This window comes from Phalangium opilio, unplaced genomic scaffold (assembly GCF_054372755.1).
Source record: "Phalangium opilio isolate 3A_F unplaced genomic scaffold, DU_Popi_V2 ptg000009l_1, whole genome shotgun sequence".
Taxonomy (NCBI): Eukaryota; Metazoa; Arthropoda; class Arachnida; order Opiliones; family Phalangiidae; genus Phalangium; species Phalangium opilio.
Genome location: NW_028324146.1, coordinates 6255064 through 6399242, shown reverse-complemented (window position 1 = coordinate 6399242; position 144179 = coordinate 6255064). Strand labels below are relative to the sequence as shown.

Here is a 144179-nt window from a genome sequence, read left to right as displayed (position 1 = left end):
ACTTTAGTCCAAGAATAAATGTTTTCGCAAAGGCTTAGCACGCACCACACTGTTTTCCTGAGCAGAATCTATTTTATTCCCTCCTGTTTTACGGAAGCTAATGTTGCATTTTTCTACTACTTCTTTTCTGCCTTAAAGGGAGTAGAAACTGTAAAACTAGGCTTTCAGTTAAAATTTATGAAATGTGTTAGAAAAATATTTTTGCTTTATGGTGATTAACAACCATGATTTCGCAGTTCAAATCTAGACATTTTACTCGCGCAATTCAAACGCTAGTTTTTAACTAGTCACCTTCTCTATCTTGAAACTAGCACGAGTATACTTCTAAGAGATATATGTATAAAATACACTCCTGCTATAAGTGTACGATTCACGTACGCAAAGTTTGGACTAAAATAGAGTTATTCTTCTTGATAAAGCGTCTTGTAACTAAAAGTGGTCTTTATTTCTTTTTGGAGGTTGTGTTGACAGTGGCGGCGCATTTTGAAAGCAAATACAAGACGGAAAGCGTGAGGAAAGGGCAAAACGCTCGGCTCAAGTGCGAGTCGCTCGGAGATAAGCCCATCGACATTGCTTGGTTTAAAGATAAGCAGCAGTTCGACCCCGACACCGACCCGTGGTAAGATTTATGTTTATCCCCGAAAGCCCAACACGCACGCACTAGAGACCTTAAGAAACTAAACTACGTCAGCGTCTGCCTAGACCTCGAGCGCCTTAATCGTCCACCAAGAAAAAGTTGGTAGGTAATAGAAAATTAGTTTTTATTGCAATACACACTGAGAAACTAATGTCAAAGAAACAATAGTTTTCGCCATGTTTTTGATTGTTTAATGCTGTTATCCAGAAAAACCTCTAACAAGCCTTAATATATACAGGTAGTCGCTGTTTTTTGAAATTACATTACCTTATTTTTAAATATACAGCAAAACATTGTTCTTTTATGTTAACGACTGTGGAAAAACAGCTAGTTTTTATTTCTCAAACGGAAGTGCAAGATATGTTATTATTAATAGAATGTTGCTGTTTTCCGGGAAAAAAGTATTCTGCCGTGAAGAATACAGTAGTGTATAATTAAAAACACAGATAGTTACACTATTAAGTATAAATTTAACGTATATTTTACTGTATAATCCACCGTAAATTAAAGTTTTGCATACTATAATTTGAACATTAAGTACTTTACTTTAAACCTTGAAGCACTTTATTTTAAACCTAATCTTCCCTAACCATGCTCAGCTTTTTGGAAAAGGTCCGCGTTTATTATGAAAGGACCCATATGAAGATAAAAATATTTTGGAAAGTCAGTGAATTGCTAATTTTAAAACCAATTTTTTAACTTTGCAATTTCTCTTCTTCATTATAATTTCAACCTACTTATTTCTAAAATTGACCGAAAATGTACAAAACGTGTTAGCCCACATAACACACATTGTCTAGAAGATATCCATGAAGGGTCCAGATATCCCTAGTTCATCCAAACCTAAAATCGTATACCCAAGGATGTCTTATGGAGTAAGAAAACGGAAGAAACTTTTTTGCCAGTATTTGACGTCTGTATGATATCCCATGGTTTAAAAGAAAAGGCCGAAAAGTTGGTACTTTTCTGGATGTGATCTGGTTATCCCATGGTTTAGGCTGTTCTGGATATTAGCTAATTAAGAGCTAGTAATTAAGAAAACCTAGGAAAAGTAGTTTTTATAAGGGGAAATTTTATAATCTAGTGTTTTTATTCGATATTGAGCGGTGTAGAGAAAAATAACGTTCCACAAACTTTTGTCTCTTGTTTGATCTTATTTGGAACAAATATTGAATATACAAGTCGGATAGACCAATAGGTGCTACAAGGTACTTCCGGTTTTCCACTGACGTGTTACGGAATATTAAGCATAGTTTGATCTCGAATTTACACCTATAATATACAGGAAAATCTTTCATCATGGTGTATAGCAGTGTAATATATTTCAATTAGTTCAACGATAAATTAGGCCAAAAATATCAATGATGTTAAAATGTAAATTTCTAACTTTATATATCTCTTAATAAGTAAAGAAAAGTATCATAATGCTTGAATCTAAATAATATCTACTAGGTGTCACTGCTTTTGCAAAAACCGAAATTATAGTTTTCTTGAAAAATTTAAAGTGGTACAGTAAAAGACGTGGTATATTTTAATTAAAGTTAGTTCTGTCAGTATTTTCTGAAAACTCAAAATTATTACTTAGCAAAGTAAGTTTTAATTACAGTTTATTTTTAATTTACTCTTCATATTTAAAATGACAAATCAGATGGCGCTTGCCGCTTTGTAAAGCTAGGTTAACTTCAGGGGAGTTAAGTTAGGCACGATGAAACCTTGAACCCTCATACCTCTAACGTTGCCTCTGTACCCCCACCTACGGCACCGTAGTCCTCCCAGTATCCTTAGCGTTTAAGCAGGGTCGTACGGTACGAAATCGTAAAGGACGCCCTCTGTCTTAAAAATATAAGCTAGTTCTCATACAAATACAATGGCGCTGCGTGGCAGCACTTAACAATGGTGCGAGGTACCGTGGGAGATTTACAGTGTCACAGGTTGCTCGTCATCATTTCCAACACATCTTACTTTATTTTATCTTTTGATGAAATAGGCAAACGTAAGATCAAGGATGCCATATTGGGCAGGATAGCAACCAATTGGGCTCTAAAATGTTGGCTGGAAATAAAAGAGTTGGCTTAAAACTGAGCTTTTCGGCGGTTACATTTTTGCCCTTAATTGTTGGCTTGTTTTAGGTCTGGGTAGTCTAGATCTTATTCAGTTTTTGGGCTTTATTGCGAAATATCGATTGGCGGGTTTTTTCGGACTTCTTTCCAATTTTATTTTGGAGGGTTGAAGGTTTTAATCTGGCATATCTGCCTAAGATGTGCTTACTTAAGTAATTTCTGAAATTTTTTGTGAAACTATATCTCAATTTAAAATTTTTTTTATCATTTTTCTGCTACTAGAATAAATGTTTGCTAAATTTTGAAAAGAGTTGAAGCATTGAATTATATTCAACCAGTTTAGTCGATCATTAATTTACACCTTTTCTGAAATGCTCAATTAAGCAATGTTTAACAACAGATCTAGCTGAACTATGATTGAAGTTGTTTAACCACAGATTTAGCTGAAATATGATTGAAGTTGTTTAACCACAGATATAGCTGAACTATGATTGAAGTTATTAATATAATATACGCCCGATTTTCATGCTTCATACATTTAGGAGTGATCTTAATCGGAAATAATGCTCCCCTAAATCATATTATATGACTTATGAATAAATTGTTTTTGTAAACTAAACAGGTATTCAAAGTTTTCAGACTAGGAGGATTCATACCATTTACACAAGGAGGGCGGGCTATCGACTCCACCACGGAGTCTGCCCTCCTTGTGTAAATGGTATGAATCCTCCTAGTCTGAAAACTATGCATAACGAGTCGTCAAATATAACATCAAATTAACAGTATCCATTTAAATATAGCCACACAATCGATCACCATGATGAATTTTTGAATTGGGACATCCATAATATTTGAAAATTTTTCAAAAGTTTTATAAAAAAACTAGCAACCTTTAATTTTCGAATAAATTAAAACTTAAGGGTTTACAAATATTATGTAGGACAGCTGATTTTGAAAAGGTGGAAAAATTTACCCTCCTTTCCTCTCCTCTCCCCCCCCCACCAGAACTAACACATCTAAAAGCAGCTCAGGAGACTGGATTTCGCTTATTCTAGGAATCGTACAAAGGGCATCAAGGACATTGAGGAGAGAATTTTCGAGGGGGTTATTATGGGGAGGACTGTCCGATGTCCGATAACGATTTTAACCCCACCAAGCCCGTTTCTATAGAAAACTCAAAAGGCTCCCTTTTTCTGTAAAAACCGAGAGGCAATTTAGTCTCATCGATTCAGATTTCTCCAATGGAAGTTAGTAAGGCTGATTTTGAACTACAATTTAGAATGATGTGCCCCTCGTTTAGAACCTTGAAACTAGGCTTAGCAACCACCAACAACACTGAAAAATATTTTTAGGACTTAGTGGTATACTCTTTAAGTTATTTTCTTGATTTGCACTTAAAGTACTGGTGCATATGGTTCAAATTTCCGCGACCATCAAAATTAGTGATTTAAAAAGAGTCAATCCACAAAGTGGATCAATGTTGTAACGAGTCTTTACAGCTAATTAAAGAGCACTATTTTACCGAATATTATTTGCAATTGTTCCATAGTACTTGAAGAGCTGCAGTCTTAACCCACAAAAAACCAATAAATAAATAAAATAAAAATCAAAACACGTCAAATTAGTTTTCGTTGTATTCTACAATATACACTATTATTTGAATACGCCTTGTGTTTCAGACTCCTTAGCATCTTGGGAAGATGATATATCTTTAAATTTTGCAAAGCCTAGCTTTAGAAGCGGGGTTTGATGAGGTTTTTCCAAAATTTATTAAAGAGCTGGTGGATTCGGACAGTCCTAGCAATGCTCGTTTGTGATCGCCCCCTTACATGGCTCAATAGTTTGATTCCAAAGTCTTTCTAGAACCTAGTTCAATTTAACGGTCACAATTGTTGATTCAGGCACGCAAAAATATTTCTAACCATTTTTATAATAGTTTTCTAACAATTTTTATAATAGTTTTTTTAACATTTTTTATAAACGGTTTTCAAACAAAATTTATAAAAGTTTTTCAAACTAATTTTACAAAAGTTTTTCAAACAACATTTATAAGTTTTTCAAACTAATTTTATAAAAGATTTTCAAACAACATTCCCCAAACCCTTTTTGGAACCTAGGCCTATCGTACTTCATCTCCCTCCAGCTAAAAGGTACATTAAAGGACTAGTACCAAGAGATCATGTTCTGGCTTTACTTGGAAGCGTGCAAAAATATAGGTGAGTTGGCACGATCTAGAACCTTTTCAATGTCACTTGGCCTTTAAATCGTTACCTGTCAAATATTCTCCCGACACTGGAATATGTGTCGTTCTATCTCCTCCCTCCTGAAAATGGACCAAGCCTTATTTTTCGCTCTATTTAATGATGTGGTTCTTATTTGGAATGTGATGTACCAGATAAGTAGTAGTGGAGCCTCTAGGTGGGGTCGAAGTATTTTCAAAATTAATTTTCAACTTTCTGGGTGGTTGATTGATATAAGGGCCAAGCAGTGAGCTTATATATTAGCCGTTATCAAGTAAAGGAATATATAAAATCATTAGAAAATAACACCGGCAGCTGAGGGTAAAGTTCGGAAAAGAGTCGGAATTAATGAATCTTCCACCCGATATCTAAAATTTGTGTATATTTGAATATTTATAAACAAGGCTGAAGATATAATAGGAATGAATTAACACAAAACCCACGACAAAACCATCGTTCTTATATTCCATTTTGAGTAAAGATAAAATAACACGAAACACATAGATAATCTAGAGTTTTAATCTCTCACGCGGGCATTCAAAAAAGCGTAAGGGATTTCGTGATATTCCCTAAATTTTTCTCTTTCATTCGACTTCCGTTTAAATTTTGGACTCGGACCTCTCACCGGCCACTATCTTAATGTGTAGCGAGCTTGTGGCGACGTTATTATGGACTTGACAATCTAGTTTTCTTCAACGGAATAGGGAAAGTAGGGTTAAGGTTTTAAAATAATACAACAGGTTATTATTAATCTATAAATGCTATTGCAACGAAGTTTTAATAAGTATAACTTCTGTAGGACAAGGATTTTTCCGCGAGCAATCACTGACCGTTTATCAAAGTCAATTTCAAATGGAAGGCCACTGATTGGTTAGGGGAAAATCTCCTTAATCGAAAAATTGAACGCATCCAAAACCGTTTTGCGAAATGGTGTTAGGCTAAACGATTTAAAATCACAAATTTCAACAAAATTATAAATTGACAAGAAAGTTTTTGGCGAAATGCTATTGTTTGTAGCAGTTGAATGATATAAAATCCCGTTATAATATTTTTTTACCCTCCTTAACGGATTTCGGAAGTTCCTACAGAGTTAATAGAACGTTAGAGTCAAGAGTTTTAAAACTTATTCAAACTGAATTAAAATATGGTCTGAGAGCACTGCGCATAATTAAAAAATATACATATAATCACTAATAATTTAACAATCTCGGTTTGCTTGTTATTAGTAATCAAGATTGATTGTCAAGCGTATATTATATTTGTGCAGGATGAAACTGTTAACGCTTTTTTTAACTTTTCTTGTCAAATTCCGAGTTTTTTTTCTTTCGTTAGGTCAAGTTAATATGGGGTAAAACAAAGACATTCTCCCGGAGAGATATAATTTATGAATGCAAGATTTTGTAGAAATATAACACACTAAAAAATCAGAACCAACTGAAATGCTTAGCAAAACAATTTAAAATAAAAATATTCAGAGGTACACCTCACCAAATTATATTACATTTGTGGAATTTCACCAATCATACTATATTGATTTTTCCTTTAATATATTGTTTCATATTGGTCCTTTGAGTGCCATGTGTACTTTTTTAGTTGCTAAATTTTCTTGTTTCACAAGAAAGTATTTATGTTTAGTCATACTGAATGTGGTCGAATAGGGAGAGGGCAAACCCATTCTTGCCACGTCATAGGGTTATATCTCTTACCTCGATTCAATCCCCCTAACGGGGGAAATTCAGTATCGTGCCTACAAACGCTCCCCTAAGTAGAGGTATAAAATGACGTCGGATGTTCTTTCCCTCCCTGTCAAACGCCCTCTCCCTATTGGATTTTCGTGAAGTTTTACAGTTTCTCACTCTCTACAGTCTAGAACGATGAACAAGGTAGGGAACGTAACTTTAACCCTCCCCTCACTATACAAATACATCGGGGGAGAAGCTTTACAATCACAGTTCCACGAATGTCCCTTCTACATTGCTTATTGAATCCTACCGAAAAGAAACGGTCCCATATCTTTAGTGACGTCTTAGTATTTTGCGCGCCAAAACTTACACGGCGCGGTGGTAATCTGCGTTTCATAGGTCATAGCTATTCGCGAGGAACTCGGACGCGGCGGAAAATAGACAGACAGGCTGCTGGACTTCGTATTTCTGTGTTTGAATTTTTGGATTCAAGAGGTTAGGTCAGTTATTGCAAACTAGATCGTCACTAATAAGTTGCCTACAACCAGTGCCTTTTTCTTTGGATTTATTGTTGTTCATAACTGGAGACTACTCAAGGTAAGGTAATTTTTATATATAACTAAATAATTTATTGGTCAACCTTCATTATAAATTTAATTTAGCATATAATAATTAAAGAGAAAAAATAGTAATGGTAAAGGTGCTTGTCGCATAGAAAGGATCTGAAAATCTTGAACAATTGTATTTGTAATTCCACAACTAGATTGTAGAACATCCTTTCTCCACCCGCTTTACGTTTTGGTTAGAAACATTCAGAAAGTACAACTAATTATATTAAAAATTTACCAAAACATTTTTGTGTAGAATTGTAAAATATCAACCGTTCACGCTAATAATGCATGATTATTAATAATGCTTTTGAAGTGCAAATTAATGCGATTTTATCAAGGATAATATAGTTAATTGGAGAATGAAATGCACAGAGGTGTCGGTTCTATTTAGTTCCAAGTTTTAAACCCGTTTTCATAAAAACGTCTTCGATTTTATAATAAACCAAAATATTCCATTATGTTATATTAGTGATTTCGATGTTATTTTATCAGGGATAAGTGAGGTCAGATAGATTGGAAATGATGATGGCGCACCGCGGCACCGTAACTCTCCAGGTGCACCTCGCGCACGCCCCCACCGTAGGCGATTGTTAAGCGGCCCCGTAGCTCCATTGTATTTGCATGAGAACTAGCTTCTATTTTTAGAAAGAGAGAGCGTCCTTTACAAGTTCGTACTGAACGACTCTACCTAACCGTTGAGGATACTGGGAGAATTACCGTGCAGTAGGTGGGAGTACAGAGGCAACGTTGAGGTATGGGGGTTCCACTCCATTCCTCTCTCCTTGAAGATTTTATCAACGTGAATAAAAAAATGGTCTGACCATTTCATTCTCCCTTTAAGTAGTTTCAAGTTTTGAAAGGAGTACATAGTTTATGGCAGAAAACCGGCTTTTCATGGGAAGATGTACCTTTTCTAAGGCTGGATTCTATCGATAGTTCGATACTATATAGGGAGCTAACAGTTCTGACCCTGAAACGTCACACCCTTCTATCCCTTACTGGAGTTTCATCCCCCCTAACGGTTGGAAACAGTATTCTACGCGCAAAAATGCCAACCAGAGAGGGGCTGAGTGACGTCAGACTATCTCTTCCCCCTAGCCAGTTGTTAGCTCCCTATTCCCAAGAAACGGTTATGTCTGGGTTATATAAAGTACGCGAGGTCCTATTGTGAAACAACTAGTTTTACACAAAAACAATACTGCGTGTTGCATTTTTTTAGTAGAGGAAATGGAATTTTTTTGTCGGGAAGTTTCTCGGAGAAATGTTTGAGAATTGAAAATTCAATATTTTTATATTCTTTTAAAAAATGTTCAATAATTTTGCCCTGTTTCATTTCCAACTTCTGTTCACTTATACCTTACGTACATGGTTTCAGGTTTATGCAAAAAGGTGTTAAAAATGCCTAAACGTTCTTACAAAAGCTTATCTACAATATCATCGAGGCATAAATCCCGGTTGATCAAAAATGCTCTCAACTCCAATTCCTTTGCTGATTCGGTGCTCATGTATAATGATGATGTATTAGGAAGTTCTAAATCAAATGATATAGTTTTGGCGGATGAAACGCGGGAATTTCCTAGAACTGAACATTTTTCTCGAAATGAAAATTTCGAACCATATCCGCGTCAGCCTGTTCAGCCTGAAATAATAAATGGGTGTAAATTCAATTCTGATAATGATAGTGAATCGGATACCATTTCGGACTCTTCAGATAACGAAGAAATAAGGAACCTCCCTTATGAAGGCAATCTAGAAACCAGTGAAGTTCCAGAAAGCTTTAAATATGAGCTAGCATTGTGGGCCATCGAAAATAAAGTGGACAAAACTATCGTTAACAAGTTGCTTGCTGTTTTAAGAAAACATAATTGTCATACGAGCCTTCCATCTGATTCTAGAACGCTTCTCAAAACACCCAGATTTGCAGCAGTTAGAACTGTTGAACCTGGTGAATACTATCATTTTGGGTTAGGAAACGCTATTCGGTCAGAAATCGATAAATGGGCTCGATGTTTTGATATAGCGATTCCAAATAATTTGAAGTTACTATTCAATATAGACGGAATTCCATTGACAAAAAGTTCTAGCAATCAGTTCTGGCCTATATTAGGTTCTTTATCATATTCATTGAAAGAATCTAAGCCATTCATTATTGGAATATATTGTGGAGTTAAAAAACCAGCTTGCCCCAATGAGTTTTTGAAAGACTTTGTTGGAGAAGTTATGGAATTACTTCGTGATGGAATCAAAGTCAACAATGGTTTAAAAACGTTAGAAATTGTTGGATTTATTTGTGACGCTCCGGCTCGAGCGTACATAACACAGATAAAATATCACTCTGGTTATTATGGGTGCGGAAAATGTTCTTATAAAGGCGAGTATATAATGGGGCGAGTGGCGTATCCTGGAGGGTTTAATCGTCCTTTGAGGTCTGATGAAGATTTCACAAATAAACTTACACCCGAACATCACACAGGGACTTCTATATTGCAAAACATTCCAGGACTGAAAATGGTTACTCATTTCCCATTTGAATATATGCATTTAGTTATTTTAGGCGTGATGAAAAAAATTATGCAATCTTGGATTGGTTCAAAGAAAACTAGATCGAAATTCAGACTAAAAAAACGGGAAATAACAGAAATATCTAGGCAACTTGAGTCACATAAAGAGTACACTTGCTCGGAGTTTGCCCGAAAACCGAGGGGATTGGACGAACTTGATAGATGGAAGGCTACTGAATTCAGACAGTTCCTTCTCTATTCAGGTCCGTTAATCCTAAAAACGATTTTGCCAAAAAAGTATTTTCAACACTTTCTTAGCCTTCATGTGGCAATTAGAATTCTATCAGTGACAGACCAAAGAGAAGATCTTATTAACTTTGCTTCGGAGTTATTAGTTTTTTTTGTTAAAGAATTCAAGTCTTTATATGGATCACACCTAGTTAGTTATAACGTTCATGGTCTTTTACATTTATGTGGTGATGTGAATGAGTTTGGGGCTTTAAATAAGTTTAGCGCATTTCAATTTGAAAACCACCTCCAATTTTTGAAAAATTTACTGAAAAAAAACGACAAACCGTTAAAACAAATAATATATAGAATTTCCGAAAGAAATAATATTCCAGTAAATTTCTTAAAGGTTAAAAAATCTCACTCTTTGCATAATCCACATCAGAATGGTGCTTTACCGGAAGGTTTTTTCGGGGAGCAGTTCAAAAAAATTAAACTTGGTACAGAACAGTATTCTATATCCGATTCCAAAAATGACCACTGTTGCATATTAAATGATAATACGGTTGTTCAAGTTGAAAATGTAGTCCGAAGTGAATCATGCAATCTATATATTGTTGGCCGACAATTCACCAAAGTTGAAAATGTTTACCGAGAGCCGTGCGAGTCAGTTATAGTTGGTGAATATGTAGTTGAATTACTTGATCAGGAATTAAAGAAATGGCCAATAGAATTAATATCAAAAAAGGCTCAAAAATATCCAATTGTACAATCAAATGCATGGTATATAGTTGAACTTATTCATAAAGAGATTTGAAAAAAGATTGGAAAGACGCAAGCCTGCAAACCTATTATGATAATCACTATCCGGGTTTTAATTTTGGCACGTACAATGGCAGTCTTTCTCTTATCTTTTAAAACATAAACTGTTGAAATAAGATGGAAATTAGCTTTGAAGTTCTGTATTTTAAAGCTTGTACTTTTTCTCTGCAAATAGAATGTAATTTTCTCAATTTCATATAATTACAGGCTGTATTTCAGACCAAACCTACTTTAACAATAATGTTACAAAATCGTTTTGAAATAAATAGAACCTTTTAGCAGGATATTGTTTGCAATAGATCAAAAATGCAATTATATGAAAACAAGCTTCCATTAATACACAAGCATGCACTGATTAAATCGATTTGCATTAGGTCTTACGATATTTTATTTTTGTACACTATTCTACACAAAATAAACTTTTCGGAGGAATTTATTACTAGCCTTTATGAAGACAACTAATCGAAGATTGACCAAATTTTAAAAGAATTTTTTAATACTGTGATAACATCTAATTTATATTTCCAGAACTATGGATCGTGGATATTATGTTGTAGAATTTACAAAATCTAACAGTGGTGCTATAGTACCGAAGTCGTGGGTTGATTTACATGGACCCGAGAAAGAAGCCAGTTCGTGGCCAGATAAAAATGCCTCAAAACTTTCAAAGACAGGGGCTGATCCAGACGACAAGTGGCCAATTTATGAAATCAAATGCAAATATACATGTGGTAATTTTTTGTTTAATATATTAATTTTCATGGTAGTACACGTTACCATGAGTTAATCATATATTAGCTCACTAGGGACCTAATATGATTCACTCATATATTAAAGATGAGGAATATAATAAAAAGGTCCTCAACGAGTTCCAACATGGATAACTTTTATTCTAGGTTGTTTATTAGTATTTCAAGTTAATTTTTAAACCAGTATAAATATATAAAGGTGAAAGCGTACTCCAATGAAATTTTTCCAAAATATTTCTAACACTTTCATTTATCTTTGAGGGTTTGATATGTAGATGCGATTATGTTTTTGTGCTTATTGAAAAATTTCATCTTAGGTCTTCATTCCTTTGCCTTAACTGCTAACACAGAAAATGAAGAGGCGCTAATTTGTAAAATCTAATTTTTACCAATCTTTATATTCTTCCAGATACATATGAAATAGCGGATAAAAAATTGAACAGGTATTTGGAGGGAAAGGAGACAGCGAGTTCCAGCAATGAGGACATAAACAATAAAAATAGTAGGAAACCAACTAATAGTCCATTATCATCAGAGGACGAAGCGGATGAGCCTCCTTCAAAAATGCCTGTTTTCGACGCTACATTTCACAAGAACAAAAAAAATAATGGTATTGGAAGTATTTTGCATTGAAGCAAGGGGCCAGTCAGTCACGAACCATAATATATGTATCTGCTGTAATTTAGACTTCAGCAAAGAGAATAGGCGAAAGTACAAAAATGACTAAAATATCCCATAATTAATAAGCAAGGAATATGAAAATGATTAGCCCCTTTCTTTTAAGTGTATCAAATATTATCTAAACCTTTTTTAACCGCAGCTAAAATTATTAAGTCATTCTCAACTAATTCGTCAAAAAGTTCAAAAAAATCAAGTAAGAATATTTGTATTACATTGAAGATTAATTATCACAGTAGTCTAAAAAATTTTATTATGAGTCCCTTTGACTTTCGGGAACCTCTAGTATAGCATGTTAATAAAACGCTCCTATTGGCGTCGGAATAAATATGTGTGCTATCTTATATTAGATAACACAGGAGATTTTTTTTGCGATAATTAAATAATAAAAATCACAAATATAAAACATTTCATGAAATGGTTTTTAGACGTCTGTTTTATGCAAATTATTTGAAATGATTATATGAAATAAATTAAATCCTTGTTTTTTCCTATATTTTAGGTAAAAGTCCCAGAAAAACCTTGAAAAAAAGAAATTTATTTGGGTTAGAAAGATCAAAAGAATTAGTTGTAAATAATGGTATACAAATATGAATTTGTAAAATTATTGAAAGCTAACCATGTGGATTTTCTTTCAAAGACCCTTGTACTGAGTTGGAAGATTTCGATAGACCCACGTCATCATTTTTTCCAGAAGAGATTCTAGAGCCAGGCACAAGTGATGAAGGTAAGTTGTTTTATAACTTTAATTAAGTGTTCGTGGTGAATGGTATTTACTAGGAATTCAGTGAATATTTACAAAGGTTATTCTAACACGTTAAGATATATTTCTAACAAATAAACTGGTAAAATTAAAGTTTTTATATTTTCATTTAGAAATTGTAATTAAAAATAAAAATAAAATCGATGTGGGAGAAAATAACAAAACGGACGCAAATGAAGGTAAATAATCTTCGAGCTATTCTTTGAAAAACAATGCAAGGAAGAATTGGTATACTAGGCTTTGAATTCGATCCCACAAGCCAATATGGCTTTTAAAAGGAAGAGAGTTGGTTAATTTTACCGGTAAATTACCTATTTTCACATACCGTATTTTAAATTACCGCAGTAAATAGCCATAAATTACCACCGAACGGCGAAAGGAACTTAGTACCAAAAGTTTACTAATTTTCAAGTTTACTGAATAATTATTTACATTAGTGTAGCGTCTTCATAGTCACACATTGGTGGACCGTTTCATTTTATATCGAATTATGTTCAGTTACCGTTTGCCGTTATTTGAAAATTTATCCTGTAATTTACCCGCTTAATTACTTATTTTTAAGATACGGTATTTTTACATCCCTGGGCTTTTATTTCTTTGAATTTCTGATAACAATTTGGCAATTCATTGACCACCGTTAAAATCTGCTTTCCACTTGGTGAACTAGTGAACCAGATCTGTGCACACCCGTTTCATTTCTCAGTAAAAATTCCAAATAAACACCAAGTGGGATACTGCAGGCAAACCGACCTGTAACTTATAATAGCAACGAAAACTATTTAACCGTTATCGAAATTTTTAACCTAAACTGTAAATAATATTAAATAAGCGAAAATATTTGTTTTTTATAGATCCTAACTCGCTCAGTCGAGATAACGATATTTCTGCAGGTACTGTTTGTAAGCTTCTGGCGTTCTTAGTTTTATAGTATATTCTGCTTTTTACTAGGGATCATAGAAAAGTCTCCTTTTTGTACTCCTGTAAACACAAAACAAATTCGTCCTGTAACTCTAGGTGATCAAAAAGATAATTTTATTGTTTCTATAAATTCGTTAATAGAAGCAGAAACCATATTATTTTACAGATCGCTTATCTGCTGTCAGTGTTGATCGCGACAATTCCACAGGTAATGTTAAGAATTTGTAAATAACAAGAGCCAAAAATTTATATGCTGTTAGTTATTTCAGATTCAATTCAATGCAGAGATAAATTGGTCATGGTTCATAAAGGTAAATATTGGAATGAAACTAAACGTTGGCAATTTTCGTAGAGGATTAAATATGCAAAGGTTTCGAAGGGTTGAACATATAGTAAAATCTTATTAGATGGATAAGAACTTAGTTTTGAATATTTAAACAAAAAACTTTGAATGAAAATTTGAAACGATGACTCTAGCTCCATTTATTTCATATTTAAAGGGAGGGTGAAATGGAAAATTAAGTGATTTTTTATCGTTTCTTCTACTAATTGTTAGACCAATCACCATCGTGAAACATCCAAGAAATAACACCTAATGATCTTAAAACTTCAATTAATTGGAAATTTTATGGATAATTTCAAATAAGTACCTCCGACCAATCGCGTAACGCCCTGCCTTTTTATTAACCAAATTTCTGAGGCACGCTCCGTGTCTAATGAAATTTATCGGCAGATTTGAGAAAATTTGCGCACGATATGACAATCGTGGTGTGAGACATTTAGTTTGCCTTGAAAATTTTGTTAACAAAAAGGCAGGGAGTCACGCGATTCCTTGGGGGTACTTATTTAAAATTATATATAAAGTTTCAGACTAATTGTAATTTTAAAATCATTCGGTGCTAGTTGTTGGCTGTTTCAGTATGCAGATTGGTCGTATAATTAGTAGAATAATGTATAAAAAATTACTTGATTTTCCTTATCATCCTCCCTTTCATAGAGTTTATAGTTTAGCTTAAGGTCTATCTTCAGAGTTTCTTCAATATAGATCTATGGTGAAATTAAATATTCCTATTTTTCGCAAGTAAATTATGCATGAAAACGTCCTATTTGATTTTTTTAGCAACAATTAACCGGCTTGACAGAAATATGGAGTTACTAAAAATGGAAAATGCTCAAATTCTCCAAACACTTGGAACAATTTTAAGAAAATTGAATGCCAAAGATGCACCAGCAACTGAAATAAATGAACAATTTAATAATGAAACAAGGAAGAAGAGTTTTAAACTACCGTTAATCACGACAAGTGATCTTTCAGAATTAGAAGAAAAACTAACTTCAGAAAGTCACAGAGCCCAAATGGTGAGACCCATATTATTTATCTTATTTTATGATGGAGATATGAAATAAGTATTATCATGCTATAGCAATTTCCTTAAGGGATTTCTTGTGGTGTTAGATTTAAGTTGATTTAGAAAACTTCAGAGTGAAAATCCTAACTTTAATTTAGTGGTCGCAAGTGTAAATATTTAATTAAATTTAGCAGAGGCTAAGACTTATTATTCACGATCATTTGTTCAATTTGCTTGGAGGGCTTTATTATTATTTAGAAATTCTGATGAGAAAGACAAATAAAGTAGTTGCTGCATCAGAATTTCAATAAAATATATATAATTTTTTGCTTACAAATATATCAAATATATATGACAAGAGGTCATTGTCCGGGCCGTAAAATTAAAAAACAATTTAACTTATATTTTTGTTATAGGCAAATATTCTGAAACAAATTGGAGGAACTCATTTATCTGACTGCATTAAACGAATTCTTAGGATAACATTTAGTGATCGTTTGGCATCTCAGTTCTCTTGGGAAGGAAAGAAGGGAAAGAAACCACTGAAAGGGCTAAATTTAATTAATTTAATTATAGGTACATATTTTTAAAATAAGTAACATTTATTTCAGCATAATTATTTTTAATATTTTTTATTAGATGTTGCCTTAAACGATAAAACTCTGAAAGATGTTACTGAAAAAGCCATAGAACGCGAAGTTAAAGAATGGTTTAGACACGCGAAAGGTCGTGCCGACCAAAGGGATAAAAAAAACGCTGAAAAAAATAAAGAAATTGAAACATTGTAAAATTTTACTTTCAATGTGGAAATCAAAAATAATTAAAGAAAACCATTATATAATAATAGTTTTTATCATTTCATAATTTCCTATAAAAATCCTTACAGCGTCCTTGGTTAATCCATTGGATGTAAGCCTTAAATCCATGATACATCTGTATTAAATCCAACCATTATCTCGTTAAAGTGAATAGAAAGTAGATAATACGTCTATTGCTAGTTGTAAATAAGTACAAAACAAAGATTACTAAAATCCCAAGTTCATCCACGCTATATCCTAACAAACTCCAAAAATACCTCCCACGGATATAGTTTGGATGTTAGGTGGACGGACATATGGAGAGTCAGATGATGTCCAAAATACGTTTTTACCGAAAATCTGGATATCCGAGGGATATGACTTTAATCCATAACATATGTCTGTCGTACGTATTATGGACGTATTTGTGTTGGGTGGGAGGCGACATTTTTAAAAGCGTTATGCGACACTCTTGGAGTGGCGTCGCTAGGCCTTTTATAGCGCCCCCAAATTTCAAAGTTAGCCCCCTCAAAAAAATCCGTACACTAACTTCTAAATCGTCCACTTTAGTTACAGTTAGAGAAATTTCCGCTTCAAAAACGTCGTTAGTGTCAAACTGTTCCAAGTTCTCGCACTTCCATGGATTTTCTTTTTTTAAATATGGTAGAGTAGATTAGGTCAAACGCGTTTCTGGTGCTCGAAAAACTCTTCATGAAAAGAGATTATTAAATTTAACGAATACGTCTGTATCTACTGCTGGGATATTAGGGCCTCCAAAACCAATTTAATACCCGATGCATTTATACTAATTTATAAATTTCTGCCTTTTTCAGAAGTTATTAAGTCGGTGAAAATGACCAACTTACCATGCAAATTCAAGCTGGATTTTAAGTCGATCAAGTGGCCAACTTTTTATGTAGTTTCACATTAATGCGAGAACTACCCTTGCTTGTTAGAACTGTCCTCTTAAGTTCTCTCAAGGTTGAACCTTGTTTAGCAAATAGCGCTATTTGCTGATAAATCAACCACTCAGAGTGGTGTCATGCGACACTCAGAAAGCGTTATTTAAACTCGGAAAGGTGTTATGCTGCACCCTTTAAGGAATTGCACAACACTCATAAGGGAGTAAAAATTAACTTTTACTTCGATATAAGAGTTAAAAAGGTGTTAAACTGAACCTCTGTTGCACCATTTTATTCTTATCTTTGACACTAATTGCTCAACTAAATGTTATTAAACCCTTTCTGGGGTGTAAATGAACACCTGTAATGGTGTCAAATTTGGACCCATATAAACTACTTTTAAAGGTGTTAAAGCACACCGCATTTTCCTAGAGTGTATAACAACAACCAGTATAAATCTACCCTAATGGACAGTCTGTTAAAAACAGCTAGTCGTCTTATATAAATGACAAGTTGCATCTTAACCAACAGAGCTTAGTGTTTTTAATAAAGGTTTGAGTGCTTTTAGTTTAACAGCAAAGAGCGTCTTTATCAAAATAAGCTCCGGGATTTAAAACTGTTCTAAGAGCTGTTATTTTTACAGCAACCCCATTTTTTTAGTGTACTCTAAGCGGTTTGAAGCAGCGTGATGTGTTTTTATTTTTACAGCAAACCACGTTTTAATCCACAGTGAGTTTAAAACCACATATTTTGCTGTTAGTTTTATAGCAGAGGACATTTTATGTAACTGTTATTTATTGGTAGTAAAACAGCATATAGTGCTGGTTTTTTCATTGACCCCTACAATATAATCAACGGTTAAGACTGTCTTTGAAACAACCTCCGAAGCGGTTATTTTAAAAGCTACGAACGCCCCTGAATACACGAACAATTAATACTTAAAACTGTTAGTTCCACTGATTAGAAAAACAGCATTGTTGACGGTATTAAAAACAGGGAGGATGTACAATTAAATTAACATGATCTTGATGGCGTACGCTATTGCCATTACCATAGTGTTTATTTTACAGCATTTTTATTCTGTGTGTATTTCATATTGAAACATTGGATCTTATGCGGTAGGGTGTCAAGTCACATCTACAAGGGCCTACCTTCCCTGTAGATTTGATAAAAACTGCCTTTTGAAGAAAGACTTGAAAAAGAGAAAATAGATTGGCTAAAGTTCTGAAATCTGAATTTTTTTTTCAGACATTATAAAACATTTATTTCAAATTAATTACTTATTTTTAGAGGTATGCGGTTAACCGTTTCAATCGAATAATTCGATTCGGTATTCGATAAGAATATTTTCACTTTTCGATTCGAATATCGAATACCGAACTGACTATTCGGTTAAAGTTCGACTACCATAAATTTTGGTCCTTGGCACTAGAGAGACCCACCTTATTTAAAAAATATCATCCCAATTTTATTTGTCTCCCATCAAAAACTACCAGCAAGTGCATAGGAAAATTTTAAGAAATACTTGACCACCAATGAGGAGAGGTATTATGAAATTTAGGAGCTTCTAAATGTTCTTCTCCTTGCTTTGTAATTTTATTGGCGAATATTAGGGTTACTACACGATTAACCCCGAATACTTGGCCTAGTATTCACGAATATTAGGGTTAAATATTCGCGGTTACTAGGCTTAACTATTCGCGATTAATCGGGAAGGAAAAAATTACCAAGGCCCAACTATTCGGTGTTCGATTTGGAATAAACTATTCGATTCAGTATTTGATAAGGAAAATTTTTTGGTATTCGATAACCGGTTCGATACCCAAAAAGTGGTATTTGCACACCCCTACTTATTTTGGTTTTTTTACCAACTATATTCTATTTGGTGAAAATATTTGATCATGAAATTTGGCATTACTAATAAAAAAAATACCTCAAAGATGCTTGCATCTTTTGAAATGGCGCTTGAATTTTCCCTAGACACTCAATTTCTTAAACTCTCTAATATTATACTCCCCACTGAAATCCGAAATGGGTGGATTAGGCTGATACCCCCTAAACGTACAGGAAAGGTGATATTTCTTGCTTTCTTGGCGTTAAACGTCTGTTAGGGATGAAGATCAGATGCGTGGGCGGTTGCATGAGGAGGAAAGATTGCAAAATCAAGAACCTTCCCTCAAAAATATCAATCAATAATATCGATATTATATCATAAAATATTTATGATGCCGCACAAGGAAATTTAGTTTTCCTCTTTTTTTTCAACTCCCCAAATAACCAAAGCTACACGTACTAACTGAATACTGTACTATATTAGCGTCTGTAAAGTCCTTGTATATTACCTTGCTAAACACTAAAGTACCTGGAAAATATTAAGTCATCAGTGGCGAAGGTCTCAAAAATGTATCTTATTTTCATTCAGGAAGTTCGTGAAATTTGGAAAAGTACCCGCATCACTTGGTCTCTTAAAATTCGGTACCTGTAATTCTTTGGGGTTCAAAAAGGTAGAATATATCTTTATTTTATAGTTTCCATTTTGAAACGAAGGCAATATTCGTTGTTTGTTAGTTTGTTCGCTTTCCTCTTTGTAATGGAACTCGGCGATAAATAGAATCAAAACCCGCATTCTTCTAAAATTCGATTCAAAGGAATCAAGTTAATCAACCATCATAACTATGTACCTCTCATACGCTCACAATAAACATAGTTTCAAGAATTGCTATGGTTAAACTGTAATGCAGTCAATTTATCTGTCGTTTGGCTGCTCAAGGATCTCATACAATGCCATTAGTTTCTTGTAGAGAAAGGAACGCACGGGCAGGAGGTCGCTCTCTCTGGTTATTTCCCTGGCGCCAAGAGGCAACGCTAGAAGGAGCCCGAGTTCACCACACGCGAGAGGAGAGAGTAAGGGTAGCCGTATAAACCCAAAAATTTTACCCCCCTTCTTTCCCCCCTTTCAGGGGGGGGGGTAAAATTTTTGGGTTTATTAAGCCACCCACGTGGGTTGGGGGGAGAGATGGGGGGATTGATGACGTCACGTGATGGTGTTGGGGGAGGAGAGGGGGGAAACTGATGACGTCACGTGATGTGGTGTTGGCGGGAAATTTGAATTGTTGAGCCACCTAGTGGTGGTTTTCTTGATGACGTCACGGCTAATTTTTGATGAAGTAACGTGGCTGATACCTGTAGGGATAGGCTTATGCTATGGTAGATCCTGCAAGATAGGCTTATGCTATGGTAGATCCTGCAAGATAGGCTTATGCTAGGTTATTCTAGGCTTATTATTGTTACGAATCGAATTTTAGTCAAAAACTTTTAATTAGCGTGATAATAACATTAAGTTAAATTAAATTAATAATAAATTAGTTGAATATTTAAAAAAACGTCCTCCTTAAACTTGATTCAAGCCGTATCTGAAGATGTTTTTTTCTATACCGGACTAATAAAGCGCCGTTGGTAGGAAGTCGAACCCTGGAATGGAAACTCAAATGTTGTTGAAACAACACAGAGCTGGACGCATTACCACCAGGCAACCACACGGTTTGTTAATAAGCTCCTTTTACTCTTTTTTAGTCGCCGTATATGATTTTGAAATTGTTTAGCAATTTTCATATCGTTTATTTTTCGATTTTCGGTAAAAGCTTTTAGGAAAGCTTTCGTACTTTTCTTCTTACTTCTATGAATAAGATAGAGGGCGCTATACTGCCCACATACGCTACTTTCTAACCTCTGAAGTTGTCGCTTACCAAAAGTCCATTTTCTGCAGTTTAAAGATAAAAATCTTCTTATACTAGGCAGAAATGGTGGTAAACCGTAGCTAACGAAATAATACCCTACACGAGCTCCATCTATGAAGGCCGATACCCAGTGAGACCCCTTTTCATAGTGCTGATCTAAATTTATAATTAACGATGCGGGATATCTGGTAACCTTAGGTAACCTATTTGATGCGAAAACACCCAAAAAGTTGGGCGTATCTGATAAAGCGAGAATCAAGTCTACGGTGGTGGTTGCTGACATTTTAATAATCTACAATTACGTTTCTATTTTTATCGATTTGAATCATGCTTTGAAATTCGGCGTATACAATGCAGACTGCGGCTTCCGACAAAGGTTTAGCGAGTCCCATGTGCAATCTTAATTGTCCTTGCTTAACGGGGTTCCAGTGGTTTGTTTCGCTAGCAGATAGGTCCGGTGTCAGATCAAAAGCGTAGAGGGTTAACCCGTTGGCAAACTCGTTGGGAGTAATATCGTTACCGTCGCCTTTATAATGAATACCCGTGCCCGCGAACAATGTTTGATAAGCTTGTATATACAAGTTTTTACCGAAATCAGGAGTCAACGGTTTCGAAGGTATTTGTTCGTTATCGAGGTACAGAGACAAAAAATTTAAATCCCAAGTTTTAAAGTTAAAGGGATTCAAAGCGTAACTGCCCTTGAACGCCGCGTTGGAAACTATTCCAATAATGACGCGATTAGGCTGAGGGCCTAGATATATATTGTTAAAACTCTCGGTGCTACTTTCGGTAGAGATAGTTTTAGTTTTAAGTTCGGTGCGCGTAAAATTATATTTGGCAGTACCGTTATTAAGCGCTGCTTCATGCGCTAAGAATATTTTAGGACTGAGTTTAACTTTACGTACCGCGAGTGCAGCGTCTAATATCTTGAATTTACAGTTTTTGAGAGTGGCTGTTTCTTGGCACATTAAGGCAAACTCGTCCTTGTTGCGAGTAAACACGACTTTAAGGTCCACCCCGTTTAAGAGATATTCGGGAATATTAAACACGTCACTAAACACGGGTGTAAAAAATTCAATCACGGCCGATTTAGCAGTTTTAGCCATTCGGGCGACGAAACCTTTATTTGAAAAGTCGTCAAACTTTCCGGCTTTTCCCATCCGGCCATCATAAGGTGAGATATTTTGGCCGCGGGTCCGTAATTTGAGACAGTTTCGATAAAAGACGTGAAGGCGTAGTTTGAGCGGCTGAAGAAACTCGGGTATTGTTCAAGAAAACATCGCAAGTTCTCCACAATGCATGGCCAGCGTTGTTCACGAAAGCTACCACGGCGGCATCAGGAAGATCACTTCCATCTTCGTTGGTGATTTTGACTTTGTTGTAATGCATGGTGTGGGCTACATCGATGTAGCTATCTCCATTGCCCGAGATGAGGTATTCGAGGGTAGAACTATCACCAATGGCCGCCAAGGGTTTGGCCCATACACCTTGAGCATGTTCGACACTAGTTTGAATCGGCACAGGGGCAAAAATGTCCAATTCATTCTTAAGAGCTTGGAGAGAAAACATGATTTTTTCAGGAGCTAAATATATCGCGTGGCGTCTGCTTTGAATGACGGTGATAAACTGACAGGCGTTTAGCTTTGCGTCTCTTTATCTTTAATCCTGAACCTTGCTGAGCAGCAGTCATGTTCTCATAAGTTTCCTGCAATCTCTTTTTCGCGGCACTTTTCATATTTTGACCTTGCATTACGTCACTAAGAATCTTTTGTCCCGTACTAATGGCTCTAGGTGCCAGATACTTTGCACCTCTAATTAATAAGGGGCGTGACCATCTAAATAACCCTTTCAGGGCGCTCCCAACCCCGTGACCTTTTTGGTGGGGGGTCCCGACAAATACTTTTGACACCCCTCCACCCCCCTACCTGATCTAAATAATACCTCCTATACTCGCAACGAGACTCTAATGTTTGGGGTTTTGGCATGGTCTAAAGTGTAGTTTACAGGTCGACGTTCCAAACTCGAATGACGCGGCTTGGCCTAAACTATTCCTCATATCAATGTCTATAGTATCAAAGTAACGTTTAGCAACTTTAACGTAATGGGGAGAGTTAAATGATTTAGTTATAGTCGAACCGTGAGGTTTTTCGCTGTCTACGCCTACTATACGAAGTAGCGGGGCTACCGTATCGCCTATAAATTCATTAGCTACTATGTCGGAATAAATAAACAATTGGTCGGGAATATAATAATTTAAATTAGCGGGAATAGAGCTTCTATACGATTGGCTGGTTTTATCTGAAGGGCAAGAGAAAGACGTACTTTGGCCTTTTGGGGTTTTAAATCCTAATATCCTTTTCAAAGTGGGAGAAAGAGCCAAGATACCGTTAGGTTGAATAGTTAAAGAAATGTAATCAGAGAGGGGATCCGAATCAAATTTAAACTTTGAACCGTATTGAAAGCCGCTTAATCCGGAAGCTATTTGTTTAAGGAGGGCTTCTAATGATTTGTAATAACCCCCGGGAACTATAAAGGCCTCGGCTTTAACAATAGGCTGTGATTTTCCGTCCCGACCTTTTTTATTTTCATGCGAGACCACCTGCACATGACCTTCCTCACTGGGTATGTTAAAAAAGGACATTGGGTACAAAACTTCTACAAGAGCAACCTCCCAGTCATCCCCGTTCAGCTCTATAGCCTGGGGCAACTTGGTAGTGTAAGAGGAGGTCTTGTTGTTGTCATAAATTTTCATGCTAGCGTTGCTCGGTAGCGTTAGGTAAAAGGGAGACTGCATCTTTAGCCGGAATCCAAGAATTCATAGAAGGGGAATAGCCTAGCCACTTTACAAAGAGCTCCTTTTGTCCTTTACTAGTGCGCTTGCGAATTACTTTCTCGATCTTGTACGTCTCGGGTCTAACTACCGACTGAAGTTCCATCCCGTAAAACACCCCCTTTATTGGTTCCCCGTTTAAATCTTCTAGTTTGAATACCGGAGGGCGTCTGTCAATTTTCCCCACTATTTTAAAAACCTCTATTGTGTAAGTTCGCTCGTACCCTTTTTCAAAAATCATCTTATTCCTACTTACTCGGACGTATTCGCCCACCTTTAATTTTTTCCCGTAAACTTTCTTTTCGCTAAAGTACTTTCCGTAAACATTTTTAAAAACCTGAAGGACATTGGTGCCAGTAACTTCCAAAGGAGTCATTTTTATCGCGGAATGCACCGAGTTATTGTAAGCATTTACCAAGTCATCTAAAACATCTATATATCTATTGGTATTCTTTTCTGTAAAATACCTGTACATGCGTGACTTTAAAGTTTGATTTAATCTTTCTACCATACACGCTTTTATATCGTCATTCTCAGTTGTAAAAAATATAACCCCTTTCTCCTTCAAGTATCCTTGTAATTGGGAATTTCTAAATTCGGTACCTTTATCCGTCTGAAGCTTCCTAGGAACCCTTTCTCTAAAGACAGACTTAAAAGCCTCAACCGTTTCAACACCGCTTTTTGATTTTAAAGGTACGGCCCAAGCTCTTCTGCTAAAGCAATCTATTACGGTTAATATGTATTTGTACCCGTCGTTGTACTGACTCAAAGAACGCATGTCGTTCAAATCCGCCTGATATTGATCTCCTATGTTAGTTACAACCACCTTGTTTCTTTTAAACTTTCTAAAAACTCTCTTATGTAAAGTGTACGCGTCTTTTCCCTTTAACCAATCTAGCACTTGTTTCTTACTAATCCCCTTTAATTTTACTGCTAAATATAATTTTTCAGCACCCCCGAAACTGGCGGGGTGGAAAGGGTTAAAGTAGATACCTTCTAAAATTTTGGAGATTTTACGTACGCTGCCCATTTCGGAGACTCGGTTTTAAGTTTTTTAGCCGCTGACTTGACACTAACTTTAGGAGCTCTAGTTCTTTTGATTTTAATTTGTTGGGGTATTGTATACGAGGTTAGAGGGGAAAAACTAGAAAGTAGGTTTGTAAATGCGTAAAAACCTCTAGGTTTTGGGTCTTTGTTAGAGGAAGGCTTGACAAATTCTAAAGCTATATCTCTAATATTCGAGCCGGGTAGTATTGCATCATTAACTATAATTTCCCCACTATCTGTCCACCTAAGCTTTTCAGGGCTAGTGGACAACTGATCAACGATACTTTGTACATGCCCTATATATTTAAGGGGGATATCGTCTAACCACGCCAAGTTATAATAGTTGGATGTCGGTTGGGGGACCGTGGGTATAGGTTGCCTAGCGATAATATGTAAATTATTATATCTTTGTAGAGTCTGTTCGTATAAGCGCCATTTTGAAGCTTCGTCTAAATCTTTACGAGCTAAAATAACATTCATTTCATTGTCCAATTCCGAAACTACCTGTTGATGGGGGTGGGGAATGGGGTCGTTTTTAAAGGTCGAGCTAGGGACAAGGACCATTTTCTGAGCGTACTGCAATTTTTTTACTGACTACCTCCTGTTATGGCGCCGATAATAGAGGAAACGAGAGGGAAAAGGAAAGAAAAGAAACTACCCCCTACAAAAATCTTCTTAAGAACTTTTAAGAAAATTCCTTGGGAAATTTCTTTGGAAATCCTTAAGGCTTTCTTTAGGAAATTGGGGAATATTGGCCTCTTTTTCATTGGAAATTGCTTGGGAAATATCTTTGGAATTTTCTTGGGAAATATCTTTGGAATTTTCTTGGGAAATATCTTTGGAATTTTCTTGGGAAATATCTTTGGAATTTTCTTGGGAAATATCTTTGGAATTTTCTTGGGAAATATCTTTGGAATGTTCTTGGGAAATATCTTTGGAATGTTCTTGGGAAATATCTTTGGAATTCTCTTGGGAAATATCTTTGGAATTTTCTTGAGAAATGTCTTTGGAATTTTCTTGAGAAATGTCTTTGAAATTTACTTGGGAAATGTCTTTGGAAATTACTTGGGAAATGTCTTTGGAAATTACTTAGGAAATATCTTTGGAATTATCTTGAGAAGTGGGTAAACTAATTTAGCCACTTGAAACGAGGATAGTTCTTACACGCAGAACCATATCCCAATACAGGGAGTGTAGTGAACTACACCCCATATAGGCCTAGCGAAGGAAGTTCTCGCATGCAGTGTGAAATTGCTTATAAAGTCAGACATTTAATCGACTTAAAAACATCCGTAAACGGCAGAAAGTTTTAACCTTGTGCAATTGTATGGTGTGCTATGTGGGTTTTGGAGGCTTTAACGGCCAAGCAGTAGATACAGACGTTGTTGTTAAATTTAATAATGTATATTCACTGAGAGTTTCTCAAGTATCAGAAACACGTTTAACCTAATTTTCTCTACAATGTTTTCTAAAAAATATTTATTTTAGACTCTAATTACGCTCGAAAAAAAGATAAAACATGCCATAAGAGAATTAAGCAAAAATTCCGACTGACAGCGTAGATTCCCTGTAAATCTAAACATAACGATTTTAATTATATACTCTTATTTTACTTTTAAAGAATTAGTGCCAGCCGGGAGTGTGGCGCACTCCTGTAAGCCAAGCTTCTGGGCGGCAAAGTTTGAGGGAATAAGACACATGCCGGCGATCCTACCCTATAGGTGCCGACTGCCCCGTGTCCGCCGGAGGTAACTTGACCCCCACACCCCTTCCGTCACCTACCAAGTAAACCTCATTTCCTTCCCTGCTTAAACACATACTGAACCCTGACTAATCGCATCCTTGTCGCGGACGTATGTGCCCTACTTACATTGAAACATCCACAATAGAAAAAAAAGAGTTAGTGCCATAATTTTCGTCATCCACAAACTTAAAATGTGAAAAACTTTGGAAAATAAACCCTAAACCTTCTTTGGAAATTGATCTCAAGAATTCCTAAAGAATTTCGTTGGAAAATATTCCCTAGACGTTCTTTGGAAATTTATCTCTAGAAATCCTAAAGAATTTCTTTAGAAAATAACCTAAGAAATTCTTTGGAAATTTATCTCTAGAATTCCTAAAGAATTTTTCAGAAAATAATCCTAAGAAATTCTTTGGAAATTTATCTCTAGAATTCCTAAAGAATTTTTCAGAAAATAATCCCAAGAAATTCTTTGGAAATTTATCTCTAGAATTCCTAAAGAATTTCTTTAGAAAATAATCCCTAGACCTTCCATGGAAATTTATCTCTAGAATTCCTAAAGAATTTCTTTAGAAAATAATCCTAAGAAATTCTTTGGAAATTTATCTCTAGAATTCCTAAAGAATTTTTTCAGAAAATAATCCCAAGAAATTCTTTGGAAATTTATCTCTAGAATTCCTAAAGAATTTCTTTAGAAAATAATCCCTAGACCTTCTTTGGAAATTTATCTCTAGAATTCCTAAAGAATTTCTTTAGAAAATAATCCCAAGACATTCTTTGGAAATTTATCTCTAGAATTCCTAAAGAATTTCTTTAGAAAATAATCCAAAGACATTCTTTGGAAATTTGTCTCTAGAATTCCTAAAGAATTTCATTAGAAAATAATCCCAAGAAATTATTTGGAAATTTATCTCAAGAATTCTTTAGGAAATTCCAAGGAATTCTTCGGAAATTGTTTCTTTAGAAAATGATCCCAAGGGCTCCGTAGGGTTCCAAAGAAATTCCTTTAGAACTCTTAAGAAGTTTTTTGTAAGGGACCACCCTCCTGAACTAGTATATCACGTTTTGTTTTCCAAGATATTCTCTTATTAGCAATTTTTCTAAGTTTTGCTGAATGCCTAGCTAATCTAGCTTTTTGACTTTTATTTAATTTAACGTTACCGTGTAAAGTATTTTCTACACACTCTGAGATTGCGTCAATTAAGGGTTTCTTGGCGTTACGCAATATGATTCTGCGTTGATTCCGAGGGGATTTGGCAATAACGGAGAGCAAATTTCTTTGCGACCGAACGGCATAAGGCATAGTGACTAAATGAAGAGATGGCTAAACACTCGTCTATTATTATAATTATTTGGGAATGTAAACTTCGCAAGGGTTGTCGGGAAATATTCCAGTATTAAGTCTATGATTCTCGGGGCATCTTTGGTGTAGATCGAATAATAAATATCCGAAAGGTAAACTAGTAGCGTCACGGTAGGCGTCGACAGCGAAACGCCATTTATCGGCAAACATTTGTCTAGCTATTATTGAACTTTGCAATTTGTCTCTAGGAGATTTCATAAGAATAAGATAATGAGCGTTCAAAGAAACATCTCTAGAGTCTTTGGATCGATGGAATACGTTTTGGACGATATAAATTACGCTCAAGTTGCGATGATGCGTTCCCTTGGTAAAAAGAGACCCAACTTCTCCTTTGTTCTCGGTCATCAAGTCATCAATGATTAAAAGGCAAGGCTTACCGCCTGTATATTCTGATAAATCTGGCATACCTTGTTTGAAAACCACAAATTTTCTCAAACTTTCGAAAAAAGGTTGCCATTCACCGTAGAACCAATGTATTTCGCTTACGTTAGGGGAAAACATGGCTTCCCTGTTCTCTAATATTTTTAAAACTAATTGAGTTTTCCCGCTTTGAGACGGGCCTGCTATCACCATGTTAAAAGGATGGTAGAAAGGATACATGACCTTACCCTATGACTTTCAACGAACGAATGAGATAAAGATTGTAAAGTGTTTGTATATATATATATATAGATGAGATCGACACGTAAAATGAACAATTGCAATTTCGAAAATACATGGGGTATTTAAGGAAGCATTGACGAAAAAATTAGTTAATCACAGGACATTTCACCGAGACGAAAATGACTAATTGATAATATTGATCAAAAAAACAATATGACTAGACTTTATATAATGACTAAATACATGCTGACTAGATAAATAAATAAATAAATAAAAAAGAAGAGACCCCTCACAGAAATAGATACTGTCGAATGTGCTCAAACTCGGTAACCGTAAGGTAGCGTGCGGAAATCTTCAATTAACCTAACCTTATCCACCACAGTTCTATAAACCTTGGACTGGTCGACACTTATAACAGTGTGATCCGCCTTTCGGCGTATTTGCTTTGGGATTGGTACTTGGATGGGAATTTGCATAATCTTCGTTCCCGTCATTATCACTTGAGGTCGCCATGCTTTGATGGCTAACATGGCTTTGTACAGAAATTGTAAATCGTAGCCCTTCGCATTATGGGCTATAACCGTTATTTTCGGAGAATTGTGGAATTCTTGAAGATAATTTAAAAAATCCAGAACAGGATCATTCCCGAGAAACACCCGTTCTCGAGGGCCGCAGGTGGCGCAAGTAAATTGATCAGATTTCTCGAGAATGCATTGATCACAGATTTTTTGAGAAATACATAAGATAGGAGTGTGTAGGAAAGCATTAGGGTTTGAAGGGTCTGGGGTTCGAGATCATAAAAGATAGTAACCGAAGGATGGGTCTTAGCTTTTTTAGCCGCAGGGTGGGCTTTAGAGTCGGTAACCTGCATGAAACAATAGTGGGGGTGTGGGTTGAATTTATTACAGATGACGCAATAGACTTCCCCGCATTTGTGAGGTGACTTGCGTTTCCCCATATCTATTGTTTTTGCGCAACGGAGGCATTTAAAAACCCTTTGGCAGACGGATAAAGTTTTGCTTCCACTAGCCGTATGGGCGTCAAAGCATTCTTGCCCCCTAAAATCACGATGGCAGGTCCCGCATCTAATTTCTCCCCCCTCACATTCCTCGGCCCTTTGACAGGAGTAGCAATACTTGTTGCAAGCGTGGGTAAAGTCCAAATGATTATATCCCACAAGGCACCTCTCGCAGAAATACTCGAAATGGAAGAGAGGCTTGGGTTTGGTGATGACGTCAAAATGATTTTGATAGTTAAAAAGGTATAGCCGCGGCTTTGGATTACCATCGGCACCAGGTATGAAATCTGCCTCACCGAAAATGCGGTGGGGGGCGTTTGCTCTAACTGTAAAAACTATTATTTGGTATTCAACCATGTACGATTGAAATCTAGTTAGAGCACCTGCCCCCGCGCATTCGTCCAATGGTATTTCCGCCGCCAGGGCTAATTCCTCCGCCATCTTCCTAAGCCTCTCCCCTGCCTTTTTCCTAATATCAGGCCGGCATAGTGTTTTGAAATTCGCCTCGAGGCTTTTGTCAAGGGGATGCATTGTATGATCCCTGTGTAACCTACTTAAAATTAGAGCACGTGGGAGACATAGCTGATCGTTATTTTTAATTTGTATAATGCATTTCTTCTCCCTGGCAAAAGTCTCGAAACTACAAATTCCTAACCGTTTCGAACGGTAGGCGCCTTGGGGCAATCTCACACGCTGTATGGTTATTTCTATAGGACCGAGAAAAAACTTTGAACCCCCTTCGGAATTATAAGCCTTATCCGCGACTACTTCTAATATAAATCCAATATCTATTTGGTCTCTTCTTCTAAAACTAAAGTCCGCGGTTTGAATACCTGGATTACTAATGCTTGTCATTGAAATTGCAATCATGTCATCGGGCAAACAGTCGTCCGAAACGTATTCTAGGAAGTCGCTTACAGATTCGACGATGTTATTGTCAAATTGTACTTCCATTTCCCATCCATCAAGATTAAAATTGGGGAAGGACACTACCCCGCTAGAAAGTACGTTTACACCTGGTGGTGCAACTAGCGGAGATGGAGGTGGAGGAGTAAGAACCCCACCCCCTAACTGTTCTTCCCCCAAATCCATTGACTCATTCTGAGATGGAGCTATAGGAGGGGTAGTATAACCGTATAAGAAAGAAACATCGTCGTTTTGATAAAGGAGGAGAAGGGCTATTGTTTGCCATAGACTGCGGGGTAATGTTAAACATAGACGGGGGTGTAGAATAGTTTGCCATAAACGTGTCATCGGCATTTAAAAAGGCTATTTCTAACGAGTCTGGAAAGTCGACTAAAAAACTATCAACTTCAATAGGGAGTTCAATTTCTACATTAGAGTTGGCCATTGCGATAATTTAAAAATACAGATACCACAAAATACTAATAATAAATCTGAATAGGCCTAAATAATAATACTAAAACACAAAAATATACTAAAACAATAAAACAGTAATGTACTTATAAAAAACTAAAATGAAAGTACTTATAAAAATTGAAAGTACTTATAAAAATTTAAGTACTTGTAAAATACTAAGTTAAAAATACTAAAACACTTGTAAAAAAATTGAAAATACTTGTAAAACTAAATGAAAATACTTGTAAAACTAAATGAAAATACTTGTAAAACTAAATGAAAATACTTGTAAAACTAAATGAAAATACTAAAACACTTGTAAAAAATCTAAGTTAAATTGAAAACACTTGTAAAAACTAAGTTAAAATACTAAAACACTTGTAAAATACTTATAAAAAATTTAAAATACTAAAACACGTATAAAAACTAAGTTAAAAATACTAAAGCACTATGATATGGGCACGGAAAAACTCACAAGTTTTGTTTGGGAGCAGAAGATTTCTTGGCTTGCATCGACAGCGGTCAGAACTAAACTGATGAGTAGCCTAGAGTGATCCGCCCTTTTATACTTTCGTGATACAATAAGAAAAAAAATAGATCCCCCTTAATGTCATAAACATGTCTTAACACGTTTGGGCTAGTCATAAAACACTCTAAATATAAATTCCATTGATAACAATACAACTGGTTCGACCACGCCCCCTTTTAAGGTCCTAAATCACCTGGTGGGTGGTCCAATTAAAGAATTGACAAAATAAATTCTTTTGTTCAAGTTCAGCCCTCTTTTATGGCCATAGAAGTCTTGGAATGACCCAAAAAGACAAAGGGAATAGATACTTTTGTTCAAGTTCAGCCCCCCCCCTTTTCAAGGTCATAAACCAACCTGTGGGGTGGCCCAATTAAAGAAAAATAAATTCCAATGCATCTCAGGGACCCGAGGTCATTCACCCCTCCCTAAAGCTATAAATGATTTTGAGTAACTGTCAAAGACCAAATTGAAAATAGGAATGATTTTGATAAATTTAGTTAGAATTTATTTCAACGAGGTTTTATCAAGACTGTAGTAGGTATAATAGCATTACAAAGAACAAATTAAGGAAAAAAATTATATTTATTTCGAGTTACATTTCAAGTTTTTTGATTGGTTCTTTCATAATTTAAAAAACGTAATAAGGTATGGAATATATTACAACAATTGGATCTAACTTTCATGTCGCAAAAGTTCTTGAATAAACATTTCAATTATAGCTTTCTCGAGATTAACACGTTTAATTCTTAGTACAATATCGTCATTCGGAGTAAGTGTTGTTGGTATGGGTTGGGTTGGCGGAATGACTTTTTCTTTCTCCCACTCTTCTTGAGGGACATCTCTGTACTTTCTGTTTGGTGGTATGTCTTTAGTCAATGGGTTTTGGATGAATATAGGCATGTTATTTGTTGGTAATCCTTGAAGTAATGGACAGTCTGCCTTGAATTTCTGATGCTCTTCGAAAACATTATCGTTAGGTTCCCATCCACGTAGCGTTAAGTCACAAAAATGGCATTTAACAGCGTCGGTCCCAGAACTTAAATAGTAAAACCCATGACGGGCTAGTTCTGACGGTTTTACAAACGTACTCGTAAATGCACCAAACGTTTCTAGACGGGTAATTTCTCGATTCATTTTATCCTGGCGGTGTCTAACAATCTAATGAGGTCCGTACCAAATCAGACGCTATTTATACCCCAAATAAGGGGATGAAAGGTTAGATTAAAATGGACGCTGTTACTAAGCAGACGTTAATTCGCGAAGCTCTTTCAAAGCCAGGGAAAAAACTGGCAGTTACTTTCATCCTAGTAACTGTATTTCTAGTTGAATTTGCATTTTGGTATTTTAAAAATATTACTTTAATTTCGGGTAACGCAACAAAGACATAACATGTTTTGACTTGTCAGGATAATGCCTTCGGGGCAAACACCTGGAATCAATTAAATGTTTCGTGGTAGGAAGAGACACCAACTAACAAAGCAATAAATCCGAAAATAGATTCCATTCATAACAATACAACTGATTCGACCATACCCCTAAACCCATTAAAACACGTCTTTATAGTAAAAATAAAAACGGATGAGTATAAATTCTTTTGTTCAAGTTCTGTCCCTTTTTATGGCCATAGACCAGTCTGAACGATGTTACGTATAAATAAAAAGCCGATGGAATGTCTCAACACGTTGGTGTGAGTCATAAATCACTCAGATTCCATTGACAACAATACAAATGGTGAACCCTCGCCCCCCTTTTAAGGTCCTATTGGGTGGCCAATAAAGGGCAATAAAAAAAAAGCATCAGTCAATATACCCTAAGGCTAATTATGAACCCCGCACTCAAGAAAATCTCGCAATAAAGATCATTCAGTCCTCAGCTTTTAAACCGCAAAGACATCTCGTAAGAATGTCCACCAAAGTAGGAGCTTACCGCGTGAACGCCCGTGTTAGACTAAGTAATGAATGTTATGCCGTGTTCGGGGTCAATGGATTCGAGCCAAGCCTACTTTTGACAAAGAAGGACGGGACTATTCTCGCAATCTCGGAAGACGTTTTGACGGAATTTATGGAGGAGTGGACGGAGATATATTCAGCTATAGAAAGTGGCGACTGGGGTAATTATCGTTACTTGAACTTGAAAATAAAAATAACCGTTATGGAGGGGAATATAGTATTCGACGATGGTAGCGTATTCACTCTAACAAAGGCCGAGGCAGGGAAACTGAACGAGAAATTTAGTTTTATGAGATTTCACTTCAAGCTTTTAAACGATCAAGCCGAAGTTATTAAATGCATGTACGAAGCTATTGTAAAACGCATGAATGATATATATCAAAAATATTATGTAAGTCGCGGTACTATGTCTCACAGTGATTACGACCGTGTAAAAAATTTCCTAGCGGCGTGTATAGTTCCTTCGAGCATTTTCGAAGATTTTTGTAACTTGGTTCGTGACAAAAACTTGACGCGTAAACTACAATTATATAATTTATTCTACATTTGCTTAAATAACGACGCGTACATTCGCGAATTAATTGGAATTGATTGTGTTCATTAAACGTTTTTGACTAAAATTCTGATTCATCATTATAATAAGCCTAGAATAACCTAGCATAAGCCTATCTTTCAGGATCTACAATACCATAAGCCTAGCATAAGCCTATCCCTACAGGTATCATCCAAGTGACGTCATCAAAAATTAGACGTGACGTCATCAAGAAAACCACCACCAGGTGGCTCAACAATTCAAATTTCCCGCCAAAACCATCACGTGACGTCATCAATTTCCCCCCTCTCCTCCCCCAAAACCATCACGTGACGTCATCAATTCCCCCCATCTCCCCCCCCCCCCAACCCCGAGGGTGGCTTTATAAACCCAAAAATTTTACCCCCCCCCCTTGAAAGGGGGGAAAGAAGGGGGGTAAAATTTTTGGGTTTGTAAGGCTACCCTTACTCTCTGAGAGGATAAAATAAAAATCATCACATAGTAGAGAAATTGATAGTAGAGAAATCCTTCAAATTCTCTACTATGTGATGATTTTTATTTTTTATAAAAAAAACTATTATAGTTGGAGACTTTAAATTTTACAGGATAATATCAAACCTTTCAATACACGTCTCATTAAACATTCAAGAGATTTGAACCAGTAGATGCACTAATATTGTCAAAAACGTTAAAAAAACTGGTCCCCTCCCATAGACGCCCATGTTAAAACCAGACGGGTTTGAAAGTTTAGACCGAACCTATGTGAAGCGCCGTATTCGCGAATTAACATGTAAAAAAAATCGTTTGGACGGGCTTCTAGAGCGCGTGCAGCCAGCGTGCGTGATCAAGTGGGCTATGAAATTACTGACGATTAAAATAATTAATATCAGTTATATTTATTTAATTATTTAGGATAAACTTCTTTCTATGTTAAGTGAGAGTTTATATAGAACGAGTAATGAAGATTGCATCTGAATCGAAACACTACACCATAGAGATACATAGAGTCACTGTTGAATTCCCGCAATTGAGGCCGATTGTTGCTGACGTCACAGCATTTATGTATTTTACGTCATATGGGGAAAAAAAGGCCATGCGACACTCTGCGGCGGCGGCGGTAACTAAAATATATTTTTTTAATTTAATGCTGGAATATGATTGGTTAACTTATTTAGGTCATGCGCACCAGCGTCACGAACGAAAAATGCCGAGAGTGTAAAAATAATACAGTTTAATTATACGGTAGGGCATTATTATTTACTTTTTCAAGTAAATTAAATTATTAATGTTCAAGATAAAAGAAAATAAATGGTAAGCAACTTTAATAGTTTTTCTCCTTAAAGAGGGAGAGAAATATATAATTTATTATAAAGCAAAATCATCTCTTTTCGAGTTAGGGCTACTGCCCTTGTCAAAGGCTTAATACTTGGTAAATTGGTAAGGTAGGTTTTTCCTTAGTGTTTCTCTATTAATTTCGTTGTAAATGTTTTTAGTGGTTTTTGTGTTGACGAAAAGTAAAATAAATCGTATCAATTCGTTTTATCAAAGCTTTGAGATGATACTATCATGCTGGGAGCCTAGTAACATCATCAACACGATGGCAGCATCGATAAATCAGTATCAATGAGCTACTCCGATACACTGATACCCTCAGAATTCCCATTTCAATTAATATTAACAAAGGTGGTCTTTTTATATATATCTTAAAGGTATTTACTTCTTGGCAACAACAATTTCGTGGTTAAAGGAAGAAAATTATCTGGGATTTGTAAAGACGTTATTCGGAGATATTGGGTCATGATTGCAATTTAACGTGTCTCTGTGTTAAATTTTTAAACTCTTTATTCAATCGTTATGTACACTTTTCAACTGGATTCATTAAATCTTTTAATTAAAAAACAAAGTTATTGTGTCATCATTAACATCTTGCGTCAATCTCACTATCGTTAGCCTTGATAAAGTGGTCTTAATTTTCCAGATTGTGACGTTCTTCAAAGTTTGTTGTTTTTACTAGTAGTGTTGTGTTTTCTTATTGATTTGTTTACCGAATATCTACATTTTAATAAACCTATTATAGGAATGAGTTAAAGAGTATTTAGGCTTACCAAAGTTGTTTTAAGAGTATTAGTTGATTATTCACGATGAGCACTACTCTATCAGAATATTCTTTGTGATTAAATGACTGAGTCCATAGGTTCTTGTCCGAAGCAGCATGACAGCTAGTCATTTAACATATATTATCCGAGTATTTATCAAAATAAGTATTTTTATCTAGTATTTATACAACTAATTACTTGGTAATTGTCTGGATTGGTAAAAATTGTATATTGAGTATATTCGTATAGGTGATAAAGGTACTCAATATTTGTTTCTATCTAAACATTTGTGTCAAGTTTTATATTGTTTCTTTAACATTTGGCCAATGAAAATTCACCATTTAATTTATTTTATCATACTAATTTTACATACGTATGTAAGCTTTTGTGTGTGTTCGTTTTTATTGCAACCCGTTAACTTAACTCTCGTATTATTCACTTTTACTATTCGGTCTACACAAGTCTCAAGTAGACTTTCTGTGCCAATGCAAAACAAGTAAATAACCACAAACAGGCTTGCCTCTCTGGTTTATGGTAGGCCTCACATAGTTATTGTTCCAATTAAAAATTACACAAATCCAATATGAATACCACTTACCAGGTACTAAGTTCAACAGCTTTATGATACCGAGTCATTCACAGTATAGTCCTTTCTTTAAAAGTAGTAATAAGAGTAAAATATCGATACCTGGGATATGAAATTAGCCCTCAGGCTTCTAAGTACGAGTCGAAATAAATAAATTATATAATTATTTTATGTATATCACATAAATTAAGAAACCTCATGCTCGCAAAGTTTAATTATTTATGAATCTACTTCACCTGTCTGGTATATGCCAAATTCCGGCTTTTATTTAATTGAAATTTACATAAATAAATAGCAAATGCATTTATATCTTAATAAAACCTAACTTCCTTAATATAATTTGTCTATTTTTATGCCTTCTCTTTTAAAAATACAGAAAATGCAACATAAATAAATAGCAATTAAATGCTTTTTTATCTTAATAGAACCTAACTTTCTTAACATAATTTGTCTATTTTTATGCCATCTCTTTTAAAAATACAGAAAATGCAACATAAATTTACCGCCTTTTTGGAATTATTTTGATTTTTAGTTTCTCCGTCCGCCGCTATTGGCCGGTAGGTAAGTGCGCTAAAATCGAGACCCATTGCTAAGCCTAACAAATTTTAAAAAATTTAATTTTCATTGAAAAAATTGTTTGAAAAATCAGAAAAAAATTTGAGGCTTCATATTTAATTGAAACGAACCAGGAAAAAATAAAACATGGCACTAAGATTTTCAGCTGAGAGTCTCCCTTTAATATAAAGCGAGTAGGATGAAAATATCTCTTACAAAACAATAACATTTTCTTTTTGCAGAATATTAAATGGAAATATTTTTCGGCAATACGATTCTTTTAGCAGTTGTGTAGCTATAAAGCTCTGTTTCATCTTAATATTCCAAGAACATCTTTCGATATTAACATTTCAAATTTGGTGTTTACTCTTTAATTCAGCTTTACTACATTTATATATAGTGTAAACGCATTTTTTATATTCATTAGACAATATGGATGTTAATTCTTCAACTCTCCACAAGTGTTGAAACTATTGGGTCTGTGAAATAAGATACCCTAGATTTAAACTAGAATTGACCTTGTTTCGTGTCCTCTTATAGGAGGTGTTAACGGTTCAGAGTGAGCCGAAAGTTAAATACACACTTAAATGATAGATATTAGGTCTTTATTAGAATAACAAGAATGTGTTAAACGCTTATGCCTTTACAAAAGACCTTGGCAATATTTCGCCAATTTGAACTACGTATTTCCGGTTTTTCTCATTGGCTGGTGGACCTGTCTTTAGAAAGTAAATTCGTCTCGGCTAGGAGAGGTTTTTTTGGTTTCCCAACTTGTATAGAAGATACGAGCAATTAAGATTTGTCAATGAACACTACGCGAGAGGCTTTCCCGCGGAGAAGTCTAACTTGCAATTTCGGAATCTTAATTCGAAATTGCTAATTGAATTAATCTGCTATATCTATTAATATTGTTGATAGAAACATGGTTCTAATTGGTATAATTTTATACGCTCTTTCGATTGAAAAATAAATATTTTAGCCCAGTGTGTAACTTTAAGATACGAGATTCCGTAATGTTGTAAAAGATATTTATTTTTGAAGATTTTGTGATTTCTTAATAACATTTTGTCCTTGGGATCAAATATTTCAAATTTTCGATTTTAAAGTGTTAGTGACATAATTTTCGTCATCCTCAAACTTAATATGCGAAAAAAATCCTTGAAAAATCTAGTTTATTATGATATGTTTACTTTTTTATTTGGTTTCGTAGCAATTTATTAAATTGCAATCAAAGTTTTGTGTTTGGAAAAGGCCTAGTTGAGATTTTCTTTCGTTTGATGACGTAGTAAGGAGAAATTTTCACTCTAGATGTCGCTCACGTGACGCGCCTGTTAGTGTCGCCGCGCCGCGATAACCTAATTTATTCAGATTCGCGCGCGCGCCGCATTAGTAGACTCGGGAGTCTCGCGCTTGGCTTTTCCGCGAGATGCCGTGAGTGACGTATCAAGGAGAAAAACCCGCCAAAAATCATCTCCGCAAATTTGCCTTTGTCCCCCAAATTTCAAGTTTTCAAAGTGTTTTTTCTGTGTTTTCCCTCATAATTAAATATTATTCAAGCATATTTTTGGAATCAGAAGAGTTTAAACTCTCAAAAAAGTAAGGTTTTCTTTAGATTTGAGATCATTTTTAAATCACGTCGCTATTCCTTTAAGTAATTGACTTTTAAACATTTTCTATTGTTTATCATTCCCACCACAGAAAGACGAAGTCTTCGAAGCGTGCTTTTGTAGCAATATTTTATATTTTTTTGTGTTGCAGATACGAATCTAAGGAAACAGTGTTATCAAACGGCATCATATCCGAAGTCATAATTTTAAGAGCCGATCGACGGGTCTCGGCCCTTAACTCTTGTTCCTCAACCAACTCTTTCGGACAAGATGAAACTAACATTCAGCTAATTATTCAAGGTAATTAAACTTGTCGGTAATTCTACCTATTGGTGCCAACTACCCATATCTGCAGGTGGTGACTCACAGCAAATGGCACCATCCGTCACCACCTGATCAAACCTCATAAACTTCTCTAGTTTATGGCAGAACAAAACCTGATTCGCTTGCCAGGGACCCTTTGAAAATAGATAAATATAGATTTACCTATAACTTGGATTTCTTGCAATTTTATTTGAAATTAGGACAGAGATGTCCCATTTTAAGCCAAATTAGGACAGTATTCTAGCTTTTCAGACCGTCTTTTTCTGGAAACCTATAGGCCCAACCAACAAATAAACAAGTTGGCTTGGCCTCGTCTCCATCACGTAACTAACGAAATTGACTGTAGTACCATCTGTCGTTGAGCGACGAAAATAAATCGCTTATTTTTCGGATTGGATTAGAGTCTGACTCTTGGGGTAAAACAGGTTCTGCGCATGGCAAAATCAAGCCAATCGGGTTATCCCTTTCTCGCCTCAAAACCCGTGAACGAGATCTGAGCCGTTATAAAAGTTTAAAAGATTTGTTGGTTGGGTCTATTGGTCGAACTCGGAGAAGTGCAAAAATTGGTGCAATCTTTTCAAAATAGTTGAAACCACGTGTATTGGCTTTCCTGCTCATCACTTTATTAATTTATTTGACATTTTAATCTCCAATTTTCTAACAAGTGTTCCTGATCCTTAGTAAACTTTATTTGACGTTCTTAGTTTCAGAGGCACCGGACCCACCTCAGGATCTGAAAGTGAGCGAGTACGCCAGTAGAACTTTTCGCTTGCATTGGGTGCCTCGTGATTGGATGGTTCCGAACAGGGAACAAATATCGTCCACCTTCCTCAATACGTAAAACCATTAAGCGTGTTTTGCGCGGTCTACATAAAGTGAACCATAATTGTGCGCGATTTACAAACAATAGAGGTGCTCAGTAAACCAGCCTATAGGCACTTCGCCCTAGGATCGCTTACGTACTAGAAGTTTTGTTATATCCCGAGTGATTTTGTAAACTCTAATTTGTTAACTGATTAACGCAGCATGAATAAATGAATACAATTTTTAATGACAACATGTTTTATTCTCAATAGTATCCCGTACAAAAATTTAGGGCTGCAAATTAGTGATGTTCTGAGTAGTACAATTGCACTTTTTCGGTATATTTTGAAGTCTTCAGTACCAAAAGTACATTTAAATTTTTGAGAGTACATTTTAAAATTCTATTTTTTAACATTAGTGTCTATGGGACGAAAATTACACCGCTAGGTAGCGTCAAAAGCCTTTCATGGTGGGAAACGCAAATTTTCCTACCCCAAGAAGGGATAGTACGTTTTTAGCCACATCGTACTATACGATGAGGCTCTTAGTTTGACTTGCCCTGTTGTCATTCTCATAGTAGTAGTAGTAGTAGTAGTAGTAGTAGTAGTAGTAGTGCCATAGTCCTGCCTTTGGCAGTATCGTTCGTCATTTTTGAACGTCGAGAGAAAATATTTTTCATTTTAGTTAACGTTACAGTTCACAGGTGGAGTTTTAAACTTGATACAGGGAAGAAATTATACTTTGTAAATTTTCTTCCTCCACGGAGAATCGAACCGCGGACCTATAATTATAATGAATACATGGTATTCATTATAATTATTTTCCAGTATATAAAAATTTTGTTTTTCACGTTTAAAGCTAATAGTTGCATATTTTTTAAAGGGTTTCATTCATAACTTTATAAGGAAAATTATTTAGGACACCAGAAAGGCTTTTGAGAATAATTAGTGATAGCTTCCTAACTGGCAAAAAATAGACCTTAACAGGGAAAAGCTATGAATAACTATAATTAATTTTAACTGAATCTAAAATGTAAGTTTCACTATGAATGCATGAGATGGATTAAAAAATGTTCAAAGACAGTCATACGTGAAGGTTGGATTTAAAAAGTGTGAAAAGTTCAACATTAACGTTAGAGCACCAATAATCATTTTGTTAATCTCTCAAGTGAATAATTCAATGATGAAAAAATATTTATACACATTTAATTCTAGTACTGTAAAATTGAGAATATATAATAGCCAGAAAAATAGTAAACATGGGTTTTAATGTTAAATTATTTTAGGTATAAAAAAGGGAAGGGGGAGTTTGTTAAAATACTGCTAATATACTTAAAGATGCTTTTTAAAAAGGGTAGTGATTTGTTGGTGTAGAATCTGCAGTTTAGCTCAGGGAGTTAATGAAGCGCCTTGTATTTCGTTAGTGACATCTTCAATCCAGTTGATTTATTTTTTTTCTATATTTAATACTATTGAACTAAGATGGCGTTAGTGGTTAATGTCATTAATTGGTAGCTTTTTTTACTGGTTCCATCGCGCTTGGTTTTGTTTTATTGATGTAGAGTCTGCAGTTTAGTTCACAGTTAATGAGGAGCCTTGTGTTTCACTATTGAACTAAGATGGCGTTAGTGGTTAATGTCATTAATCGGTAGCTTTTTTACTAGCTCCACCGCGCGTGTTTTTGTTTTGTTAATGTAGAATCTGCAATTTAGTTCAGAGATTTAATGATGTGCCTTGTGTTTGGTAGCGACATCTTCAGTCCATTTTATTTTTTTTTTATATTTATTACTTTTGAACTCAGATAGCATTACTGCTTAACGTCATTAATTGACAGCTTTATTTTACTAATTCCACCGAACTTGTTTTGTTTGGCAAACGTCCGTAAAATAACGTTCATAATGATGGTATATTACCTTTAAGGCGTTTTGATGGAAATTGAAATTGAAGTCCAAGGTGATTATGCGGTTAATCACAGTTGGGTTTTTTATAGTTACGAGTGAAGTACTAGAGGTTTAATCGGGTGGTGAAGGAGGGGGGATTTGGGGTATTTCACCAGCCGCGGACACGGGGTAGTCAGTTCCTGTAGGGTAGGCATGCTGACAAGTCCCTTATTCCCTCAAAACTTTGTCGCCCAGAAGCTTGGCTTACAGGAGTGCGCCCAAACTCCCAACATAGTAAAGTACATAATTTTAGTAACAAACCATTGCTGTTCTAAATTTTAATAACGTCGAAGCAACTTTTGTTCAAAAAAGTTTTTTTAGTGAATTCATATCTGTTATGAACTTCTATTGTGTTGATGAACTTGAAGGCAAGGCTTGCCAAGCCGTTATATAATTATGCAGGGAAACCAAATAATTGACATGTATTGTTTGGCCTTGATACAGCTTGACGTTCTATAGACACTCGCTCAACCAATACGAAGGTTATTTCTTTGAATATCTTTGCTGTTTTTAATCCAAAGTCGCTCTCATTCTTTGAACACGCCAGTCTAAAGTGTCTGTTATTTCGGCATAGAAGTTGAATATTTATATTTCTTGATCTGTCTATCGAAGTCTTGTGGTGTTGTTTTTTATAATGATGATGATCATATTTTTTAGCTGTGTAGTTTTAACCTTTTATTATACTGGTAAAGGCTATGATGAATTATCTTCCTGTTGAAGCTTAGCAGCTGGCACGTGTTGATACAATACGCTTGTAGTTGTACGAAAATAGTCTTTAAATTGCATGTTTCAAAGTTGAAAATATGCATTGCTCGTAGCATTTATGTCGAAATAATTTTGTTCTTCGTTATATTAGTTATGTAAAGGGGCGGAGGGGGAGGAGGCGAAAGAAAACTTTACCATTTACTGGCTATTATATGTTCATTTAAATATGAGATTTTGAGGGTCAATTTTTTTAAATTTTATCAGGTAACTCTTAGCTTTAAGTTTGGAAACAGTGCTGCTAGAACATGACAATTATTGTTTTGCGCGGGGGTTACCAAATGAAAAGGTTATTAAATTTTGAAGAAAAAAAAGCTATTCCAGAAGGCTTTGCAAATTCTACCCCTGTTGGTTTTACTCAATGCCACCCGTCACTCAGATTACTCCAGCTGGTGAGAAACACAAAGAGAATATGCAAAACTTCCTGGAATATTAATTGTAAAAGAAATGTTTTAGTTATTTTATTTACAAGGGTAATGTAATATATATATATATATATATATATCATATATATATATATGAACAAATTAATAAGTTCATATGGCTATTAAATAGTTTAAAAATCAATTTTTGTAAGTGGTATTAGAATGGGTCATCATTAATAAGTTATGCAAAGAAAAGGTTATATTAATAAATAATATTTAAACACAAAATCTTCGCTACAGGGGGTTGAAATTAAAACAGTATAATATTAGATTAAATTAATTTAGTTCATAAAATCTCGTGAATTTTTTTGAACGATTTGAAATTGTTAATACAAAAAAATTTATAAGCGTCTTAATGTAAAAAAAAATATAACGCGCTTAAAAGAGAAAAAATGGTAGTTGCGAAACTGATATTTAGAGAACTCTTCGAATATATTAATTTTAATGAATATTTATTTAAAATTTTAATACGAGTGTCTTAATCTCAGGTTAAAAAATCTGTTCAATGTTAACTAATAGGATGCGTTTGTGTCAAGAGTTTCACCAGCTTATTAAAGATTTAATTTTAATCACATGGCATTACCAACAGGGGCTACGTTTTTAACTTGTTTTTACATGAAATACCATTGGGGCAAGAATAATACAGCATCAAAATTATTTCATTAGAAAATTCTAAAGTTAATGCAACAATCGTCATCCTTTTTCGTAACAATAACATGGCCCTACAATCCTCCCTACAGTTAATATAGTCTGGGCAACTTCAAAATTAATCTCGAACCATTGTAAACCTTTAACTTGCTCGAGGATTAACAATTTTACCCAATCATAAATTACTTTAAAGGGAATATGAAACTATTAGTATATCCTTGACAGATATGATGCTCCTTTCTGGTACTAATATTGAAATTTTACTCTTTACCCGGGGTAAATTTGATATGGATTCTTCAAGCACGTTAGATCCTTTAATGTGTCTGGACTCTTTCCAAGAGCAGAACAGTCACGTCAGTCAAGTTACTGACGAATCTCTCCCTTTTTCTGATCATTGCATCACTGACCTCGTACCAGCTGTTGTCTTTTCTCACAAAGTTCACATAATGTCCCTCGGCTAACGATTGACCTTTATGAATAATCACCCCTTTAGTTTTAAAAAGCATCTTGCTCAAAGTGACATTTTGATTTTCAAAACTTGATATTTTGGTGGAAATCTTAACTGGACGACCATCTTTGTAATCGCCACGGAGAAGACACAAAAATACGTACTTCCCGCTGGATATCAATACATCACGCTCTTGTATTTTTGGGTTGTTACAAAATACGCATGGCACCTCTGTTAATCCCATCCTTTTTTCTAGAGATTTCCAATCAATTTTATCTCGGTTTTCTAGTGGAAGATTGAAAATGTTGCTTTCAACAACATTCTCCGAATTTTGTTCAACTTGACATTTGGGGCATTTGGTAACGTTTCGCGACTTTGACCAAAAAAGATCTTTTAGAGCCTTAGAGTAATAGGCTTCCATTTCTTGGCTTAGTGTCGTCAAGAGCACCATCAAAAATTCACTGGCGTCTTGTTGATCGTTTTGCGTAAAATGATTTCTCAGTTCCAACCCTTTACGACTGAAACTTCCTTGAGAACTCTCGATGTCGTTTATCGTGTTATGAAGGCACCGTAAAACTGGTTTTTCAACGAACGATCCATTGTAAGACTTAACCAATTCTCTTAATTCCGGCACTAATAAAAGCAGTTGCAAAACGCTATTAGAATAGCACGTTACTTGATCATCGTTAGCTAAACCCTTCAAGGGAAAACTATCCAAACTCTGCTGGGCTTTCCTTTTCTTCTTCGGTGTTTCTTCACATCTCTCTTCCTCGCCTTCTAAAAGGCTTTTAGATAGTGTAGGCGCACTTCTTTTCCCACCGCGCCTTTCTTTCGACTCCGTTATTTCCAAAACAGGCAGTTCTGGCCTATATTTTTTGCGAAGCCTGTTATACTCCATTATGGCTCGTCCATCCGCCTTAATTTTAGTCGGATCGAACTGCACACTGAGAAATTAATGTCAAAGAAACAATAGTTTTCACCATGTTTTTGATTGTTTAATGCTGTTATCCAGAAAAACCTCTAACAAGCCTTAATATATACAGGTAGTCGCTGTTTTTTGAAATTACATTACCTTAATTTTAAATATACAGCAAAACATTGTTTTTTTACGTTAACGGCTGTGGAAAAAACAGCTAATTTTTATTTCTCAAACGGAAGTGCAAGATATGTTATTATTAATAGAACGTTGCTGTTTTCCGGGAAAAACGTATTCTGCCGTGAAGAATACAGTAGTGTATAATTAAAAACACAGATAGTTACACTATTAAGTATAAATTTAACGTATATTTTACTGTATAATCTAGCGTAAATTAAAGTTTTGCATACTATAATTTGAACATTAAGTACTTTGCTTCAAACCTTGGAGCACTTTATTTTAAACCTTGAAGCGCTTTAATTTAAACCTTGAAGCAATATAACCTAATCTTACCTAACCATGCTAAGCCTTTTGGAAAAGGTCCGCGTTTATTATGAAAGGACCGATATGAAAATAAAAATATTTTGGTAAGTCAGTGAATTGCTAATTTTAAAACCAATTTTTAACTTTGCAATTTCTCTTCTTCATTATAATTTCAACCTACTTATTTCTAAAATTGACAGAAAATGTACAAAACGTGTTAGGCGACATTCTTAAAAGCGTTAGGCGTAGTGTTCGTACGGGGTAAAAATTTATTCGGGGTCGGGGTCGGGGTCGGGTGAAGCTTATCCCCGAAAAAAACAAGTCGGGGTCGGGGTAACACATCGCATGCTGAAATATTTTGGAAAAATGATAAAAAAAAACGTTAAATTTCTGGGTGTTAGGAAAGAAGCTTTATTAATATACAAATTCGAACTCAGTCTCAGAGAGACTCATCACTCATATTATCAGTCTCCGGCTCTGTCGGGGTCGTTGGCAGTGGCAAAACCCATGGGGTATCAAGAACAATGGAATTGACTTTGGCATGTTCGTATTCCTTAACAACTGCTTCGATTTCATAATTCATAGCAATCTGATTCGCACTTAGCTAGTGACTTTTAGCTAGTAGGCAAGAAACTGTAAAAAAGCCCAATAAATTCCGACTTTCCGAGCTACGCAGCTACGATTCCCACGAAAGACCACTACCTTTACAAAAGACGGGGGAGGGCCGCCGATCCACGAGAGGGAGGATGGTGAACTTTGGAATTTTGGTGACTGTTTTTACTGTATTTTGCTTGTTGTTAGTTACCCCCTTGCCCTTTTTTTTCATAAAGGAGAAGCGGAGCACTTATTTGAGACGAATGAGATGATTGTTTTTGGCGCAGGACAAATAATAATTTGCTAAAAATAACCTAACCAAAATCTAACCCCGAAAAAAACCCCAACTACATTTTACATGTTAGGCACCGGGGTCGGGGTCGGGGGAAAAAGTCGGGGATCCCCGGTTTTCGGGGTCGGGGTCGGGGTCCCCGTACGAACACTAGTTAGGCGACATTCTTAAAAGCGTTATGCGACACTCTTGGAGTGGCGTCGCTAGGCCTTTTATGGGGCTATAGCGCCCCCAAATTTCAAAGTTAGCCCCTTCAAAAAAATCCATACACTAACTTCTAAATCGTCGACTTTAGTTACAGTTAGAGAAATTTCCGCTTCAAAAACCTCGTTAGTGTCAAACTGTTCCAAGTTCTCGCACTTCCATGGATTTTCTTTTTTTAAATATGGTAGAGTAGGTTAGGTCAAACGCGTTTCTGGTGCTCGAAAAACTCTTCGTGAAAAGAGATTATTAAATTTAACGAATACGTCTGTATCTACTGCCGGGATATTAGGGCATCCAAAACCAATTTAATACCCGATGCATTTATACTAATTTATAACTTTCTGCCTTTTTCAGAAGTTATTAAGTCGGTGAAAATGACCAACTTACCAAGCAGTTACAAGCTGAATTTTAAGTTGATCAAGTGGCCAACTTTTTGTGTAGTTTCACATTAATGCGAGAACTACCCTTGCTTGTTAGAACTGTTCTCTCAAGGTTGAACCTTGCTAAGCATATAGAGCCATTTGCTGACAAATCAACCACTCAGGAAGGTGTCATGCGACACTAAGAAAGCGTTATTTAAACTCGGAAAGGTGTTATGCTGCAGCTGCACCCTTTAAGGAATTGCACAACACTCATAAGGGAGTAAAAATTAACTTTTATTTCGATATAAGAGTTAAAAAGGTGTTAAACTGAACCTCTGTTGCACCATTTTATTCTTATCTTTGACACTAATTGCTCAAATAAGTGTTATTAAACCCTTTCTGGGGTGTAAATGAACACCTGTAATGGTGTCAAATTTGGACCCATATAAACTACTTTTAAAGGTGTTAAAGCACACCGCTTTTTCTAAGAGTGTATAACAGCAACCAGTATAAATCTGCCCTAATGGACAGTATGTTAAAAACAGCTAGTCGTCTTATATAAATGACAAGTTGCATCTTAACCAACAGAGCTTAATGTTTTTAATAAAGGTTTGAGTGCTTTTAGTTTAACAACAAAGAGCGTCTTTATCAAAATAAGCTCCGGGATTTAAAACTGTTCTAAGAGCTGTTATATTTACAGCAACCCTATATTTTTAGTGTACTATAAGCGGTTTGAAACAGCATGATGTGTTTTTATTTTCACAGCAAACCATCTTTTAATCCACAGTGCTTAGTGAGTTTAAAACCACATATTTTGCTGTTAGTTTTACAGCAGCAAACATTTTATGAAACTGTAATTTATTGGTAGTAAAACAGCATATAGTGCTTGTTTTTCATTGACCCCTACAATATAATCAACGGTTAAGACTGTCTTTAAAACAACCTCTGAAGCGGCTATTTTAAAAGCTAAGAACGACCCTGAATACACGAACAATTAATACTTAAAACTGTTAGTTCCACTGTTTAGAAAAACAGTATTGTTGACGGTATTAAAAACAGGGAGGATGTGCAATTAAATTAGCATCATCTTGATGGCATACGCCATTGCCATTACCATAGTGTTTATTTTACAGCATTTTTATTCTGTGTGTGTAATAGATGGAGTCCGGCTAAGGTCGTCACTCTCGACGTACGCCATACCCGTTCCAAATAAATTTGGACCCAAATCCACAATGGCGCATTTTAAACTCATTCCTTGGCTTTTGTGTATCGTAATAGCGTACGCCAGGATGACGGGAAACTGCGAGCGCTTAACGTAAATGTTTGCCATGAGCAAAAATTTGACGCAAATTTTCTCAACTAAAAAGTCAGTGTTAGCGTCGTCGTTATTCGGTTCGCGATCTACTCTGAGAAAAATACCAATAACGTTTCCTTGTTCGTCCTTCTTAAATCCAGTTATGAAACCCATCGTACCATTTACAACGCCTTCTTCAAAACTGATATTCCTTCTGACCATTATGTGGCAGCCAACGCACAGAAATAATTTGCTCTCCAAACCACCCGTTTTGGACGGTTCGTTTTCTAGCCTTTGCAGTCTCCTGAGAATGTTTTTATTCATTTTTTTGCCGTAGTCAGCGAGTCTATCCTGGCAAGGAATGACTTCAACTTTCTCGCCGTTTTTTCGCAGCATTTCACAGTTGAATTTTTCGCACATGGCTAATTTAGGCATCAAACAAATTGGGTGAAACCCTTCATTGGACAGCTTAATGAAAAGGTCCATAGCCACCTCGATGTGTTGTCCGTCAGCAACCAATCTACTTTTTAAGATTGCAACATCAGCTTCGGAAATATTTCCAATTCTAACTCTGCTTAAAATGTCGCTGTAACTTTGGTCGTTGGCTTGTCTAACATTTTGCGTTAGTTCATCGTATTTAAAAAACTTCCAAAGATCACTTCCTCCGATGCAATTGAATCTAAGTCTGGCTTCTTCGGAAGTGATTTTGATGAACGCGGGATTCCCTTGAACCAGAAGTAAATAGGGGGAAGTACGTTTCTCCAGCTTTAGCCAGTGTAAGGCGTCCCTTTATTGTAAAATCACGCTTTGCGGCCCAAAATTTGAATTCATCCAATCAGAGTGAGGCAACTTTTCCAGGGAAAATTTCTTTCATTCGCCACCACTCGGTCATATAGTTAACTAAAATCGTTCAACTGGAAATTAGCATAGGCCTACAAAATTTGAAATAGTTTTTCGAAATCGCCGTTTTCTTTAAGGTTCTGGAACATATTTTTCCTATTTCATATAATGAGACCGACTTGAATTCCTCTTTAGCCTTTTCTATAATTCAGGCTAGTTGTTAAGCTTAGGCAGAGGCTTAAGTTCATTTTAAAATTTTACGCATCTGATTCTAATCACAAATAAATTAATATAACCAGTAAATATTTAGCTTTATTGTTCTATTTTTTATATAGAAAACCTTCAGTTATTACTATTTTCTTCTGGTTATTATTAAAAACTTACGAGAACAGGATATCAGGCCGAATAAAATTATACGCTGTTACCAGGGCCAGGCAGGGCCCGGCGGCCAGCTACGGAATACGGAGCCGACCTGACTCTTGAGTTGAATATGCTAGAATGAACAGGAGCAGACGAAAAGAAAATAGTTTCGGGGAAGTGTATTCATCCGCGAGTTCCCGCCAAAAACGCGGTAGCGGAAAGGCGCGAAAAAACCATAACTCGACGCCTCTCGAAATCCCCTTTGATACGTACTTCCCCCTATTTACTTCTGCTTGAACTGGAGGCAATTGGAAAAAGTCTCCCAAAACAAGAATAAATACAACTCCACCAAATGGTTGGTTCATTTCCCAAAATTCGTTGAGCCTCAAGTGAACATGAGTCAGTAACACCGACGAGACCATGGAAATTTCATCAATAATTAACAGTTTTAAATTTCCCAAAGTTTCTTTCATAATGCTCATATTGTCAGAACTTAGGGAATGGTATTCGGCAATACGCCCATGATCTACCGGTAACATTAGTAATCTGTGTAATGTTACGCCATTAACATTCAACGCTGCCAAACCCGTTGGCGCGGCAATTGCCACGCTAGCAGGATTTTGAAAGCGTCGCCTTACGGCGTTGGCGAGAGTGTCGATAAGAAACGATTTGCCAGTGCCACCAGGTCCCGACACAAAAAGGCACTTGTTTCCAGATTTTTCCCCCTCTTGGGAGAAGTGATCCATGATGTGATCATATATTCGCCTTTGATCCGAGTTTAGTAACGCCACATTGTCAACATCAGTCTCGAAATTCATTTCCATGGCAGCTTCTACATCAGCCATCGCATTCTCAACTTCAATAACAATTTCCTTCCCTTGCAACGCATTTTCATCGTCGTCACTTTCTGCTTCCGAAATTACGGTTTCTGGCTCTTTCGCCTTTTTAGAAGCCTCGCGTTTCTTTTCAACTTCTTTGGAAACCGAGAGTTTCTCGTGATATTCTCTCATATCTTTTAACACCGAAAGCGAGTTTTCGAAAGCATCCGCGTAAGTTTCAAACTCGCCTAATAGTTCAGTTTCGTCACGCCACGGTTTGAAGAGGATCAGTAGAGCGTGACAATACTTTTCTTTCTCCTCTATCGGGTCGTGAATGTAGTGCTCCACTATGTAGGGCTTAATTCTCTTTCTCATGAAACCCAGATTGTTTTTCAACTCGATTACATTCGCATTTTTCTCGACACCTTCAGAGTGCTTCGCGTAATCGTAAAACTGACCAAATTCCCGCAAACTAAGATTTTCCAAGCTGTCGGGACGATTCGGATACTTGTCGTCGACGAACCCTTTTTGGCAGGTGTCCTTGCTTTCGGGGTCAGTTTCCCTCAAACGAGCGAGTTCCTTGTAACCTTTCAAAATTCTCGATCGGTTTTCTTTCAAGTTAGTGTTTATAAATTTAGTGCTGTCGGACTTGTTGTAAAGATCTTGGCCCAGCACCATATCAAGAGCTTCATAAATTCCTATTTGCTTGCACGTCAAAGATTTCAATCTATAGGCAAATAATTTTTTGGACAAACTTTCATTCCCTAACTCGGCAAAAGTTTGGTCCATGTCAGCTCGGTCTCCCTTTGTCACGTACGCAGTGACATAGTTTGCCACAATTTCCGATTTGTCAGCGACAAATTGCAAATCCATATTGGCTTTGGAAGCCAAAAGAAGCGTGGGATTATAATCATTTATTAACTCTTCGTGCTGTTTTCTCGGCAAGTCGTACAGTCGTTTCTGCACCTTTTTCATCTTACGATGACGAGTAACTGATCTGACGGAATTCATAGTGGCAACGTTTGTTACGTTTCGAGGAAAACCGTAACGACACACTTTTGATCCCTTTTTAGAATTTTTCACCTTCTTATAACAACTGGAGGTGCATTTGTGAGTTTGAAATTTTTTTACCAGCCGGTGCAGCTCCGGACTTACCGATGCGCTTGGCATCGAACACGTGACGTGTTTTTGCACGTAATCCAAAATAGTCTCGGCCGAAGAAGTTCCAATCTTTGGAGCGTCCTTGGCCCACAAAAGCATGTGGTAGTGAGGTAAACCTCGAGATTGGTATTCAACCCGCCAAAAATGATGTTCTATCATGTCAAGAACTGGATTTTGCTTACACAAGACAAAGTTGTTTAACAGCGACCGCACTTTGTTGTGAAAGTGCAAATTGACGCTAAGTGGATCGAAATTCAACAATTCACCCTTACAAAAATCTTCTTAAGAGTTCTAAAGGAATTTCTTTGGAACCCTACGGAGTCCTTGGGATCATTTTCTAAAGGAACTATTTCCAAAGACTTCCTTGGAATTTCCTAAAGAATTCTTGAGATAAATTTCCAAAGAATGTCTTGGGATTATTTTCTAAAGAAATTCTTTAGGTATTCTAGAGATAAATTTCCAAAGAATGTCTTGGGATTATTTTCTAAAGAAATTCTTTAGGTATTCTAGAGATAAATTTCCAAAGAATGTCTTGGGATTATTTTCTAAAGAAATTCTTTAGGTATTCTAGAGATAAATTTCCAAAGAATGTCTTGGGATTAATTTCTAAAGAAATTCTTTAGGAATTCTAGACATAAATTTCCAATGAATGTCTTGGGATCCTTTTATAAAGATATTCTTTAGGAATTCTAGAGATAAATTTCCAAAGAATGTCTTGGGATTATTTTCTAAAGAAATTCTTTAGAAATTCTAGAGATAAATTTCCTAAGAAGGTCTTGGGATTATTTTCGAAAGAAATTCTTTAGGAATTCTAAGGATAAATTTCCAAAGAAGGTCTAGGGAATATTTTCCAACGAAATTCTTTAGAATTCTTGAGATCAATTTCCAAAGAAGGTTTAAGGTTTATTTTCCAAAGTAAGGAATTCTTGAGATAAATTTCCAAAGAAAGTCCATGGTTTATTTCCAAAAGAAATTCGTTAGGAATTATTGAGATAAATGTCCAATGAAGCTCTTGGGTTGGTTTTCCAAAGAAGATCTAGGGTTTAACTTCCAACGAAATTCGTTTGGAATTCAAGAGATTAATTTCCAAAGAAGGTTTATTTTCCAACGAAATTAGTTAAGAATTTTAGAGATGAATTTCAAAGGGCCAGATATATTGCAATTATGCTTTACATATAATTATCTCAAAATATTTTTACCCAAATAGTTTTCCTAGATAGACATTAACTTGATGGTTAAAAAAATTAAAAACGTTTCACGAAGGCTTGTCCCGTAGCTAAGGCTAGGCAAGCGCTGAAATGGAATGTTATATTTACCTATTTTTTTATTATTTTTTTTTTGCCTTCAATAATCCGTGAGGTGTTTATGTAAAGGATAAAATAGGTTAAAAGTAAAATAAGAGTAATTAAAATAGTTATGTTTAGATATACAGGGAATCTAAGCTGTCAGTCGGAATTTTTGCTTAATTCTCTTATGGCATGTTTTATCTTTATTTCGAGCGTAATTAGAGTCCAAAATAAATATTTTTTTAAAAAAACATTGTAGATGAAATTAGGTTAAACGCGTTTCTGATACTCGAAAAACTCTCAGTGAATATACATTATTAAATTTAACAACGACGTCTGTATCTACTGCTTGGCCGTTAAAGCCTCCAAAACCCACTTAGTACCCCATACAATTGCACAAGGTTTAAAACTTTCTGCCGTTTACGGATGTTTTTAAGTCGTTTAAATGTCTGACTTTTAAAGCAATTTCACTCTGCATGCGAGGTATAGTTCAGCATATAAGAACTACACTTCCTGTATTGGGATATGGTTCTGCATGTAAGAACTATCCTCGTTTCAAGTGGCTAAATTAATTTACCCACTTATCTTTATATTTCCCACGAAAATTCCAAAGATATTTCCCAAGAAACTTCCGTAGACATTTCCCAAGAACATTCCAAAGATATTACCCAAGAAAATTCCAAAGATATTTCCCAAGAACATTATTCCAAAGATATTTCCCAAGAACATTATTCCAAAGATATTTCCCAAGAACATTATTCCAAAGATATTTCCCAAGAACATTATTCCAAAGATATTTTCCAAGAAAATTCCAAAGTTATTTCCCAAGAAAATTCCAAAGATATTTCCCAAGAAAATTCCAAAGATATTTCCCAAGAAAATTCCAAAGATATTTCCCAGGAAAATTCCAAAGATATTTCCAAAGTAATTTCCAAAGAAAAAGAGGCCAATATTCCCCAATTTCCTAAAGAACGCCTTAAGGATTTCCAAAGCAATTTCCCAAGGAATTTTCTTAAGAGTTCTTAAGAAGATTTTTGTAAGGGCAGCCACCGTCATCGACTCTACTCCTGGAACGTCTGAATTCACTTTTCTCAAGTGATCGTGCAGTTCCACGTCATCATATTCGGCCGGATTAAAAGTCAAGAGCCAGGTGGGAGGGCCAAATTCCCGAATCATCGCTAGAACGGATCTAAGGACTTTATACCAGTAGTCCTTAGTACCTCGAATATGGCCCAAGAAAGTAGCTAAATTACTCTCAAGTTCTTTATCGCCAGATTCAACCCGACTGAGCAAAGTTCCAACTCCAATTGGCATGGGTTTTTTAACACGAAGAACGTAGTTCAAACTGCGAGAAATCGCTTTCATTTCGCATTCTTGATAAGAATGAAACAAATAGGCGTAATCTCGTCTAAAAATTGGACTTTTGTTCAAAAGACGGGATAAACGATACTCGGTTTCCGTTATTTTTCCAAATGGTCTATCATCGTGCTTGCCAAAGCGACCCCGAGGGAACAAATGAACGAAGCTCATGTATTCCAGTTTTTTGTCCCAAGTGCTAACCGGCTCGGCTTCGACGCGCTTCATTTGGTAAGTACCCAATAAATCCTTCGGTGGTTGGACGATGAATAGAGTAGTGATCGTACAGATCATTGGCTTCGTATTCGGAAAGTTTTCGCAACAAAGCATCGGGCTGCGTTAAAATTGCGTAGGCGTCGTCTGCTGCAAGGTTCAAGTGATTTTCACCCTGCACGCCCATATTTGAAGCGTTTTGGCCAGCTTGCATGTCGTGACCGCTATTCACCGCTTCCATTGGAAGCGCAGCGGGAGCACGTGGCACCGCATCACAGCCATCGTTGATCAGCGCTAGTGGATCTGTAACGCTCAGTAATTCATCGGGAGTCAATGAATTTTCTCCGCCATCAACATTTTGCGTCCCACAAATATAATCCAGATTCATTGCCGAAATATCAATGTCTTTGTAAAAAGGATTAATTTTTTTTAGCACACTGAATGCTTTCAACACTTTTTCGAGGCAAACAACCTGCTGCCAAACTTTTTTGTCCGCAGTGGGAACGCCATTCACCAAGATATGCAGTTCGTGATTTGTGGGCAACGTCTTAGGAATCATCTTCAAATTTTTCTCCACGGGAATTGGAAGATAAATTACTCTTCCCTTTAAAGCTTTAACCGTACCAAACTGCATGTTGGAATTGGTTTTGGTGCCTAACCGCACCACAGTGTGGAACGGCTTCACAAGCTGAATTAAAACTTTCTCAAACATGTTTAAAGAGGTGACATCTGGCGGAGGATTGTCAACCGCCAAGTTGTTCAGAAAACATCTAATGGGAACTTTACCCTTTCCCAAATCCGTGGCGCAGTAACGACATAGAAGCATGTCTGCTTCTCTCGTGTCGGAATTATTCATTATCCAACCAGCTCTTAAAATCAAATAGGCCTCGTTATCAAAAACGGCACTGTTTACCAGTTTTTCTACCGCTCTTAAATCAGATTTTTTCAGTAATCTTAAACAGCAGTCGCAGGGTGTATCGTGAAATTCGTTGGTATGTAGCATTGCCCGAGCGAATTGATTCTCGTGAAGACTCAAGATTTCACTTTCATCGAGACTCGGCCGAGGAGCGTTAACGCTTCCTGTAGGAGCATCGTTTTGTTCCTTATTCAAATTTTTTCCACGTGTGACAAGGATTTTTCTCAATTCTGCCATGACTTTTGTCAGAGACTCGTAATCACCATGTTCAATTTCAGTTGAAATTTTAGTTAAAGCGTTGAGCAACGCTTTGACGCGATAAATATTATTCAGAATACTTCTAATTCCCGAATAATGAGGAGCGAGTTCAGCGAAAGAACGCAAATGACTTTGGCACTCTTCGGTATCAGCGCAGTAAGCAGTGTGTCCTAGAAACGGAACTATTTTCACGACTATTTCGTCCCCATCTGGTGGTATAGACACGTTTGATTTTGCGCAAAATTGTTTTCTTAATTCGCAAAGGTCCAAATCTGACTCAATAATTTTAGTCAAAGATTTTTCATTGGCAGTCGCAACTATGTTTACGAAAGCTAGTACTTTTGAAATGGCTTGATTTCTAACTTTGCAAATATGACTGCATTCCCAATAAACTGTTTTGGGTTGGGTTTCAATGAACCCATCTTCGTTGATCACTAAATTTGCTTTGGGGTTCTTCTCCTCATTCTCAACAACATTGAAAAGATTCGTAACAACCCCCGACTCATTAATTTGTAAGACTCGTTCAATGACATGAGTTTTGTCATTGTTTCTTATTTCAACGAAATTTCCCATTTCATCAACAAACAGTTCTTTAGTCGAATTGGAAGCACGGTCTCTCAGAACCTTTCGTACACTACCATCAGAATTCAATTGAAAAATTTTGGTATAGCGTGACTCTTCGTCATTTTTCAGTATTCTGCCATTATTCCCAATTGCATAATAGGTAATTTCATGAAAATAGGCTTCTTTTAGGCTACTGTGAAGCCTTTTCCCACCCACAACTTCCGTCAAATTGTCACAAGTGACTGACCCAATTTCTTTGATTTTTTTGACAAAATCCTTAAATTCGCTAACCATCCCTGATAGTTGGGCGTGGTATGCCGAATACATTTGCCTTTTCAAATGCAATATTTTACCAGCTAACAATTGGCATTTTAGCTTGTAAGAGACAAATTTGGTGCATCTTTTACTAGTCTCACCGTCAAAAGACTTCAATACTGCCAGCCTTTCAGTTAAACGTGTGACTAGAAACCGTTTGTAACTTTCGGCTATAAATTTCTTGTTTTTCGTCTTGAAAATCCCCGCATTAAGGAGTCTTTTCGCAAAGACAAATTTATCCCGTTTATTTGGTTTTCTATTTTTTGAGCGCAAATTAGCGTCTCCACCTGGCGGCATAGTTCTCTTAGGTTTTTTCCCTGTCTCAAGTAGAGATTTACGCTCCACATAGTTTCTCTTAAACAACGCCTTGTTTTTAAGATAGTACCGTTTACACTTAAGTTTGTTAGTTTTATCATCTTTCAATGATTTACTCTGAACTTGCGATTTTAACTTGGCTTTCGCTCTTCTTTTTTGCATTACTAAGCGCATATATATTTTCTTTTGTTGTTTTCGAGAAACCATTTCGAATATTCGTAAAGAAATATAACACAGTTCTGTATTTTTGAAACAGATCTTAATTCCACACAGCAATTTTCAACTTGTGTTTGCAAAGAACCCGAATTAGCTATTGCACAAAGAACACCTTTGATCCGGAAAGAAATCCAATATAGCGTTGCACAAAGAACGCTTTGGAACCACAAAGCTATCCAATAAAGCGTTGCACAAAGAACACTTTGGAACCACAAAGCTATCCAATAAAGCGTTGCACAAAGAACACTTTGGAACCACAAAGCTATCCAATAAAGCGTTGCACAAAGAACACTTTGGAACCACAAAGAAGTACAATTATATACACTCTTAAATAAAAACAACATACAGTGAAATGTAATAAAAAGTAATAGGCTTAACGTGAAGGGAAAAAAAGAGTAAAAATTAAACAAGGGAAAAAATGGAAATAATTTAATACAGACGTTGTAAAGTAATGGGACTAATAAAAGCAGCCATTAACCCTTAAAAGATTAATTAGAAATGAAATTCATTGTAAGTCTTAACATTTATAGGCTGGGCCGGAAATAAGCACAGGACACTGGACATTGTCCAATAAAATTTTAAAATGTCCCATAATAGTTTTAAAAACACAGGGCGGCTCCTTTATGGAGCTCAGCATTCACACAAATATTTAAATTTTTAATTATTATTATTATTCCTCTCTTTTATTTAACACTATCAGTGCTTAGCCCACTCGATCACGCGCTCCACGACGGTGGAGTGCGTGATCGAGTGGGCTATAGTCAGTGTCTCAACATTCAAATTTTAAGGAACGAAAGTGAGTTCTATGCCAAAATTTATTTAAGAATTATTTTGTTTTTAAGCTAAGTCATATATTTAACAACTTAAAAGTTTATTTATATGATCTAGTTTGAAAATTGATAGGGAGCACTTTTTGTTGTTAAATTGTGATTTTTTTAATTCCTTGTTAACCGGCCAAGGCTTAGAAAATGGACAACTGGAAGATAGGCGGTAACGTTTACGTAACAAACAATGGAATTCGAGGTGGTCGCGGCGGTCGAGGTGGTAATGGCGGTCGAGGAGGTCGTGGTGGTCGAGGAGGTGTTGAAAAACGTGGGGGGAGGCGTCCGCGAGTGTGTTACTCGTGTAAAAAACAAGGGCATTTTACAAGGGATTGCCCTGCTCTCAAAGGTACGGGATCCTTTTTTAGAAGCTGTTAGTGTGACCATGGATAAAGAATGCGCGTGAGGAAATTAGTTTTCACGCTATAGGATAGGCAACTCCCTATCTCGAACTCTGTTACAACATCGGTTGTCAGCAACCGCAAAGCTTGGTCTCTATGTAACGTAGCTTTGTACGTGCTTTCAAGAGACAAAAAACTTCAGCGGCCGTATTCTGCAGAAAAGTTAAGCTCCTCCTTCTGCCCTTGGCTCGCTGGTTGGACAATCAACCATTGCCCTTGGCCTTTTAATTGGCTACGTCTACCGATGACGTTCCATGCCTTGGCTCAGTGATTGGTGCAAATTCCGCGCAGACTCAGATGTAAACTATCAAATTTATACACCAAATTCAAAATGTTGTTTCATAAACCGACAAATGAGTTACCGGTTAAACACCGGTTTTAATGGTTGCTTCGGTAACGCTATGTGCTGAACGCACTTACAGCAGACGACATTTCAACACTTTTGATCAACCTCCCGACGTTGATCAACGTGTCGAGTAAAGTGGTGAGTGTAATTTATGAAGGATTAATTAATTTATGAAGTATTCAACTAAACTCTTTAATTTTCCCCCTTAAAAATCCGATTTAAATAAAAACACACCATTTAATTTATTTCTATTATGATTTATTTATTGTTCAGATTGTGTGGCAACTGTCGATCGCAGGAAAGAAGTCACTGCAGTAAAAAAAGTGAGAGGGCTGTTCGCCCGTGGTAAGTGAATGGTTAAAGCCTTATTTGAGCACTTGGCAAGAGCAACTCCATGATTCGTTCATGCTCTTGTGGCACTAACAATTTCGCACTTATCATATTCTCATGGAATGGTGTGTTGATGAGCGAGATACACCCATACCCTTTAATCAATATTTATCCTTTCCTCTCTCAGACGAGGTATATCTTCCAACTGCTGACGAACAAGCTTATCCAGACACTGAGTGTCAAGCCATTTGACAACTAACACTGGAAGTCGCGGATCATCCGCTTAGCGCTTTACAACTGCAAGTCGACATAACTTATAAAACATAACCAGTAACCATATTTACACCTTCCCAATGAACAGTTACTTGAAAAGTAAGCATTTCAGTATGCAGCAATTGGTATAATCACCCCTTTGTTGCTCTTAATATGAATATGGTAAATCTGAAATAGGTCTAATGAATGACAATAGAATAGAGAAAGACTAATTTTGCGAAGAAAAACTCATGGTAATGATTTAATACTTTATTAGAAGTAAAATTTTTCTAATAAATATAACAAGCGGAAAGCTTTCGACCCGAGGGTCTTCATCAGTCTAAGCCACTATTGGCTCTGACAATAGAATAGTTATATTTAAAATAGGTATGTGGTCATGAAGACTTCGGAGGATGTAAATTGCAATCATGCAACAGAAAAGAGCAATGAACTCTTGACAGTCAGAAATATGTAAAGTTTAATACACGTGGAAAATAAATTGCCAAATTTTTGGGTTTGAGAGCGTATCGGGACTGATTGGGTGCTGGCATGCTGGTTATAAATAATGTCATCTTGAGTAAAGGCTAGACATCATCAACATAATTCTAATGTGAACAGATTGAAAACATGCCATTAACGGTTTTAAAGCATTAAAGGCGGTAACAGACTTTGTCTTCTTTTTTAAACCCCTCCCCGGCTCCACTTAGCTCTATGAGGATGACAAGCACTATCCACACAGGCTCACAAACCCTTTTAATAACATAAACAGTCAATGATAACAAAAATCCAAATAATTTAAAAAATGTTATGAAGTCTATGCCTATCTAATAAATTACTCAATGCATGCATATAACCCATGCAATAAATTTAATTGGCTTATTAAATGAAGCGTCTACTAAATTACAATATAAGTTAACAGTAAACTAACACGTATGCGAGAAATAAATCATTAAATACAGGCAAATAAATTAAATGGATTAAACGCGAAAAATAACTATTTATAATGAGAGAATGAGAAAAAGTACGTGTCAAATTGGATATTAAAGAAACTTTGGTGAAAATTAATTAATAGAATATCAACAATGAGTACTATAAAATCACAAAGGAGAATACAATAATCAGAGAGAGTTCATGCCGTCATGAAGAAAGTGCATGCCAAATTGAGCATTGAAAATAATCGAAATACAGGGAGACGTTATTCAAACAACCTATCATGGCATTTAGAAAATTATCTACAGTAAAGTAGAACATGCTTCGCTTGAGCATGTCTTCAAAAATCAAAACTAGTCATTATTTTCAGGTTGCAATTTTTCACTTCGGTCATGATGTTGGCTTGAATACTCTCGGTTTCCAGTCTAAACCTTTAATTTTCAAACCTTAGCTTTTCGTATTCATTCCTAGACCTTTCATTTTCAGTCATTATTTGCCAAACAGACGGAAACATGAGAAGGCCATCCAAACATGCATTAGCAGAAGCTATGAGCGTTTCTTTGCTTTTCTTACTAGGCAGTGACTAAGCTTTAAAAACGTTTAGCCCATTTATAAATGAAACAATAAAGGAAGGCCATGCATGCTGAAACAATAGCAAGGAATGATGGAAAAAATAACAATGAAATGTTGAAGTGAAGAATAAAATTAAAAGGACACCGCAGTAACTCTTAATGGTTAACTGACTTTGCAGCAACCCTCTATCTCAAAAAAATGTCCAAATGAAATTTTCAGAAGGTGGACTATTATACCCTACATTGAATAGAAACCATTCTTATGACCATTTCTGTGTTCTTCAGTGGCAAGTGGATGAGCACCATGTTCATGGAAAGCTGAAGGCTCTTTGAGGAATCTTCAGCAAAAACTGGAGGAAGGCTATTCAAGAAGCTTGCACCCACTTGCAACAAAAAATAATGTTAATAACATGGTTAATACATTACGAGAACGTACCAAATTTGCAATACGCAGAGCTTCACGTTCTTCTATAACAAGTGGAATATTGTTGAGGAATGCCTTTCATTCTCACCTCGGGAAAGGGTTCTCTCTTGGCGCTGGACATCATTTACCTGCTTTGTGATATGTTATCACATCTTTGTCCTCTCTTGGGCGTGTCACTGATGACCAACAAGGGTACAACCTTCAACTCATAGAGGGAATGTGGCGCCTTTTTCAGTTTTTTAAACATGTTTCATTACTATGTATAATTCAATACAATAACTACAAATAAATCTTACCAATGTTAGAACATATAAATGTAATTACAACTTCAAAATTTGAAGATAAATTACACAGGAATGAAAAAATTACTGTTTCACCATTACCAATATAACTACTGACACAAAAATCTGTGTGCCCTTCACCTTATGCCTTCATTAGGCTTAGGTAGTTGTGGTTCGATGTTATCAAAGTAACAACATGGAAACAGGGAAAGATTTGACGTTTAATACTTAATTCAGCAATTACAATTGGTTTTTAATTTTTCATATGTAAATATGTCAAGCACATTATTTACGTGAAAATATATAACTTACTCAACATTTAACGATGTTACCTTAACAAGCGGCTGTCTCAAATACGTTGACGTCATTTAAAATTAAACAAGTTGGGAAAGCCAAAATATTACCTCTCCGAGTGGAGATGACTATCACTACCCCTTAAACAACCTAAATATATGCATCTATCGCTTTTTTTTAATTCTTTGCAAATGCAGGAATTCAATTTTAAAATAGTCAATTGTTCAAGCCTTTTCAATATCTCTCACTTGCTGTGGAAACTCTACTCTCTCGCTGTACCTCAACCGTATAGTATGATTTGTAACATTTGTCCATATCAAAGCTGAATCATACCTCGCCACACAAAAAGCAAATGTCCCCAAAACATGGAAGCCATAACCCAATCACACATAAGCTAGGCTCCTAAGGAAATTCTCTTCAAAAATGTAAAATCTTCTTCTGATCTTGGTTTTCTTATATTTCTTGTGAAGCTATGAGCATATCAAACCACATAATATACTATATTTCTTGTGAAACTATGAGCATATCAAACCACATAATATAGGGACGATGTCATATATTTTAACGTTCACTTTATTAACTTTTCATTTAATTCAAGACCATAACATTCTGAAAGTACATTAGGCTCAGAAGACAGTATTTTTAACACTTCAACAATACTTCAATATATACAAAGCAATAAATAACATAATACATTAAACTGTACAGTAAAAGTTAAATATAACCTAATTAAAACCATAAAACCCACAATACATATGGGAACAAAAGGTTCTTGAAAAACCATTAACAGAACAGTATTTATAATACTTCAACGTTTCTATTTATATACAACATTGAATAGTTATTTAACATTATATATTGGAACCTTCAGTATAATTTAACATTAAGCAAATTCGAACCATAAAAACCCACAGCGCATATGGGAAAAAAGGTTCTGGGAAAACCCATTTGGGAAAAAACCATAATCACAGTTGAATTATTAATATTAAAACACTTATTTTTAAATTGTTAGTTGATTTTTCACTCTGACGTCTGAGCTATCCACGAATAAATTTATTAATAGCATTAACAAACGATGCAATGGATGTCAAATATTCATGCCATAATACAAGCTAATTCGAGCCATAAAAACCCACAGCGCATGTGGGAAAAACGGCTCTGGGAAAACCCATTTGGGAAAAAACCATAATCACAGTTGAATTATTAATATTAAAACACTTATTTTTAAATTAATAGTTGATTTTTCAGTCGGACGTCTGAGCTATCCACGAATAAATTTATTAACAGCATTATCGAACGATGCAATGCATGTCAAATATTCATGTCATAATACAAGCTAATTCGAACCATAAAAACCCACAGCGCATGTGGGAAAAAGGTCTCTGGGAAAACCCATTTGGGAAAAAACCATAATCACAGTTGAATTATTAATATTAAAAACCTCTTCAGACTGTTTAAGGATGAATGTTTGGTGGATAGCGTCTTAAAGAAAGCAATAACCTAGTAGATGAGGCGTAGTTCATTAAGTTTCGTTTTTTCGAAACTATTACATAAGTGTATTGGCGCTGTACGTTTCAGATAACAAAGACCAAGACGACTCCAGTTCCACAAAATAGGAAAACTCTGCCTCTTGGCGTTAAGTTTTTCTCCTTTCTGTATTTCCACTGCTAGACCGCTATGCAGCCCGCCCTTGTATTGCTCTACTTGCCGCTCCCATAACATTGAAGGTGCTAGAACTATAGTTCTAGTCGATAAATTGCGGCGAAGTCCAACTTCCGCTTTGAGCGTTGGCCAACTTTTGAGGACGCTGCAGTGTTACCAACGGCAGATAACGCCGCCAGGAACATTTTCAAAATCACCTCGGCGGTGTTTTGCCGAAAAAAGGGGATTTTCGACTAGGACTATTGAATTGTCGCCGATTATTCAGCCATTTCCGCTTCGCCATACCTAAAACATTTTTAAAGTACGCTATACAAAATTGCTCCATTCTTCACCAAACCTATGAAACTTGATGCAACACTTACACTTTGTTCAGTGGTTCGCCTTTACATGAACCCACAGTTGCCGCTCCAGATCTCAGTTATCTGACGCAACCATTTTAACGTTTTCAGAGTTGTATTTCACCTTTATTAAGCCTAAGGATAAGCCTTGAGATATATTTGCCGACGTATTTTCTGAAAAACCACAATAAATCACCTCAACGATTCTCCCCATTAACTAATTATCACTATTACATACTTTGTTTACAATTTCGTTGACCTTGTCCTCCATGGTTACCCATGAACTAAACCAATGCTGTAGGGTTACTCATGAATCACTCCAATCCTCTAGGGTATTCATGAACTACGCATATCCTCTAGGGTATTCATGAACTACGCATAACCTCTAGGGTATTCATGAACTACGCATAACCTCTAGGGTATTCATTAACTACACAAATCCTCTAGGCTACTCATGAACTACGCCAATCCTCCAGGTTACTCATAAAATATACCATATTTTTAAAAGGATTAATACCAAACTTATATGACCGTCAATTCCAATAATGATACTTACCATTTTTTTTTTTCAAATCTTTAAGTCAGATGTGGGTTCTTTAGTCAAGGATCCCAAGCCTTAAGTGGGTCTCTTAGTACAGGATCCCAAGCCTTAAGTGTGTTTCTTTATCCTGGATCCCAAGCCAAATTTGGGTTTCTTTATCCTGGATCCCAAGCCAAATTTGGGTTTCTTATCCTGGATCCCAAGCCAAATTTGGGTTTCTTATCCTGGATCCCAAGCCAAATTTGGGTTTCTTATCCTGGATCCCAAGCCAAATTTGGGTTTCTTTATCTAGGATCCCAAGCCTAAGCTATAGATTTAAGCACATCAGTATAGTATCACCACCTTTTGCATAATGCTACTATCCACTTTTGCATATCAAACTATTCATTTTTTAAAAATACATATGCCCTTGTGGTAAGAATAGTAAGTCTCTCTATAACAAGCTTCGTATCGGTCTCGAAATAGTTTATTACCAAAAGCCAAATCTAATTGGCAATGATAGTCAGTCGAATACTTTTGTTCCAGACCAGGTAAAAGACTTATCCCAAATGAATCAAAAAACATGCTCAGTGCCGTTTTGCTTTTTAAGAAATTAATATTAAAATCTCCGACTACAACTGTTGGAATGGAAGAATCATATTTCATGTCAAACAAAGGGTTAAAGTCCTCAAACACAGTTCTCAAACTTGCTAAGGGAGATTTGTACAACAATACCACAGATATAAGTTCTCCTTCTATGTAAACATCTAACCAGCAACGTTCCACGTGAGAATTTCTAACAGGACTGTCGCTTCGTAAAACTCTAGTATCTATCTCTTTAACTTCGTTTTCAGGCGTCTTTCTTAAATATATGGACGAACCAAAAGCAACTCTGCGTGCCGTACTTGGCAAGTAAATACCACCTACTTCCTTAAAAGATGGAACTCTAAAATCGTCCGTCTCTTTTTTCCACGTTTCAACAAAACATAACATTTGACTTTTCATAATTACATTGTCTGCTAAAACATCTTCTAAATGAGCATTTAAAGACTGCACGTTATGTACATAAATGTAAAGGGGATCATGCAAGAAAGGTAGTTCGATGCTTTTTGTGTCTCGCAACCTCTTAAGTTCCAATTCTACTAGGTTGTTTTTGGGTGAATTAGGAACTTTAAATTTTCCATCAATATATAAACCGGAAGCGGTTTTCGCTCTACTACAAGCCACATATAAATGCGCTCTTTCAATTTTTTTTGTAGCCTTACAATGAACCACTACCGAGGAGTAAGTATCACCCTGACTTTTATGTATCGTAATGGCCTCAGAAACAACCAAAGGCAATTGTTTCCTAGAAACTGAGGCATTATTTTGTCTCCATTTTCTATTAAACGACTTGATGACCTTTTCAACAGGCGTCCACGAAGCGTTAATATCACTATTCAAATATAAACCATGACATTTTTGCCTCAACATTTTCCCAACTTTGGGATCGTCAAACTCCATCCATACCCTGAACGGGATTTTATCCCCGACCCTATTTGTGCCGTACTCTATCTTTCTTAACCAACCTGTCGCGCCATTAGTTAGTCCGTCAGAGGTGTCAACATTGTTGGTCATCATATATCTCGCGCCACACGCAAGAGTCAATTGTTTGGGCAGACCATACGTATCAGACGTTGCTAACTTTTCAACTTGGGAAAGTATGTTATTTTTAACTTCACTACTAAGATCACCATTGACAACATCTACTGAAACCGAAACAGCCTTTTCCGTATTCATGTTTAAAAGCTTATTTTGATTGAATTGGTTTACTTCCGCGTTAGTGGCGAAAAGATGTATCGCTTCTTTTGGGGGTACACGCTCAGGCGTTACCTCCAGACTACTAAAGAAATCAATATCATTTTGAGTCATACTTCCCACAGCCATTCTATTTAAAGCTTCAGCAAATATTTTATCATCCCTCTGTCTCATAATTTCCTCAAGTTCGGCAAATTCAAATTGCTCCCATATTGGGTTACCAATTAACGACGCGTAAGGATTATCTTTCTCACTTTGACCTTGAAATGCGAAATAATCGCAAACTGGTCTCAATTGGTTAAAGTCTCCAACTAGAACGACAGACACACCACCAAAATAATCAGGACAACCCATAATCTCTTGTAACCTAGCGTTTACCCGATTAAACACTTTCGCTCCAACCATTGAAATTTCGTCAATTATTACTAGTTTTACTTGACCATAGAGTAACCTGCATTTATGAAGTGTTTCACTTTCCAATCTCGATATATTTCCGCCAAATTGGCTAACGGGTAAACTAAAAGTACTGTGCAAAGTTGCCCCACCTATGTTAAAGGCAGCCTTGCCAGTAGGTGCGCAACGGATTACTTTCGCTTCCGATGGATTACTCCCAGGTTGTTTGTTGTAAAACCTTGACACCGATTCAAATATAGCACTAATCAAAAGACTTTTCCCCACACCAGCGCCCCCTGTAACAAAGAGGCGCAACGGAGTTTCTTTGCTTTTTACATGATACAAAACATGGTAATATATCTCTCTTTGTTTTGAATTCAATTTTCTAAGAAGGGCGTTGTACTCAGAGTCATTAATTAAGGTAATTGACGGAGCAACAGTATTTTCGGAATTGCCATCAATAATTTCTCTATTAATATTTCCTACAGGTTCTTGAACCGTATTAATTAAAAAATCGGAATCATCCATAGCTAAAGATCTATCAACTTCATTTCTATGTTCTAATTCAGGCTGGATATTAGTAACATCCACTTGAATTTCTCCATTTTCAAAATCTCCTACAGCCTGTTCCACGGCTGCTTCGTCAATTTCACTGTGAAATTCTTTCCTAACTTCATTAATAGTTTCGCGACAAAGCTCATATTCTGATTTCATATCCTTTGTCAAAATATCATTACTTTCATCGCGCCAAGGCTTAAATAACATTAATTGTTCACGATAAAAGTTATCGGGATCTTTTTCAAAATTGAATCTTCTGTACCTAATAATTTTAGCACGGCCACGTTTCCTAATAAACCCTGATTCATCTTTAAGTTTCAGCCATTTACCACAAGCTTCAACTTCATTGCTCTCTCCCTCATCAACATGATCGTGGGCGGCTTTAGTCACTCTACGGGCTTTGGAATATTCGTACCAGGCACCAAATTGAGCTAACGTTATTGCCTCTAGTTCCTCTGGCCTTTGAACATAATGTTCTAGCATCCCAGAGGCAAAAACGTCATTACTGTCTGCTGGTAGTTCTTCAAGTTCAGATTGACTCTTAAGAATGTGTACACGATTTTCAGGGGCATTGGTGTTTATAAAAACACAGGCGCGACTGCACCTGGACACAGGAATTTGTAAACCACAGTAAGCCGCTTCCTGAGCGCTTACCTCGTGGGCATTCAAGAACTGATTAGCAATTAGTTTCAACTTCTGTTTTACTGTACATTTATCATTTTTTGCCTGTTTAGAAGCTTCGCGCAGAAGCAAAGACATCCCTATTTGAGACTTTCCTATATATGATACAATATACATAACCAGTGCGTAAGCATCAAGAACGAATTGAATGTCCATATTCGCCTGCCAAAGACGCAAAGCGCACGGATTGTAAGGATTAACTCTAGTATCTTTGGGGTGTCTTTTCAACAAAACTGTTTTCCTTTTGAGGTCATAAGTAACGGCAGAAATATACTCGTCTTCAGTTATACGCAACTTAGCTAGCAACTCCTCAAAACTATCTACCCAAAACTCTTTTTCTTTCGATTGCAACATCTCATACAATTTCTTTGACCTTTCCTTACATCTGAGTTCTTCCTGTACGCTACCAGGCTCTCTTAAACCAGGGTCGTAAATTATGGTTCTGGGCATAGGTGGAAACGGGATTCCAAAACGACAAACGGAATTATTATCGACCTTCTTTCTACAAGTCGTTGTGTGTTTGTGAATTTGTAATCGTGTTAACAAATCTAAATGTTCGTCATTGTGCTCAGCAGCACAAGAAATAACATTATCAATAAATTCCTCTACTTCCTTAACATTTGAGAGATCATTTTTAAGTTTTGGAGCATCTTTTATCCAAATCAAACCATGTTGGTGGGGCGAACCTCTTTGCTGTATTTCAACTCTAAAATAATAGTCTTCTATAACGCCAAGAGGACCTAATTTCTGTAAAGCCTTAAGCAAAGCCCGAAAACGGTGGTCAAAATATCTAGCGCAAGTAACAGGATCATCCTGAATCAGTTTTGCCCTTTCAGAAAAACTTAAATTGCTAATATCATCGTTAGGTAAACTCTCCTGCCCAGAGGTTAGTCTCAAAATATTCAGTAGTTCAGGCCATTTACTTTCGGCAGCCGAAAACGTTATGAAAAAGGTAGCCGTACCAAGCTGTCTAATCATACCCATCAATTCCTTTTGTCTGTGTTGCCAATAAGAAGGCGAGCTCTGTAGTCTTTCTAAAACCCTAAAACCATCATCCTGCTTAATTAAAGCATCAAGAGAACCTGCAGAAGCTAAAAGTCCAGCAGTATAATTCGACCCATCTGTTCTTTTAGTTTTCCTCATGCAAACCTGTATAGATTGACTAACTTTCAAGGTTTCTAATTTGACAAAAGAGTAAAACAATTTCGAAGGATTTTTAGCACAGCGCCTATCAATATTACGAAGCTCCCATTTAAAAATATCACCAAAACTTCCCTTAACCCTAAGGTTCATTTTTTGACCTACGTAAATGCTCGGGAATGACAATTCTTCCGCATCCTCGTCAAAGAGTAAAGACATTGGGGTTTGACCTTCACCGGGAGCAAACTTAACATGCATGGTATTATTTGGCAAAAAATTACTTAAAGAAACTAATAATGTATCTTGATTCCCAACTGTTAACGAACTACTTTCGTTAGGTTCATTCCACATATCATCGCTATCATTCTCTGCGTTTATTGGCGCTACTGGATTATCTCCTGAAACATCAACTTGATTTACCTGACGGTCATTTTCGTCAACAATAAATTCAAGTTCTTCAGGAATGGGGTCTAATATGTCATTCTTAACGGTAATTCCATGTTTAACATACAAAGGCGTTTTTACCAGAACGTTAAGGGCCTCTAAAATGACTTTGGGTCTCACAGTTTCGTACAAATAGGGTGTGTTATACTGCATTCTTCTCATAAACTCAATTTGAATAGTATCCGTGTCTCGAGGTAACCTGGGTAAAACCGAGGCGGTGGACTCTACATTTATAGGGACGTTAACCACATTTCCTTTAATACCACGTTGTTGGTCACACCCTAACCTTCGTATTTGCATGAATGGTATTCGTGGTGATATCATTCTTTCTTCTAAATTACTTATGTTACTTAATTGCGCAGGTATTTCAGGAAACACAAATCCATTTTCCCTTGAAAATTTTGGAATTTGCTTTCTCTTAACGCTTTTATTACAAGTACTACACAAAAATATTTCATCATTCAACTCTCTTTGTTCAATACCAGGGACTGACAAAAAATCTATGGACTTTACAATGGTGCCAGATGACTTAAAAAAAAGATTTGAACATCCTTCACACGGCCACGTTGGGCCGTCTTTAATGCTATCAAAATAGGTCTGCTCTATAACCGAGGGGTTTGCTCGCCTATCTGCGGCTGAAGATCTATTTCTAGAACGTTCAGACGTTCTAAAACCTATATCTTCGCGCCTGGCAGCCTTAGCCGTCTGGTTTCTATCACGTTCAGTGTCTCTATACTCGGGATCTTGGCGTTTAGCCGCCTTAGCCATCTGGTTTCTATCACGTTCAGTGTCTCTATACTCGGGATCTTGGCGATTAGCCGCCTTAGCCGTCTGGTTTCTATCACGTTCAGTGTCTCTATACTCGGGATCTTGGCGTCTAGCCGCCATACCTGCTTGGTTTCTATCACGTTCAGTGTCTCTATACTCGGGATCTTGGCGTTTAGCCGCCTTAGCCGCCTGATTTCTATCACGTTCAGTGTCTCTATACTCGGGATCTTGGCGTCTAGCCGCCATACCTGCTTGGTTTCTATCACGTTCAGTGTCTCTATACTCGGGATCTTGGCGTCTAGCCGCCATACCTGCTTGGTTTCTATCACGTTCAGTGTCTCTATACTCGGGATCTTGGCGTCTAGCCGCCATACCTGCTTGGTTTCTATCACGTTCAGTGTCTCTATACTCGGGATCTTGGCGTCTAGCCGCCATACCTGCTTGGTTTCTATCACGTTCAGTGTCTCTATACTCGGGATCTTGGCGTTTAGCCGCCTTAGCCGCCTGATTTCTATCACGTTCAGTGTCTCTATACTCGGGATCTTGGCGTTTAGCCGCCTTAGCCGCTTGGTCTCTATCACGTTCTTTATCTCTAAATTCGGGATCTTGGCGTTTAGCCGCCTTAGCCGCTTGGTTTCTATCACGTTCACTTTCCCTATACTTTGGATCTTGGCGTTCTGTAGCCTTACTTAACTGATTTCTTACACGTTCGCTTGATCTATACCATTCATCAGCCCTTTTTACTTTCTTGGTAAATATTCCACCCTGATTTTCAATTTCACAATTTGACTCATTCTCTCGCTTTTTCCCCTTACCTAGCGACTCCCTCTTACTGCATTCTTCATTTTGTCTCAAAATTCTTAATCTTTCTAACGGATAGACATTACCATGGGACGTACAAGGTACTTGTTCATCGCTTTCGATGATTTCACTAATATTAGCATTAACATTTTGTACATTATTGGGTTCCTTATTAATAGATATGCCTACGCCTACAGTACTTTCAATAGAACATTTATTTAATGCATTATCTTTCGTACGATCATGGCCAACTGGCCTCGTGGTGGGACCAACATTTTGTGTGCTAGAACCTGCTCCCGAAAGAGACTTTTTTTCCGCGGCTAAAACTCTTCTCCTTTCATTTTCGCGTTTCCTAAATTCGGGATCTGACCTTTTTGCCCTCATTCTTTCCCTTGCCTTTCGTTTTCTGATTTCCTCTTTACTTAAATTATTATCTTCCTCCATTTACTTATTAATCAGTTAAATACTCACAAACGTTGGCAAAATCAATCTCCTTAAATACTCACACAGGTTGGCAAAATCAATCTCCTTCAGTAATACGTAAGGCTTAATTAAATTATTTGCCGAACAAAATTAATCGAGCAAATCTAACACTTAACTTCTGCCTTCGAAATTCTATCAAAGAATGAATCAACTGTTTAAAAAAAGGTTTTTTTCGCAAATAGGGCGCTATCATACCAACAGCAATTCCGTCATATTTAAAAAATATACATTGCCAACACTTTTTTCAAATAAAGAATGATAAAAGTGCGTAAAAAAGGTCTTTCACAAATAGGCCTAGGGGGCGTATAAACTAAACAGCAACAACGCTCTACAGCTACACTAATCTTACACAAACAAGGAGTACTATAAACCCACTACTAGAAGCGGTATTTTTATTCAAACGTAAAACAATTTCGCTTAAGCTTAACATCTCTAGACATCGGTAAAAATGTCTCTATCACTCCTAGGTAACTGTATGCACAGGATTTTACGACATTATAACTCAAATTCATCTGATTATGTTTTAACAAGGTTAAATCTAACTGGGAGTAAGATGAAAGGAGTAGAAGCTTATCTGTCTTAGGAAATATGAAATTTTATCTTAACAGTTCGTTAAATCATAAGTTTATAACGAAAAAACGCGGAAGGGGAAAACGAGCAGACAACAGCGATTTTTGAGGGTAGAAGGTTAAGAGCGCCATCTGTCGTCCGTGCCAAACTTGAACTTCCACTCGAAACGCAATGAGAAAGTGGATAAAATTAAGTGCGTAAAAAAGGTCTTTCACAAATCGAGGGCGTATAAACTAAACAGCATTTGTTTATATTTAAACAAGTTGGGAAAACCAAAATATTACCTCTCCGAGTCAAGAGGTCTACTACTACAAAGTTATTTACCTAGATATGGAATTATTTCTCTTTTTTGAAGTAAAAATTTTCGAAATATTGAAGCAGTATTCCAAGCATAGCGAATATACAGTAAAGCAGACGACATTTTACATCCAATAAGGATAAATCTTGGACCCATGGAAATCAGTTAATGGCAAAAAGAACAGGAAATGAAGTCTACGCTTCAGCTGTTTACCCTATATTCTGATAGCTACATTCACAACTGGTTAGCAGTGTAAACACTATCGTCTCGTCTCACCTCAACAATATTCTTAGTTTGCCAACATGAGTGTTAACGTTAAATAATTAACTTATGATAATACCAAAGCTAAATTGTAGCTAGACGCACTGATAGTCAATGCGCACCATAAAGAGAATAAAAACTCCCTACTAATCTAATTGCCAACATGATCTTTTCTTCTATTATAAAATCTTAACCTGATTATTTAAGAGTGTATTTAACTTTCGGCTCACTCTGAACCGTTCATGTCTCTTCATTTCAGACACGAAAATCAAAACCCAAAGTTTACATCACCTCAGGCCTCAATTATTTACTCTATATTTCACTAAGCTTATTGCTAGATATACCCGCCGGAGTCTAGTTCTTAGCTTTCTTCATAAAATTACTAAACCAAGGATTATTCTATATACAGATGTAGTATAGCTTTAGTAATTTATAAACAGCCATTTCAAATAATAATATTAGTAAAACTCTTTGGAATATTAAAATGAAACAGAGCTTTAAAGCTACAAAAGCACTAAATGCATCATAATTACGAAAAATATTTCATCATATTCACTTTATATTAAGGATAAAGGGAATATTATGGTTCTGTAGGATTTCTTTACACATCAAAACAAAACGAACTTCTAACGCAGCGCACTGCGGCACTAGTGTAATAACGGACGGACACACACAGACAATAACATAGACTGCTTTTTAACTCTTTCCGTATTAATTTTGAATTGAGAAACAAGATTATCTTAAATATTAAAATAAATATAATTAATATTTAATATTTTCTTCGTTAGTTATTCGCCTTATTGAACGTTACATCGTTTTAAAAAAGAACAATTAAACATTCTTGAGAGACCTGACTAATATTGGCGTTTGAAATGAAGCATACGCCCGTTGCGTCGCCTTACTCAAATAGGTAGTATATAAGGGTTTCGAATCGCAGCTATGGATAAGAACATCGCAATTGCGTGAACCTTGACGGAAGACCCCGTCAATGGAAGGCTAGACGTTTCTCGTAACCCTAGCCGATCGCCGCGTATGTCTTAACCTTAAGGATGATGGTGGTGTTAGAAGCCAGGTGTGCAGACTGGTGTCCATGTGGGATGGACAAAGAATAGAAGATGGTGGTGTTTAGAAGCCAGTAAGTACAGACTGGTGTCCATGTGGGATGGACAAAGAATAGAAGATGGTGGTGTTTAGAAGCCAGTAAGTACAGACTGGTGTCCATGTGGGATGGACAAAGAATAGAAGATGGTGGTGTTTAGAAGCCAGTAAGTACAGACTGGTGTCCATGTGGAATGGACAAAGACGAGAAGGTGGTGGTGTTTAGAAGCCAGTAAGTACAGACTGGTGTCCGTCCATGTGGAATGGGCGAAAAACTAGAAGATGGTGGTGTTTAGAAGCCAATAAGTTCAGACTAGTGTCCATGTGGGGTGGACAAATGAACAGAGTTGTTAAACAGGCAATGGAGTAATAGCCTGTAAGTCGAATACAATTTCCGGGACTGTAAATGCGGTCTGGAAATTGAATATACGTTTGCTCCGATTTGCAAACTGCGAACGCGGTCACGTGGGTGTAACAACGGACAGACAGACACACAGACACACAGACACACAGACACACAGACACGTCGAAATTAGAACCTCTCCGTGACATACGTCACTCGGAGAGGTAAAAAGAGCAGACGGCACGAAATTACTATTCAGTTCAAATGATAGGTGGCGTTAATAGCTTAAACGTTTCGGGTGAAAGGTTGCAGCACTGACCTTTGGCGACAAATTTACACTGTACACTGACCTTACACCGAAATTTGGTTCAACTTGAAACTCAAACTGAACTGAATTCAAAGGCTTATTTTTGCCAGTTGAACCTCCAATCACTGAGCCAAGGCATGGAACGTCATCGGTAGACGTAGCCAATTAAAAGGCCAAGGGCAATGGTTGATTGTCCAACCAGCGAGCCAAGGGCAGAAGGAGGAGCTTAACTTTTCTGCAGAATACGGCCGCTGGATCTTCAGAATTTAAAATATCCGCGAGTTTTTTAGCTCGAGTGCACGGGCCTCTAGGCCTTAGCCTCAAATACGTGTAAAATTGCCACAGCCTACTGCACGTATTTGAAACTAAGACCTAGAGGTCCGTGCACTCGAGCTAAAGATACTCGCGGATCCTGAAGATCCTGAAGGTTTTCGTCTCTTGACAGCACGTACAAAGCTACGTTACATAGAGACCAAGCTTTGCGGTTGCTGACAACCGATGTTGTAACAGAGTATATACAGAATAGGCTGTCGTCCGAGGCATGGAGTTAATTATTTGCCCTATATGTGTCGTTTAAATATTATAACAAGTTAGGGCCAACTAATCAATATGAACAATTCACTCTTGATACTTCCACGGAGATGTATTTTAAGAAATGATACAACTCCGTGGTTGCAAGACTGGCAGCATAACACTTTTTATCCCGTCCTCTACTCTCTCATGACTAGTTAATTCTAAACACCCGGCCTTTTTCTATCCAAAGTCTAGTCCCTAAACTATATTTAGTTTTCACAAATGGAGGATTCACACCATTTTCGCCAGGAGGCCTGGCTACTTGGAAGACAAAAACCCCTTTCGCTTTTTTCCTCCACATAGCTCTTTGCCTTCTGGTGTAATGGTATGAATCCTCCATGTGTGTAATAATTGTTAAACCAAATGAATGGCTTAACAAACAAGCAGATAGTCTAAATTCATTAAAGATAGTTAATAGCCTATTTATATTATTGGAAAAGAAAAAAGGGAGGAGAAAACGCCTGAGGGCATGGAGGTCGGTGAGGGGGCGCAACCAAAGCCCCCACAAGATGTCGTCATCGATATCGAAAACGATGACGATAAAAAGGATGCGCCAGTGACAGTTTAATTTTTATTTTGTAAGTAAGATAAATAATTAAAGTTATTACAAAAATGTGATGAATTATATTAAACCCGGGGCACAGGAAAAAATGTTAACAGTTTTAATGTGTTAGACATGAATACCATATAACATGGTAAAATTTGGGAACAAATATAATTAATGACGAAATATAGATAGTTTTCACACATGGAGAAATTCAAACCATTTACTACAGGAGGCCGGGCTACCTGGAGGACAAAAACCTGTCTGCTTTTGTCCTCCAGGTAGCCTGGCTTCCTGGTGTAAATGGTATGAATCCTCCATGTGTGAAAACTATCTATAGTTCCTTAAGCATAAGGAACTTACATTGGCGCCCTATAAATATGAGCAAAGTATACATAGTTTACACGCAAGGAGGATTCATACCATTTGCACAAGGAGACCACGCAACTTAGAGTGTAAAATAACAGACGATTTGACACTCTATGTGGCTTGGTCTCCCTGTGTTAATGGTAGGAAGCCTCCATGCTTGTAGTTTCCAAGTTAAATTGGTGGGTTATAGATTAGTAGCCTTATTATGTATTTGTTACTTGCTTTTCTGCCGGTATTGTATAGTTAAATTAATTTCCTGTGTTCCAATAACATTCTTATTAGAGTATAATTTTGTCATTTTGTTTCATATAGCATCATCACAATTATCTTTTCTCGTTTTTTTTTATGTAGATTTTTTCTCTTTTTTTATGTAACTAACATAAATAATTTTTTTGTAAAAATCATTATTTTCTTTTTTAAAAATCATAATTTCATTTTGAAAAAATCAATTATTTCATTCCCTAAAAATAATAAATAAAACATTTTGCGAAAATCATTAAAATCCATATATCACTTTTTGGTAAGGTCAGGTAACGTACATTTGCATCTTAAAAACATTTTTTCCCAATAATTTCAGAATAAATTAAAAAATTATTTATAAATTTGCGTTAACAATTTTGTCCACATAATTAATTTCCACACATATCAAAGCAAAATATCTGTTAGGGTTAATTTAACCCGACGGCACTAGATGGTCCTGTAATGGAGTAGTTTATTTCCCCGCTAACCTTGGCAAAATAAACAGTTTTTCTGGAAATCAATAATTTTACAACAGTAGGAACATTGGTTTTTTTAAAACTGAGTTATAAACAGTGACTGGACACGCAAACAATCTATATCTATATAAATCAAAGTCCTGACTGACTGACTGACTGACAGACTGACTGATAATCAACGCCCAGCCCAAACCGCTTGCCCTAGAAGGCTGAAAATTTGCAGGAACGTTACTCATAAGTAGTAGGCGCGTACTAAGAAAGATTTTTCCAATCCGCCGCCATCTTAAAAAATGGCGCCCAGAAATGTAAAAAATCTTCTCTATGCAATTAAGTACGCGCGTTTCAACCGATTTCACAAATATTTAGTACACTGGTTTGCTTTAACCTTAAGACGGGCTGAATGGTCTTTCGGGTTCGATTTTTCGCCATCTTTTAAAATGGCGCCCAGAAATGTAAGAAAATATTCTCTATGCAATAAAGTCCGCGCGTTTCAACCGATTTCACAAATATTTAGTACAATGGTTTCCTTTAACCTATAGACGGGCTGAATGGTATTTTGGGTTCGATTTGTTGCCATCTTTTTAAATGGCGGCCAAAAACTTAAAAACCCTTCTTTCTGGAATAATGTCCGCATGAAAAGTAATAAAAAATATCCCGACGGGCTGACGGACTGTGCCGAGTGCCTTCGCTCCTAGGGTGCTACAAAAATATTAGTCATCAGTAAAATCTACACATTCTTTACATCATTTTAGATGGAAGTTCTTATTACACGCGAGCGACGCCGCGGGTAACGGCTAGTTTAATTATAATTAAATTTTTACCTAATAACAAATGTTGGGCATTAAATACTGATTTCAACATCCCATTATTCGATGTTCAGAAAACTATGTTAAGGCTAAAGGTCAATTTTCTCCCCCAAACTGATGCAAGTATTTTATGTTGAAATAAAAGAAAAATACTTTTAGCATTCTAGGAAATTATTTACTTTAATTGATTTACTCACAATAGTCTATTTAGTTAGAAGCCATTGTTTGTTGGTTGGCTCACGTAAAGTGGCATCGTAACAAACTGAGCTTCATCCATCAAACGAACATTTATATTACCACAATTAATAAAACTTGTTAAAAGCGTGTCAATTATAGCACTTTGAGCTAAAATTATAATAAATGAGGACTATTAGCTAACAAAATAAGGTGTGCAGTCATTACTTATTTCATTGGAAAATCACCGTTAAAGGCAGTGCTATTTCTTGTGTTTAATAGTTTACAATGTAAACAAAGATGTTACGTTGGTTGTTCTGTAGTAAGCGTGGCCTTCCATAAAGTATTACCTAATTAAATATTTCAATTATTTGGGTAGAAATGCTATTTTTTAATTAATACAATGGAGATATGGAAATAGCGGTAACGGACTACATTGTTTTTTACCCTGATTTGAGCAAATTAGATAACGGTATCCAGAATTAACTAGCGCTACTGTTACCCATGTTAAAGAGATAAACAAAGCATAAAATCATAGCATAATTACGACTTCGAAGTTAAGAACAGAGGATTTGAGGAAACCTGGGTAATAATAAGCACCGTGCTTCACACAGAATAAAAATGCTGTAAAATAAACACTATGGTAATGGCAATGGCGTATGCCATCAAGATGATGCTAATTTAATTGCACATCCTCCCTGTTTTTAATACCGTCAACAATACTGTTTTTCTAAACAGTGGAACTAACAGTTTTAAGTATTAATTGTTCGTGTATTCAGGGTCGTTCGTAGCTTTTAAAATAACCGCTTCAGAGGTTGTTTCAAAGACAGTCTTAACCGTTGATTATATTGTAGGGGTCAATGAAAAACAAGCACTATATGCTGTTTTACTACCAATAAATTACAGTTTCATAAAATGTTTGCTGCTGTAAAACTAACAGCAAAATATGTGGTTTTAAACTCACTAAGCACTGTGGATTAAAAGATGGTTTGCTGTGAAAATAAAAACACATCATGCTGTTTCAAACCGCTTATAGTACACTAAAAATATAGGGTTGCTGTAAAAATAACAGCTCTTAGAACAGTTTTAAATCCCGGAGCTTATTTTGATAAAGACGCTCTTTGTTGTTAAACTAAAAGCACTCAAACCTTTATTAAAAACATTAAGCTCTGTTGGTTAAGATGCAACTTGTCATTTATATAAGACGACTAGCTGTTTTTAACATACTGTCCATTAGGGCAGATTTATACTGGTTGCTGTTATACACTCTTAGAAAAAGCGGTGTGCTTTAACACCTTTAAAAGTAGTTTATATGGGTCCAAATTTGACACCATTACAGGTGTTCATTTACACCCCAGAAAGGGTTTAATAACACTTATTTGAGCAATTAGTGTCAAAGATAAGAATAAAATGGTGCAACCGAGGTTCAGTTTAACACCTTTTTAACTCTTATATCGAAATAAAAGTTAATTTTTACTCCCTTATGAGTGTTGTGCAATTCCTTAAAGGGTGCAGCTGCAGCATAACACCTTTCCGAGTTTAAATAACGCTTTCTTAGTGTCGCATGACACCTTCCTGAGTGGTTGATTTGTCAGCAAATGGCTCTATATGCTTAGCAAGGTTCAACCTTGAGAGAACAGTTCTAACAAGCAAGGGTAGTTCTCGCATTAATGTGAAACTACACAAAAAGTTGGCCACTTGATCAACTTAAAATTCAGCTTGTAACTGCTTGGTAAGTTGGTCATTTTCACCGACTTAATAACTTCTGAAAAAGGCAGAAAGTTATAAATTAGTATAAATGCATCGGGTATTAAATTGGTTTTGGATGCCCTAATATCCCGGCAGTAGATACAGACGTATTCGTTAAATTTAATAATCTCTTTTCACGAAGAGTTTTTCGAGCACCAGAAACGCGTTTGACCTAACCTACTCTACCATATTTAAAAAAAGAAAATCCATGGAAGTGCGAGAACTTGGAACAGTTTGACACTAACGAGGTTTTTGAAGCGGAAATTTCTCTAACTGTAACTAAAGTCGACGATTTAGAAGTTAGTGTATGGATTTTTTTGAAGGGGCTAACTTTGAAATTTGGGGGCGCTATAGCCCCATAAAAGGCCTAGCGACGCCACTCCAAGAGTGTCGCATAACGCTTTTAAGAATGTCGCCTAACGCTTTTAAGAATGTCGCCTAACACGTTTTGTACATTTTCGGTCAATTTTAGAAATAAGTAGGTTGAAATTATAATGAAGAAGAGAAATTGCAAAGTTAAAAAATTGGTTTTAAAATTAGCAATTCACTGACTTACCAAAATATTTTTATTTTCATATCGGTCCTTTCATAATAAACGCGGACCTTTTCCAAAAGGCTTAGCATGGTTAGGTAAGATTAGGTTATATTGCTTCAAGGTTTAAATTAAAGCGCTTCAAGGTTTAAAATAAAGTGCTCCAAGGTTTGAAGCAAAGTACTTAATGTTCAAATTATAGTATGCAAAACTTTAATTTACGCTGGATTATACAGTAAAATATACGTTAAATTTATACTTAATAGTGTAACTATCTGTGTTTTTAATTATACACTACTGTATTCTTCACGGCAGAATACGTTTTTCCCGGAAAACAGCAAAGTTCTATTAATAATAACATATCTTGCACTTCCGTTTGAGAAATAAAAATTAGCTGTTTTTTCCACAGCCGTTAAAGTAAAAAAACAATGTTTTGCTGTATATTTAAAATTAAGGTAATGTAATTTCAAAAAACAGCGACTACCTGTATATATTAAGGCTTGTTAGAGGTTTTTCTGGATAACAGCATTAAACAATCAAAAACATGGTGAAAACTATTGTTTCTTTGACATTAATTTCTCAGTGTGTTGCTACTAACTGAAATTGTTTTGACCAAGGCTTAGTGAAATGAAATAGATTAATTTACAATAATTTTCAAATTTAATGATAATTCTTACCTTAAGCGTTTAATATTTAAATAATATTAAGTTTTAGCAACTAAAAATACTAAAATTAGACCAAATTACTTTCCAAAAGCTTCATAAAGTTCATAAACGCTATTTAAGGCGACGATTTAGACTCGAGTATTTGATGGCGTCGCCGACTATCGCCGTTTCAACGTCACGGGACTCACGGCGGCTGCGCGGAATTATTAAAGCCGTCTTATCGCGCTCTCTATAGGCCATTTCATCCATAAAGCATTATGAAGAAATTCTCAAATTATTATGAGGCAACTAAACGTTAAAATACGCCAATTTTGGTCGCGCTGATATTTTCTAGTAAATTAGTGTATCCATGATATAAAATCGCAAATCGAGTTATGTTCTAAATGTTATCAAAATTAATACTTAAACTTAATTATTTTCCATGAAAATCGCTTAGCGCCATGAGAAATGTTCTACCTTTCATTTAAGACCGTTCCCAAAACTAACAAACGTATAGTTTTTCTAACATCGAATTAACCGGACGGTTCTTTTCAAAAAATTTCCCATGTTATTTCTATGGGAAAAATTCCTGTTTTTCATAAAAAGGTGTGAAAAATTTTATGGAAATGAAAACCACCCTTAGCAACTTTATTCTTTATAAAAAAAACTAATGGATGGATCTTTTTTAAATTTTAACCACACATTAAGGGCCCAAATTGTAGTTCTGGGGTATATTTTCAAAACAGTAAACGTAATACAAAAAAAGTTACATCCAATCAAAAAACCACCCTTATCTAAGAGAGCTACCGCTCTCTCAGTACCGCTCTCTCAGAATTGACGCACAAGCTGTTTGGTGTTAAATTTCTTTAAAGGATAGAGGTATGATTTACAAGATAGGCTTGAATTTTATAAATTTGAAAAACTGTATTTAATAGAAATGAATGCGATTATTTTTTAGAAGAGTTTAAAGTTCGAGTGAAACGTTTTAATAAATCGAGTTTTTAATCTTTAACTTTTGTAAGTTACCTACGTGTTTGGATATTTATAGGCGTTTTAGTTCATATTTAATTTAAGCATTTTAATGTTTAATTTAAACGTCATTTTATTTAAAATCAGAAGTAATATAAGAAACCTCCCTACGGGAGGGAAGTATACAAGACGCCATAGGCATAACGTTAAAACACGCGATACATCCTCGTACCGCCAAATACCATATTCAGACACTATTGCTCATGGACAAGGTACGGTAGTCTTTCGATATGGTCGTTGGAAAAGGAAAGAGGAAAAAGCGCTTCAAACTAGTGTAGTCTGCTTAGCCGTCTGTCTTAAAGAAACAGGAGATTCCTGATTTTGTTAATAAATATTCACATACTTTTATTTCGAAACGAAAATCTAGTTTATTGTGAAGCCAAGAAGAAGATGAAAATTATGAATACAAGAATAAAATTTCGAGAAAGATAATAACACCATTTTGAAATCTATGTATAGTGTTAGTCATATACCTTGGCAAAGTAAGGGTTTATTTCAAATTTTACGCAAAGACCTATGAAAATCCTACAATCTAGTCACTGCCTGTCTATTAATGATTGATTATCATCAAAATCTAAAAATACTGCATGAATTATTTCATTGGAAAAGTTTAAAATTACAATGAGTTTGTGAAATTGACAAACTTAAGCAGCCGACGCAATCACTTAAGCAGCCGACGCAATCGCTTAAGCAGCCGACGCAATCGCTTAAGCTGCCGACGCAATCGCTTAAGCAGCCGACGCAATCGCTTAAGCAGCCGACGTAATCGCGAGATCAGAGAATGTATTCCTACGCTCTACGCGGCCCAGCCCTATTTTTTAAACTTTGTTTACGGCCGTATAAGTGCGCGGGGACATTGGCGGTACGAGGATGTATCGGGAAAAATTCGCCTTTGTACACTTTCCTCCCGTAGGGAGGTTTCTTATATTACTTTTGTTAAAATGTATTTCTAGTCTATTTTCTTCTAAGCCATTTAACCTGCTGATTTCTGAAGTTTAAACTTATTGCATCAGTTTTAAAAAATTATTTAGAACTTCAAAATAGCTTATTGGATATTGACCATGTAAACTCCCCTCTAATGTCTCGATTCATCTAAGTCATGATATATATCGTGGGCCATGAATGGAATAGAAAAATTTATAACACCAAATGTGCGTAAAACATTTTATTGCCGTTTAAAATAGAATTTTAAAAATGTTTTCCAAAACTATAAACCAAATACGCCTAATAAAAATGTAATATTTAACAATTATATTTGAAAACGATGAATTTAAATTAAAACCAATATATGTAACTATTGTTTTAAGCTCTTTTCCTTTGGAACTGGAAATACTTTAGGCCTTACACCACTGGAAGCGATGGTCGTGCCATTAAACAACACTTTCAAATCATCGTCTTCTTCAAGGGCCAACATGATGTGACGAGGAGTGATGCGGCCTTTCTTCTCCGCGCGAGCTTTTGCAGAGGATATCTCCATTAATTCAGACATCAGGTACTCCAGCGCCGCGGTCAAGGCCACAACCGCGTGTTTTCGGTAACTGAAGGCGTACCTGCCATCTTGTAGTCTTCGTTTCACGCGTGGAACTGGCAGGAGGAGATTGGCACGACTCGAAACGGTTTGTCGAGGGTGCCTACTTTTCTTCTCAATTGCTATAAATAAAATCATCACTTACATAATCATTTGTAGTTGATTAGCAAATTTTAGGCCTCTTCTTCATGCGCAGTCACTGTTCATTTCCGAGTAAACATTGCTCAAGGTAAAATGAGAAACGTGAGTTTTAACTTACTAAGAAATTCCTTAATAATACGCACCATTAAATTATCACACGTGCTATCTTTATTTTCAAACCACGATTAACCCGATAAAATCAAATGACACATAAAATTATCAAGAATTAAAGTATGTTCTATTCTTAGACGTGCTAGTCTGTTAGAACCTGGGTCTTAACAAGTACGCGAAAACTGTGCGCTTTGTGAATACAAATTGAGTGGCGTGCATGAGCAAAGGTTAACTAGGACTCTAGCGTATCAAGGTGAATAGACACTTCTAAGTGATCACTGTAAGGTGTACAATTGGAAGAACAACCACAAAGATCTGTATTTCAAATACATTTTTTCTATGGAAATACGACGGTAAGCCCACATTATTCTAGATATTTACCATGGTCCAGCGATCTTGGAACTTCCGGTTTATCGACTTTCCTCTTTCTTATTGTAACATTGCGCATATCCTTCGGTCCTGTTTTAGTGCGAGCCATTACTAAATATCACCACCGCAGACTATAGACAAGAGACTTGAAATCTGATTTGCATGTTTCGTTCGAAAATCTTTGCCTTTTATATCGTTCAACCAAGAGAGATTATATGGAACAAGTCAAGAATAACCTCGTTCACGTGATTCATAGCGGAAGATAATTATACCGTAAACGAATAAAAAATAATATAAAAAATCTGAAAATAAAAAACAATTTTTCATTTCAATAGTCATTGCAAAGCATATTACATTATTGTTATTGGAGTGAGAATCAAGCATTCCTTTAAATTGCACTACATTGCAGTTTGGTCTCCCTAAATATTACTCCATGGTGGAAGATTGCTCTTAGTTACTTATCATAATCTTTATAACTGGCACTGAATTTTTGGTGGAAAGCCAGTCAATTATCGTCAAAGGTCAGTGTAATAATTTTTAACCTATATGTTAAGGTACGCCATCTGTTTCGTGATCCTTCAAATACCAGACTATTTTTTCCTCATTTTTAATGTATATCGTTGTTACAGGCGTCAACTGTGGTCATCAAATTCCTCTGTTGTATCGAAGAAAGCGGTGGTGAGTAGCAGGTCTCGACCGTAGCCGCACCATGCATCTCTGCCTAAAGTATATTGTGCACAACAGTCTGGTTGGGCGTCGAGGAGCTTAACTGATTTCTACTTCAACTAAAGCTGGTCTTCATTTACAAAAAATATCAAGTTGAGTTTAATGGATATCAATTTTAATCGGAAATTAACATACATTAATTTCAAATGTTGGTTGCATTTCTTACTTATTGCTTCAACGCCACTTATGTCTATTCGTAAACGATTGGGGAATGGACAATTAGATTAAAGCGAGGAGAGTTGGCCTAATTTAGTTTTCCTTTATATTCAACGTAACAGAAATTATTAGCATCCGATAGGATTTTCTAAATTTCTAATTATTTTAGGCTTAACACTCGCGATATCTTGTTTCCTGTACAAATTTAAAATAGAAGAAATATTGCGATTTCCAAGTATTAATATCTTACGCGGAGAAAACAGACCAAGAGGTATAGAAAGCTGGCTTAATCAGATCGTAAAATGGCAACTTCCATTTTTCGAGAATTGTATCCGATTAGAGGACAAGTTTTCAGAATCCAATCTTTGCAAAACAATTATACGCTTTTCAACTGCAATTTTATTGATAGTTTTAAAATTTTAATTGAGACTATATGTTTGAATGTCCCTCAAGACTTGCTGATTTTAACTAAGTGAAATTTTATTAGTTAATAGATTCATGGTAAAAGCATGTGGCGCTGTCGGTTAGCTGTGGCAGACAGGGCTAGACCCCAAAACCCAAACCCCTTAAGGGAACAATTTGAAAACATAGCCGCTGGTTTACGGTGAATATTCCTTCAGAGATGAAGCTGATAGTATAGTTATTTTTCTTTCACTAATTCATGACGGAGGGTCAAGGGTCAGGGGAAAGTTTTTCATGAGATCCTCATGAGAAAATGCTATTGGTAACTCACTCCTGACATCTGAGCTGCATTTAAAATTTTCATCCATTTAAGTATACCTTTGCAAGAGCGGCTCGGTGCATCCATTATTATGCTGAAGATTTTTATATTTTTATAATATTTGATCGAAAAATGATCATAAGTTTTTGGAATCATTTTTTACTGGAAGGGAAGTCAAAGTAGTAGAATTTTCGTTGAAAAAGCGAGGGGTAAGGAATATATTATCTCTGTGCTTCGACCACGGTTCCCTGCCGTTTAATGCAAGCAGGAATGCCATTAAAATGCATTTCGTTCCCCTGTGCAACCCTCCTCAGCATCGACGTCTCAAGCCAGCTTTCAATCTCGCGCACCTACAGCTTCTATCATAGGGCTCAAGTGTATTTACTTTTCAGAAAACCATGACCAACCAACTAAGATTTCGACATCAAATGAACTAGAACTAAAAGAGCCAAGGGTTGCCCATCGGAACGATTTTCAGCCCGCCATTTTAAAAGATGGCGGGAAATTGGGCCCTACAATGGCCATAGTGAATTAGTAAACTAAATAAAGTGAAATCCATAAAGATGGTTTGTCATATTTCTGTTCGCCATTTTTAAAGATGGCGGAAAATTGAATAACAAAAGCCTCAAAACCCGTCTATGGGCTATAGGAACCAGTGTACTAAATATGAGCGAAATCGATTGAAAAGCATCGAGGTTATACCAAAAAGAATGTTTTTAATATTTCTGGCCGCCATATTTCAAGATGGCCGAAGATTGATAAAGCCTTTCTCAGTGCTTTCTTACTACTACACACCGAGGAAAATGTCAGCCTTCTGGGAAAAACGTTTGAACTGAGCATTGTTTACCAGTCAGGGTAGTGAGTCCGAAAAATCGATATCTCTATAAATCAAAGTCCTGACTGACTGATAATCAGCGTCCAGCCCAAACTGCTTGCCCTAGAAGGCTGAAAATTTCCAGGAAAGTTACTCCACTACCATCGAGATATACAAGGCCTATGCGGGCGCAAATTTTTTTATTTTTTTCCGGAGATTTTAAATTGCCACGATTCTCCGCTAGAGGCGCGTTTAAGTCTAAAAAAATACGTAAACCTCACGTGACCATCTGCCTGCTCTAAGTTTCGAACCTCGAGCGAAGGAGCGCGCGGCTGGATTTCATGTGAATTAAGCCTAAGTATTAAGTGTATAAAGGAGTCTAAGAAGCGCCATCTATCAACCACACAAGTCAATTATATATGGGTGAGGGACCCCCCCTCTAAGTGAGCGTGCATGGGCCTTGTATATCTCGTTGGTAGTGTATGTTCAATCAGATTCCTATTCAAATGCTTAGTAATTATATGATGGCTTCTTGTAAGTATGAAAACCAACCTTCCTTTGTATATTTCCAGTATGATTTGAACGTCGCACTCGAAATCTTATTTCCTCTCTAGTTTCTTCGTCGACCAATCAGAGATCAAGTTTATGAAGTTATATCACTTCGCTTCCGAGTTCCGCCAGTATCCTCGATAATACCCATCAGTATAATTTGTCTGGACACGAAAAAGGTGGATTTCTTAAAAAGACCAAAGATGAAAGAAAACCCAGAAAAACTTGGCAAAGACCTATAAAGATACAACTGGCAAGTCTTTCGAGCTAAATCGCTTCAAAACTAAAAGCCAGCATTCCTTATCATTAAAGTTTCAACTTTCAAGCGACTATTTGTCGAGGCTCTACACAGTGGTGACAGAAGTTACTGAATTTTATCCTTGAAAGTATAAGACTAAGAGTGTTTAGGAGTGATCTCCTTAACGGCAGTAGGGAACTAAGGAAGCTTTAAGGCGTGGTCTGTGAATTTAATTCTTGGACTAGAAACCATTCAAGAATAGCCTTTGAAGCAGAGTCTGACAGACATTCCGCTTTAAGAGGTGATGATAGGGATTGTAGAAGTACGAAACTACTACAGCCATTACTAGTCTGGGAGTCTTTTAATATTGTGAATACGTTTACTCCGATTTGCCAACTGCCAATGCGGTGACAGACACACACACAGACACGGCCAGTGTTATACCTCTTTGTGACGTCATCGTCACTCGGAGAGGTAAAAGTCCCTGCATTTTCCATGACCTTTTTGGCTTATTTTAAATTCCCCGACTAATTCTTCCTGAGAAATTTTTCCGAATTTTCAATTCCCTGTTTTTCAGGTTCTCTTGATTATTTCTGACTTGTGGCAATCCTGCCATAACCGAATCTACATTTCGTCCCAGTCGCTCCAATACTTGCCCGTACCCGTATTTCTATTCCCGTCCAGACGATGGAAGCGGGGAAGGTTGGGGGAGGGGGTTTGCGGAACACGGGAATATTTTATTTCCGGCACTCGCGGCATATTTCTCAAAATTATTCGGAAAGCAATTTCCGCGAAAAAATGGAGGAAGACCACGGTGGTTCCTCTCAATGTTTCTCGGCAGCACTACACAATGGAAGACGCAATGTTACAGAACCCTTCCATAGTAATCCTAAGTAACTATCGAAATCAGAACAATCATGCTTGCCGGCTGCTTATATTTCCCTAATATTATTGGCTTCTTTGTGATCATACAAAAATCTTAGTTTGATAAGTAAACGAATATTAATATACTTGAATTCGATAGAGTTGACCCATACTTTAGGGATGTCTTTATCGGTCTGACTGCTAGGTGCGTGTAGCCGTAGTGGACCTGAACACCCAACAACATCGACAGATATCGCGCCAGTAAACCATACCTTTCTCATCACCGCCTGCTCGAGGTTCCGTACAGGAGTTATTTATTACACTTTCTGCTCACACTAATGGAGGTCATTACACACATACGCAAATAACGATGTTAGTATTAGTTGTTAAAAGGCATTGATAACACTCTGTAAGAGAAGTAGCGCGGTGACTAACACGCGTACCTTGATGAATTGTTGGCATTGTTATCCCATACTGTGTTTTAAAGCTAATTTATACGAGGTACAAAAAGGGAGACGAGCTTTATAATACTCTATCGCACCTGACTGATAAGAATCTTCCCAAACTTAGGAGGATTCACGATCCCTTCTCCAGTTTCCTGCTCAAGACAAGGTTTCATAAGTGAAATGGTTGAGTATTTCCAAAAGTCTAGCCAATATTCAACCCAACTTAATTTAACCGAACCTAAACCCAACCTAAAGGAATAAACATTTCATCTCTTGTTAGCCATACCTATGATTGTAAAAACAAGTGCCTATACAACATTTTTAACCAGCTGTTCTAATATCAGGGGATAACTGGTTTAATTTCTCTTAAAATCTCGTTGCGTGGTCAGAGCCGCGTTTTGCCAACCCTAGTATTTGAAGCGACTTAACGCGTCATCGATTTTTAAGCTAAGCTCCAGAAGGGAAAGATCATTATCTCCCTCGGCCTTAGTCCTCTTGGATTTAGACCATCATATTAATCTTAGCCTATCACCGGAAGCAACTCATCTACGAGTATCAAGACACCGTCATGGAAATATATGCATAAGATCATCCTGCTCAGGGTTGCCACAAAAAGAATATATATATCAGAAACAAACTACTGGCCGGAATTTCCGGGTATTCTCTGTTTCTTTTGATATTTTTGGAAAAAAGCTAGTTGTCAATGTTAAGAGCGTATTTGTTATAATCAGATGAGCTCATCACTTTTCAATGTATTTATAGTAAACCCGCAACGCTTGAAAGTTCAATCTTTCAATTTCGTAAACCAGAGAAATTTTACCCTGATTAAAATTCTTAAATACATTAAACGAACTGTGACAATCGTGTGTACATTATTATTGTCTACCAAAAATTGAAAGCAAAATATTTCTCAGGCAAAAAGTTAGTTAAATCAGGGATAGATAGACTTTTTTTAGACGGAATGGGTAACAGGGTTATTCGGGTGCGCGTCCAAGTCCACGACCCCCTTACCCGTGACGGAGGGGTATGAAAGAAGAGGCGGGTCTTATTTTTGTTATGGCGTTGTATGTATATCCGGGTCAAATAAACGTCGTCTGCCCCTTCGTCTGCCAAGTTGGAATGGGCTCGGATTGTAATTTTTGAAATAACATTGTTTAAAAATGGAAGTTACACAAGACATAGGGCTTGCAACTGAAAAAAAACGGGGAAGACCCAAGAAAATTAAAAGTGAGTCTAGAAAAGTCTTCATAGATATTACAGCACGAACAGGTTTTAACCAAACACTAAGCTCACAAAACTCCTGACCATTCACTAAGCCTTGGTTAACTTCATCAAATTCGTTTACAAAATCATGAGGATAGTAGAAATGATTGGCTTAAGAAAGAATTAGCGAACACTTTTCACCCTTACAGATGTACTCCAAATCCAAAACACCGGCACCAAATTCACTAACTACCTTCTTAATTGCTATTAAAAACAATTCCCAATTAACCCAAAACCATTTCTCCCAATTCTCACTTAACCCAAAAATATTTTGGTTCCCATTTAAACCAAACGCGTTTCTCCCAATTCCCACTTAACCCAAAAACTTTCTAAATCTAGATTTTGTTAAGTATAAAATGGTTATATCTTTCTTTTTTAATTCTTAAGTGTAAAATCGTTGTACATTTGTAAATTTTTTAGATGGGCACAAAAAATTATTAGATTAATTAATTTTTTTAGTTTTCGTATATAATGGGGTTACAAATATGCGATTGTTGTATTGGTGTTTGATTTCGTCACTATCAAGATGGAGTGGGTTAAAACCTCGAAGGATCGACTTGTTCCGGTTATTGGTGGGCAAACGATGATGTTGAAGAACACCGCTAATGGTAGAAAATGGTGCTGAAAATCATCCTAATAACCCATTAACTCGTGGAGCTATCGAACTCGTCGGTCAGTGGACAAGGACTATATCTGAGCATAATTTTCTGTTATTCAACGAAGGCGACGAAGATAAGATACTCATTTTCGGAACTGATCGGATGGTTGGGAGAATCTGTTCTGCTCAACGCATATGCATGGATGGAACATTCAAAGCTTCACCAGCACTATTTTATCAACTCTTTACATTGCACTGTATCGTTGAAAAAAAAATATTACCTCAGCTATTTGTATTGCTACCAGATAAATCTCGCGAAACTTATGATCGTATGTTTCGCGCCATTCAAACAATCGCCGCAATCCGTGGTTTATCTTTCAGCCCTGCAGAATTCATGGTGGACTTTGAACAAGCTGTTGTAGCTTCCATTCAAGGTATATTTCCTGTTGCACGAATAAGGGGATGTTTTTTCCACTTTGCGCAAGCAATCTGGCGAAGAGTTCAAGTTCGTGGTTTCGTCGACATTTTCAACAGCAATTCCGAGTTCGAGATGTCTATTCGAAGGATGATAGGACTGGCTATGGCTCCGCTACAGCAAATAGATGATCTTTGGTTGTACATGGAGGGGAAAGCACCAGCAATTCCACAGTACAGAGTTATGGCCGATTATTTCGTTAATATATGGCTGGGAGAAAACACTTCTCGATATCAAAGATCAATGTGGTGCCATGGTGACAACGCGGATGCAAGAACGAACAATGATTGTGAAGGCACACATAACAAGTGGAACAAAGCATTGAAGGTCCCTCATCCCAACATCTATGAACTAATACAGTTTATGAAAAGAGAAGAGGTCCATCAAGAAATAGAAATAGACTCCATGAGCCGTCTTCACCCTGTTAGACCACCTCTAAAAAAGTACCGTGATCTTGAGAACAAACGGAATATTCTGAGAGAACAATTGGACACCGGCGCTAAAACACCCGAAGAGTTTTTGGAGGCAATAAAATTTGGTTTTAATTTAGAATAGTAAAATGTATAAGATACTTATTTTAATTTTGGGAGAAATAAATATTTGGGTTAAAAATCATTGGGAGAAATAATTTTGGGTAAACTGGGATTGGGATAAGTAGCGTTTGGGAGAACTATTTTGGGGGAAATGGGACTAAATCTTTGAAGCGACTTAACGCGTCATCGATTTTTAAGCTAAGCTCCAGAAGGGAAAGATCATTATCTCCCTCGGCCTTAGTCCTCTTGGATTTAGACCATCATATTAATCTTAGCCTATCACCGGAAGCAACTCATCTACGAGTATCAAGACACCGTCATGGAAATATATGCATAAGATCATCCTGCTCAGGGTTGCCACAAAAAGAATATATATATCAGAAACAAACTACTGGCCGGAATTTCCGGGTATTCTCTGTTTCTTTTGATATTTTTGGAAAAAAGCTAGTTGTCAATGTTAAGAGCGTATTTGTTATAATCAGATGAACTCATCACTTTTCAATGTATTTATAGTAAACCCGCAACGCTTGAAAGTTCAATCTTTCAATTTCGTAAACCAGAGAAATTTTACCCTGATTAAAATTCTTAAATACATTAAACGAACTGTGACAATCGTGTGTACATTATTATTGTCTACCAAAAATTGAAAGCAAAATATTTCTCAGGCAAAAAGTTAGTTAAATCAGGGATAGATAGACTTTTTTTAGACGGAATGGGTAACAGGGTTATTCGGGTGCGCGTCCAAGTCCACGACCCCCTTACCCGTGACGGAGGGGTATGAAAGAAGAGGCGGGTCTTATTTTTGTTATGGCGTTGTATGTATATCCGGGTCAAATAAACGTCGTCTGCCCCTTCGTCTGCCAAGTTGGAATGGGCTCGGATTGTAATTTTTGAAATAACATTGTTTAAAAATGGAAGTTACACAAGACATAGGGCTTGCAACTGAAAAAAAACGGGGAAGACCCAAGAAAATTAAAAGTGAGTCTAGAAAAGTCTTCATAGATATTACAGCACGAACAGGTTTTAACCAAACACTAAGCTCACAAAACTCCTGACCATTCACTAAGCCTTGGTTAACTTCATCAAATTCGTTTACAAAATCATGAGGATAGTAGAAATGATTGGCTTAAGAAAGAATTAGCGAACACTTTTCACCCTTACAGATGTACTCCAAATCCAAAACACCGGCACCAAATTCACTAACTACCTTCTTAATTGCTATTAAAAACAATTCCCGAATAATTACCGGACCCTCGCATTTAGACGGCTCCATTTTGAACCCCTGTGAAGACGCTTATCTGTACAACCATAGCCCACTCGATCCGCGCTCTATAGCTATAGCGCGAGCAGCTTGCGTCGTGACGCGCGTGATCGAGTGGGCTATGGTACAACGCAAGAGGGGTCGTAGTCATGGCGACAGAGGTAAACAGGAATTACGTATTTTTGGCCCTCCTTGTCAGCAACGTCACCAATACGTAGTTTTTGTGAGACAATAAGAAAATTTAATTTTTTGGTTACGTGTTGAAGGAAGGGACTATATACTCGTCTATGAGTCGGACTGAAGTAAAGGCCAAACATTGTTTATTCCGTCTTAAAAAAGTCTATCTATCCCTGGTTAAATACTTAAATTCCATTAGCAGCAAAGTAACCCTTTGTCAGTACAATTTTGAATACCATTGTAAATGATACAGAGAGCGTAATTAACCTTAAAGCCGGTGTATAGGATCTAAATATCATCCAGGATACTAAATATACAAGTGTAGAAATCAAAATAATACCTGTCCGAGTCGAGAGGAGGATTTTATAATTAGATGAGATCAGGATGAGTTAGACAGTTTATTATTGAAAAAATTCTTAAACTTCAAAAATTTATAAACCCTTTCTTATTATTTACTCTCTATGGAGAGCTTCGTTAGAACGTCATTTCGGTTACAAATATTATAACGCTCTGGATTTTCTTAAAATATTTAGGAGAGTTTGCTTCTCATCCTTTACAGTAGTTTTGGATATTTTAGGTTACTCATAAGTTTTTACAGATTTTTCTTCCTATGTATATTTTTCTAGCTAAAATTTCAGTATATCATAAATCAAGATTGAATATTTCAGTGACAATTTTATTTCAAAGGTATAATTCCAAAAGGATGTTAAACTACTATTCATGATGGTGTCAATAAAAGTAAGATTATAAAATTCATTACAAATTAAACATGAAAAAAATTAATAAATTCCTTATTGGAACTTTAGGAGTGCCAACAGAGGACTTTCTAAAAACATATTTACCTAATGATGAAATTATGTCTTATGATGTTATTAAGATTTAAATTTACAATTTGCAGTGGAGTTTGAACCTAATTATGGAACTTGTAGCACAGACTTAGTTGTCTTACCTGAATCAGAACTGGGTTTAGGCAAAAAGTACAGTTGTAGTTTACCGATTTAAACTTGAAAATTACTCTTTTAGAATTTGAAATTCGTGGAAACGATCGATTACCTATTCAAATACAAAATGATACTTGATTTAATTCCGAGATAATTCTCGAATTAATAATACACTTCATTTCACAATAGCAAAGTAAGTTAGGGATGTTGAGTTTTCTTTTAAAAGTTGAAAGGTTATATTGTACATTTGTTGATTGATTAGTTTGACCGTCGTCTTCGTGAACGCTTTGACTTTCACGGCAAAATACAAATAACCGGCTGTAACATAAAACTACGCAGATAGAATCGAAATTTATTACAAATGGTCAATAAAATTTGTTTTATTTTAATGTAAAATGTCATCTTGGATTTTAAAAACGAGTCATTTGACATTTCGAGCTAAATTTGAAGTTAAAAATAGACTTTAGTTTTACACGAGTCAAGTTAGTTTTGATTTCTGATATCGAATTTTCTTGCCAAAGTTCAAACGTTCTATTTTAAAGGAGGCTTGAAACCATTAAGTTAAAACCGAGCTCAATTGTTAATAAACTAACTCCATTAGGAGTATAATTAACTAACTTTGTTCAAAAATCATCCAACCGTAATATCATTAAATGACATGTAATATGAGCCTGCTTGAAATAGAATTCAGTCTTGAAAGGGTAAATATATCCGTACCTAACGGATTCTCTTCTATGTCCAACTCTAGCCAATCTCGATTCGATAAAACTTTTAGAACTATTAAACAGTTTTTCCGGGTCTAAGATGTCGTTTAATAACTTTAATAGTAATTAGTAAATTTCATTGTTGAGCCAAGCTTCCAGATTTCGCCTAATTTTTCCGCGATTCGTTTTGAACCCCAGCAACAGTTTAGTAAGTGCAAGTGAGTGGCATAATAACGCGTTATACCAAAACTCTCCTATGGTACAAGTCGAAAACTATTTGATGCCATAACTGTACTTATACATTCTCTGAGCTCTTTAAAATATTATCGATTCTAGGTTTGTTAATTTTGTCTTCACCTTACCCTTAAGTTTCTAGCAAATTTATGAACACTTGAGGCTCTTTCAGACGATCCAACTTTTTGACTCAGCTCGATGGGTCAAAAAGTTGTATTTCTTGAAGGGAAAAATGAAATAAATATTTCCAATTCACACGACTAAACTAAAAGCGCCACCTTCCTTGGCACTTACGAAATAACCCCCGAAAAAGGTTTTTTTTCTAATTCATTTGTCAAGTTGAGTCAGCAAAAATTGGATCACTGATCCATTTTTTCCTAGCCAACGTTTTTGGTGACTCAACTCATCCAGCGTCTTTTCACACGATCCAACTAGTTGATTCAACTCGAGTTGACCCATCAAGCCGAGTCAAAAAGTTGGATCGTATCAGAAAGAGCCTTAAGTTTGGCTCTTATCAAATTAAAAGCGTTGATTGACCTCGACAGTAGTATGCTGGACTAAAACCGCGCACTTAAAAGTTTAAGCGTAAGTTTAATCTAGAGGTTAACTTAAACCAGAAGAAGAATACGTTCTCATCCTATTTCTGCTAAAACCATCAATTATAGTCTCTTACCGTGAGTTCATAAGATATGTTCCATAAGCTTGTCACTGGTTACTGAGAGCTTGTCATGAAGCGACGTTGGAGAAACGTCATAAATTCTCGTAAAGCGACGCATGGTGCGGCGCTGTCAAAGAATAGGACAGACTAAATAAAAGATGGACTGCAACACAGAGTGTAGTCTGCAATTGTCGCTTTTCGTTGTCGAACTAGATCTCAGAAAGTCTCTAGAATTACGAAGTATTGGTACTGTCATACTTCTGGAACATATCTCATAAACTTATGCTGCTATTAAAAACAATCACTTTACAGGGTATAAGTTAATTATAAGTTAAAGCAAAAATAACATTTATTACATTTCTGTTTGAGTTTAGAGAGTCTAAGCTCCTCCAATTTATTTTACTACAATTAAACACTCTTTTCCCCTCTCTATGACAGCATAAACAATCGCAAATCAATCAGCAACTCTTTGCAGCGTTCTAAGGTTTCGCATTGCACACGCTTCTATTTAAGTGGAACCCAAAATGACCATGAATCCATTTAAATTTCTTGAATATAACCGATATTTTAAATACAAGTAATTCTTTGCCTATTAAAAATCGTACACTCTTAAAATCAAAGGTGTGATTTAGCACCTTTTGTCTTAATTTTGACGGGTCCAAAAACAGCACCATTAAAGTGGTTAAATAACGCCTCTGAAGGTTTTAAAATTTAAATGGCCCATTTTCAACACTTTGCGTCTTAAAAATATTTTCTCCCGACACATTTATTACACCTTATAAAGCTTTATCTTACACCTTTTAAAAACCATATTTTTAAAAGGTGTTCTCAAAGTGTCTGTATATTCTTCTAATATTCTTCAAAAGGCGTCAATTTTGGCTTGAAGTGTCAAATAGTGCAGAAAAGGAATATTACACTCTTAAAACAAAAGATGTGATTTAGCACCTTTCGTCTTAATTTAAAGATGTTAAACAACACCTCTGAAAGTGTCAAATAGACCATTTTTAACACTGCATCTTAAAAAATATTTCCCACTGACATATTTATTACACCTCATTGAGCTATTTATTACATCTCATTGAGCTATTTCTTACACCATTTTTAAAACAATATTTTTAAAAGGTGTTCTTTAAGTGTTTGTATGTTCTTCCAATATTCTTCAAATGGCGTGAATTTGAACTATTGAAGTGGGAAATACTGCAGAAAATGCGTGAAATATTGTAGGAAGGCTGATTTCAATACAGTCTGCCACCTTTACTACATCGTGCTACACTCAACAAAGGTGCCATATATACTTTTCACCGTATACTCAAAACAAATTAGTGTGTTATAACACCTTTTAAAGTAGTTTTTATGGGTCCACATTTCACACAGACCGAAACCATAATTTGGAGGTCACATTTGACCAAACTCCCGAAATTTAGGCGGTTTTCGAACAGTGGTATATACCCTCAAATGACTATACTTAAGTGTACATTGCTAAAATTTCTCTGATAATAACAGAGTAGCAAGGTGATACATTGTCTAACGATTTCAAGGCTTATCTAAATATAAGGGAAAGGTGAAATAAGCCATAATCCATAACATATCCCTTGTTATTATTGTAACATGATGCTTAAAAAGATAAATTGATATTTAAATTATGGTAAATAAACATGTTCCAGTAAATTGTTGAGATATTTATGGATTTTTAATGAAAGGTTTGTCTGTAGTTCAAATTTACATCCGCTGAATCACGGAATTTTAGTGCAGAAGAAATTTTCTTATTATATGGGTTTTCTAAACTATTAATTCAAACAATAACCGATACTTTGGACCATATACGCAGAAGGTGGGCGTCTTGAGCACTTATCGATATATTAACCTTGTTTGATTGGATTAAAAATGTTAAACCCGGGACGCAATGCGTCAAAACAATTAATGATTATAAAACTTTATGAGTAATGTCAAATAAGGTGGACTTCGAAACTCTTCATTAGATATTAACAAAAATAAATAGGGGAAAGTGTCGGACTGCCATATTTTCCTGCCTTTACCTTAGCTTGACATGCATTTCGAGACGCTCAAGCGCGCGAGCGGTGTTTAAAATGGTATCAGCCAATCAGATTTGAAGTTGATGACGTCATTCTTCCCGAAAATAACGCTCGTACGCCATCAAACGGGAGAATTTGGCATAGGCGTATCTCAAGGAAGAGTCACAACCTCCGCGCTCTGTTCTATTTTCTGTAGTGGTTTTTTTCGCGTTTGAACGAGGTTAAAGTTTGTTTAAAACGTTAGCACGCCGAAATTAAATTAAAGATGCCGTAGATGTTCTTGAAATCATTTAATTCAAAATACTCATCGTTAAAATCCTTTAGAATTTCGTTTAAACTTAGGCCCTGGGTCGTCATTATAAGCTAAAACGTTTTAATATTAGTTAATAACATAACATCAATATTCGCAAACTAAATTAATACAATCATGTAATCATCAAATTAAATTGTGGCGATAAACTGCAGTGGCCACGGTTAGCCTCAGTCAAAAGCAGCTAATGTAAAATAAAACCGCACTATTTCTTCACGCGCAATATCACAAATTATCTTAGGTACGTGGTCAATAGGCGAGGGGGATGAAACAGATTTCGCGAGTATGCATTCACCCCTCCAAATGCATGTCACAGACGAAGGAGAGAGTCCGACACTTTCCTGATATTAAGATAAAATTATTTAAACATCACTCTAAGAAAATGGGGTGTGCTTTAACACCTTTAAAAGTAGTTTATATGGGTCCAAATTTGACACCGTTACAGGTGTTCATTTACACCCCTGAATGGGTTTAATAACACTTATTTGAGCAATTGGTGGCAAAGATAAGTATACAATTGTGTAACAGAGGTGCAGTTTAACACCTTTTTAACTCTTATATCGCACTGAAAGTGAATTTTTACTCTCATATTAGTGTTGTGCTACTCCTTAAAGGGTGCGGCATAGCACCTTTCAGAGTGTCGCGTAACACCTTTAAGAGTGTCGCGTAACACCTTTAAGAGTGGGAGATTATTTGGTAGGATAGTAGTAGAAATTCTAGTACTTTTCCTAGACTTAAGAGCAAAACCGATGACGTAAAAAACACTATAGTAGCTACATTTTGACCACTCATGAGGCACAACTCAAATATCGAGTATGGTTTTCCTGTTTAATTAAATTTTGATTATCCGCCATTCCGCAGTATTATTAGCAATAAATGCTATATTCATAGCAGGGTTCCATCTTGAGAGAACTTCATCACCTATAGGGAGGAAAGTTCTCACATGCAGAACTACACCTCTTTAAGCGAGGGTTGTTGCGTATAAATTCATTTTTACGGGTTTATAAACTTCTGAAAAAGGCAGAAAGTTTTCAATTCGTACATATGCATAGGGTATTAAATTAGTTTTGGAGGCGATAATATTCAAGCAGTAGATATAGACGTTCTTGTTAAATTTAATAATCTCTTTTCACTAAGAGTTTTTCGAGCACCAGAAACGCGTTTAATCTAATTTTCACTACAGATTTTACAAAAAAAATCCATTTAGTACTCTAATTTTTCTCAAAATAATGATAAAACATGTCACAAAAGCAAGTGCCCCACTTTGGCTTCTCAAGCTGGCCCTACTGTGAGGCCAGTATCTAACTTATAGTCTCGTTTTTTAAGAGTATCGCTTAACACCTGTAAGAGTGTCGCCTAACACGTTTAGCATAGTTTTATGAAGGTACAACACCGCCAGATTCCCAATTTCTTTGTTAATTTTATTTAAAGGATAAAACTGTTTTCTTTCATGAATATCATTTTTAAAAAAGGTTTAACAAGTACGTTTTTCAATAATTTTTTACTGTTTGTATTGACTTTAATATTAAAACATTAATGAAAAATAAATGAAAGACCTTATTTAAGAAACCAGCAGTATTATAATTTTTCATGTTTAATTTCGAATGGTGTTTTAATAGTGTTATTTTACACCGAATTTACACTTTAAATTGGCCTCTAAAAACTCAAGGTAATAAAACACTCTTTTGGGTGTTTTTACGGTGTTTACACCGTTTTAACACCTTTTTAACACTTCCATTTCTTAGAGTGTACGTTTTACTCAGGGATAAAAATATTTTCTTAAGAAAATATCATCTTTAAAAAATGCTGTTTTATTTAATTTAATACGAACAATTAAGTCTTTTTCCTTGACTTTATAATCTTTGGATTGACTTCAAAATTAAAACATGCGGAAGACCTCATTTAAGACAACAAACGCGCAGTATTATTATTTAATTTCCATGTTTAAATTCAAACGGCGTTTTAAAGGTTTTTATTACCGAATTTACACCTTAAATTGTCCGGAAAAACTCAAGGTGACAAAACTCTATTTTGGGTGTTTTTAATTTGTAAAAAAAAGTATTTTCTTAAATTACACTCTTTTGAAACTTCCATTTCACTAAATATTAATTATCCACAAAACTATTTCATATTAATGTTAATCATAATCATAAATCAATGAAAAAATGCGAAATTGTTCTCTCTCGCGTTATTGTATGGTACTGTATGAGACAGTTTAACTATATATAGCAATGAAAAATTTACAGAATTGTGCTAAAAAATACCAGTTTATAAAATTTAAAGTCTGAGATCTACCCTTATAACACCGTTTTTGAGAAAAAGGAGTAATTCCAGATAGATTTTACACCTTTATTAACTAAGCTTTTTTTCGAAGATAATGGTCACCTTTAAAATACCAATATAACACCGTTTTTGTTATTCATGTGAAAATGTTAGGCGTTATATAGGTGTATTTAAAAAGTACACCATTTTCACTCCAAAGAAACACTCAATTTTTTTGGTGTGAAATAAAAATTGGTTTTTTAAATGTAAAACTTTATCGTTAATTTAAAAACATCTCCTCGAATTAGAAAAATATTTTCAAGTGCACGCCTACTTCTTAAGAGTAACGTAACTGCGAATTTTCAGCCCTGAGCGTTGATTATTATTAAGTTAGTCAGGGCATCTATAGATTGAGCTGTACAGCTAGTACGTAAATGCATACATACAAGAGTGTCCTTATTTAAGATCCTCGTGGTGTTATTAGCGGGCGTTCAATTCTTTAGAATAGAGTGGCCCTTAATATGGTAGATGCCAAAGGGTGAATTGGGGAAGTTTGCCTTGGGGATTATTACTTTTTCGAGGCCCATTATGAGGAGGCAATGCTTAGAAAAGCGATGACTTCAGCAGACTCTTATCTTTAAAGATAAGCGACGATAAGCATCCGAATACATAAGACAATAACGTCGAAATTCGCCCCCAGTCAGACTTCACTATAAAATCAAAGGTAGTCTCTAATAAAAAAGGCAAATGGAAAGTGAGGCAGAAAAGAGAGCCTAATTGATAACGTAAAACTGTTTACTGATCTCTTCCCCTAGCGGCATACAAGGGGAAATCTCGCGTATGGTTATGAAGGGGAGCACGTGTGCAAACCGAATTACAATTACCAACTAGGTTTCATTACGAAACCTATGACTATCTCCATGAAGCTAAAATATCGATAGTCGAATGAATTCATCTTTTTGGGAGGGGGAGAGAAATTAAAGATAATACTAATGTAAAGGGCTAATTGGTTAATCAAGTTTGAGAGAAGTCTAAAAAAGAAATGCATAAAGATATATTTGGTGTGTTATAAACATGATTATACTGAGAACACACAAGCCAATGCCTTCATTAACCAACCCAGTGCCTAATTACTTTCTTTTAATTCTATTTGCTTTGGATGATGGAACTTCCGAAAATAGACTTATGAAGCACAAGAAAAAGAAAAATATTGCCAAAATTTTTTGTTGAAAGATTTCGAAGGGATATTGATTTTCGTTTTAGATTGGTGGTCGTTCGGTCCTTGAGGAAACGGGTCCAGAGTAGTCAAGCGTTTCTTTATAGAGGGCGCTATTCATTAACGCTGCAGAGCGATTTTATCTTTCGAGCCATCGGCTTAGCGATTATGATTAAAAAAATTAACCGGCGATTTTGCTTTATCGGGAGAGGGGAGTTGGGGTCCGCGGTCGCGCTGCGTTAGTTCTCGCGACCAGACCAAAAACAAACATGATTAATGCACGCTCTCTCGTACCCGTCACATGGTTCACAAAGATCTGGTTCGGTTTCCTAAAATGTGAAAACACACAAGGCTATTGTTTTAATACATCAATACGATAGAAAGTAGTTTTTAAACGTAATTAACGGGAACGCTTTCCAGCAAGTAAACCATATAGCATATTTTAGTAGGAAAACTCATATATTATAGTATCTTAATACTACTACATCGTGGAAAGGTTAGGAACTGTCGCTGCATGTCACTAACTTAATTCGATAGAGAACCAGCAAAGAAGTGATTCCTGCCCTCCGAGTTCAGAGTTCAGTGAGATTAGATAACCTCTCGCCGTGCGTCTACCTTTAAACAGTTTTTTTTTTCAATTTTACCTGAGAAACTTCAGATGCTAATGTTTTTCGTCCCCCAACGGTATCCTAGATTTAAACAGAGCTTGAATTCAATTTACAAAGACCTTGATATCCTAGAGTTCCATTGATCCCCTTGCATACGGTGCATTTTCAAATTGCTAACCCATATAAGGTTTGTAACTTCCATAATAAAACAATTGCTTTACCCTTTGCTTATTCTTCACGGTATATCGTACACCAATGTACTGCGGGTTGGAGTTTTACAGGGGCAGGTAGGAATTACATTATTGCTTTTACCCCTGGAGGTTCGGCACTTGGAAGTTTTTTTCTTAATAAAAAAGGATAATTAAAATGATCAATTACATAATCAAAGACTGTAAACTTAAAGCTAGTTTCCCACTCGACCGAAAAATCCCGGCGGAAATTCGGCAGCCGAGGGAAGAAATTTTAACTTACGCCGGAATCCTGCGGTAGACCGTTAACACTACGACTGAAATTTGAGTTTGGCGGTAGATATTTTTGGGTCACGTGATAGATTTGAGTGGTTTCCACAACATATATTTCGCACTCTGAATTGATATATTTGTCCCCTTGTCGCTTAGATCATAGTACAAGAAGGGATAATTTCTAACTCCTCAATAAAGTCTTCCTTATTTAATCTTCCTTATTAACCTCTAATCTCTTTTTATTCCCATTTGTTTCATTGTTCTTTCTTGGTGGCATGTTTCCGATAAGCCTTGGTCAACCACAAAAAAGTGGCGTCTATCAATATATCTCGCGTGCGCTCTTGAAATTTATGATGTAGTCAGTATGATAATTTCATTGGCAGAGACACCGGCGTAACGCCGAACACGCCCGAAAAAATAGAACACAACTTACGCCCGGTCGAACGGAAATTCCGTCGGGCTAGGCGTAAAGATTTTTCGGTCGAGCCCCTTTCTGCCGGGTTTCCGTCGTGTTTCCCGTCGAGTGGGAATGTAGCTTTATTCAGTAAAAAATTTTATTGTCTCATAAGACAAAGGCTGTGCTCAAGAACCGCCAACGGGAAAAAGCGGCTTTTTCTCCTATGAGTTTATTTTGGCAACGCTACGTCATATATTGTTGAACCCAATTTTGGTGCGTTGTTCCGTTTTAATTAAAATGGCGTCTGCTGCAACATTTTAAAGCAGCTCGTGAAATACCAAACCTTAACCAACTTTATTGAGATTTAAATAAGTTTTTGGTAAAACTCTTTTGAGAGGAAATTAGATGTTTGTTGGTAATAATTATTTTCTCATAATTGTGGTGAATTTTTTGAAAATTTCCATAATTATCCGCGAAACACTTTTTCATAGCTCGCGTGCAAATTATTAGTCGTCATGAAGTTTAACGTCACTAAACGAATGAGCTACGAAATAACCTGCTTCACTAGCCGATTACTTCGTTGACGGTCCGATTAGCAACGATACGTCAAAACCGGAAGTGAAAAAAAATCGTTAAACGAAACATCCGACTGTTTCCTTGCGAGTTGTTGAACTGAAATTGAAATTATTTGAATACAGCGAGCTTCATCGATTATATAACTCTAAATGAATAGGGAAACTGGTTGGATGGTCGTAAGGAAGAACAGTTTATAATGAGACACAAAGAATTACCAGGATTTGAAGTAACCATGATCAGGTCCTAGTGGAAGCTTTGTAATAAAAAAAAAGAAAACAGGCTAGAGAAATAGTGCGAGGTAATGAGAGTATTTGACAAACGCGAAAGTACGGACTGCAGATAAATCTCCTTTCTAAAATGAAATAAAAAAATTCTTTTTTTATCGTGGAGCTTTTTTCCCCTTGAAAAAAGAAACAAAATACGAAAGCTAGTAAATTGTAGGTAGTTTGGTTTCCATTTTTAAATACGGATCCCTCGTGTGTTTTTCGAAAGAATCACTGAAAATAATAATTATGTGATGAATTTAGGTTTAAAAACAAAATATAAAATTGGAAACGTTTTTAGTTTGCAACCGAGAATATAGCGTTCCTGACACAAAAAAATGGCAGAATCATTTTCTAGAATTTTAGGGCCAATTAATTAAAAAGATTGGTTGTTCTATTATCAATTTCGATATCTTCTAAGCCAGGCCTCTCGTTTAAGGTACTCTGAACTTTTCCGTTAAGTACTTACTTTACGGTTGTATATTGTCATTAATCTTCAAAACTGCCTGCTTTCATATTTTCTAATAATCGACATACAGAGAGCTAGGCGCCATCTATCATAATTTAAAAGAGCCGGCAAATACAAAAACGGGACTTGATGCACCGAAAGGAGGGGCGCATTGAATATGACCCTTTATTTAAAATAAAATTCAATATTCCCTCTTTATTTCCTGTATTTTTCACAAAGTCAAAGTTTCCATTATAGTTGTTTATTTGAAAATTCTTCTGCATACCCTTCCGCATCTGGGTCGACTCGTTCTCAGGCCCGGAAATAAGGAAAAATTCTTATAGGACATGTGTCCAGTGACGAACCCTTTGACTGGAAAAATTATAGGACATTGTCCACTGAATGGATTGTGCAAAATTGTTGTCGCATCTTCATAGTCAAACCATCAACACTACGGAAAATTTATTGTTCAAAATGTCCAGGGACCCCTTAGTTTTTGGAAAATTATGGGACATTCGAAAATTTTATTGGACAATGTCCAGTGTCCTGTGCTCAATTCGGGCCCTGCTCTTTCTAATTTAGAAAAGGGAAAAGTGGTCTAGTGGGCATATTAGCTCTCTGATGACCATCCATCCTCATGTCCTCTTACAAAGTATGTTCCAGAGATCGATAGTTTTCTTTCCAATGTTCATAATATGTTTTTACGTATCCTGTAGTTTAACTCGAAAATATCGAAAAATTCTACAGTATATCCTATCAATAAATGAGTAATAAAGTTTGCACCTCCATTACGCAGCTGTATGTACAATCAAGTTTATCATCAGGAAGCTGTTTTATTAAAGCCGTGTCCCTTGGAATTTCAGTGACATTTCCATTGCGCGGGGAATTAATTTCATTCGGAATCCCTTTGAGTCTTGAGGCTTTTCACGAGTTCATATGAATATGGAATCTCTTAAGCGAATTGTTCATTCCTTATTAAATCTGTTCTTATTAAGTATAGCACGATGTAGTTACTATTGTGGCCCAGCCTTTGGGACCGTTAAAAATGGTGAATATCTTTTAATATGTATGGTTGCGTGTCGTGGGAGGAGAAAGGTTGGCCTTATAATAGAGCTTTGCCTTTTCTTTAAACCTGTTTTTTATTTTTCATAATTATTTTCTTTTTTTTTTCTCTATTCGGGTTCACTTTAATAATAATTTTGAAAAGTTTTCGGTTCAAGATTAAGAAATAAAAGATCGATATATTCTTTTGTTCCGCTACAAAAGCCGCCCGTCCTGCGCCACCATGTCTTTCTTTCCTCATTCTCCCCCACCTTCAAACTATCCGGGAATTTAATCGAGTTTTCACCAAAAAACAATTTAAAACTGTATAAAGGGTCAATGAAATGCTATTCCACAAATTGGCGTCGACACCAAAATCTGTTTCTTCCCGAATCCCGAATATAGTACAGAGCATAGAGAGATTGCTCTTGATTTGATTGCAATCACTCGTCTTCGTATTTCAAAATACTACCGGTTTGTAGAGAGTTTAAAATCTTTTTTCTCTTCGAGACCCGCTCTAATTTAGGCCTTTGCGGGCACGAAAAAGTGAATCCCATCGTTTCACTTTATTCAAATATGTGAAGTAACATTTTAAATTCCGGGAGAGACTTAGATATAGCTTTCTTCTAGGTATGACAAATTAGTATTATTTAAACCAGAAGGGAATAAGAGAGAAGGGAGACATTAGAGCCTGCTATGGTAACGAGAGTACGACCAACCTCAAGAAAACCGCGAAAACTTTGCGCAAGTACAAAGCTTTTAACCAATTTACTGCAAATATAGTTCTTTAAGTTCTCCGCGGTGTCAGGCGGCCTATTTTTCTGCTAGATTTTCATTCTCCAAAGGCTTAGGGCTGTCCATGTTTCGTTCTTGTGTAATTATAACCTCAAGTATGTATTTTATTGAAACTAATTTTTATTTTTTAATATTAATTCAGAATAATTAGTTTTCATCTATTTATTACCTTCAAATTATCTGATTTTGGTACATTCTCAATTCCCGTGCATCTAAATTAATTGCACAGCTTGATTTCGTTTATCAACATGAAATTCGGCCATTTTTATCTCCTTCAATATAAAGTTGTAAACAAAACTACTTTTTATACGTCAACCGAGACGTCACCTTCTTATCTGACGTCACAGCTAAGACAGAAGTTAGATAGCCAATCAGTGAAGGGTAGTTGATTTGAGGTTGGTAAGACTGTTGTTACGAGTGTAAAGCATTATGGAGATATAAAGTGTGTCCCTTCTCTCTTATTCCCTTCTGTTTAAACTTAAGACATAGCTAGATTTGAAAATATAAGAAAGCTATCTTCGATGGGCCAAAATAACTTTCTTCAAATAGAGCTTTAAGAAATACAAAATAGATTTCAAGAAGGTGAAAAATAGTTTTAACAGAATTTCTTGAGCAGTTAATAGTTACCAACGTTTGGAAAAAGTACTTTTAAGAAAGAAAATACCTAAAGGGAGGGTGAAATGGAAAATTAAGTGATTTTTTATCGATTCTTCTTCTAATTATAATGCCTAGTGAAACATTCTGGAAATACAGTCTCCGAATGATTTTAAAATTCAAATTAGGTTCAGATTTTAAGGATAATTTGAAATAAGCCCCTCCGACCAATCGTGTAACGCCCTGCCTTTTTCTTAACAAAAATTTCGTGGCACGCTACTACCTCCTCATTTTATTCAAAACTACATACTGCTTATATATTATTTACAGCAATATGTACTTGAATTCGATATTTCTCTCTGAAAAGAGCCCTCTATAGAAAGTGGTATTAGACGAACGGAAGATTGACAGCTTGTTTTGGACGTGCGGTTTAATGGCATTCCTGCTTGCACTAAACGGCAGGGAACCGATTCAATATATTCTTTCTCGCTGGCTTTTACAATGAAAATTCTAATACATTGACTTCCCTTCCATTAAAGACGCCAAGGAAAAATGTTCGCAAAAATTATGATGATTTTTCGATCAACTATTATAAAAGTGGAAAAGCATTTCTTAAAAATAAGAGTAATAATGGATGCACCAACTACAAAGGTAAACTTAATAGGTGGGATTTCAAAACAGTGTGGATGCCACGAGTCCTTTTCCCAATCGCTTCCAATACTGTAAGAATCCTCTGAGTTTTAATATTTCTTGTTCATTTTAACATTGTATAGAAACACACCGGAATCGCTCGCGTCTCTTCTTGAGCTTAAATCAATAGAAGTTTAGAAACTCCAATCGGATACTAATAGTTTTAGTGTGGAATATTTTAATGTTACGTCAAATGTAATGGAAAATAAATGAAGCCATCGCTTCGCTTCAGGCCTTACTCGAATTGCCCACAACCCAATCAATTACGTGTAGACACGAGTAACTCAACAACAATAAGTATGAAATGCACTCAACGATAAAAATGGAAGCACTTGTGTTAATTTCCGAGTAACACCAATTCCAACTACCCATAACTTGATTTATTGTTTATTTCTTCATAAACACTAGCTTGTGTTAGAAGCAATCAATCCCAGTTTGGGTCAGGGGTGAGAGCCAGTAGATATAAATACCCTCCAAACAGAAATGGATGGAAGGAAGTAAGCCTCTATCCATAGCATGATGAGGAACACCATTTGTTTAAAAGAAATAGCGTTAGTTCAATGGGAAATGCATATGATACCTATTTTTACTATGATACTTATGTTAAGAGGAGTAAGTGGGTGGGAATGTATGGACGCTCTGGATGATTTTGGAGCAAAATGTTTATGTGATAATCATTAAATTGAATATCAATAATTCTTTTCTAGGCCAATCTGCCCCGTCAATTATAATGGAACCTTTTCCGCCTCGTGCCATAAACCGCGTCAACTTTCGCCCTTAGTTAGCTTTTGCATTTCATTTAACTCGTTTAGATATGGATGCTAAAAATAACGTGGTCACCGCTATTAGATCGCTTTTACACTAAACACTTTTAAACCGTTGAAAATTCAAAATAATAACATTTTTGTTTTATTTATTATTATTGTTACAAAAGGGTTAGCTAGGCCTTTCCAAAGTAAACTCTGCTTTAGCGCATTATGAGTTGTTCTTTTTTAGCCACATCGTAGTATACGATGAGGCTCTTAGTTTGACCCGAGCCGTCGTCGTCGTCGTCGTCGTAGTAGTAGTATAGTCTGTCAAACGAAAGAAGAGCCCTGAGAAATTTGTCCAAATTGGTGTCGCCACCATCGACCCCATAGTACTTTATCAACTTGTTTTGTTTTGTCAATAGTCGTCTGTAATATAGTCTGCTATATACAGATACTTTAACTTATGTCATTAAAATATATTGCAATGCTAGTTCAACAAAGATAAAACTGGTGTCATGTCGTTAATTACTTTTGCGCTCTTTAGAGCTCGAAAGTATTGTTCCGACCTCTGTTGGCTGGTCGGCTGGCTGGATTTGGTGTAACCGCATAATAAGATTCTTCATAAATAAACTTTTTGAATTTCAAATTTCCCGCGAATTTTCGACTCGAAATTCATCCGTAGTTCACGTTACACCTCATAGGTGGCGTAACGTATTTAATTTCAATTGAAATTATTTTCCCGTCGGCGCCGGGCCTCGAACCCGCGATATCCCAATCCATACGAGACGTCAGTGAAGACGCCCGGCCGCGCGCTCTACCACGAAGCCACGCTTGCTTGTAATATAAAGCGAGATAAATTATACTGAAGAGAAGAAAGAGAGAGTTAGGATATGGACCCCCCCCCCCCATCTCCCCGACGCCCGCACTTACTGCGTGGGTTTAGCGGGAGACGAGAGAGAGAGAACTGTGCAACTGTATGGACCCCCCACCTCCCCGACGCCCGCCACTGGATGCTGTCGAATATATATTGTATCGCGCTAGAGGAGGAGAGACAGTTGCTTGCAATTTTTTTTTGCAATTTATAATTATTATATATCTTTTTAATCCTAGGCAAGATTAGATTTCTACTTGGGAACTTAAACATTACAATTAATATTATCATATTAATCAAAAAAGAAATTAAGGTTCTCCCCGACAGAAGGCGCGCTAAGCAGAGAGAGTTTTCTAATTTCACCAATGATATCGTTTTTTAAGACTCGTCTGCTTAAAAGTTAGGCAGGTTGATTTACTAATAAAATTAAATGTATTAACAAAATGAAACTCGAGTCAGCGTTTTAAAACTATAACTAGTTTGGGACGGAGGTACCATTGCTCACTATTTGTTTGGCAAGTTTAAAATTAAATGATCACTTAACGGAACTGACATAAAATAATAGGTAGATTTTTGCAGAATTAAATTGCAGATTCTTTGCAAAATTAACTAATCATTTTGGCAGTTTCCGCTCTCGCTGGGTTCATCTACTAATAACAGTTACGTAAGTGATAATTATAAAAATAAAATCAACAATCTCATAAAATCAACAACTCAAAATATAAAATGAAATTTATGATCAAAATGAATCTAATTTCAATCAACGACAAACGGAATCAACGTGTTCATCTCTCCATCCACGGAAATATGAAATTTCTACATGAAACATGAAAGTGCTATCAACCTAACAATTTTTAGAAATGTAATTTTAATCAGTGAAACATACTCATTTAAAGTTAACTAATTATAAGTCGCTAATTTGATTATTATATTTAAAAAAAATTATATTATTTAAGTAATAAATTTAACGATGGTGTTGATAGTACCAATAGAGTATTCAAGGATTGATTACGTTAATATCAACATATCAAACAAAAAGTATTTAATTATAATTTGGAATTTCAATTTAAATTTATACAGTTTTTTAAATGCCCATTGAGATTCAGAGTCTGTCACTGAATGTTGAAGATCTCCAGTCTCTGCCAAGTGATTTAAATTTTCAGACCCTCTCTGTGGGAAAGGGGGAATTAAATTAACGAGACTTACAAACTGACATCATCCTTAAATTAAATAAGGATTATAAATGAAAATTTAAATCAAGGTATTGAAGGTTTAATTAACGTTACTTTGAAAGTATCGAATTAAAAATTTACAACTTAAGCTCATCAATAAAAAGAACATTAAGATAATTATTAATAGGCATAAACAATCATCAATAAAAAGAACATTAAGATAAATATTAATAGGCATAAACAATCATCAATAAAAAGAACATTAAGATAATTATTAAAAGGCATGGGCATGGACAATTTTACTCGGACCCCGAGTCCCCGACTCCCCGTCCCCCTGTCCCGATACACTAAAGACCGAGGCTTAAACCTCGTAGCTCGCGGCCATCTTTATTGTTTACATCATGGGCTCGTCACTACAGGGTAGGAAATAAGACAGGTTTACAAGTCCCAAACCAGTTTATTAATTGCTCGGACCAGTTTATTTATTCCAAAAGTTGGGGTCAGTGGTATCAGGGAGCACTTTATTAATTAGGGTTTTTGGAAAAAATAGACGGTGGGACCAGTTTATAAATTCGGGGTTCCTTTTTAGAATTTTTCTATCTCAACTCATTTTCTACCAATTCTACTCCTAGGTAGTTAGTACTCCTTGGCTACAACTTCCCTACAAAAGTTTTGTATTCTATTGACTATTGATCTTGTCTAGCGTCTATACTCTAGAATGAGTCTCTTGTAGTCGACAGTCTAGACCATAGCCAGTACTAGTTGTCAGTAATCGTATTTCTCAGTAGTGCATGGTCACATTACAAGATTTTGATCTGGCTTACTGATAGCGAGAGAAGATATTGCCGCTGAATTTATGGAAAATGCAATAAGGAATAAGGCTAGTTCAGAAAAGGATTAAGAACTTCAAATATCATTAGACATGTTGATTGATATTTAGTGGCAACTAGTTGAAAAATTGTGATAAGAAATAAAAGTTAACTGTTATGGATTGTTATATGCTACTTTTTCCTACAGTAAAAAATTCAAATTCAATTACAATTTTCAGCTTCTTTACTTTTGTGTCTTTACGTGCTTTTTATTCTCACCATTTTAGAAATTTAATTTATAGTGGGACCGGTAAAATAATAATTAATGCGAGGGTCACTGGTCCCAAGGACCACCACCACATCCGCAACACCAATTCGCCGCAACCCACTCCGAAACAGACGAGCGCCTGAAAGGCTCAACCTATGAGACAGCAGCTAAACCAAGTTTTCACCATAATAACAATAACCTCATGAAGGACAGTATAAATAATGAGTTTAAACAAACTTTTCACCATAATAACAATAACCTCATAAAGGACAGTATAAATAATGACTTTAAACAAACTTTTCACCACAATAACAATAACCTCATAAAGGACAGTATAAAATAGTGACTTAAACAAAGTTAAATCTGAATTACAATCTACCTCATTAAGCTCAACCAAACTGTTACAAATGCATAGCGCAATATTACAAGTTGCCAATGATCTTCGAATTTTATTGTTAAACCCTCACATTATCTTAAGACTCATACAGTCACTGGGTTTTAATCTCACGGGAGAGTATTGCTATATTCGTAATTCCCGCCTATTCCAAACACAACCTAGATGGCGCCCCATCCTCAGATATCGATTGATTGTAACCCCCATTTTCTAATTGTCTGTTTACCAGGCAAATTCAAGGGGGGCTGCCATTGCGTCATAGTAGTTTTTGATACCGCCATCTAGCGTCGAAGTAAAGCGTAAAATTCGGTATTTTTGTCTCTTTAAACGTCGGTGTTTAAAGCCATCTAGCGTTCAAAAGCAGGAAGTTCAAAACCTTCGTCTGAAATCCTTTGGCTCGGTGAATCCGATGATTTGAACATATTTTTTAATTCTCATTGGTAATTAGTAAGTTTTGAAAAGTAAAAATGGCAAGCTGGGGTAGAACATGTTCCGTTCTTGGCTGTAAAAGTAGTGATAGGGATTTAAGGGAGTGGAGATCATGGGTTTGCAAACTTCATTCGGGACCTGACAAAGGGTTAACTCTGTGTCATAAAGATTGTTGTTGTCCGCGGCCATTTTTAAAATACGGAATAAAATCAAAGTACAGAATTCGCTCATTAGATGGCGATTACCAAAAACTACTCACATTTTAAAAATGGGAGGTAACCTCGTACATCGCGTATAGGAGAGAACACTCCTCGCTTCTTTATCCGCACTCAAGCGGCATCCTTGCCACCCAATGTAACGAATGACCATAATCATATGGTAGAATAAATCTTGGATATTGATTAGTATATCTAGCCTAATTAATCCACCAAGACTTGAACACTACAGTTAATTACTTATTTAATTAAACTGTAAACCAAATTCTTACTAGATTGGTTTTATTCATAATCGGAATGCTATTTTATAAACAATGGAAAAAAACCTGAAAATTATAAATTTGTCGGGGTCAATGAATATAGTAATACTAATTCTAGTCACTAGAGGGCGCGCAAAAGTGTAATCTGGCCGGGGCCATCTTGTTTTGTTTTATATTCTTTAATACTCGATGATCGTAAAAAACCATGAAACATAAACGTATTAAACATATATTGCAAAATGTATTGGTTCTATTGCGATTAAGCCTATCTGTATATAGCAGACTATATTACAGACGACTATTGACAAAACAAAACAAGTTGATAAAGTACTATGGGGTCGATGGTGGCGACACCAATTTGGACAAATTTCCCAGGGCTCTTCTTTCGTTTGACAGACTATAGTAGCGGCCGGGTTGTCGCTTCGTTATCGTTAGATTTTAGCTTAAAAGAAACTATATTACCACAACCCACCAATAGGGGTAACTGGGTTCGATTAGAGATTTAATTTTAATTAAAATTTCTTCAGGTCGCAGCCGGGAATCGAACCCGAATCGCTCAGGCAGTAGACAGACATTCTACCACTGAGCCATAGAGTCTTGATAGAAACCCCGAGTTTTTTATTATTTATTTTCATCTCTAAAATGCCGGGGTGATGTGGGGTGGGGTACCTCTTAATCTGTGAGGTCGGAAACTTTTAAATTTTTATCTGTGGGGTCGGATACTTATGAATTTAAATGTTTGGGGTTTTTATATTTATTTCCTTTTTATTTATGTGCTAATTAAATAGATAACGATTTTCCCCGTTTCCTACCGCGCTCCTCATGTGTTTCGTTCTCGTTCAGTAGCTATCGCCATCTATGTTATGTTTGACTGGAACGTTTTGGCGGTTAATTCAAATGTGGGTTTAGATAGAGCTAACATAAGCCGCGTTTACACGAGACACTTTGAAACCGTTTTAAACCGTTGTACAAAAAAGAATATTAAGTTGATAAAACAAGAGATCTTTCACGAGAAAATGCAAATATTATTTTTTAAAAAGTGTTAGGCCTTTCCAAAACGGTTCAAAACGGTTCCAAAGTGTCTCGTGTAAACGCTGCTATAGTGTTAAATGAGCGTTGTGCGTTTGATCATTTTAGCCTTGCTAAAGGTAATTCGAGGGGATAATCACTAAAATGGGTAATCACTATAACTAAACTTCTCTTTTAAAAGTTTCTGGGCATAAGTCCTTGTTAGAAATTTATAAGATGCGATAAGTGTGCATCGCCATAAGTCTATGTTGTAAACGCATCCAGGGGATTATCACTAAAACTATCTGTTCTTCGATTCGCCGGAATATTATAATTTCAACATAAGTAAATTTATACGGTTATAATTTTATCACTGTTTAGAGTAGGGCATCGAGGGGCTATTAACTCTGATTTTACGCACGGTAAATCATTTAAGCATTGAAAAAGATAGCGCTATTCACTCATTAGGGTAAGGTATAGAGGGGTTATCCACTCGTACGATGTGGCTACTATTACGAGCCCTTGGGCCGTCTTGTTTCTAGCTAATATATATCCTAAAATTGTTCAGGCACCATCCAACATCCCTACTGGTTAAAAAGAGCTTATTGTTTTTATGTTGAAGGCGAAAAATGTTGGATAAGCCATGAGCACTGAAAGAGAAGTAAATATAACCCAAATATGTAAATTCCTTATTTTACTGGTCCTTATAATAATTAAGATATTTAATACAACAAATGTTTTTTCGTTCGAGACATATTACGTGTCAAATTAGAAACTAACTCAACTTCAGTGTGATTCTTAGTTTAATTTACATATTAAAGTAGCTTCGTTTTAATTAGAAAAGTGATTAAAAGCGGTACGGTATTGGCCCTTGGGACGTGCTTGAACCGCGAAAAATCCGATTAAATTAACCCTGGAACGGATTCCTTCTCCCATATTTGATATTAAGAAATAGCCGAAGCGACAAGTAGTTCTTCTTCTCAGGAACCAACTTTGAACTGGAGAAAAGGATACGACTACGCTAGGGTTAGCTCTGGAAAGCCAGCAAGCCATAAGGGTTTAACGTTTTTAGCAGCTGATGCCTTTTTTAAGGATGACTGCCGGCATTGAACCGTGAAAAACCAGTGCGTTTTCAGCCACTAAAAGGAAACGTATAAATCAAATTTCTATACTTTTCCACGCCAGAAGCCGCCATCCGCCGAAACCAAGCCAACCCCTTGATACCACTTCCATGCCCTCCTAAGTTGCAACGTCTTACCAAAGAGCAAGTGTCATGTATGCGCCTTATTTTAGAAAACAAAGTTGAGTAAAGTATTTGGGTCGTGTGAAAACGTTCTGGAAGCGTATCTGGAAGTGGCCTAACCGTTTTGTTATATATCTCCGCTGGTGTACGGATTAAAGTGGTTATGGTTTCAACCGTTTTTGGAAAGATTGCCACAGATCAGGAAAACTTTCGAAAGTTAGCGAACTTAAGGTTTTTCTGAATCGGCCCTCTAATGTAAATAAGGCACAAAGATTGTTTATTTGAAATCTTTCCATAAATTCAACGAAAGTCGGGGAATTTTAAGAATTTTAATAAAGTCCGTGACAGTCAAAGTAAATAGAAGAAAACTTAAGTCAAAAAATTTAAATCTGAAAATAGAACCTGTGGCACCATAAGTTTATCATGCCTCTAAGTACACAAATACCGGTTACAACTGGGCATCTTCCGCAGGCTACTGTGACGTCAGAACTCGTATAGCGCTAAGATCCGAAGAGAGAAAGTTTTGAAATTTCTGTCGCGGTGCAGCCACAAGCGGTCGAGACGATTACTAAATGGGTCACAAGATAAAAAGTCATCCAATGGAATAAAGGAGATTTTTACGTTTCTTATAGGCAGGCATTGGGGGGGGGAACGAATTTTACTTAAGCAACCCCAAATCCCTCTCTCTCTCGTGAGATAGAGGCGGTTTCAGTCCTGAAAGATTCTAAAAGCGATAAAAGAAACGCTAGGCTAGGCAGTACAATTTTGTATTGAAGTTGAGGTGATAAACGATACGGAGAGAGTATAGGGTTTCATTAAAGGGAGCCAGACAAACACTATTGCCATAGGAGTAGCAGCCATTTCTCTACTTAGAGGCATTATAAACTTATGGTGGCACCAATGTTTAGGAACAGCGGATTTCGCATGCGATATTTTTAGGCACCATGGAGAACATAAGCGGCAATATAGGCCGAAATGGGATGAGCAAAAAAAGCACTGAAAATATCTAACCCCGTTATGTCGGGATCAGGCAAATATATTACTCCTATATTACTTATCCTGTTTTGGAACGGCAGCTTAAGTTTATATGAGCGCAATAAATTCTCACTCGTTTTTACGCTCGGGGAATTTCCAGTTTAAAAATTTCTAGCCTGCTCTGGAGTTCCAGTGATTTTGAGATCACGAATTTTGTTGGATACAGCCTACAGGTAAGCTTTAAACTCGATTGACAAACAGAACCAACATATTTAAAACCAATAATTTTGGTCTTGGCCTAGTGCTGAATAAATAGTTTAGACTAGAAGTAAAAACTATTCGCTAAGGTGATGAGGGGGGGAGGGTTCTGGTAAGGAGAGAATGAAATTACCATATTACAATTTTTAATTGATCTCGTGTTGTTAAAATAATACCAGAGACATCAACGAAACTTTAACAACAAATTGTTTTGGTTATTTTATATCAACTATATCAAAAATTTCAAACTAAAAGGCATGCTTAGCCTAACGTTAATAAAGAAACTCTAACCCTATATCAGACAGAACATGTTTAGTTCACAATTTTCGTTTTGTCAACTTCCCTGTAGAGTTTTTACCATTTTTTTATCTCATGATCGCGTAGCACAGTTTCCATTTGATATTATGGGTAGTTCCAGACATACATACAGCCATAAATATATTAATCAAAACGCGTCTTGGATTTAATCAAGACCTAAAAAGTATCGATAAGAACAAGGTTAATCACTTGACTGAATGCGCAGATATTGAAACTTTTTTTTAATAAAACTTACATGTTTAAGAAAATAATGTTCCATCACCCTATTCCATTGAATAAACTTACTTTACTGGTAGTAAATTTTTTCCCTCTCAATAATTTGAAAAATTTACTTATCTCGGGTTTTCGAGCACAATTCCATTCCCCGAAAACATTTTATAACTACATTTATTATCACTTTTAAGAGAGTACGTGTATGACATTGTGTCGTTAATAAGTTGCTAACATATCCTCCCGTTCATGCCCTGTACGCTCCATAGTGAAACCTTTTGTTAATTTTAGTGCAAATTTCAACAATGGCAGCACATTCAATAGGGACGTTATGATTTTTACACTTGGTTAAACTGAATTGTGTAATAGATCACTTCGACATATCTTAGAGGGAAAGACACGGGGGTAAAACTTTGCCTTCCATCTCGCTCGATGGAAAGATCATAAATGGAGCAGAGACGGCGAGGGGTCAACCCCTGTATGTCCCGATACTGAGGATTGACATCTCTTTTTTTACGTAGAAAGGGTCTATAGCAGTTGTACGACGGACAATGGTAATAATAATAATAATTAAGGCTTTATTTACTGGAACAATCACTAAGAAACATTCTATTTACACGTGAAGTTTCTATGGTGCGCAAGCAGTAGGGGCGTGCATGATATTCGTAATTTTTTGATTTTCTTTGTTGTAATTATTAACTTAAGCGCGGTCGTAGCCTGAAAATTCTGACTTGGTTATTTTGCAAAATAGCCTACGTTCACCGAGTCGCGTGATCTACGACGCTGTGGCTCGACTCTGCTACTTAGTCTGTATATCTGTATCTATATCTGTAACGGTTTTTAAAGGAATATGGGATTTTAAACTTGTCGCTGCGAATCTTCCTATAGTAAATGTAGTATTTTTAGTATCCCCAGAGACTTCTGGTAGCATTTGGTAGAAAAGTTTTCAAGGCGAGGAATGCTCACAAAAACAATTACTATTTGCTGACGAATACCTTAAAAAGTAATTCACACAGAATTCTCGAGCAGCTTAACGCGTAATTGAGTGGGCTCTTGCCTTGGTGACGAGGCCAGCGAGAGACAAGGCATGAGAATAGCACAAGGCGACAAGGCCAGCGTGGGAAATAAGGCGGTGGCACAGGGCAAATGACCAGTTTAAAAATTGCCTGGACCAGTTTAAAAATTAAATCGGAGGGGGGTCAGTGGTCCACAGGACCACTAAGAAAATTCAAGGGTTTCCAGAGTCCAGACATTAGCTAATATATTTTAATTATCCACTTCTTCAATTTAGCAGACGACGCGCCCTGGTCAGTGGTCATGGACCAGTTTATTTATTCCAGGCCAGAGGGGTCGCTGGCCCAATGTCCAGTTTAAAAAAAATCCTTATTTCCCACCCTGGACAAGGCGTACTTCTATCAAGGGGGTATTCAACTATACATCCTCCTTCTTCGTATTTGGCGCAGCAGAGGCTAAAGCAGACTACCCTAAATGGTTTTGTCATTGTTACGTGTACTCGTGTATGTATTTTCCACACGAAAACTCTTAAAAGTGATAATAAATGTAGTTATAAAATGTTTTCGGGGAATGGAATTGTGCTCGAAAACCCGAGATAAGTAAATTTTTCAAATTATTGAGAGGGAAAAAATTTACTACCAGTAAAGTAAGTTTATTCAATGGAATAGGGTGATGGAACATTACTTTCTTAAACATGTAAGTTTTATTAAAAAAAAGTTTCAATATCTGCGCATTCAGTCAAGTGATTAACCTTGTTCTTATCGATACTTTTTAGGTCTTGATTAAATCCAAGACGCGTTTTGATTAATATCTGTTACTTCAGTCTTAATATTAATTAAAATTGTTTAAAAACCTTAGGAGAGAAAACGTTTTAGCGCGTTGTACTTTCATTAGTTAAAGCTTTTGAACTGACCAAGCATCTATTACATAACTTCAATCCTCACTGCTTGAGCTGTAATCGCTAATCTAGCTTAATTAGCTGTAATCGTCAATCTAGCTTAATTAGCTGTAATCGTCAATCTAGCTTAATTACCTGTAATCGTCAATCTAGCTTAATTACCTGTAATCGTCAATCTAGCTTAATTACCTGTATTCGTTAATCTAGCTTAATTACCTGTAATCGTTAATCTAGCTTAATTATCTGTAATCATTAATCTAGCTTAATTACCTGTAATCGTTAATCTAGTTTAGTTACGAAAAAATCATTCAGTTTTTGCAACGAAAGAGAATAAAATCAGATAAAAGTCCTTGGTAAAACAGCGTAAGTGCAAGAGTGGCTTTCTTCTCGGCTTTATCCCCGGTAAAACGACGTAAGTCCAACAGTACATATAGGCTGCAACAACTTAAGTCAAAGCCAGACTAAAAAACATGAAATTTAGCACTTAAACTTAATTTTTCTCAAAAAGCTTAAAAATGGTCCTAGAAAAAGGTTTATATTTTGATATAAAACCGTTCCCAAATGTAAAAAACGAATATTTCATTTCAAAATTTGAGAAAAACTCCATGTTATTTCTATGAGAAAATTTAACTTTTTCACCAAAAACACTGACTAATTTTATGCAAATGAAAACCACCCTTAGCAACTTTATTTTTTATAAAATAAACTAATGGGTGGATCTTTTTGAAATTTTAACCACATTTTGAGGGCCCGATTTATGGTTCTGTGGAAGTTTTTCGAATCAATTAATACAATACAAAAAGACTACATCCAAACAAAAACCCTCCTTATACATTAAGAGCAGTATGAAGTCTTATCTAAGAGAAGTGCCGCTCTCCTAGAATATAACCAGAGTTACGAGCTTCCAAAACTTAGTGTAATGTTAATCCTATGGAGGAGGCAAAGTACCTACAAGCACCTAAAAGTACCTACAAGCACCCACAAGTACCTACAAGTACCCACAAGTACCTACAAGCACCCACAAGTACCTACAAGTAACCACAAGTACCTACAAGTACCTACAAGCACCCAGAAGTACCCACAAGTACCTACAAGCACCTACAAGCACCCACAAGTAACCACAAGTACCTACAAGCACTCACAAGTACCTACAAGCACTCACAAGTACCTACTAGCACCTACAAGTACCCACTAGCACCTACAAGTACCCACAAGTACCTACAAGTACCCACAAGTACCCACAAGTACCCACAAGTACCTACAAGTACCCACAAGTACCCACAAGTACCTACAAGTACCCACAAGTAACCACAAGCACCTACAAGTACCCACAAGCACCTACAAGTACCCACAAGCGCCTACAAGTACCTACAAGCACCCACAAGTACCTACTAGCACCCACAAGTACCTACTAGCACCCACAAGTACCTACAAGTAACCACAAGTACCTACAAGCACCCACAAGAAAACACAAGTACCTACAAGCACCCACAAGAAAACACAAGTACCTACAAGCACCCACAAGTACCCACAAGTACCTACAAGCACCCACAAGTACCTACAAGTAACCACAAGTACCCACAAGTACCTACAAGTACCTACAAGCACCCACAAGTAACCACAAGCACCCACAAGTAACCACAAGCACCCACAAGTACCTACAAGCACTCACAAGTACCTACTAGCACCCACAAGTACCAACTAGCACCTACAAGCACCCACAAGTACCTACAAGCACCCACAAGCACCCACAAGTACCTACTAGCACCCACAAGTACCTACAAGTACCCACAAGTACCTACAAGTACCCACAAGTACCTACAAGTACCTACAAGTACCCACAAGTACCCACAAGTACCTACAAGTACCCACAAGTACCTACAAGTACCCACAAGTACCCACAAGTACCTACAAGTACCCACAAGTAACCAGAAGCACCTACAAGTACCCACAAGTGCCTACAAGTACCTACAAGCACCCACAAGTACCTACAAGCACCCACAAGTACCTACAAGCACCCACAAGTACCTACAAGCACCCACAAGTACCTACAAGCACCCACAAGTACCTACAAGCACCCACAAGTACCTACTAGCACCCACAAGTACCTACTAGCACCCACAAGTACCTACAAGTAACCACAAGTACCTACAAGCACCCACAAGAAAACACAAGTACCTACAAGCACCCACAAGTACCCACAAGTACCTACAAGTAACCGCAAGTACCTTAAAGTACCCACAAGCACCCACAAGTACCTACAAGTACCCACAAGTAACCACAAGTATATACAAGTACCCACAAGTACCTACAAGTACCCACAAGTACATACAAGTACCCACAAGTACCTACAAGCACCCACAAGTACCTACAAGCACCCACAAGTACCTACAAACACCCACAAGTACCTACAAACACCCACAAGTACCTACAAGCACCCACAAGTACCTACAAGCACCCACAAGTACCTACAAACACCCACAAGTACCTACAAACACCCACAAACACCCACAAGTACCAACAAGTACCCACAAGTACCAACAAGTACCCACAAGTACCTACAAGTACCCACAAGTACCTACAACCACCCACAAGTACCTACAAGCACCCACAAGTACCTACAAACACCCACAAGTACCTACAAGCACCCTCAAGTACCTACAAGCACCCACAAGTACCTACAAGCACCCACAAGTACCTACAAGCACCCACTAGTACCCACAAGTACCTACAAGCACCCACAAGCACCTACAAGTACCCAAAAGTATCCACAAGCACCTACAAGAACCCACAAGTACCCACAAGCACCTACAAGTATCCACAAGCACCTACAAGTATCCACAAGCACCTACAAGTATCCACAAGCACCCACAAGCACCTAACAGCACCCGGACAAAGCACCTACAAGAGCACAAACGCCATGTTTTTCTTGCTTAACTACCAGTCGTAGGTAATCTTGTTAACTTAATATATATGTGTGGGGTACTTTTCCAACTTAACTTGTTAGCTAACACAAGCTTAGGTTCTCTTGTTTTTTTACCACTACGAAAATTGGACCAAATAGCCTTAACCGTGCTAACATCATAAACTGATTATTATTCATGCTACAATATCGCAGATTGGAATGGTTTTGAAAATATGAAATTAAACATACTTCAACTTAAATCTAATTAATGAAAATTGGAAAGCGGAAAATCTAAATACCAGGCTTTCGTTTAAAACCGTTTTCAAGTCAATCAAACGAATAGTTATTGCATTACGGCTACCACAAAATGGTCATCTGTAAAATATTTTCCCATGTTATTTCTATGGGAAAATTTCGAGGTTTTCGTCAAAATGTCTGATTATTTTTATGGAAATGAAAACCACCCTTAGCAACTTTATTTTTTATAAAATAAACTATTAAATGTATCTCTTTGAAATTTCACCCACATATTCGGGGTCCGAATTGTAGTTCTGTGGAATTTTTTCAAAACAGTTAATACGATACAAAAAAAGTTATAACCAATCAAAAAACCATCCTTATACATTAAAGTCAGTATGAAGTCTTATCTAAGAGAGCTATCGCTCTCCTAGAATTCCATGGGTATGACACTACCTATACTTCGTAATGATAAAGACTTACAGCTCGAGCTAGTTCGAGAACGACATGCGAGAATTGACTATACAGTTAATTTTTCAGTCCATCTTCCTATTTAGTCTCTACTAAGCATTTGACAACGTCTCACCAGGCGTCGCTTTACGAGAATCTATGACGTTTCACTTCACTTCATGACAACCTCTCAATAACCAGTGACAAACTTATGGAACATATCTTACAGGTCGTAAAACAGATTATTAAATGCTCCGACTGAAGCTTTTAAATTCTCGTAGTTTATTAATTTTTATGAAAATTGAAGGTGGTCTAGTATAAGAATTCTTGGAAACTTCAGTTGTAATTTTTATTTTCAGATATATTGGTTATTGATGAATTTAACGTAATAAAATAATATCTAAGCACGTTCATTTGGGGTAGAAAAACTATTCGCCCTAGCTTCACGAATATAAACCGTACGATGCACGAGCTAGTACATCAAAATTACTTGAAATATCGCAGAACTTGGTTATTTAGAAGAAAAAAAAACCCAATTTCCTTTAAGAATTTATTTATTCTTCTACGTATTTCAGAAAGTTGTTTCTTTGTTTTTTATTCATACAAACTAATTACATAATTTGATCAATCTTCATATTTGATATGAGTAGCACTATTAAAGAAGTGGTTTGCTTGATTTCCTTAAGGTTGCCATTAGGCCTGTTAATATTTTTTTAAATGAACAGTTCGATAAAAGAGCAGGATTAGGAGTGTAATTTTTTTACACGCGAGTTTTGAAGCTATTAATGTTCTGGTAGAGACCAATTCGATATCGTCGTGGGGGAGGAAGAACTGGGGGGCGAGGCCGGAGATGAGAGGGTTCTTTTCGTAGATGGAATTTGAAGAGGGTCTCATCGAACCAACGATAACCCTTGAACAAAAGACGCCTTTTCCATCTTTTCCCACGTTCGTGCCATTCTTAACTAGACACCGCTCTTCGTTGCCATGGCAATTGCGTCACTTCCACTCCTCGTTATTTCTATTTTGAAGCAGAGAGAATAATTTTACGAGGAGCAATAGATAGGGTGCTAAGCTCGGAGTGTATATAAATTTTCGCTCTACTTTGAGGCTAGATGACGAAAACAAAAACAACTAACTGAGAAATAATGGACTTACACCCGTAGTTTGGATCGTTGATAACTTATATTCAATTGAAAGAAAACGTTTGTTACTTTGTTGGACGTTTTGTTAAATATTTTTAATTTATGAAACGGTAATGACTTTTATGTTATTTTATTATCGTTTGTCTGTGTCTTTCATTCTCCCTTTAACATAGAGCTACCCCGCTACTTCCTACTCCTCGTGTTTTTGTTCTCGTTTGCTGTAGAGGGAGGCAGAACTCTCTTTTGGTTTTGAAGGGTTGCGGCGTTGAGTGAGAGAGAAAGCGTAGGCTCAAATATGCTCTTGATAAGGAGGGCAATTTCGTGGCTGTCACTTTGGCGGGAGAACCACTCAACTGAATTATATATTTAACATCAACTGAAGACAAAATTCCAGACTCTACAATCGTTATTCCTGGCAATGTCGACAACACCGTCTCGCGCACAGTGTTTCACCATTTATAATACTCTAAGCTACCTAACATTTAGTTGAGAAGAACGTTTTTGAGAAATTCACATCAATTATGGTGACCAGAAATCTAGTCGCGTTTGTACTAGGGCTGTGCGAGCCTTCAATTTTCGGTTTCGAGTCGAATCTCGAGTATCGAAAATTTTTCTTGTCGAGTAAATTGAAAATTGGTTTCGAGTATTTATAGAGTATGCCTAATTGGAAAATTTGTTTCTAGTGCTCGAATCGAGTATAGCTGGAAAACTTGTTTCGAGTACTTATCGAGTAATTGGGAATTGTTTTCAAGTATTTACACATTTTCTGATAATTTATAGCTTGTATTATAGGGGCGGGGTGGCGTAGCGGTTAGTGCTTTCGCCTCGCAGCAAGAGGATCCCGGGTTCGATCCCGGACTGTGGCACCGGGTGAAAATCTGGGAACAAATCCTTCTGCGTAGAGTTTGCAAGTTCTCTCCCCGCTTGTTAAAGGAGTTTTCCTCCGCGGTGTTACCCGGTTTCTCCTTTCCATCAAAACTTGCAGAGGTCATCGGTCATAGTTAGTATAGGGCGCTGTAGGTTAGCTGTGGCATAGGGGCTAGCCACCACCCCACCCCTCTATGCATTGTAAAGGGATCCACCGGCTTAGTGTGGACATCCCTTCATAGACAAAGCTTAGATTATTATTTAGAGTAATCTTGCTCATCAACTACTTCAAACAATTCTCAAAGGGTTTTTGTTTTATTCCTTTTAATTTGACACTCAAATTACGTTATCCTCTACGACTTTAAATTTTCGGTCTATAATCGGTTTACCTTAGCAAAAGTAATTAGCAGGTATAGAACTTGATTAGCCCCTTTTCATATAAGTAATGTCTAGGATGAATTAACTTGCTTCATAATTATAGCGGAACTCTCCTCAATATTGGTTTTAGTTTGTCCGTTAGCGTAATTACGGCGATGGTATTTACTGCAATTCAGTTTGCTCTCGGGAGAAACGTCGTCAATCACGCGCTATTATGGTTCTATTAAGTTCCTGAAAAGACTACCTTGAATAAATGCTCCTTAATGATATTGATTCGCCCAATTATACACTTGCCGCCAGCCAAGTTTCGGGCCATTTCCAAACATACGTCTTTGACTTACATCAACATCCATAAGTGACAGCTTGTGTTCGCCAACACGCTCTCTACCCCAAGCCCATCCTCTCTCCTTGTCTATATTTCCCCATTCTGCAACTAAATATTGATGTTGAAACCATTTATTCACTGTTTCACCACGCTAATTATATGTCCCCGAAAATTACTACTTTCAGTTCAAAGGGTAAGCTAGCATTCCCAACGTTAATTTCAAAGTTGGAAACTATTAAGTTTGATCGTACAGTACAATAGCGTCCTTCCTCTCGCTCATATTCTCACCTTGACCGACTAGAGAATATCTTTAGTTTGGATAAGCGTTAGCAATCACGCTATTTCTTATACATTAAACGGAATAGACCAACATATATACCCTAATTTTCCAAAAATTGTTAAAGAGGCATACGCTTGAATTCAAACGTCAACAATAGCTATGCTTGAAATGATTTTACCAATAATTAATACCAACTATATTTGTCCAATTATTTAAGAAAAAGTCTTAATTTCGTCTCGACTCGAAGAGGTTAATTTCGGTTTCCCAACTTGTTTTTATTTTAACGCCTGCAGTTAATTAGCAAAAAAAAAAAAGATTAAAAAAGAACTAGGCCTATAACGGGAGTTAACATTTTAGTTTACCAACTTGCTTCATTCAGTTTTCAAACTAAACCCGGTTTTTTTTTTCATAAAAACGCATCTCACTGGGTTTTAATTTTCAAAATCAACCCGGTTTTTTTATAAAAACGCAGCCCACTGGGTTTTATTGAGTATTTGGTTTTTACTTTTGCACGCCAGATGGCGTTCAAAAGTTATATTTTTATAAACGGAAGACTTAAAGCCCGTCGAGCACGCTCGGGTGTCAATTGAAATATACGGGCCCACGAGAGGGAAACGATGAAAAATTCCCCAGTGGAATACCGGCGGTGGTTTGCTGACGTCATGGTGTAACCAAGAATCTGATACGCATGCGCGAGCTTTATAAAAAAATACCCCTAGAATATGAACTTGATTAACTACGCTCGTGGTATGGTGGTTAGAACCGTTGCCTTTTGCGCGGTAGAACCATGGGTCGCAGTTCGAATCCACACGAGGAAATATTTTTTTTTTTAAGTTTTATTTTAATTAAGGATATTTTGAGACGAAATTCATCTTAAAATAACGAGGAAAAAGTTTTAAAGTTTTAACAAAAGTAAATTTATTATTAATACAGGCCTAAGCGCGTTATCTCAGGGAAGGCAGTCAAGGTGTATTTGGTCACCACGTATAGTGGCTTGGATAACTAGGCTCGTGGTATGGTGGTTAGTGCAGTTGCCTTTTGCGCGGCAGAACCATGGGTCGCAGTTCGATTCTACACGACGAAATGTTTTTTTTTTTAAGTTTTATTTTAATTAAGGATGTTTTGAGACGAAATTCGTCTTAAATTAACGACGAAAAAGTTTTAAAGTTTTAAAGTTTTAACAAAAGTAAATTTATTATTAATACAGGCCTAAGCGCGCTATCTCAGGGAAGGCAGTCAAGGTGTATTTGGGCACCACGCATAGATGTCGCTTTTCAAAACCTCAAATCTCAAAAATCCCCGCGAATTTTTAAAACCAGCAAAACTTTGAGATTGAGGAATTTTAAAAATATAAATAAAATATTGCCACATTTTAAAAATTGGAATAAAATGGAGTCATATTTTAAAAAAAGGAATAAAATAGAGTCATATTTAAAAAAAGGAATAAAATAGAGTCATATTTAAAAAAAAGGAATAAAATAGAGTCATATTTAAAAAAAAGGAATAAAATAGAGTCATATTTAAAAAAAGGAATAAAATAGAGTCATATTTAAAAAAAAGGAATAAAATAGAGTCATATTTAAAAAAAGGAATAAAATAGTCATATTTTAAAAATAGGAATAAAATAGAGTCATATTTTAAAAATAGGAATAAAATAGAGTCATATTTTAAAAATAGGAATAAAATAGAGTCATATTTTAAAAATAGGAATAAAATAGAGTCATATTTTAAAAATAGGAATAAAATAGAGTCATATTTTAAAAATAGGAATAAAATAGAGTCATATTTTAAAAATAGGAATAAAATAGAGTCCCATTTTAAAAATAGGAATAAAATAGAGTCCCATTTTAAAAATAGGAATAAAATAGAGTCCCATTTTAAAAATAGGAATAAAATAGTCCCATTTTAAAAATAGGAATATTATTGTTTTAATGTGGCACAATATTATTACTAGTTTTAAAATGTTTTAAAATAATCTGAATCAGTTTTGTTTGACTTACGTAATAAAAATTAATGTTCTGTTTTAACATTCCTGTTTTTAAAATGAGATAAAAAAAACTTAGGCATTCGGCGAATTAAAAGGTACCGAAAAAATTCTCGGGGGAGCGCGCTCAGGCTGGGCGCGTGGTATAGGTGGTATATCGGTTAGAAATATTGAGTTTTGCTCGGCAGAACCATGGGTCGCAAGTTCGATTCCACACGAGAAAATAATTTTTTTTTTCACGTTTTATTTTAATTAAAGATGTTTCGGGACGAAATTCATCTTAAGATAATAAGGAAAAAGTTTGAAAATTATAACTTAAGTAAATTATTTGAATGATTGCGCTGTTAAAGAATTCGCAACGAGGGCATACTCACTCACTTCTATTACTGTGTTGCACTATTAGAATAATAATAGAAGTAAATAAATTAACATTAGAATTACGGGTAATCGTTTTAGCATAGTTACGGCTATTCACGTAAATTTTCTACACGCCTTTTAAGTTCGGTACGCTGTGGCTAATATTATGAGTCCATCCCTGGGCCATTTTTTGATAGTAATAATAGTAATTCGACAGTTGCCGTGCAAAAGTATTCTGTGCCCAGCCGGGCACATCTTGTTTATCTTTAGTAGTTTCGTGCATGGTAGAAATTGTTATTCTAATAAAAAATCTTAAAATATTTCCTAAAAAATAATAAATACTATTAAATAATACTTTTGAATTTGAAACTATAAATATCTTTAAAATGAAATCATTCTAGCATTCAAAATTGAAGATCTTAGTGATGATCTTTATAAATCCCTTACAAAAATCTTCTTAAGAACTCTTAAGAAAATTCCTTGGGAAATTTCTTTGGAAATCCTTAAGGCGTTCATTAGGAAATAGGGGAATATTGGCCCCTTTTTCTTTGGAAATATCTTTGGATTTTTCTTGGGAAATATTTTTGGAATTTTCTTGGGAAATATCTTTGGAATTTTCTTGGGAAATATCTTTGGAATTTTCTTGGGAAATATCTTTGGAATTTTCTTGGGATATATCTTTGGAATTTACTTGGGAAATGTCTTTGGAATTTACTTGGGAAATGTCCTTGGAATTTTCTTGGGAAATGTCTTTGGAAATATCTTTGCAATTTTCTTGGGAAATGTCTTTGGAAATATCTTTGCAATTTTCTTGAGATACATCTTTGGAATTTACTTGGGAAATGTCTTTGGAATTTTCTTGGGAAATATCTTTGGAATTTTCTTGGGATATATCTTTGGAATTTACTTGGGAAATGTCGTTGGAATTTACTTGGGAAATGTCTTTGGAAATATCTTTGCAATTTTCTTGAGATACATCTTTGGAATTTACTTGGGAAATGTCTTTGGAATTTACTTGGGAAATGTTTTTGGAATTTTCTTGGGAAATGTCTTTGGAAATATCTTTGCAATTTACTTGGGAAATATCTATGGAATTTTCTTGGGGAACATATAGAAAAGGTTATGGGGTAAATTAATTTGGCCACTAGAAACGAGGATAGTTCTCACATGCAGAACCATATCCCAATACTGGGAGTGCAGTTCTTATATGCTGACCTACACCCCTTATAGCGAGGGAAGTTCTCGCATGCAGTGTGAAATTGCTTATAAAGTCAGACATTTAATCGACTCTTAAACATCTGTAAACGGCAGAAAGTTTTAACCTTGTGCAATTGTATGGGGTATTAAGTGGGTTTTGGAGGCTTTAATGGCCAAGCAGTAGATACAGACGTTGTTGTTAAATTTAATAATGTATATTCATTGAGAGTTTTTCGAGTATCAGAGACGCGTTTAACCAATTTTTCTCTACAATATTTTTTAAAAAATATTTATTTTGGACTCTAATTACGCTCGAAATAAAGATACAACATGCCATAAGAGAATTAATCAACAATTCCGACTGCCAGCTTAGATTCCCTGTAAATCTAAACATAACTATTTTAATTACTCTTATTTTACTTTTAATCTATTTTATCCTTGACATAAAGACCTCACGGATTATTAAAGGCAAAAAAAAAAATAAAAAAAAATAGGTAAATATAACATTCCATTTCAACGCTTGCTGAGCCTTAGCTACGGGACAAGCCTTCGTGAAACGTTTTTAAATTTTTTAACCATCAAGTTTATGTCTATCTAGAAAAACTTTAGCTAAACAATTTGGGTTAAAATTTTTTGAGATAACTATATGTAAAGCATAATTGCAATATATCTGGCCCTTTGAAATTTATCTCTAAAATTCTTCTAAAAACTAATTTCATTGTGAAATAAACCCTAGACCTTCTTTGGAAATATATCTCTTGAATTCCAAACAAATTTCTTTGGAAAATAAACCCTAGATTTTCTTTGGAAATTTATCTCTAGAATTCTTATCGAATTTCTTTGGAAAATAAACCCTAGAGCTTTTTTGGACATTTATCTCAATAATTCCCAACGAATTTCTTTGGAAAACAACCCCAAGCCTTTCTTTGGAAATTTCGCTCTTGAATTCCTAAAGAATTTCTTTTGAAAACAGCCCCAAGCCATTCTTTGGAAATTTAGCTCTAGAATTCCTAAAGAATTTCTTTAGAAAATAATCCCTAGACCTTCTTTGGAAATTCATCTCTAGAATTCCTAAAGAATTTCTTTAGAAAATAATCGCAAGACATTCTTAAGAAATTTATCTCTATAATTCCTAAAGAATTTCTTTGGAAAATAATCCCAAGACATTCTTAGGAAATTTTTCTCTAGAATTCCTTAAGAATTTCTTTAGAAAATAAACCTTATACATTCTTTGGAAATTTACCTTTGGAATTCCTAAAAAATTTCTTTGGGAAATAATCCCAAGACATTCTCAGGAAATTTATCTCTAGAATTCCTAAAGAATGTCTTCAGAAAATAATCCCAAGACATTCTTTGGAAATTTATTTCAAGAATTCTTTAGGAAACTCCAAGGAAGTCTTTGGAAATAGTTTCTTTAGAAAATGATCCCAAGGGCTCCGTAGGGTTCCAAAGAAATTCCTTTAGAACTCTTAAGAAGATTTTTGTAAGGGAAGCGCGTTTATTGATGTTCTTTTTATAGTGGGTAAAACCCAATAAAACCCGTGGGATTTTTGAGCTTTTTTTTTTTTCATTTTTGTTTGAACCCTGGTTTCATTTACTCTTTCAACACGCATTCACCTTTAAATGGTGCTCATTTTGAAATTCAATTCGAGTGACCTTGATATACCGGAATACATATTCTTAATTTTTACATCCCACACGCGAGATTAGTTTTTAACAGTGAATTTGAAATAAAATGAATGACCTTGCAATTAGGAGCCTTAACGCCACCCTTTTCAAGTATCTAGTAGTTTTTGTATCGACCCGGTTTTCTCATACCATATAGGGGTTAAAAGATCCATGATTTAAATGACAAATTTTCTTGATAATTCAGCACAGTTCAGGCTCGATCAATGAACTTTTGAATGACATTATTAAGCGATTTTTCAGTAAGAAACCAAACAATTTATTAAACAACCTGCAAGTAAAATAAAGTCAATGCCAGGCAATTTTGAACTAGTTTGTTATCTTAAAATTTAGTACCAGCAAAGAGGGTATAAAGAGGGGGAGTAGAAGGATGTGCGCGCATCTTTTCTGCCCTCTTATGAAGTACGGTGAACAGGATATTAGGTGGAAAATATAACGAAAGAGAAGCGAGAACTGAAAAAATGTATTGCCAAAACTGCTAGTTTCAACTCCCTCTCTTTATACCCTCTTTGGTACCAGCGTTAACTAATAATTGTTTTAGTTTTTCACAATTATTTTTATACACAACAATGTGAATTTTTTATTAAAGGGTATGAGAAGCTTCGTTTGAAAAACCTCTGATTTATATAGCAAAAGATAGAATTAATTACTGTGAATTCAAAAATATCAAGCTTTTAATTCTCCGATTTCTAGTTATTTGGCAATATGCATTTGAAAATGCTTCATATGAAATTATATAAAATCCACTTTTTAAGAAAGGCTACGTTTTCTTGTTTTTAACGTCACACGCGAGATGGTGCCACTCTCTCCGCTATTAAAGCATGGACAGAGCTCGAGACGCTTATGCCTCGCGCTCGCGCTCGAGCGTATAGAATTCCCGCGCTTTTTTCCTCAACGTCATAGTGATGTCATAAACCAGACGAACAAGCTGACAAGACAAAATGATTTATATATCGAAACTGAGTTTTCGTGATTTTCCAATGAATTTTAAAAATAGAAACTTTGGTTCAATTATATTAAAAACTTGATATTTTGAAAGAAGAGACTTGAAAGTGTAACATAATACCACTTTCGTGCTAAAATATGATATGAAATTGTCACCATTCTCAGATTTTAGGCGTGCCTTTCTATGCTGTATTTATTTTTTCGTAAATGTCTGAGAAAAACATATATTTCAGCAAGTTGCGGCGATTATAGGGATCCAGTGCCTTATCGTTGGAACCTAAGACTGCGAATGATAAAACCACGTGAACTCTAGATATTTTTAAGTTGGTGGAGAATATCGAGAAATATATAATGTTGTCAGTTTATTCAAGAGTGAAACGTAGAAAAGAAGTTTTCTTGTAGACTCTAATTTTAGGAATAACTGCGAAGGGTAGTTTCGCGAATGCTCAACCATTTCTAAAAAGAACCCTTTGAAAACAGTTATGTACTAAATTGCGAAAGGGTGTTATTAAAAAGACACGTTATGAATCTCGTGCGAAAGAGAGCGTGAGTGAGGAAATTGACGTGAGGAACGACACACCGATTAATCCCAACTTCGCGCTATGGATAATATTTTTACATTATTGGGGACTTTCCTGAAACGAGAGTGAAGCGAACATACGCCTGAAATTAGAAATAGATTTATGGGGCCAGTGACGCGAGAAGTTTCCAAGTCATAATATACTCAAGGCTAACGCGGATGAATTCGCAATATTATGTGGCATTGGAAAGAAAGTAGTGTTTATCAAGTGCGATTGAACATTAATAAAATTAGCAAAGACAAATAGAAATAACGGAAAGTTAGGTAGTAAGCAGGAAGCATATAGGAGTAGACGAGAACCATGTGATTCACAATCATTGCCTCGGAGCCAATGAAAAGCGTATTTACTTCCTCTACTGCATACAAGAGGGAGGGAGAATAGCGTATGAATACAAGAGCGAAAAGGTGGGTTAACCGAACTGCATTTTAGGCCTGTGCGAGCCCTTGATAAGACTCGAAAGCTCGATAAGCAACTTCTGAAAGGCTCGACAAGTTTTCGAGCCTCGGGAAAAATCTCGAGACCAAGGCTGGTTATCGAGCTTCAATCTTAATCTGTGGGTAGTGAGATTCTAGATTAAGTTAAAGTTCAGGAATTACCATCTAAAACAATCTGTTGAATTAATGTTGAGTCGCTACAGTCAAGCGCGAAATAGGAAATTATTCTGCTTTTTTATTGGTAAGGTTAGTATCCTTTTTTGTGAGCCCACATTTGATTGGTGTAAGTTTTACTTCCACTTTTGGGCGAAGAAAAAAATTAAAAATCATTCTTGAAGTTTTAGTTTCACTTTTGGGTTTGCAAAAATGCGCTTAATTTGTTATTATCAGGGCACGTCAGTACTTTCATTTCGTCATAATAGAATTCATGTGCAATTATGGTCAAATAAAAATCTATCTGTTATATTTACGAATTTATAGGGTTTTTTCTTTCCTAAGGACAGTAATTGAAAGTATTAAGGAATAGCATTGCAAATTAAGAGATAAAATTGATAATCGTTACGGCTCGCCATTGAAATTGAAAGCTTAAAACCACATTTTCAACATGCAGCTCGATAAGAAACTCGAGGCCGAGCCTCGAAGCTCGATAACCGAAAAAAGCAAGGCTCGAGGCTCGCACACCCTACTCTATTTTGCAGCCAGGATTGTCAAAGAATGCCATTCAATTTCGGTACCTAAAGTTTTAATTGTTTTGAATTACGTATTATAATTTGGTATTATTAAAAGACAAGTGCTGCTAATGCCCAAATAATGTTTGTAGTGACAAGTTGATGCAGGGTTGGCAAGTTTTAAACAAATTGTTTTAAACTTTGGTTTAAAACTTGTTTTAAACAGGCATTAAAAAGAACAAAAAGTTTAAAACATGTTTTTTCATGGAGAGAAATTTCGAATATTTTTAAGTCTTTTTATTTGAAATGAGCGAAAAGATTAAATATCAGAATTAATAAGCTTCAGTCAAAAACTCCAATAATTCGACTGTTTCATATGTGTGTTTAATTGTTTGGAAACCCAACCAGTTGATTAATACGTTACCAATCTGTATTTAAGACTGATATTCAAAAAATATGATTAAGGATAACTTATTTTGTTGTCTACTCACATATTCAATATGATTTCTCAACACGTACTCCCTTGTAAATAATTAATATCATAAAATAATTTAGGAAAATGAAATTGTTCTTGAAAAAGCGTAAATATGTAATTTTTTAAAATAATTTTGAGGGAATAAATCGTTTTTGTTCTTATTTTAAACAAAATTTTTGCCAACCCTGATTTCGGAACAGATCAAAATTTCTTCATTGGACAGTCGCTTTTAGAAATGGATGTAACTAATAACAAAGAATGTGCCACGAATTGTTCACTTGAATATAAGGCTACATAGATGCGGTAGAAATTTCCTCTGGGTTTCAAAGTTTAAAATTCAAAGCACCTTCATTACTCGAAAAAAATATTTAACACAGCACGTTTAGACTTTCTCAACGAATTACGCAAAACTATATTTGTGAGTGCATACTGAACGTGAAAATTCCCTTATTTTAACTATTCCTGTGACAGCAGTCTTGTGAACATTATTCAGTTATTATTGAAAATTACCTAAGATCGATAATGGGCTTAGAAAGGCTCTCAAGCATGAAGTATAGAACATGAAATTTTCAACATTTTGAATTGTAACGATGTCATTCATGATTTTGCTTAAAGTTTTTAACTTAAGGTTTTCATATTTATTTACAATTTTGTCATATTTCAATACATCAAACATTTCTCGGCCCTGGGCGCCATTCTCTCTTGCTATGGCGCTGTCTCTTAATGAGAAGAAATTAAACACTTCATCTAATACACTTCGACTGAGAGTGTAGGTGAGCTGGAGTCAGTCTGTTAAAGTTCCCTTATCCGTGTAATTGCTTATCGGGCGTGCAATGTCGGCCGCTGGTGATTAATAATTTTTAATCGGTACCGAGAAAACACTAGAGAGTTTACAGTCAGCAAGGAAAAGGAAGGGTCGTTGTTTGTGAAGTTGGTTAGAAGTTGGGTTGTGCACCTTTGTTCGCTTAAGAATTATTGAAGTCGTCGTGTTCGAGATGTACGCCCCGGTAAATGCAAATATTTGTCCAACCCCGTTTGCCCTCAGCGAGAAGCATTAATTTAAAAGGGTTCGCAGTCAAGCTAGACCCAAGAATGGTGAGGATGCCAGTGGTGGTGCTGGTAGTCGCTGCTTGAGGGGCCGCGCACAAGAAATTTTATTCCGAGGTCGTAGTTAATAAAATTAAACTAACAAGAAGTGGGAAATCGGTTACAGATTTCGGTAAAAATTCACGAAGCGTCACACGGTAAAAATTAACATTTTACGAAACGGTTTCAAAATTCATTGAAATCTCAGGAATGATTTCGGAATTTTCTAAATTAATTTGGGTGATTTTTAGGATTATATGAAATGATTTCAACGACTTCAAAATCCTCTGAAATCGCATTGTTTCATAATCTACCGATATTAAGAATTTGACATAAATACTCCGGTTTCTAAATCTAACAATATCAAGGTAAATTTTTCTTTTAGACAATTGTCCAACCCCTCAATGTTACCGAGTTTCATACTGAATTCGTTTTGTTTGATTTCTCGGATTCAACGAAGAAATGTTAAGGGAAATTGAAGTAGGAAATCCGTGTCATTATACAAATTGCATCACTACGTGGCTTGTCAGGCGTTGGCTGTAATTGAGTGAACAAAGTGTAGATGTCGAGGGCTTTCTCAGGAAGGAAATGGTCAAAGACGTCTTTTGGGTTTTCGATCCTACATCCGACTTTTATACAACTTTTCAAGTTGCGATCGCATTCAGATGGCAAAAGGGTGAAGTTTTTTTTGAAAATAATAAACTTTCTCTCTGGCGTCTTTGTAAAATCAACCAATCAGCGAAACAATTCGGCTTACGACACATTCGGGGAATGCGTTAGAATAGGTTTGCTACTTGGAGATAATCGGGGATTATGTTGTGCAAACTTGCTTGGTAAATGTAATTCGGTATGCCCGCCTACTCGCGGTATTATTCATAGGCGACTTTTTATATCCAAAACATACCGCAAGGGGTAGGAAACACTTTTCCTTTGTCTCCGTGGTAACGTGAGTCACGTGATTGTTGTCGCCTACGCGCCTCAATTTCCGTTATTTTTATTGACCTTTTTTAAAAGGCCTTGCATCACCGTATTTCTATGAAACAAGTTCAAGGTAGTTGCGAACAGAGCCGATAGTTGCTCTAGTTCCGAACAAAAGTTGCTTGGTGTGTGTGGTGTTTAGAGAAGTGAATTTCCAGAGACGATATAGATCGAGAAACACGAACTGCGTTGGTTCGTGACAAATATTTCAACTTTGTTACTCGATTCTTTCCATTGGATTAGTAGCGTCCACCGGAGTCCCTTCCTTTTCCTGACATTTTAACTACACTAAGCGCTTTATTCCGTAATTGGCAATTAAAACCTATGTGTAACAATCTATATCTATATAAATCAAAGTCCTGACTGACTGACAGACTGACTGATAATCAACGCCCAGCCCAAACCGCTTGCCCTAGAAGGCTGAAAATTTGCAGGAACGTTACTCATAAGTAGGAGGCGCGTACTAAGAAAGATTTTTCCAATCCACCGCCATCTTAAAAAATGGCGCCCAGAAATGTAAAAAATATTCTTTATGCAATTAAGTACGCGCGTTTCAACCGATTTCACAAATATTTAGTACACTGGTTTGCTTTAGCCTTAAGACGGGCTGAATGGTCTTTCGGGTTCGATTTTCCGCCATCTTTTAAAATGGCGCCCAGAAATGTAAGAAAATATTCTCTATGCAATAAAGTCCGCGCGTTTCAACCGATTTCACAAATATTTGGTACAATGGTTTCCTTTAACCTACAGACGGGCTGAATGGTATTTTGGGTTCGATTTGTTGCCATCTTTTTAAATGGCGGCCAAAAACTTAAAAACCCTTCTTTATGGAATAATGTCCGCGTGAAAAGTAATAAAAAATATCCCGACGGGCTGACGGACTGTGCCGAGTGCCTTCGCTCCTAGGGTGCTACAAAAATATTAGTCATCAGTAAAATCTACACATTCTTTATATCATTTTAGATGGAAGTTCTTATTACACGCGAGCGACGCCGCGGGTAACGGCTAGTTTATTATATATTGTCGATGTGGTCCTTTCGAAATGATTTAGTGAGTATGGGCCGTTGGACGTTCTTGAGACTATAAGGGGGGGGGAGACGGAGAGGTGGATTTCATCAGTGTCTTTAAAGAACGAGCCATAAACTTGTCATTATTAATTTACAAGAAAGGCCAGTTGATAACTGTGGCGTGTCAACTCTAATGTAATGGTTCCACCGAATTCTATTAAAGGGACACTATTGGCAAAAATTAAGTATTTTTATTCTGATTCCGTATGTTAAAATATGCCGCCTTGAATTTTTTCTGATTTTTGGAAGCGCTATTTATAGTATCAAAAGTGGATGAGAGGAAAAGTATGAAAATGGCCAAAAGTCGAGAGTCATCAGAGTTTCGCCGTAGTTGACCGTTTTATTGGCGTAGCTATACTGGGACTGTTCACTCCCTTCAAATAGGTCTTGTGTTAATTCGCGGTTACGCGGTTACCGTCGTCTGCTATTGTGTAATCTCGGTAATTTAGCTATAGCGCGAGCAGCTTGCATAGTGATGCGCGTGATCGAGTGGACTATGGTTAAACCAAGGAGCATAAATGTCTGAACTACTTTCAGTCGCGAGTTTGCAAGTCCATCAGCCACTAGTAAACTGAATAGTTATTGGCGAAACTTTGATGTCCGCGTTTTTTAACACAGGCTCTATGGCCATTGTCATACTTTCCCTCTCATCCACATTTGATAGAATTAAACAATATTTGAAGTTTTGTATCCAAAACATGCATTGGAATTCTGATAAAGCGACCTACCGGCCAATCAGCGCCCGCGATTTATAAGAGTCAACCTCCAAAGGTTTTCTCGGGCGAGTCTCATTTGTGTCGTCTGCATTAGGTTCAGAAATATGTATTCTACTTTTTAGCACTCGAAAGAAAGACGCCTTTTCGATCGTCTAACGATAAGCGGATTAGGAACTTTAGTAATTAGCAGGTTTATGCTTTTATACGTTTCACTTAAACTCAAATTACTCTCGTGATCTTATTATATTAAAATGTGGCAGGTCGTATTTTGTTGTATATCTTGAGTGTCTAGTTATTAGCCTTTGGAATGGGAAGATCTGTGTTCTTAGATTATTGTTACTATTATTTTTTGTGATCTTCGAGTAGGAAAAAATTAAAAACCCATCTTTTACACCTCAGCAGAGTCAAGCTGCAACACAATTACTATCCTCCTCAAACTTTAGCAGACGACAGGCACCGCGGAGCCACTGGTAACGAGCCCACTCTAAAAAAATACTTATTTCCCGCCCTTGGGAACTCAGCTTTTCCTGTTTGAAGCAGACAACATACCACTTAATATTTTCTAACCCTCACGGGATTGGCTGATTTGGCTCCATCCCTAAAGAGGTTTTTATTGGCCGGTAGGTAAGTGCCCTAAAATCGAGACCCATTGCTAAGCCTAACAAATTTTAAAAAATTTAATTTTCATTGAAAAAAATGTTTGAAAAATGAGAAAAATATTTGAGACTTCATATTTAATTGAAACGAACCAGGAAAAAATAAAACATGGCACTAAGATTTTCAGCTGAGAGTCTCCCTTTAAGGTTGGTTAGGGGGTGTGTATATAGAGTGGGAATAAAGGGCCGTGAGTGGAGCTCGCCTCTTAACTTTAGAAGTGGAAGCGAACTCTTCCAACTCCCATTATCCAATTATTAATATCTTAACTACACACTTTCAACTTTAAATATAAGGCATAGTGGCCAAAACAATCCAGTATAATACTTTAAAGGGACAGTCTCGTTTCAGAAAGGAACAGTTGAATGTTTTTTCTTTTTTTTTTGAAAAGGATAGTTGGAATTTGTATATGAATGTTTCACTCGATGCAGCGAAATAAACACGTGTTGTATTCTGAAACACTTATTCCGACTGTAAGTTAATTACTCAATGCTTTTAAATTTAACACGTTATTCCAACTACTTTCCTAATCTTCTTTAATTTAAATGGTGAACTTGCCATTACCAAATTTCATATTATACATCCCTATAAAGCGCAGTTTTTATTTTGAGACACTTACGAAATCCACTCCTTGCTTTTATATATTATACATCCCTATAAAGCGCAGTTTTTATTTTGAGACACTTACAAAATCCACTCCTTGCTTTTATATATTATATCACGCTATTCTCACTAAATACGATATATTTTTTAATTTAAATATCATATCGGAGATGTAATCAATTTCCGTATAGATTCAGTGTTAAAATACGAATCTTACGAAGCCTGCTGTGGAAGGGTGATTTTGGTCAAGATTCTAGACCAGAAAAAAAGGCCTTACGAAGCCTGCTGTGGAAGGGTGATTTTGGTCAAGATTCTAGACCAGAAAAAAAGGCCTTAAGGTTATGACAAGCGAACGAAGCCAAAACTTAAATGACACGTAAACTTGTTCTTAAGAATTACTCCTTTGTACCGTACGTATTAACTGAATATTTTTGAATATAGTAGTTTTCTTTTCCATTTTGGGCCATTTTTGAAGGGTACTTGCAATTTCGCGGTTAATGTAGCTAACTTAATTATTAAATCGCGAGAACTACTGAAACTTTGGAAGAACGTCGTTATAGGGATCTGAGTCTTTGTAATTTGCTACAAAGTATGGGTTACGCGCAACGAACATAGTACGTGGGGAACGTTTATGAAAATCGAAAGCTAATAGCCTAAACTGCAAACAAATTGACAAGGGTAGCGCCATTATTTTACTTTTTTTCCAATATTCCCACAGTTAGTTCTTCAACAGAAACTAATGACTTTATCCTGAGAAGTATAAGACACTTAAAGCATGCTTAAAGGCTTTATATGGCACCAGGAATGTATGGAGGGGCTGGAATGGCTAAGGGGTCTCTCGTTGTACCCTTGATGGTGGAAACATAAGGCGAGTCCTTTTTTTGTGTGAAGTGTAGCTCCTCCCCCTACGTCTGTTTAGCTGTCTACCGAAGGCGAAAAATGTCATGACTCGTTAAAAAAGGCATGGCAGAAGTGACCTTTTAGATTTTTACCTCTCCGAGTGACGTATGTCACGGAGAGGTTCTGTAACGATCGTGTCTGTCTGTCTGTCTGTCTGTCTATCTGTTGTTACACCCACGGGACCGCGTTCGCAGTTTCCAAATCAGAGCAAACGTGTTCGCCATTTCCGAACTGCTTTCACAGTCACGGAAATGGCTCCTCTACTTGACTTCTCACACCACCATCTTCTGGTCTTTGTCCATCCCACACGGACACCAGTCTGTACATACTGGCTTCTAGTAACCACCATCTTCTGGTCTTTGTCCATTCCACTTGGACACCAGTCTGTACATACTGGCTTCTAATCACCACCATCTTCTGGTCTTTGTCCATCCCACTTGGACACCAGTCTGTACATTCAGGCTTCTAAACACCACCATCTACTGGTCTTCCGTCTATTCCACATAGACACCAATCTGTCTCATTGGCTTCTACTCCATTATCATCGTTTGGTTTTAGGATATACGCGGCGATCAGCTAAGGTTACGAGAAACGTCTAGCCTCCCTAAGGTGGGATCGCCACCAAAGGTTTTCGCAATTGCGCTTTTTCCTTACTATTATAATGGAAACGAATCGTATATATACCCCAAAATTTGAAGAAAGCGGGCAAGAGGGGTACCCTTCACTTTAAACGTCAATATTAGCAAAGTTTGAGATGATAATAGGTATAACTTTATTTTAAACGATTTAACTATTATTAATGTTAATTATTGAAGATTAAAATAATTAAAAATAATTATATTTATTTAAATATTAAAGATAATCTTGTTTCTCAACTCAAAATTAATACGGAAAGAGTTAAAAAGCAGTCTATGTTTTTGTCTGTGTGTGTCCGTCCATTGTTACACTAGTGCGTCGCGTTAGCAGTTAGCCTTGTGTTGATGTGTTAAGAAATCATACAGAACCTTAATATTCCCTTTTTCCATAATATAAAGTGAATATGTGGAAGTATTTTTCGTAATTATGATGCATTTAGTACTTTTGTAGCTTTAAAGCTCCGTTTCATTTTTATATTCCAAATATTTTTTTTAATATTGTTATTTGAAATGGCTGTTTATATATTACTTAAGCTATACTACATCTGTATATAGAATAATCCTTGGTTTAGTGATTTCATGAAGAAAACTAAGACCTAGACTCCGGCGGGTATATTAATTATCATCCGCAATAGGCTTAGTGAAGCAAAGAATAAATAATTGAGGCCTGAGGTGAAATAAACTTAGGGCTTTGATTTTCGTGTCTGAAATGAAGAGACATCAACGGTTCAGAGTGACCCGAAAGTTAAATACACTATTAAATAATCAGGTTAAGGTTTAATAATAGAAGAAAAGATCATGGTGGCAATTAGAATAGTAAAAGGGCTAATGGTAAACGGGTAGTAGCTACAGACTTTGTATTCTCTTTATGGTGCGCATTGACTATTAGTGCGTCTAGCTACAATTTAGCTTTGGTGTTATTTAACGTTAAGATTCATGTTGGCAAACTAATAATATTGTTGAGGTGAGACGAGACGATAGTGTTTACACTGCAAACCATTTGTGAATGTAGCTATCAGAATATACGGTAAACACCTGAAGCGTAGACTTCATTTCCTGATCTTTTGCCCATTGACTGATTTCCATGTGTCCAAGATTTATCCTTATTGGATGTAAAATGTTGTCTGCTTTACTGTATATTCGCTATGCTTGGAATACTGCCTCAATATTTCGTAAATTTTTACTTCAAAAAAGAGAAATAATTCCATATCTATGTAAATAAGTTTGTAGTAGTAGACCTCTTGACTCGGAGAGGTAATATTTTGGTTTTCCCAACTTGTTTAAAGTTAAATGCGCTGATTCGCCGCCGTTCGCGTTCATATTCGATTCTCTCAGCCTAGGCAGAGGACCTAGGGGAGAGGGTGGAGAATTATAGCAAACAACTTTTTTTGGCAGCCAATGAATGAATTAAAATAATTTAAGTGGTAAATACGGTTTTTACGTCAGGCTATGACGTCACTAGCGTAAATTAAGCCACGCCAGTTGTTTCCAAGATCATTTCACGCCGATTAGGATTTGACCTTAGCCATTCCAACCCCTCCATACATTCCTGATGGCACGAATCAGTAATCCATATATTTCTTCTACTTGGAATCCTTAACAGACCTTCTCAGCCTTTCTGCTTGAATTAAAGGGGGAGGGTTAGAAAAAAAGTCACCTCTGACGTATTATATTTGAACTTTGAAACCACGTGACACTGACCTGTGCCACAACTTATAAGACCTGTGAGCTTCGAACCCAGATGCAAATAAATTCCCTTCTCGTGTGCTGAAGGCGTAGACGGTTGAGCTGTATATGTGAATAGCCAATGAAACGCTGGGAAGTAGAAGCGGGCAGTCAAGTAAAGTTTAAGTCCTCCTTATATTCAATGTAATATTAGTAGGGGGTCTATGACCTCTTAACTATTCCTAGTAGAATAAATCCATGTATTCCTGATAGCACCTATCGCATACATCCCAAGTTCATTTTTATGCGGGGTTTTGTGGGCGGGGCTTCGTCACTTCTCATAATTCTGAAATATATTTACGTGTCACTTCGATGGTAGCATCGCGAGTTTCTAGGCGCGGCGAAATAGATTATAGACCCTAAAATAAAAAAAACAAGCTGGGCAGTCAAAAGCTGAGAGGAGCAACCGCCACGAAAGGGGGGATGAAAAGGGAGGGCAATTCGGTTCAGTTCAGTTCTTTGACCAATGAAATACGTTATTTTTCACCTCCCGAGTCCCAATCCCAATTTCCCAAATCATAATATCGTCTGCTCGACAAATATCCAAACATTAGGCTTAAGCTTGTTGATTTAGCGATCTTTACTAAATGCCGAGTTTACCCTCGTAATATTGTATATTATATTTGAGATATTTTGTAAATGGGGAACTTAAGACGTGGTTCGAAATGTTGCGTCAACAAATTCCCACAAACCCACCATCAAGCATCAACCAAAGACAAAAAACAGTGCTGTGTTATGTTCAGCACTGAATATTGTAACCTGCGTTCAGGAATATTAACCATAAATGTCAACGCCGTATACCATAAGACTTCGGTTTTATCGATTACAGTTGACTGAACGCAGTTTAAGGAACCAATCAGGTTCGTCATACGGGTTGTCTTTTCCCAGCAAGCTCTGCGGCTACTGGAAAAACCGTTGGGATTTTTGAACGATTAGTTTTTAGGGTCTATTCGTGAGCTTAAATTTTTCCAACATAGGCTGCGTTCAGTAACAGTAATGGGGAAAAAAATCGATGTTTGGGAAAATGAAATCGGTGTTCTTTTGACGTCATGATGACGTTGCAGTTGTTGAACGGCACAATTTTGTGTAATCGATGCTTTTCTTAATGGCGACGATATTATGATAACGTTACGGCAGAGGCTTAAAAACAAATCCGAAATATTTACAAAGATATTGTACTTCAGTCTATCAATTAAATCAAAATTCTGTGAGAATCCATTTTTTACCGAAATAATATATTGCTTTTTAGTATTATTAGCCATAAGGATAATGTTTGTCAATTCTTCATTATTTTCAATTGGTGGAGATTGGGATGTAGTTTCCCCCATTTTTTTTCTCGCGGCGCAAATTGACGAAATTTACGTCATGAATCCGATGCTCATCAAAAAAACCTTCTCTCACAGCTGATTTTCCTGATGGGCATCCGATGAGCATCATGACGTCACGCCCAAAGACGCGAAAAACCGTTCAGTAAGACATCGATGTCATCTTTTAGTCATCGATGTTTTTGATGCCGCTTACTGAACGCAGCCATAATCACTTATCTAGCTCTCCCACAAAAGTTGGTTTTAGCGACGAATTATAAGTCAAAAACTCTGTCAATTTTTTTAACAGACTGTAATTTATATCGCCCCGATGTTACCTTAATGGGCTGTTTTCTCAGAACCATTTTCCTCGAATCGTGACCTTAAACTAAATTGCTTATAACAAAAAAGCCTTTTTTTTATAAGTAGCATCAAAAACTCGTTTATTAACAACCAATCGAAGATTGACCCGACTAATTTTTATGTTACCTTAATTTTTAAAGGTCTGTCAATATCTCAAGAAGCTTCAACGTTCATTCCCTTGTGTCCCATTCGACCGAACGCGTTTCCCATTCAACCGAAAACAGCCCAATTGTGCGGTTTTGGGAAAATATATATCAAAATTTAAAAAGCAAACGTTTTCACTTTTTTTAAGGAATTTTTTTTACCCTACAGATTTCGTTGTATATATATTGATGTTTGAAATGCAAAATTTAATTTTAAGAGTGATTGATAATGGAGAGAATTGCTAATAAAGGCGGCTTTCTTTACATTAATAATGGCTACTTGTTTCAATTGAATAAGAAGAAGGATAAAACTAGTTACTATAATTGTAGAAATCCCTTATGTAAGGTTCGAAAAATAGAAGTAACCTAACCTAACCAAACCTAACCTAACCTAACAGTAATGTTTTGGAAAAGGCATATTATTTGAGAAGTCAATGAAGCTAAACATGAATATTTTGGAAATGGCGTACCATAGTTAAATGATTTATAAAATATTACTAACCTAACTTAACGAACCCAAACCTAACCTAACATAACAGTAAAGTTTTGAAAAAGGCATATTATTTGAGAAGTCAATGAAGGTGTAAAACATCAATATTTTGGAAAAGGCGTAACATTGTTAAATGATTTATAAAATATTACTAACCTAACTTAACCAAACATAACAGTAATGTTTTGGAAAAGGCATATTAGTTGAGAAGTCAATGAAGCTAAACATAAATATTTTAGAAGGCGTAGAATAGTTAAATGATTTATAAAATATTATTAACCTAACCTAACCTAACTAAACCTAACCAAACCTAACTTACAATTTCCTTCTCTGGGTTTGAACCCGAGCCTCTGAATTAAAAGCCTGATATTCTACCATGCTGCTGCGGTGATTCGAAATCCTCACAGACATTTAATTAACTAATTCTATCAAACAAATTCCCATTCAGCAGAAACCCGCCATTGGGCTGGAAATTTAAATATATTCTCCATAAAAAACCAAAAAGCGTTTTCAGTCGAATGGGATTCGGTCCAATGGGACTATACCGTTCATTCAAGAACCACCGGTGACGGTGGACTTTGAAAACTCGACGGGGACGGTCATTCCATGTTCGGCTCGGGGAAATGAGGCTCTGGTCATCAGTTGGATCGTGGCGGAAGGAACAAACAGTCACTCGAAGCAAGCGACCATCTAGTTAGGCCGCCACAGGATATAATCGTGCACTTTTTGATAAAAGCATGAAAATTGGTGAAAAGGTAGTACTATATATGTAGAAGCAATTTAAGATTGGAGGCAACGTGCATTCCTTGTGCAAAATTAATTATAAGTAATTAAACATGCCTCGAAAGTGTAGTGATACCTGTATGAGAAACCCCTATACTGGCCCTTTTACCCGCTATACGGAGGGGAGTCGACTATAATTTCCGACCCTTTGCGATCGCGGGGGACCGACACTAAAGCCAATTTTTAGGTAAAACTACCTTTCTGCGGCTTCCAAATTGAATAATGAACAGAAATGTTCATGGATTAAAAGCAAATTATAATTATACATCACCAAATTTTATTTAATCATAAAAATAGTTAGTACTTCACTTATACTGAATATAATTTGTTTAATTTTAATAGAATTAAATCGTTAATCGTATACACGAGTACAAATCGGTGGAATGTTTACCTTATCTCTGTTTTTTTTTTGGGAGAACATCATTTTTCTGGCAATGTTTACGTCAGATTCCAAACTACAGCGATCATGCATTAAAATAATGAAACGTTCCACAATGCTTAAATTTTGGAACCGTAGGTCTTAAAGACAAAACCTAAACTAAGCCTTAACTAACACTAACCAAGCCTAACCTAATCTGACCTATAAAACAAGCAATATTTTGTAAAAGGCAGGTGTTTATTGTATAAAAACTTTGCTTTCACGATTATTTAGAGAGGACGATCGCCTATCAAACTTAG

At 36.2% G+C, this 144179-nt stretch overlaps 2 protein-coding genes and 7 long non-coding RNA genes across 24 annotated transcripts; 5 read left to right on the top strand and 4 right to left on the bottom strand.

Annotated features, from left to right (window-relative positions):
* The first annotated feature begins 6815 nt into the window (after nt 1–6815).
* Nucleotides 6816–16082, top strand: LOC149713563 (uncharacterized). Of its 2 annotated transcripts, none has more exons than XM_089849023.1 (14): nt 6816–7216; nt 11310–11512; nt 11940–12140; nt 12351–12404; nt 12711–12788; nt 12849–12935; nt 13085–13150; nt 13823–13861; nt 13920–13985; nt 14056–14097; nt 14150–14200; nt 15010–15248; nt 15655–15814; nt 15878–16082. In XM_089849023.1, exons 2-14 carry the CDS (start codon nt 11314–11316, stop codon nt 16024–16026), a joined length of 1431 nt encoding a protein of 476 aa, XP_089705149.1. In that variant the 5' UTR covers nt 6816–7216; nt 11310–11313; the 3' UTR covers nt 16027–16082. The 2 variants fall into 2 exon arrangements, with proteins under 2 accessions (XP_089705149.1, XP_089705151.1); XM_089849025.1 differs by having other exon boundaries at nt 6817–7216; nt 14159–14200.
* Nucleotides 16083–34633: 18551 nt separating this feature from the next.
* On the top strand, nt 34634–35548 carry LOC149713562 (uncharacterized). Of its 8 annotated transcripts, none has more exons than XR_016371415.1 (5): nt 34634–34762; nt 34821–34956; nt 35043–35074; nt 35139–35262; nt 35355–35548. It is a non-coding gene; the product is annotated as an uncharacterized LOC149713562 (long non-coding RNA). The 8 variants fall into 8 exon arrangements; XR_016371416.1 differs by having other exon boundaries at nt 35043–35087; nt 35194–35262; XR_016371421.1 differs by having other exon boundaries at nt 35039–35087; nt 35194–35262.
* On the bottom strand, nt 35470–36860 carry LOC149713561 (uncharacterized). Its single transcript, XR_016371424.1, has 2 exons — nt 36756–36860; nt 35470–36648 (listed from the first exon to the last, which is right to left on the bottom strand). It is a non-coding gene; the product is annotated as an uncharacterized LOC149713561 (long non-coding RNA).
* Nucleotides 36861–58033: 21173 nt separating this feature from the next.
* On the top strand, nt 58034–60993 carry LOC149713560 (uncharacterized). Of its 5 annotated transcripts, none has more exons than XR_016371413.1 (5): nt 58034–58308; nt 58444–58625; nt 58688–59989; nt 60053–60477; nt 60540–60993. It is a non-coding gene; the product is annotated as an uncharacterized LOC149713560 (long non-coding RNA). The 5 variants fall into 5 exon arrangements; XR_016371411.1 differs by having other exon boundaries at nt 58039–58308; nt 58688–58872; nt 58951–60477; XR_016371414.1 differs by having other exon boundaries at nt 58038–58308; nt 58444–58493; nt 58688–60477.
* A 1089-nt stretch (nt 60994–62082) lies between these two features.
* Nucleotides 62083–63791, bottom strand: LOC149713559 (uncharacterized). Its single transcript, XR_016371409.1, has 3 exons — nt 63492–63791; nt 63278–63427; nt 62083–63200 (listed from the first exon to the last, which is right to left on the bottom strand). It is a non-coding gene; the product is annotated as an uncharacterized LOC149713559 (long non-coding RNA).
* A 528-nt stretch (nt 63792–64319) lies between these two features.
* On the bottom strand, nt 64320–71498 carry LOC149713558 (uncharacterized). Its single transcript, XM_089843956.1, has 4 exons — nt 71034–71498; nt 70136–70970; nt 64509–69592; nt 64320–64411 (listed from the first exon to the last, which is right to left on the bottom strand). The coding sequence occupies exons 2-4, from the start codon at nt 70797–70799 to the stop codon at nt 64406–64408; spliced, it is 5754 nt and encodes a 1917-aa protein (XP_089700082.1). The 5' UTR covers nt 70800–70970; nt 71034–71498; the 3' UTR covers nt 64320–64405.
* Nucleotides 71499–75624: 4126 nt separating this feature from the next.
* On the bottom strand, nt 75625–78293 carry LOC149713557 (uncharacterized). 3 transcript variants are annotated; one of them, XR_016371406.1, is made up of 4 exons: nt 77146–78293; nt 76921–77068; nt 76739–76837; nt 75625–75929 (listed from the first exon to the last, which is right to left on the bottom strand). It is a non-coding gene; the product is annotated as an uncharacterized LOC149713557 (long non-coding RNA). The 3 variants fall into 3 exon arrangements; XR_016371404.1 differs by having other exon boundaries at nt 75626–75924; XR_016371403.1 differs by having other exon boundaries at nt 75629–75951; nt 77146–78291.
* A 3495-nt stretch (nt 78294–81788) lies between these two features.
* On the top strand, nt 81789–88490 carry LOC149713556 (uncharacterized). Of its 2 annotated transcripts, XR_016371408.1 has the most exons (4): nt 81789–83521; nt 83630–83818; nt 85990–87569; nt 87639–88490. It is a non-coding gene; the product is annotated as an uncharacterized LOC149713556 (long non-coding RNA). The 2 variants fall into 2 exon arrangements; XR_016371407.1 differs by having other exon boundaries at nt 85990–88490.
* Nucleotides 88491–107337: 18847 nt separating this feature from the next.
* On the top strand, nt 107338–111151 carry LOC149713555 (uncharacterized). The gene is made up of 3 exons (XR_016371402.1): nt 107338–108187; nt 108252–109860; nt 109941–111151. It is a non-coding gene; the product is annotated as an uncharacterized LOC149713555 (long non-coding RNA).
* Nucleotides 111152–144179: the final 33028 nt, after the last annotated feature.

Excerpts from the sequence above, each read along its gene's own strand:
- LOC149713563 (XM_089849023.1), top strand. The coding sequence starts at position 11,314 with ATGGATCGTGGATATTATGTTGTAGAATTTACAAAATCTAACAGTGGT. Across the intron at positions 12,141-12,350 it reads CAAGAACAAAAAAAATAATG|CTAAAATTATTAAGTCATTC; the intron begins GTATTGGAAGTA and ends TTTTAACCGCAG. Across the intron at positions 12,789-12,848 it reads AGAATTAGTTGTAAATAATG|ACCCTTGTACTGAGTTGGAA; the intron begins GTATACAAATAT and ends TTTCTTTCAAAG.
- LOC149713558 (XM_089843956.1), bottom strand. The coding sequence starts at position 70,799 with ATGGAGGAAGATAATAATTTAAGTAAAGAGGAAATCAGAAAACGAAAG. Across the intron at positions 69,593-70,135 it reads CGAATTTAGAGATAAAGAAC|ATCCCGAGTATAGAGACACT; the intron begins GTGATAGAGACC and ends CTAATCGCCAAG.